A 121,896-nucleotide genomic window follows, 5' to 3' on the forward strand; every position below is an offset into this window, starting at 1 on the left:
CCAGCCACTAGGTGCTTCTTCCCTGGGCCTGGTTGCAGGGTGGGGCACCAGTAGCCCTATCCTGGGAAAGCTAAACTGGTCGCTGGATTTTCTTCTTTTTCTTTTTTGTGGCCCCTTACCCAGGGAAATTTGCCCTGTGAAACAACATAGCCAAACATGGGATCACTGAGCCACCCAAACCCTCCACTGTGATAAGGTGGCGATTCACTGAGGAGCTCTGTACTGTATTTATTTTCACAACAAGATGAAAACAGATATAGGGCAATGAATCCAAATCGGTAATGAAGCAAATGCACCCCCATTATGTATTAAAGCTCTTTAATCTTTTTAATGAACCAACAATTTAAAGCTGGAACTCATTCTGAGTGATCTCTATAGTGCTGCTGAATGAATTACTACATACAACATACAACCAGCAAGAGTGTGTTGCTTTATGTTTGGATATATTGTACTGCAGATCATCACCTTCAGGTGATATGCGTAAACACAGACATAGTCAAACTTCATATTGAAACACGACAAGATATTTGTCAGAACAGTTAAGGGTTTCTAGGTCAAACATCTACATTCCCCTTATATGGACATTCTAAAAAATGTCAACATACAATTTAGCTGTTTGAAATACAGATGTAAAAGTTTCTTGAAGCTTTACTGTAAGCAAAAAGAACATTTATATACAATAAAACTTTAACCATCTTGTTTTGTTTTTTTAAAGGGCACCTATTATGCTTTTCCTTATACTCACATGACCAAAGGTTCAGCTAATGAGCTCAGGGTAGGTGTCAGTTATCCCTGCAAGCTAAAACTCAGGGTTCAAGCTGCTTTGAAAACTCTCTTTTCAGTTTGTTTTTTCTAACCATGGCTCTGTATGATGTCTCACAGAGCAGATATCACTGATACGGTCAACCGAGAGCCACAGCGCAGTCAGCAAGCACAAAGCTCCACCAATCTGCTGTTTAAGTCAGATTTTTATGTTGGGTAGCCAATCAGCGGAAATGCATAAAACAGCTTGGTTTAGACAGGTTACGAACTGATGCGCTGCACCAAGCCCCAGTATAAGATAAATAAGGATTATGTTTGAGCTGTGACTCATGCAAAGCAACTTTAGTAGAGTACTTGAATAAAAATATGAAGTTAGAAATAAGCATAATAGGTTGCCTTTAAGTTCATACAGCCATAGGACAACAGTAGGGGATAGACAAAAATCACAGCAGGGCTTTAAATAAGTTCAGAAAACGTTCTAATACCACTGGCATCTCGCAGAGTCTTTGCATTTCTGTTTTTCATGACCCTGCCAAAATATCAAAAATACATGTAATTTCACATGTTTCTGCAGGACACAAGGCATACAAGTTAGTTCCAAAATCTGCAAATGAAAATGTACAGTACAGATTATTTTGGACAATCACTTTGAGTGATGACAATTATCTAAACACTGCAACACTTCTGCTTCCCCGACATGCAATAAACATGACGTTGAAACGGATTATTTTAGAAAAAGTCTATATGGTCACACAGCAAATAAAACATCCCATATAAACCACGATTGTCACACTTGACATTAACTCTGAAGAGTGACACGTTTCACAAAGATGCTTGTAGTTCTTTACACGGGCCTCTGTTGTTTGTTGGAATGCCTGTCTTGAATTAAGATAGTAAGATGAGCTGCATCTGTTCATGCGTGGGTACTGTTTGAGTTAGTATAGAAATGTACAGTAGTCATGCATAATAAAGATACCCTGCTATACAAGGGGTGAACACTAGGTGGCAGGCTTTGCCAACTTTGCACACAGCTCCAGTCTTCTGGGGAATAAAATGTCAAGTCATGGCAGGGGAGAGGAAGGGACATGCATAGGGCAAACATTACACTGGAAGTCAGGTATATTGCTTTTCATAGAATGTGCGTTTATCCCTCATTGAGATTGTTCCACACCTTGTAAATATGCATACAAAGGCTTCTCCAACTAAAGATGGCACTGAGCTACAGCCTTCTCTGCTGCTGTCTCCAACCCAGCTCACATCTGCCTCATTGTTCTTTCCCTTCAAACAAAACAGATCTCCCGATGCTTTGTTCTTCCTCGCTTCTTTGTGCATCTCTTTTCTCCTCACTTTTTTTTTCTTTCTCTGCTCATTCTCTTACCCATTCCTCCCCTCGGTTCCCTTTACTCCCACCTACAATTTCTCCTTCCTTCCTTCCTTCCTTCCTTCCTCCCTCTTCCTCCTCTCTGCAGGGCAGCCGGAGAGTCTGGCATTTCTCTAACAGCAGGAGGGGAATCTGCACCCAGCCTCGGCCCATGCTGGGCAAAGAGAGTGTGGGTGTGGCATGTCTGACAGAGGCGAGTGTGTGTCTAAGTCTGTGACAGGCCACATGTGTGTGGATTCCCCATATTAGCTCTAACAACACTTATTTCCTACCTTAAAAAGGAGAAACCCAAGGACTCTATTTTCTCTGAATGGATTATACTAAAGTAGTTTGCATTCTCGATTACAGTTTCAGATTTGGCTCAGCAACAATAAGAGATCATAAAACGGCTGGGTGAAAATAGATTTTATTGTTGTGATCGGTCACTGCAAAGAATCAGTCGAAGTAACCCCACAGCACCTGATACGAGCTGGAGTCTATTCCTCATCAAGAGATTTGAATGTATTTAGCTTCAGCACTCCTGCCAAATGTGATGAGTGGCAACACTGGCCGAAGACCAACAGCAAAACCTTTTGTTCCAAATGTGTCTGGAGAGGGGAATCAGACAATTAAGAACAAACAAACAAAAAAAGCCAGGCTCTGAACGGTCTGGTATCAGAGGGGAGGAATGGTCACGGTTCAGTTGCAAACAGTAAATGAAAGCAATAAGAGGGCGATTTAGAGCTACAGCAGTGGGCGGGTCAGGGATGACACCCGCTGTGTAGCTACGATGTGCCTGTTTATCCCCACGGGTGATGAGAGAGGAAGAAGGGTGAGTGACGGGTCGATTTTTCTCTCACTATTGTTTTTAAAGTGAAAAACAAGAGTGAGGGACGTGAGCCGAGGTAAGCAAGGAGGGAGAAGCAGAACCAAGAAAGGCAGAGACTGTGTCGGGGGTCAGATGTGTCTGTGCAGCTGCGGTAGTGGGGAGGAGGACAGGGCTGGTCGCGGTTCGATTCCTCGGCTCTTCATGAAAGACAGCAGCTGGTCGGGGATCTCGGCAAGGACGTCCTTCGCTAGTCGAGCCATGCTGAGGACCTGGTTGCCAGATCTGTCAATGTAGTCTCTGAATGGAACGAACTAAAAGCAGAAATCATTATATACATCCTGTTTATTTAGTACAGATAAAAAAGTAGCATACCAGTATAGACAACATAAAAATCTTTTTTTTCTGAAGATCTCCCAAAAGATTAAAAAGCCTGGAATAGTGCAATGTTTTGCGAGAGTGATGAAAACTGCCAATATCTCACATAAACTGAAGAAATCATCAAACCGTGAAAAGATTAGCGAGTGACTCAGAGTACGGATGAATTCAGTTAGATAAAGGCTCATTAAGGAAAGTTTCCCTTAGACAAATAACACCGAAAGGCAGCTATAAAAAGCCACTGATATTCAAAACTGACGGTGTCTCCGGAGTACCAAAATCCTCAAGTGGATGCTGGATGCTCCCAAGCCTGGCAGTTGTGCAAAAGGTTCCATCTGACCAACTCTCACAAGGAGAAACAGTGGGCTCAAGACCTTGGATGCCATGTTTGCATCACCGCCACACTAGCAATGATGCAGGGAGGCCAGTGATGATGGGTACAGGGTCTCTGGGGGTACAAAGTAATATGTGGATCTTCTAACTGGCCATTTCATGCCATGTAAAAGGTAGAATCAAACCTTCTCGGATAGAATTATTCCCACGCAGGACAATACGTGGTATTACAGCATTACAATCATGCTGGGCAAAACATCACTACCTGGGAATAAAAAGACATGGACCATCAGCCCTGGACCTCGGTGTCATTAGGATAATATATAGCAGCATATGTGGAAACAGCAGCTCTGAGATACAGTACTTATTAACTCCTAAAGTCTATTGCATGAGACAGCAGCTAAGGTATCAAAGAATACCTCTTAGCATATCTAGGAAGCTGCATTTGTAGGCTTTTCATGGCTGGCTGCAGAGTTTTCAAGATTCATTGTCCATTCTGATTTCAAACAATGTGGATCATGTCCTTTTTTAACAAAAAAACTGATAAACCAGCTTCTAATTTCACATTTGACAAACAGGTGACGCCACATTTGTTAAATAATGAGAAAGAGTGCTTGATTTGGGTATTATGTTTTTTGCCCAATTCCACATCAGGAGGTTAATGTAGCCATTCACTGGAGGTCTTGTCCAAAAGACAAAACTTTCAGAAGTTCTCTGTCATCTTAATGTTTGCAGAGATCTTTTCAGACATGAAAAATGGAAACACAGCTGGCTTCATCTGTCTCCTGAAGACATACCACTTGCATTTTGTGCATTTGTCATGTGATATTTGGCACCAGGTGCTGCGTGACAAGGGAGGGGAAAATAATGATACCAAGTAAGACAGCGCTTTGGTTGCATCAGTGATGGATTTTAAAGCTGTTCATGCCTCCGAAGCCTTACTTAAGGACCACTGTGAGCATGAGGGAAACCTTTGCCCCCTTCACAGTGAATCCTCTCAGACGCTGTCTCATCGGTTACAGCTTTTATTAGATAATGATTTCAGCAGCATACTTTAAAGTACTTTAAAAGTAGAAAATACATGCAGAGGATGTTGCAATGATTAATATGGTCATAGACATCTCTCTTGCTCTCTTTCTGTGTTTTTCCCCAACTGCCATATGGCTCACTTGCTGTTTTTCTACATTCATTATCTTAAATTTGTGCCATTTTTTGTGCTTTCATGGCTTCAACCACAATTTATTTGACTTTTTTCACACATTAAATGTTCTGAAAAAGAAACAGGACTCCCCAAGATACTTCGTATTAGCTCAACCTACTGACTTCTTTCAAATCAGGGTGTGGTTGTGGTGCTGACATGGAGAACTGTTATAGACTGTATGTGAAAGCTGGACATAACCAACATGCTAACATTACACTCTGCCTCAGCCACTTTAACTCAGCTGGAAAAGTGGCTGAGGGCAGCAGCAGCTCAGGTCAGCTGATTACAGTCCGAACAGAAGGAAAATCTGCTGGAGCTCTCAATAGAAATTTTAGTTAGTTTTCTACAATAGCTGGTAACAAAAAAAAAAAAAGAAAAAGAAAAGAAGAAAAAAGAAGAAGAAAAAAAGATATCTTTCAAAGAGCTACTTTTTTACTTTCTTTCTTTTAACTTTTAGCATTATTAACACAAATAGCTGTATTTAGCATCATGTACATCATGTACATGATGTACATCATGTACGCGAGCATCTCAGGTGCACAGCCATAGCTGTGAGCACCGAAGTGTGTTGAAACATTTTGTTTACGAGGACCACCCAATCAGAATAAAGCTGAATGGAGGGAAGGTAAAATGATTGTTTCAAACAGAGTATGGAATTGAAAGAAACATATTCGAGTTGCAGAATGAAACTATAACGCTGGAGATTTGACAAAAGGTAGCCTAATATTCTTTTTTTTTTTTTACTTTTTGTCTGAGATTTTCCCTGGTTATGTTGCCAATGTGACTTTTAAGTGGACATAAAACACTACATGTATGAAGGCTAGTTTGCGCCATGGAGCCCTACTCTACTCAGGGGCTTAATTTCCAGGGGGGTTATGACCCCCAGCCAATAATCATACCCAACCAATATAACCCCCCCCCCCCCCCCCCCCCCCCCCAATAAAATTATGAATTATCTTGCATTAATAGGCTGTTCATTTTCTTTACTCATTTCAGTTATTACCAGCAAAATAGTAGCATGTTTAATCATCTAGGAATTTACCCAGATTTATTTATTTATTTAGACAGAGATCTTGACCCCCCCAAAGTTCAGCACAAAGTTGCGCCGATGACTCTACTACCCTATTCAGTATGTGAAGCTAGAGAAATAACTGTCTCCTCCATACCTGCTTCATGCCCAGGAGGACGGGGCTTTGGCTGTCCACACCCACTAGTAGATCATTACATGAAAGAACCTTTTAAATACAAGCGCGCTCATGCTCACAGGTATACACACGGGTGCTCAGTGATGGCAGTACACATATTGAATCAATAACAACAAAAAAGCGTGAAATGTAGAGTGAGTGAATATTTTTCCTGCTAAGTGTAACAATCCTGATTGAATTATTGTGGTAATAAGGTTAAAGGCAATCAAAGGATTACTGTGTGCATGCAAATGTGATTACTGCTGCAAGTAAAACAGACTCAAAGACAATATAAGCTATACAAAAACAGCTTTAGAACAAGCGCATAAATTATATGGCTATTAACCTTGTGAGGGGTCAATTTTGTTTTTCATTAGTGCAATGCTTTACGGTGAGAAGTTAAAAATAGCTGCAGTAAAGTGTGTGAAGATTTGTGGATGTGCTCAACAGAAAGACATAAAATGAAGCTCTTGGCTTGACTGCAGCACTTTCACCTATGTTCTACGAAGAGCAAAAAAGCAGATTTAAGACGGATTATGAAAAAAAAATTGAAAGTATCCTGTGGTGGTCCATTGCAATCAAGTGGGACACAGAGCCCTGCTTCCATAAAAGCAGCTGCCCTTGAAGCGGTGCCTAACGAGAAACATCTTTTACTGTCACGATTCAGACCGCTAAAAATCCAGAATTGAAAAATGAGATGGACTCCCTGCTATTTCTATAATAGCCTGTGATTAATTTGTTTACTTGGTTTCCGAGCAGTTGGAAGCTACTGTGACATTTTACATTTGTAAAATATAACTTTGAAGAGGCAGAATCAGACACGCTGGGCCACTTCTTGAACATCTTAATTAAGACTCACGATAAACTTAAGTGCTGTTTCTATAGGTTCATAGTGTTTCCTTTCCTCAAGTATTACGATCTTCCTGATTTGTTAGTTTATATGGGTTTTACAATCCACCACAGGTGTTGGCTACCTATGGCTGGTATTAATTTCAGGGTGATGCTGTGTTTGTCAGACCCTAATGGAGATTTTCAGGAGAGTCAACTTACATTTCTTTTTGTTTTCTCACAATATACTTGAAGGAGAAACTTCAATTATCACTTGCCTTTATGACACAGTTCATTGATTTTAACTTGTGATACATATGCACATATCTATGCACTGCACTGCTGAGGAGCATCAACTGAATGAGCCATTAGAGTCATACAGCTCTTCCTTCCTTCTTTATAAACTTACAAAATAGCTATTGTCTCTGTGCTGGCTCAAACAAGATTAGGATGTGTGTTTTATTGCCATAAAATGTGACAATGTTGAAATTAATGCTAAATCACATGGAACAATAAAAAGCAAGACCAACTTTGAAGTAATATTTAGTATTTCTAAACATGATTGCATTTTTTTCCTCTCGGCTTTTAGACGCCATACATATATCTCTTTAAGTGCTCATTTATCATCTAACCCTTTGCTGACTCTTCTTCACTGTTATCCGGAACTTCAACAGTACATTGTTATCAGAGGCCCTTGTATTTACCCATTTATGTTCTCATATCTCTAAAAGGCTGTCTAAAATAACTGTTTAGTGTTGCCAGACCATTCTTCAGTGGGATCACCGCTTATTCTTCACCATACTCTCAGCTAAATAAGTTTCAGAAAGCGCCGCTCTCTCTTGTTGAGTTTGGAATTGGGAATGTTATAAGTGTGTCTTTTGAAAGATGAGGATCTTTTCAGCAACCTTTTGCATAAATAAATATAAACGTTCATGCATTTATAAAGTAAAAAATCTTGGTGTCCGAAAAATCTTATTAATATTAGTATTCGGTATGACCACCTTTATTCTACAATACAGTCTCTCTTAGGTAAGCCGTGTTTTACAGATGGCTGTAGAAACTAATTGGATTACCTGTCTCTTAACCTCATATTGAAGATGATTTAAGCCAAACCTGTTGCTTCTGATTTTCAGTCCAGCTCTTGTGTAATCTGGCCTACCTCAGCCTTTTCTCACTGTTTCCATTCCTTAAGAATGGCTTCTTGACAGCCACCCTTCCCCTGTGCCCATTTCTGATGAGGCTTCAGTGAACAACAGATGGATCAGCTGAAAGGCCAGATGCATCTCTCACGTCCTGTGTCAGGTCTCTGCTGTTTCTCAAGCACATGACTTTAAGATACCATTCATCTACTGTTGACAATTTTTAGACCTATCACATCTTTTTTGTCCTCCACGTGTCTAGTTTTCAAAAAGATTTTTACAGGACACATTGCACACCATGCTGAGATATGCCAATTTTCTGGCTAATAGCTCTTCAGGAAATGACCTTGTCTCTCAAACTGTTATCTTTGGCATCTCTCAGAGATTCAACTACAGAAATGGGAACTAATAATATTTTTCTTTGCATAGACAGTAAAAATATAGATGCAGCTTCCTGTTCAGAAAACTAAGCCATTGTGCCCTACACCTGCATTCTAGCAAAAGGCCACCAGGTGGCGAGAGCTGTGGTTGCAAAAAGACTTCTGGTCCTATAAAAAAAGGAAAAAAAGTATTTCTCTCCCGACCCCTATAAACACTTTGCTTTTGAATTCATTTCTTAGTAATTCATTTTGTCATTTGTTTTGTAACGTCTTAGCGGTGTTAACCCTACCTTAACACCGCTAAGACTTATCAAATAAGAAAAAAAAACAGCTGTTGTTCAGTGAGCAAGCGGTTCCAAAGTCAGACGTGTATCTTGTTAGTTCTTGGAACTAAGACCAGAAAAATTCTTTACAGGGTTTCAAAGGAGTTCAGAAAATAACGGGAGGCATCACTGTAGCTACGTCCATCTGTTATACTGTCTATGCTATTCTTCCAACAGCCTGCCAGTAACAAAGTGTCTAAAGATATAGTTTAACACGGGTTCTATGATATTTTTCTGTTATGTGCAGACATAACAGAAAAAACTAAAACAGTTAAAAAGTTAAAAATCACTGAGACAAGGCGAACTACAGAGGGAGAGGTCAAAGAGACCAGACAGCAGACACGAGAACACGACCAGGATCACAAAATGGAGCTATAGTCAACAAAATCTGGGCAAAGGACTAAAGCACAGAATAACAAAATCACAAGTAGAAAGAAACAATTGATCAGATCGCTAACAGCAGACTATAAAGCAAGAATATAAAACCTTTCTTAAAATGAACACAAACTATGAACTCACAAACAACTGAAAAACCCTGAGTCACACACCCGGAACGCTTGATCCTTTTGCTTTACATAAGTAAATATCCAAACAGATTTAATACTGAGGCACATGCCTTTTATAAGTTACGACTATTTAACACATCAACACATATATTAATATCACCACTTCATGAACGTCATTTTAACATCATTTTCATACATGACATTGATTGAAATGTTCATGTATTTCTTTATTTCTTCCTTCTTTTTGCTGCACCCTTTAGGTTTACCCCATGTGTCAGTCTTACTGCACACCTCACCACTGGCTCACTGTAACACACTTCTCTGCCACTCCTGACTTCCACCGTTCTTTTGTCAGCACCCTATCATACGTCTTCTTTAGATCCACAAAGACTTACTCGATGTCCTCCATCCATCCTCCTCGCTCTCATTTTCTTCAGTCATGCTCCTTAAAACACTCCTTCCATCTTTTCAACACACTTTCTTCACTTGTTAGCAAATTTCCTTCCGTATCCTTAATCACTCTAGCTTCCTGCACATCCTTTCAATGTCTCTGCCGAGCCAATCAATAGAACCCAGTTTAAGCCTTTTCCTTTGCCACTTCTCTCTTTGCTGTACATCTACCTTCTACCCTTTCTTCATCTCACTAACTATTCCAATTTTTATTTGCTATTTTCCTGTGCTTCTTCATTTGAACACTGAGCCTCCCTGTCCTCTATTTTTTGTCTCATTGTAGCATCTTTAACTTACAATATAAAGTGTCCTGAGGTATTAGTTGTTGTTATGAAAATTTGATTGACAGAAAAGAAAGGACCTTTTATGGCTTTAAGTCACTTTTTAATGTTTAAATTGAGAGTTTAGAATAACCACTGTTAATAAATGGTGAATTACAAGATAATTTAAATGTTGCAAATTTTTTTACAGTGAAAAAGAATGATTGATATATATATTAATATAAACCAGTCATTAGCAAAATTACATTTATAATTGATCCTTATGACATTAGTCTGTGTGATGAAATGTACCATAGCTGATGAGAAACAGTAAAAATTACAGTAATGCCTTTAAGCTTTGTAATCTATCTGTTAAAGGTTACCAAATGTTGTTTTTAGTCAAGGTTTTGCACTGACTGATCAGTGATAAGCAAAAGGCATGGATGAGAAACGTCGGCATTGTTATACAGTAAACTTGTGTAATACATATGGATACTGCATACTGTATGAGGCAGTCCCCAGTGAGGGTCTGAGTGTGTGCTATAAATGCAAGCCGTCCTCCACCGGGGGACATAAACCCCACGCTGATGTTGTTGACAGAAACATGCTCAAGACTAACCCGAGGACTTAACCGAATTTCGAGGCGTACCTGAACAATGTCTCTCTCAGCAAGACGCCCTCTTGAGGATACTCTCACCTCATCTCCATCCAGCTCCTCCATAGCTAAAAGGAGAGAAAGAGGCAGAGCGTACATGACTGAACCAAAGGGGGAGAATATAAAGAAGGCACAACACGTTCTTTTGTATTTCACTGTATAATTGCTGAAGCAGAACAAAGCACAGAGGCTAAGAAGCGCAGAACTGTTAGAATATTTTATATAGCAAAAACCTCGAGCCAAATATGGAAATGGAAATAATAACTGAAACTAATTCCAGCCACTCAAGAGCGGGACTGAGTAGCTTAAGAATACAGAGCAGTGTTTAGAAGGCAAGTTCAATTACAACCAAACACAGAAGGAAATTTGGAAAAACTTTACAGTACAGCCCATGACTAAGGGCATAATTCCCCAGTAATTAAATGGAATTGTAATGTGTTTTATATGAAATTACAACATTATCATATGTATGCATGTAATTTACAAGCATGCCTAAAGTCACTAGAATAAGGGGTGACAAGTCATGTTTTACACAAAAGATGAGTACTTACAAATACAGTAAACACATTTAAGTAGTACGTAAGTCATATTAAATATTGCATAGGTTCTTTTTGTTGGCACCCTATCATACGTTTTCTTTAGATCCACAAAGGCTCGCTGTCCTCCATCCATCCTCCTCGCTCTCATTTTCTTCAGTCAGTGCTCCTTAAAACACTCCTTCCATCTTTTCAACACACTTTCTTCACTTGTTAGCAAATTTCCTTCTGCATCCTTAATCACTCTAGCTTCCTGCACATGCTTTCAATGTCTCTGCTGAGCCAATCAATAGAACCCAGTTTAAGCCTTTTCCTTTGCCACCTCTCTCTTTGCTGTACATCTACTAAACTATGCTGTAACTGTAAGTACAGCATCATTTCCTGGTCATTTAATGGGAAACAAAATGTGTCAGGATACAGGTTGTATTATGGAGTGACTTAACTTAGCCCAACGTCTGGATATTTTTACAGGAAATGAGACTGTAAGTATTTTTAAGTATAGCATAAATAAAAAAAGGCCCAACTGAATAATAGAAAATCAATCATGAATATCAACATAAAGAATATGGGGGCTTATACCCTTAGTCATGAGCCTTATTATAAAGTGCTACCTACTTTGCGCCAGGCTGGAGGTGCGACTTTTAAAGGCAATGAAAAATAGCACCTGCATAAAACTCCATATCTTCTATCTGACCAAGACAAAAAGGTAAGGTCGCTACGCACAACTTGAGGATGCAAATACATTTATACAGAATCTTAGGTAATAGGGGGCAAAACCTCCTGGCAAACAATGAAAGATCCTTGGCTGACCATTTTTTAAAAATACATAATTCTGATTTTAAAATTGTTTCCAAATGGACGCTGTGCCAGTATCGGAGACATAACCTCACCGCCTGCTGGATGCCCTTTTTAAACATCCCCTCGATGTCACTGTTAGACTTTGAAGCAAAACTAAGCCTGTGCTTGAGAATTGCTTTATGATATCCTTTCATTCAATTCAATTTCAGTTGAGTTTTATTTCTATACTGACAGTTCAACAATTGTGTAAAGGTGCCAATAACAGAGAATGCCAGTGATTAGACAGTCCCTTTTGAACGGCTCTTGTTGGGAGCATAGAAATCCCTCTAAACAGGAAAAGACTTCCACCACAATCAAACCATCTGCTGCAACCACTTAGCAGGCAAAAAATATTGACATGCAATGAAAACACATGTAAGTGAAAGGAGGGCATTGGAGGAGAAAAGTTCAATGTATTACGTGTCTACCAGGAGCCTGAAGAAACTCTTGGAGCCACATTGTGGATTGGAGAATAATTATTAACCTATTGGGATAACTGCAGAAGGGACTTGACAGCCAAAATAACAAAGTTCAGGCCAATCCATTAATGACGTAACTAAAAATAATGGAAACATCAAAACTGGTTGTGCTACAATGATATAAAACGCACATTAGACAGAGAGTCGCTGTTGTTGTTGCATTTCCAGATAGGTTTGGGTGTAATATTACTAGAAAGATTTCAGGGACAGTCAAAGCAACACAGCAAACACTAACTTAAAATAAAACCTTGATTAATTGATTGACTTAGGCATCAGAAACCTCCCTATAAACCAATGAAAAACAGGAGAATATCAACAGAAAATGGCAGCTCTCCTTTAAAAGCGTTTTCTGTTCACTGTAACCGAAGGCACAGAAACAAAAGATGAATCAGGTTCAATCAGGATGAACAAAACAGAAAGAGAAACATAAGAAACTTGACAAAAACTGGCAAGCAAAGCAAAGGCTAAAGGCACACACTCATTAACACATCGTGCTCTGACAACCAAAATGGCCAAAGGCCTTGAAGTGCAACTTCAGTCAACCTATACAGGCTACCATCCACTGCAGGACTAAGATCTCAGCCAATGACATGAAAATCAGGACCTGGAAGTAGCATGATAAATGGTAAAAGTGCTGGGTCTTATATAGTGCATTTCTACTTTACCTGAGCAATCAAAGAACTTTACACAACGTGTCTCATTCACACATTCACTTTTTTCTATGTTTAAGTTTCTTCTATCTAACATTCACACACATTCACTGCAATGGATGGATCAGAGAACAACCTGGGGTTAGTGTCTCACTCAAGGATATTTAGCATGCAGACTGGAGCAGCCAGGAGTCAAATTAGCAGCCTTACAATTAGTAGATAACCTGCTCTACCTCTGGAGCTACAGCTACCAAAGCATGGTAAACATTAACCATCTATGTGCTCCTTACTTTCTTTTAAGGGAATATAACAGAAACTATAGTGATGTTGTCTCTATATAAATAAGAACAAACCAAGAAAATATTCACTGTATTACAATTAAGAACTTGATATCAACATTTCTAGTTGCTAAGTGGTTGTCATTGTGCAGCCAAATAACACCGTCTTCATAGCGTGTGCAGCAGCTAGCACATCCACACTCTGAGGTTCTATTAAATCAGTTTGACCTCGCGACCTCCCAGCACGCCTGAGTACTTTCACCACCAATCCCAGCATTTGATTCCTTAAACAAGTAGAAAATAATGGGCCGTCCAACATAATGAGGAGACTTTATGTTGTCACACCCTGTCGAGCAGTAACACACTCACACACGCAAACAGTTCCCACTGAAAAGTCATTCATTGATTTGTGGGCTGTAAGCTGCTTGCACACTTGAGTCCATTGACTTTCCTCAGCTATTTTCTCAGGAGGGGGCAGAAAGAGCTGGTGTACATAAAGAACCAATTATGACACAGCTGCTTTTCCTGTTCGAGTTCCAACAAGACAAGCAAAATTCAAGTGCTGTTTGTCAGATAAAACACCACATCTTTGTGCCTTTCCAAAGTCAGGCTCGTTGAATTTTATTAAATGTGTTTGGAGTTCAGATTTATTCTGTGCACGGTGCTTGTGGGAAGATCTTGCTCAGCTATATATACATATGCATACACATTTACACACTGCATACACATGCGCACATATGTACACATACAAACACGTGCTCAAACAAAATAAACAAAATCTCAGTGACTCAATCAACTTTTCCTACTCTGTTTTTTATGTGCATTTTGGTGATAAATATTAACGTTTAACTCAACAAGTGCCTTCTTTGGAGTAAAGCCAAAGGTAAATATTATTTTCTCACTATTGGATACTTTGTTTTTGACATTACATATAAACAGAAAAACTGAAAAAATGGAGGCTGACATTACAAAGTCTGACTTTTTTGTTGTTTTGTTTCAAGAAAACCTAATCTAGTGTTATTAGTGGGGTTTTTTTTTATTTTTATTTTGCTTGTTTTGTGGAGACGCTCATAGGGCACGCACACAAAACACTGTTAAATATAATTAAATATAATTAGAGATTTGATCCTTACCTAGTGTTCTGGTCAAATTTGACCTGTTTTGACATTTGACACCAGCAAAAATACAGAGCATTTTATTTCCCAACGCCTAACATACCTACGATTTGTCACGGCCCAAGGTGTCTCATAGTAATGCTAAAGGTACCCTTCCGCGTCCTTTTGAGGCGCTCCAGATTGTCCAATAGAATGCTGCTTGCAGTGGTAACACGCTTAAAAGAAATCTGTATCTGAGTGACTTCTAACCCCTAAGTGTTTGATTCAGATGTATTTCAATGTCTATTTATACACCCACATACAATTTACAAGCATACATCATTCAAGCTGCAGCTCTACTGAACACAAGCTGCTATGGGTGCATCATAAAAAAGAGAGAGGAAGAAAAACACTGTGCATTGTCTTTTGTAGCTGAGGGTAAAAAAGTATTTTTCCAAGAGAGAGAAGGTAGAGAAAGAGTTATTTCCTGTTGCTGTAGCAGCAAATGTGCCAGAAAATGAGGGCTGCCAGTACCTTATCTTCAAGCTCAGGTCTGTGAAGGTAAGGTCTCTTTAGCTCATTATAAATGAGACCAAAGCTTGATTTGTAGTTCTCTTTTGAATCCTGCATTGAAATGCAGAATTGCTCTAGTATCACTAGTAAAACTGAGCTTATCATGTTGGACTTGGAGCTAACTAATATTGGACAATCATTACTTTCACTAATGCAAGAGTTAGAGAGAGACGACTTGAGAACTGCCTAAATCTATACACAGACTGAGAATAATAGGTTAAATCTTTGTATAACTGTACATATGCTTTTTCTTTTTCAAAGTTACACTACAGCAGAGAGGAGACCAGAAATAGAGACACAGACACATGACACACAGTAATAGCTACTGGAGAGATGTAGAAGAGGAACTGTTGAGGTCTAACTCCCCAGTGTTTCAACAGCCATGATCCCATACATTATGTATGTGTTAGTGAGTGTGCTGGTGCTTTCGGGATGTGTGCATATGAGGCTGAGAAGAAACAGCACCACCACTAGAATTAGCAGGACAACAAAAAAGACTGGGTGAAAGACTTTTAAAAGACGATGTGATTTCATAGGTGCAGGTCTTGCATCACGAACAGCTCTTCTAATCTCTTCAGATACCTACAGAATGGAGTCTTGTGTGTACTACCAGGCATCGTATCATTCAGCAGACCAAAACAATGACTGTTATGCCACTACCTGTAAGAAATGCTCAAAACAATAGCAGCACATAGAGTGCATGGAGTAAAGACAGCTCTATCAAACATGTTGAATAAAGCTGCTGTGGCTATCGCGAGTGCTATTTCTTTCACATGAGGATTATGTTATGTAACGTTCCACACAGTGGCGAGGCCACTGATGATGTAGATGATGGCATTATTAACAGTAGGTCTTAAAAACATGACAATGCAAAATTTGCAAATTAGTGTATGAGCGTAACGAGGTTAGCACTGAGATTTGGGACGCACAGGAGGCTAAACAGCTTTCTCAAGAAAATGCTGTCCAAAAGAAATGATAGAGTAACTGAAGTCCTTTGTCACATTATCTAACAAGTAACCCTCCAAAAAAACAACAAAAAAACCTATGAAATATTGGTCGGTAGGTAGAGCTTGCTGGCTGCCTCTCATTTTTTCACAATCTCTCAAATGTCATGGGGCTTTTATGGTGAGTCTGAAGCAATCGCACAAAAAGATAGGTGAGGAGCAAAGAGACAGGTTGATACAGATTTCAGTCAAAGGCTTATAACTGGTTGGGTTTTGCTTCTTTTTTCAGGCATCTTATAGTAAAGACAGACAGGAACTGTTGAGGAAGAGGAGAAGGGGAACGACATGCAGCAAATTACCAGGGCTCAGCTGCTGAGGGGCTGGTCATCTGTCACATAATGAGTGAGCATTCATCCACCTCTATGAGGCAAAAAAACTTCTTTGCAATTTTTATGGGCAAATTGAAAATGTGCATAAAAACATGGATGGAAAATCATCTACTGTGACATGGAAACAGGCAGGATAGGCCTTTTTTTCCACCTTCACATTTAGCCATAAAATAAATAATAGACCCTGTTAGTATACCCAAACACTTACCATCAAACTCAGCCGGCCCAACACCTACGATGATAATGGAAAGAGGGAGTGATGCCGCCTGTTCAGACAAAAGGAAAGATGATCCACATTAACTCATTAGATTTTTAAAGCCACGGGTGAGAAGCAGGAAATTAAATGTTGATTCACACTTGTTAAACGTTTTATCTTGTTTTGGGTGAGGCTATTAACCTGATGCAGCAGCCTACATTTTGTGATTTAAAGTAATGACCTGAGAAATTTACTTTGCACTGCGTGATGGGTAATTAGGATGAAGACAATAACAGAGAGCTTGCTTTTAATGCTCTACACTGTGTGCTTTGAGAAACCTCAGAACCCAACCAAACACTGCTTAAAAATTAATTTGATGGGTTACTGAAATTACTGACCTCTTCAAACACTACGTCAATAAAGATGAAAAAAACTCCCCTCTGTTCAAGAAAAGCTTCACTTAGAGGCTCTTACCAAAGAATGCTAATCGTTTTTATCCAAACAATGTAAAAACATTATCTTCACCCCACATGCAGGAGAGTCAGTGGGGTCACAGAGGGCTGTTATTCATCAGTACGCCTGCAGCTTTAATTTTTAACACATGCATGCAAGGGAGTTGTATACATGTGGTGTTTGTTTACTCACATTGACCACAGCCTCTTTGGTCTGGACCATGTCAGATATCACTCCATCTGTGATCATCAACAGGACAAAGTACTGAGAGCCATCTGTAATCTCTGCTGCACAGCTGGGGAATGTGCATAGACAGACACACGGACACCCACGCACACACATAGACACACACATAGAAATACACAGGTTAAAGCTAATAATCTGTGCAAAGAAAACATAAGAAGGCCTGTCTGTTTTCGGGGCAATGAGCTGCAGACGAGACTGATTCAAGCTTTGTCAAAAAAGACAAAACAAAATTTATTGAGAGCTTATATAGAATTATTAATGCTCCTGTAGAACATTAATAAATAATAATCAAATAGTCAAATGCAAAAACAGACAATTATAAAGTACCAGAGTGAAAGTGATCGTTCTGTCATAAAACGTGTCATCCATTCTTTAAATTACTGCCATGTTGACTATTGCTGTTGGATACATGCTTGCCTTAGTCCCATAGGAAACTGCAGTTTCAAAATATAAATGCAAAATATAAATTCTTTTGAATTGAAATCATGAATTACACTAAACTTGAAAATGTCAGCTTCAGAAATTTCTTTTTACACATTTTGAACTGATAATAGATTTGAAAGTTTCAAACAGCTTGCCTGGACACAAAGACCACTTAAATGGCCCGTTTTCTACTTTCTGTTGTAGATGGTAAATGAACTGGTTTGGACTGATTTAGCACTTTTCTATCTGAGCACTCAAAGCGCTTTACACAACTTGTATATTCACCCATTCTACGCTGTTTCTAAGTGCTTCCTATCTAACATCCTCTTTCCTCACACATTCATACTCCGATGGATGCAATGGAGAGAAACATGGGGGTCCTTTCCCAGGGATACTTTCCATAAAGACTGGAGCACACTGTGATCGAACCATCAACCTTCCAGTTAGTAGCTGACCTGCTCTACCAGCTGAGAAACAGAAAAAAGATTAATTTATATTATCCTGAGCCTCAATTCATCCTCTGTGTGAAATAAGGCATTTTAGCTTCTATTTTAATCTCTACTTTATTTATGTTAAAGTAGATGCTAATGTGGGACTAGGCTCTGTAGCGCTTACAAAGGGATACACTAATAAATAACTTTTTTTAATAACAAAAAAATAAATAAATGCTAAAGTTTTGCCGATACCTAATATGACCGATGTTTATGGTGGATAATGTTAGCAAAATATGCTTGACAATGACTACTATTTCTCTTACACAATCCTGCCTTGCTATAACACAATACAGACTTAAACTATATATAGTTACTGCAATAAAAAGTGGACTTCATATCTTTCACCCAGCATAGCGACCCATCCACTCACACCCTGAGCCAGAAACCTTTTAATAATAACAAGCACCCCAAAGTTAAAATCCTGCAACCGCACTTCTCATTTTTCCACTGCTCTTCATTCCCTGTCCATCATGGGGAATGATAACAAAACAAGAGTATGTACTCACATCGCTAAAGATCAACTTTAACTCGATATGAAGTCAAATGAGTTTCAAGCTGGATGTGTCTGCGTGTGTTTTTTACCTGCTGCTTGTGAATTTACTGTTAGAGGGAAGAATCTATCACCACTGACTTCCCTGTTTTGTGTTGATGAAAACAGTATAAATCTGTGTCAGTCAGTGTTTCTGTGCCTTTGTGTGTAATTGTGTGTGGGTGTGGTGTTAATAAATGGGATTGTAGCATACTGCTAGGATGATTTTGTGAGTATGTGAGTTTTTTATTTATACTCTCTTAGCACCACTTTAATGCCTTCTGCTGCTTGGCAGGTGGCATTCCAACACAGGGTGGGATATATAAATGACAACTGATCATTCAGTGCACGTAAGTTTTAACGTCCAACATTCTGTTCTGCTCGAACAACCAGAGCAAAAACATGCAATTTACTATGGCAGCAAAATCTTTTTCTTTCCCGTTTTTTTGTAACACATCTAGGAACCACTTCAGAAATAAAGATGCAGGATATATATAACGGCTATTTGCACAAAGAATCTTAACCTTGAAATTCTGAAATACTAAAAAAAAAAAGATTTACACATTTCCTGTGTCTCCAGTGCTTTTACTTTTTGAATGTGTTTAAGTGTCAAAGTCATAAAAAATATTGATACAAAGTGACAATATGTTTTTTTGTCATTTGTTTAGTCTTTGACTCCACTGTTATTGCCTTCATCAGATTTCAGATAACACCAGGATGATGTACAAACATCAGATTGATCAGTACTGGTACTTACTGAGGACATCAGAATACCAGATTTTCTTAATTCCCCTGCTCATTTCAACTTTAAAAAATGCCATGCTGCGCAAATTATACATGCGATGAACCAAATAGGTGTCCATAGAGCTACAAAGCCCAGGAGCCTAGACTTACTGTTTTTTGCAGCTTAATATAAGAGATTATAAAGATTTTTTTAATTATTATATATCCCTGTATAAAAAAATGATATTTAACTCCTCATCACAGCTGTCTCCTGTCTAAACTTCTGACCTCCAAACTTTCACAAACAGCATTGCACATATATATATAATCTTAATGCTACTCAAATTCATAGCTTTCTCCAGGATTTACAATTATTAAAAACTAATTTGATGTAACTACGCACACCTACTACTTAAAAATATAATATTTTACCGCATACATCCATCTTGTTTTTTTTTTCCACTGTTTTCACTGAGATTTGAATTTGAATGCTAATCAATAAAATCAAAATCAAATCAAAAAATCAAAATCAAATCTTCAAACTTACTTTGCTACTTTGTTGATAACAGGTGCAAAGTTAGTAGGTCCATACAGCTGCACCGCCCTCAGGCTCTGAAAATAAGTCTCCAGGACTCCCTCGATGCCCACACAGTTTGGATTATCATTGTCACCATTCTGCAACAAACAGCAGACATTGCCCTTATGAAGTATGCAGTGCACATATAGTGTATATTAAATATTGTACACAGGCTGGATATGCTGCTGTCAGCTTTGATAAAATCAAATCTATCTACATTTAACTGATTATAATCTGATTAGATTCATCACTGGGTGATGAAGCTCATTTAAAAAGAGAGTACACACATTTACAACCTGAGTCAGTTTCACTCTTTAAACTAAAAAACTGGCTACTTTCTCACATAGCTGCCCAGCTCCGGCACAAGCAGCAAGTATCCAGTTTTAAAGGTTTCAAAAACACATACAAATGTTAGGAAATGCACTCTGTCCTTGAAGCATTCATCAACATGAAACATGAGCACAGATAGATATTTTCTATTCAAAGTTTCCACATCATGTCACATTTTTAAAGAAACCAGAAGGACAAAAGAAACTTCTTTTTTTTTTTTTTTTACTACCTGCAAGTCATTTTTGACCAGATTTGATGCCTGAGACTTGTGAAACTGGAGTCATGGCACTGCGTGTTATATTCTGCACATTCACCCTTTTTATCAGTGATGGAATATTTTAACTAACACTGGAGATGAGTTACATGTTATGTGGACATCAAAATACTACTCCTTTGTCACTACTACTTCACAACACTAACTATAATCACCCTGAAACCAACAGCAGATGGACCAGTGTTAAAGAGCTAGCAAATGTTAGCTAATCCGCTCTCATCATTTTTTGTAAATGTTTAAATGCTAACTACTTTCTTGTCCTTTTCCTTCCAAACAGTAATATTACACAGGAACATTCCAACCAGTAACATAGTAAATAATACATACAACAATCTGCACTTTTCTCCCATCCTGGCATATATGTAAACATCACCAGCACGCTGCTGTTTCAGTGGTTACAAGGTCCAAGAACTTCAGTTGTTCTTTTAGTTTTTTGACATATGATCCAAAAATGCATGGTTGGAAACAGATGGGAAACTGTCAGGTCTCTGTTCCCGTTATTAACCAGTTTTAACCAGCGTGACGAAAGGCATATGGATAAAAATGCCAAATGTTAAATCACTTTGATCAGCCAGATTCCCCTTGCCAACTTTTTATATGCGGTGATTGCATTCACTGCAGTGTCTTTGGGGGAAAAAAAACATTTTTTAATGGAAAGGACTGTTGCCCTTGTGGTCTTCAAACTGAAAGAGCTAAAACACTCTGGATCATAAGAAGTGAGATCAGTTAAATGCAAAAAACATTGTTACAGAAAGAAAACAATAGAATCAAAGAAAAATGAATGCATTTTTTTTAAGTAGTAGTTATTTCTAAGAAGTTTTCCTATTTTTTAAAAAAAAAATCCTGCAGTTGTCCTGTCTGTTGAAGCACTTCTGTAAGACCGCAGCAATCAATACTTTCACAGCACAGGTAGGTACTTCAGCTTCATATCCACTGATTTTTTATTGGTTTGTCCCCTCGGGAGGGAGCCGGGAGGAAGTGGAGCGGATCCTGAGAGATTCCTGCTGGCAGGCAGATGAGCCAACTTCTCAACTTGTACAAACAGCTGGTGTCACGGCCGCATCTTCTAGTCCAGCACACCCTGCCACAGATGAACTGTGCATATTTGCCTTCTACATTTAAACTGTGCGTGTGTTTCTTACCAGCGGGAACGCGTGGGAGATTTTGCCATCGGGGGGCAGCTTAGCACCGAAGCCATAGGCAGGAAAGAGCTTATCGCTGTCGTAGTCCTGGATAATTTCTCCCACTGCTTTCAGTGCCATGGCATATGCATTCATTTGGTACGGACTCATATAATGGAGGGAGGTGGGCTGGGATGGGTTACCTTAGAAGAGGAAACACACATGCACACAGAGCACAATGTGAAGTGAACAGTGCCTCCTTCTCTCTGGTTTGTTTTCATCTGCAAAATACAAGCAACACTAAATCACCAGTGGAAAACTATGAGATGATCAATGCCAAGAAAATACCATATGTTTCATCTCCTTCTTTCAGGTTTTCCCGATGCAGCAAACAGAGACAGGCTATGGCTGTGATGAATTATGTAAAGACTTGTGGGTGTACCAGTAAAATCTGATAGTTGCAGGGAAAGAAGACACTTTTTATCTCTGGAAAATCAAAGACTCACGGAAACAGGATTTTGTATGGGGAATTAAAGAGTTTATGCAATCATGCTAAATGTCTTAAGAAAATGCATTGGTATTGCTAGCGCTGTAATTATTGCACACATATAAAGATCACAGAATGTGACTAAAAGACAGCTCTCTCTTTGCCCCCTTGGGATAAGGTGGTTTGGACTCTCTCTTCCATTCTAAAAAGAGTGCCCTGCTTTTAAAGGGGATGAAGGGGAGGGGTATGGGGGGGTGATTTGATTATCCACGACAGATGCCTGCTCCCCACACACCCACTGATAATGTATTCCCCCTAATCCCATCAAGCTCCCAACTGCGCTGCAGGTGCACCTCTGGCCATGAAAATACCAGACACATTCACCATTCCCTGTGCACGTTGCACGGTTGACTGCACGTTCCATCATGTGAAAATAAGAGCCTTAATGTAACAATCTATCCAGCACCCACCATCAAGAAGTTGAGTATACCTGCCAATGAAAGGTGAAGGGTCAAATTATATTAGGGAAAGAAATACCTTTGCTGTGTCTAACAGCAGAAAGCACAGTTTCAGACAGAGGAGACTGCAGTTAGGAGAAAACACGAGGTGATATAACTGAATAGCATGCTAATTAAGTAGCATAAAGGCACATTTCTCATATATCATTTCCCCAGCAAGAGCCAATCAAGCTTCGTGCTGAATCCAGACTTCTGTTAAATACAGCTGATTTGCACATTTACCACCACTTCCAGCTTAATGCTTTTAAACTAAACTGTTTTAAGCTTGTACAGTTTTGTCAAGAGCACCTGGAGTAGAATATATTTTTGATTGAAGCATGGGAATCTCCACAATGCTCACACCAAAAGAACAGACAGTGTAAAAATGCTTTTTAACATCGTCACAAATAAATCCACGTATGTCTGTTTGTCTGTTCTTCTCATCTTTTTACCTGTCCATCTGATCTACCTCAAACTTGGCAGATCAATTGCGAGGGACTACATAGTTTGATTAAAAGTAATAGTGAGTGTTTGGAAGGTTACTTTTATAATGTATTCCACTACAGATTACAGAATACATGCCCCAAAATGTATTTTGTAACGTATTCAGTTACGTTACTCAATGACAGTAACATATTCTGAATACTTTGGATTACTTAATATGTTATCAAGCTTTTTATAACTACATGAATGTACTATTGCTGTGTGATTTATTACTATTACTGAAGGTTACTCGCCATACCAATACCAACTAGATTTTTAAATCTTAATATAATATTAATATTAATATAATATTAATATAATCTTAACATAAATGAGTAACAGTAGGTATATAAAACAGGTCCGCGGCTGCGAACCGTAGTAAAGGGACCTCTGGCGGGTTCCGTGTGGGGCTCATAGCCGAAAACTAGCTTTACTTTGTTGTCTGGGTCAACTTTGCTAGCGAGAGACAGAGAGAGGCGTTGAAAGGCTGCTCCAACTGAACTTACTGTTTTGGAGGAAAAAACGAACACAGTGTACAGTCGAGTCTTAATAGCTTACTTACAACTGGACTATACTGCCCACGAGGCTAAATTCTTTAGGGCTATGCCTGTAACACTCTGCCTATTGCCTTCATATTAAATCATTTTTTGAACAATAATTTAAAAAAATATTTCGTCACCTCATTGTGCAAGTAGAGGTGACATGGGCCGCAAGGTTGAGCATTAGAGCCTCTTAATGTATGTTTTGTTTGGGTTTCCACCGGCGTGGAATTACCAAAAATAGAGAGGGGACAGCCTAACATATGAAACAGGAAAAGACCGCCGTGTAATCCCTGTATTTCAAGAAAGTAACTGTATTCTGAGTACCACCTTTTTAAACGGCAACTGTAACGGAATACAGTTACTCATATTTTGTATTTTAAACACGTAACAGCGGTACACGTATTCTGTTACTCCCCAACACCGGTAATAGTTTTATATTTTGATAACATGAGCCCCTATAGGACAGCACTTAATGACAGTGGGAAGGAAGACCTCTGTCAGAAGACTTATGGAGGGTTAGCCATCTGCCACAAGTGATGGGGAGGAAGGGAAAGAGAAGCATAAAGAGCACAAACAGGACAAAAACAAGTTTAAGACATGCAAAGGTAATATATATAAGTGTATGGGGAGTGAATGGAGGGGGAATGGATGCTTACTGGATTGTGGGAAGCCTCCATTCAGCTTTAGCCTGTAGCAGCAGGACCATTAAGGGATGGTTAACGGTCACCTGATCCAGCCCTCACTATAAACTTGATTAACAAGTACAGTTTAAAGCCTTACTGCTGTCTCCTAAACCCAAACTGGAAGCTGTTTCCACTCGACTTCTGGAAACTCCAGGAATCGCAAGTCTGTACTCAGAGAGTGCGCGTTGTCCCACCTAGAGTACCAAATGCTTTCTTAGCATCTGTTTAAGACAGGATGCTTCTCATTTTGACGATATTGTGCAGATAAAAGAAGGCAGTCATAGTTCTTTGTTAAATATGGAAGTTAAAGGACATGTCCTAGCCAAAACGGACTCCAAGGTTCCTGGGAGTAGTGCTGGAGGTGAAGGTAATACCATACAATATAAGTAAGTTCATATTATTATTAAAAAACAATAATAATGCTATTATGCAGTAATATTTGCAGTTAGGAAGCTAAATTGAGTGGGTGATTAGATTTGGTTAACGTAAGGAATCGAATCCAGTAGAAACAGCTGACCTGCGCCAAACTACAGATTAGCAGCACATCATAACCAAAGCAAAACAGACTGTAGTCACAACATACTGTGAAGTATTGCTTTGCAAATGCTCACATGAGCTTTTGAGCATACCAACAAGGGCAAAACCAAAATATTAAGAATAAGTTCATACCATGTACCCTACATTAGTTTTGCTTGCTAGCATGCTAATAGGTGCTACTTAATAGGTGTAAGTGCAGAGGAGTATTTTCCTGGGAAAACCAAAGAATGGCACAAACATTGTATTAAAATTTTTTGGTAGGTCAAAAAAAAGTAATATGTGCACACATCACAATAAAGCAAAATGGTTGTGAGGCAGTGACTTACCATTAGACGCGGTGAAGTCTATCGCCACAGTGAAATTGAGTTGTGTTCTGTGGTAAATAAAATAAAAAGAAACATGAAAGAGTAACACGCACTTTAGCCCACTTGACAAACACTCTACAAACCCTTCGAACACACAACTCTACCAACACGACAAGCTGTAACTCGGTCTCGGTAACTAGCTAATTAGAATGGAAGGACAATATTCCCTTCACCATCTTGAAGCGCTAATTAGATAAAACAAATAGAGCTGCTAATTAAAAGTGAATGAACTGAATAAATTAGTTATTTACAAATAAGATTTGCAAACACCGACTTCCTCAAAGCTTCACCCTTTCAAAGCCAATATGAGCTCAGTGTGGTGCTCAGCATGATGCTTTTGGGAAACATAATCTTGAGAGATACTGGCACAAAGACACAAACCCTCAAAATGGTGGCTGTTGACACTCACTGTGAGCGCGGGCTAATTATTATTCTACTCACCCTCCTCGGATGAAATCCACAAAGGTATACTCAGACTCCACTTTGAAGGACAGCAGTGTTACCTGGCAAACACACACATACCAAAACGCATACAGAGCGATAAACAGAACAGGACGGTGGGAGAGGGACCAGGGCCAGGCAAAAAAACTAAACAGGTGGCCAGCCAGTGAAAAGAAGCAGATGTAAGAGGTGATGATACCTATACTACTATATGATTCTATAAGACATCAGTAAATAGCAATACAGAAGAAATGACAGGCAGTTATGGGTGACGTGGGTGCACTCACAGTTCCAGAATTGATGTATTTCTTTTTTTTGCCTTTCTTCTTGGGATTTAAAACCTGCCCGTGACAGAAAGAGCACATTAGTGATGATGAGTGCCTCCATAAAACCACCTTATAGCTTAAAATGAAGTGCAAAAATGAACATGAATAATTCAGCAGATTGCTGATAATGGTGGCAGCCTACAAATCGATCTGATGTGTGTATAGAGAATTGAGAGAACATCCGTGTGCACGTCCGTCACTATAAAGCTCATCAAAGAGCTTTCTGTTTTTTTCTCTCCTTCAGACCACGTGGTTTTCCAGTAATTATGTTGCAACATTACTATTAATTTGTTTGGCTGGAACAAAGTACATCTTTACTGAGGAGATTTGAATAAGCTGGGGGCAATAATAGATTTGTCAGTTCAGTGTGCGCTTGTTGATTTTTCCAGCAAAATAATGCAACACATTTATTGGTTTCTATTTTATTTGTGAGTGTGTGTGTGTGTGTGTGTGTGTGTGTGTGTGTGTGTGTGTGTGTGTGTGTGTGTGTGTGTGTGTGTGTGTGTGTGTGTGTGTAATGACTGATATTATTTATTTCATGGCGTATACTGGTGTAATGTTAACAGTGCATCCCATGGCTGATTAAAATCTGCTTGTCTGGACTTCATCACCTTTGACAGGAGCCACAGAGTCTCCACTGTGTTTTACAGTCAGCTACAGACACTCAGTGCTGCATCTCTCTACTGACCTCTTTCATGAATATTCACAACAACTTGAAGTGAAACTTTTAAATTTGGATGGTGTTACCACTGATTTTCAGCCCAGTTCTTGTGTAACTTGGCATACCTCAGCCCTTTCTCCCTTTTTCCCTTTCTTAGTTTCCTGGCATCCACCCTTCCACTGAGACCATTTCTGATGAGGATTTGGTGAAGAGAAGACGGATCTATGACGTGCCAGATGTATCTCTTAAGTCTTTGCTGGATTTTTTTCCTGTTTCTTAAGGACATGACTTTGTGATGCAGATATATTTTTTTAGGTACGTCACTTCTTCTTTTGTCCAGCTTCCTCAACATTTTTAAGGACACACTGCACACCATGTCGAGGTATACCACAAATAGCATATCAGCCAATTTTTCACTAACAGCTCATTGTGAATCACCTTGTTGGCGCAAAAATACTATGTGTCAGGCTGTGCAATAGGGGAGTTTGTAGTGTAGTGCACTTGCTTCTATCATGAAGACTCAAATGGCACTAAATACTAGGAATGACCCAGGTGCATTTTTTGTGCTTGAATGATTCATAGGTCAGTGTTAAGTAGCTTAACAAACAAACAAAAAACTTTCTTTGAAAATAGTCAGGCAGGATTAAAGGATTAAAGGACTGGACTAAAAATGAGTGAAAAAGCTTCCAATGGACCACCAAGATGGTTCAGTTTGTTGAGAAAGGGACTCATATGTTAAAGGGCTAATATAAGGGCTCTGGTTTGATTCTACCTCAGGCAACTACCTGTATCATTGTGTGACGATCATATTATATTATAAATACCAATTCTTTTGTGTTTCAAATGCATTGTGGCCCTTGCAAATGTGATGATACATTCTCTGTGCGTTTATTCCCCACAGAACCTTTGCTCAATAGCATAAAACTATAAGGAAGTCTAGCTCCTACAGTAATCTAGAAGTCTAGAAACAAAACACAGTTGTGCAGTAGTACGTGTCCTTGTTACATACTCTGGAAATCAGTGCTGTTTATGCTAGCTGAACCCCCTCCTCTCTGTGATACTCTAAAATCAATGTACAAATGTGATGGAACTTGTTATACTGTATATATGAAAAGTGTCCTTTAGTGGGAATCAGTGCTAACCCACTAGCTAGGAAGCTCTCTCTTTCAGGTAGGAATACAAAGTTAGCACAATGCAACCTTATAAATGTGAAAACTTTTTTTTAAATTATGGACAATAAATCATTACTGCATATGCTAAATCCATATATTATTGTGACAATGCCAAAGTCATAACAAGGTATGTAAAAATACACGACTTTGTATTTTCAATTACCTGTCTGTTTATATGTTCCGGAAATTATCCTTTCAGCTGAAGGTTTCATAACCTTCAGCTTCATTCTTTTACATTTTTTATTTCATTTTATTTGTTTTTACATTCATCACTTGAAATCCAATCTTTCAGTTTAGAAAAAAATTGTGCCATTGTGAGGGTTCGAGGTTGTTAGAGATTAAAATCACCTAAATTGGATTTGCGAGGTCTTTATATGATGACGGTGGTATGAAATAACAAGCCATCTCCATGTTGTGTCTCACCTCATAGACATTGAACTGGTTCTGCCCCCGAGACAGCTCTCTGTAACTGGTGGTGAACTCGCCGATGAAGTCATGGCTACAGCAGACAGCACCCACACAGAAAAGCAAGCAGGAACAAAATGTTTTTTACATAAATCGTTTTTTTCATCTGAGCTACAGAGCTATATATTTTTTTCTTTCTTAATAACTGTCAAATATGGAATTGTTCCTATTAATCTCCAAATCAGGCCTATCTGTCCTTGCAGCATAAGTTTTGTAGCACATTGTGTCAAAACCCCTCAAGCTCTTCACCACCAAGTTTGTCTCACAGACTGTAAACAAGACGTTTCACTCCCTTCTAACACGAGGGATCAGTGTCTGAAGGTGTAGTGAGTGCTTATCTGCGAATGCTCTTACCTTCCATCTCGATCCCAGTCATAGACGTCTACCTTCACAGTTCTGAAACAGACAAGCACATATTATTTTTGAAGGCCGTGGGTTTTTTGTGAGAAACTTGAACCTCAAATTATGTTTGATTGAATAAAAAAATACTTTTTACGCCATCATATCAGGAGCAGATAGAGCTGATTTCAATTTCAATTTCAGATTTCAGAGAAAAAATGAATAGAAATTTCCACATATAACCTTGGAAGCATCATCTCAGCTTCATGAACAGCCAAATGTGCTGCATGTTGTTTGGCACCACAGCTAGCAGAGAGCTGCTTATTTATGATCTGCATGGAGCCAATGACATTTTCCATTCAGTTGGTTGTTATGGCACCCTCCTTTTCACAACTAGGACAAATAGTCAGTTCCCAGTAAATTGCAGTGATTTTTTTTTCACATTCAGTGAATGATTAAAACTAGTTGTGGTGACCAACTGGTCGTCCAGAGGTTGTTGGTTTCCATTATGAAGTAACTGCACAGGTCTCCCTGTCTCCAAACAACAGCAGTGTCATTTATAACCTCAGATTATTCACACATTTCAAACTGTCTCAGTAAGTCTGCACCAATGAATGAAACTCAACTGGTTGCCGACCTTTTGTATCCTTGTTATAGTCCTATAGAAAAGCAAGTGCCTGTGTCATTCTTCGTAAGTGCCTTGCTGAATGGTGTTGGTGGCCATGGTCCTCCAAGGTGCTCTTTCAGTCAAACAGTGCAGGAACATATTCGAGGTTTTCTTTTTCCAGTCTGGGTTTCTCTTCTTCTGCCTTTGCTTCTCTTGCCTTAGATTTTTCCACATGTACAAAGTCATAGTCAAAGTCGCTTCTCATTATGTGTCCAAAGAATCTTGCTTTCTGACATTTTTACATAGACATTTTCTGGTCTTTGCTCTTTTTGAAAAGCTCTTCAATAGTCAGTCTTTCCATGCATGACATTCTCATCATCTGCTGACGAACCACTTCTCTGCTGCCTTAACCTCCTATGACCTGGCATCCACATATGTGGACATCACATTTTGGGTTGTCTAGACCAAAATACTTAATTTTGCTCTACAAGGGCCTGATATCCACTTACGAGGACATTCCACTGTCCTATCGAAATTTAAAACAAATGTCCTCATATGTGGATCTGATTTTTCTCAGAAACAAAAATCAGGTAAAACAAATCAGGTAATTCTTTGTTTTTACATTCATCAGGTCCCAATCAGTCCAAATAGCAAAGAGAAGTTAAAAATGCATGCCATGAAAGAGTTCGGGTCTTAGGAAGTTAATGGTGTCTACAGTTTTCTTATTTATTGTCCCAGCTCCATTTCCATACATGAAGATATGTATATAGTCATCAAGGAATCACTTTGACTTGAAGGAAATTTATCAATCATCTAAAATCTTTGCTAAGTCAAAGAAAGCTTTTTTTGACTTTGCAATCCAAATAATTTGAACTTATCAACTTGTTGTAATATGGAATTCTTCACTCTGATTTTAAATGTGGAAATGTTGATTCTTGAGTTTTCCTTGTAGTCACGAACAGTCCCACTTTTACGACCATTCATTTACGTCTATGACTGTTTTCTGCAGGTTTTCTTCAGATGTTGAAATGTTTATAGAATCAGTTACTAATATGTTGCACTTAAATTGCAGTCTTGCAATAAATATATAACTATTTTGAATTTCTGTTTTAAATGCATGAGGTCCTGGCTGGACTGTTTAATGTGAATTTCCGTGTTTTTGACATACTGTCACAAACAGGCATGTAACTGCCAATTTCACCCCATTAAGTCACAAATTGTTAAAAGACTGATAGCCAATGACTCCATCTAATTCCAGTTTTATCTCCGTCCTAACAAAGCAAAGTCCCTTTGAAGACTGCAAATGACTGCAAATGGTCTCAGATCTGTTCTCTGTCTTTGAAGAAAAATATTTTAAAGGCAACAAGATTGAAAGTTTGTTGCACATGATCACAACAATTTTGTTTGTGCTGTGGTCTCCAACCAGCCTTTCCTCAATAGCATTAGCTGTAGCATTAGCATTACAGCAATAGCTGTAGCATTACATAAAGCTAGAAAGTCTCAAATATTGATAAACATCACAAAACGTTATATATAAATCAACCGGCTTAAAGTGGTTCAAATATAAAATGTGATGAATTCACAAAAATCTGTCAGATTTATGACAGGAGTCCTTGTTATAGCAACGGTGGCACTGTGCATTTCTGTAGTCAGTGGCTTAACAAATGCTCAGCATGGTCCAGCATGACTGAATATGTAACACAGGGCTGTCTTCAAACTAGGTCAGTCTCAATAACACCAGTGCTGGTCCCTGGGACACCACGACCGACTGCTGGCATTATTCTGACCGCCCCAGCAACAGGCGATGTCATCCACTTAAAAGTCTATCTGTGCCCGATTGTTCTTACTTTACCCAGAGAAAACAAATAGCTTACAACATGGAAGATCTCTGAAGGTTTCTAAATAGTCATAAAATACCTCGATATTAAATTTGATCATGTTTTCTGACCTGTCATAGTCACCATTGCAGAGAGCTCTAACAGGAATGGTGAAGGACTGCCACACTGGGTTCAGTGTGTTCTTGATCACCTCTGTCTTGTGGCAGATGGTGAACCTGCAAGCAAAAAAAAATCAGCCATGAGGAACAAAAAGGGAAAGAACATTTATACTGCTCCTTTTGTACCAGTGAAGATCCCCCCACTAATCTCCCATTCCTTCCTCTGCAATTGAGCAAAAGGCATTGTAAGCTTTTATATTTTTTCTGTCTGCTTAAGAATATCCAGAGGATATAACAGAAGAGTTTTATTTTCTTCTCCTTCCTGTTTTTTATTTTATTACTACAAAAATCTCTCCAAGGCACAGCAGTCGAAGCGATCTAAAAACTTAAACAAATGTGACTTCTGGTGGAACTCGAGTCAGAAGTGTACGTGCAGCAAAGTTGATTTGTATGGAAAATAAGTGTGTGAACCAGATGTGACAATGGGTATTATTAAATGTGGTCTTCATATGAAACACCTTCACAGAACACCTTCCATAACCTTTCTTTTACTAATAATGTGTTTGTGTGCTGTTTCACAGTTGAAAGTAGCACTTATTGAGTGCTTTCTGCTACACAGCACCACTTGGGAATAAGTACTGGAAGCGGTTTGGAGCAACAGTCATTATTTCGCAGCCCCACAGGCTGAAGAGTGTTAAATTTTGTAAATGAAATGATGTCAGATCATTGCTGATGTCTTTCCTCCTTACCAGTGCATTAACACACACTTGAAAACTCCAGAGCTCCAAAATGACAAAACTTCTGCTTTTATATGGTTGCTCATGCTCACATAACCACGTTGCCACCACCTGGCTTAGACTCTTAATTCTTATGGAAACACTAAGGGTGTAGTTAGTTTTTTACACACTACTTCCATATTTTGAATTCAGTTCAATTCAATTTTATTTATATAGCCCCAAATCACAACAACAGTTGCCTCATGGCACTTTATATTTTAAGGCAGACACTACAATAGTACATACAGAAAAAAACCCATGACCCCCTATGAGCAAGCACTATGGCGACAGTGGGAAGGAAAAACTCCCTTTTAACAGGAAGAAAGGGAGGGGCAGCCATCTGTAATGACCTGTTGGGGTGAGAGAAGGAAGACGGTAAAAGTCATGCTGTGGAATAGAGCCAGAGATTTTGGCGTAGAATTGTTAAGAATAACATCACGGTATAAGATGCCATGTATTACTGTTCATTACCGAGGTTGTATATACGTAATAATAATATGTCCTGGAATTTAAAACTTTACAATCTCAAATAGGATGTGATTTTTTTGCTAATCAGAGATTTGTACCCCTATACATACATACATATTAGGGGTGCAACGATACTCGTATCGATATTGAACCGTTCGATACAGTGCTTTTGGTTCGGTACGCATATGTATGACGATGCTGTCTGTGTTGAGCGCTCAGTGGATCTGCGCTCGACAGTGCAGCCTAGGCGGAGTAGTCGAACGCAGATTCACTGAGAGCAGGGCAAGCTAGACAGAAGTTAAGCTCTCCTTGCAACACGGCAAATTGAACCTCCCCCACCCTCATTCAGATGTGGTATTTTGGTTTTCATGTGAAGTATGACCCTGAAGGTAAGCGCGTCATGGACAAAAGTAAAACAGTATGTTGGATGTGCCATGCAATGCTCAATTACATTGGTGGGAACTAGTGTGTTAGCGCAGTTAGCTCGTTAACGTGTTGGCCGTCCAGCCCCACGCACGGGGCGATCCGCGGTAGCTCGTTAACGGAGATTTGCTGTGTTGTGGCGTTAACGTCATTTCAACGAGATTAACGCTGACAACACTAGTGGGAACACAATGAATATGACTGCACATTTATGCTGACATCATCCTAGTGCAAAGACAAGTGGAAGCAGACAAAAACAACAAGCACGCATGCTACAAACTTTACCCGAGTCATTTAGACAGCCGTTAGCACATGATTCTCCTTATGGGGACCTGATATGTTTAATATGCTGCTGAGAATATAGCCCAGAAGAAGCGTATAGTATAGCTTTTATTTTGGAAAGAGCCATTTCTGTGTAATAAACTCTCTTTTCCAAAGATGAGTGATTTCTCGATCAGATAGATTATTTTTTTTATTACTTTGTCATTTCAGCAACATTAAATTTAAAAACTGTACTTTTGAGTTAAAATATATATTTATAATTTTAATAAATGACAAATTAAAAAGGCATGAACATTTTTTTGTATCGAAAAAATATCAAACCGTGACACCAAAGTATCGAACTGAACCGAACCGTGAATTTTGTGTATCGTTGCACGCCTAATATATATATATATATATATATATATATATATATATATATATATATATATATATATATATATATGTGTGTGTGTGTGTGTGTGTGTGTATATATATATGTAGAGAGAGACAGAGAGAGAGAGAGAGAGAGATGTGTGTGTGTGTGTGTGTGTGTGTGTGTGCCTGAGGTCTGAGCCCACCCCAAATGTCAACACTCACGTTCCATCCTCATTACTGCGGTAGAAAACCAGGAAGGGGTCAGACTTGCCAAAAAAGTCTTTTTTATCCAGCTTGTTGGCACACAGCTGCATGGTAGCAATATCCTGACAGAGAGGAAGCGCAGGTGTCAATATAATTCAGAAGCAATTACAGTTTTTAAGTCAGCAACTTTGTTTCCTTCAACAACTCCTTTCTTGGTCACAAAGGTGAAGGTTTTTGTGGGACTTTGTGTGTGTGTGCTCACAATAGTTTTCAAAACAGAGCTTCGCACAGAATACAAAATACCTGGTGAGGTAAAAATCCGTGCATAATGTTGAAGCAAATAGGAACAGAATCTGAACCAGCAGCACACCAACAGTTTTTATGCTTTAATAACTGAATGCATGCACAGATTACAGTGGTTATAATCCATTTTTTTTAATTAAAATTGCAAATTTTATTAGGAAAAGATACTTATTTTATTATGGGATGGCTGCAATATTACGAGCAGGAGCAGAGGGAATGTTTCATAAATATGTATACACCGTTATAGCAGTTAGTAAGGAGCAGTATTATTTCTGCTTCTGGTTAGACAGACAGACAGACAGACAGACAGACAGACAGACAGACAGACAGACAGACAGACAGACAGACAGACAGATAGATAGATAGATAGATAGATAGATAGATAGATAGATAGATAGATAGATAGATAGATAGATAGATAGATAGATAGATAGATAGATAGATAGATAGAATGGCCTTTTAGCTATTTTCTCCTAAAGTAAGGCATTAGGGGAAACTGAAGCTTGTCATTGGCAGCTAGGGGTTGTCAGCTTGCACACACACACACACACACACACTTCTCAAAATTTCTGAAAAACATTTGGGGCTTGTCAGGGGCGATATGTCCCAGAGTAGCAATAGTAAATATTTCCGAGATAAGCCTGTTCACATAATGTTATCTGGAGCACACAAACACGCACATCGAAATTCTGTTAGCGTCTGACTGCCTGTTAATATATTGCTGTGGCAAGGAGTTGGCAAAAATAAAGGAGAAAATCCCATAGTTCATAGCAGGAAACCACCTTGACAGTTAATCTTAAATATATTTAGAGAACTGTGGAGAAGAGTGGCCAGCAAAATATCAAATGGCTATTGGCACTCTATTTACAAAACTCAGTATAAAGGTGGGTGGATTTAAAGTGATTTAGTGGACAAACTCAAACATTCATTACCAGGGATGATGATGTGATTAGCTGATTATACATTTGCTTTACACGGTAGTTAAACAGGTGTACTTAATGAGGTGGTCAAGATTGCAGAATGAAAACAGTGGCCTGAAAATCGAATCCTGAGGGACTCCACATGTCCCAGTTGTCATAATACACTGTGCGACAGGCAGGTTAGGACAGAAATATACAGAAATAATAGGTAAATAAAATAAAAGGTAAAAAAAAAAACTGTTTTATTGAGAACTTAGGAGCAAAAACAGAATACAAAACTCTGACTAGATGTGAACTGAGAACTTCCTGAGAACTTCCTGAGAATTTCCTGAGAACTGTGGAACCAATACAGACACCTGGGCTGTGTCCCAATTCAGGGTCTGCATGCTTGAAGTACGCGCACTATAAGTACGAGAAGTGCGGAAGTGAGAGGCTTGTGAAATGGGACGGTATACGCTTCGTCGCACTGTTCAGGTTGCCTAGCAACCATGATACTAACCGCGAGACACGTTACATACAGCTTTGTGTGACAGAAATGAAGGAGAAAAATGTTTTGTTGGTCATTCATTTTTGTCATGACATCTCTGTCATGATGTCTCTCATGACATATCTGAGGCTGAAACCACCGGACCGTAAAACATTGTTGGGCTTCATTTCTGTACTGAAAAGTCATTTAAGATTAGTTAGTAAATAACAATTAGTTAATGTTGTTCATGAGACTAAAGTCATCTCACTGTGGTAATGTGTGGTAACATTATAGTATTGTCAGATTATTAAGATATATATATATATACATATATATATACAGTGGGGCAAAAAAAGTATTTAGTCAGCCACCGATTGTGCAAGTTCCCCCACTTAAAATGATGACAGAGGTCAGTAATTTGCACCAGAGGTACACTTCAACTGTGAGAGACAGAATGTGAAAAAAAAATGGTAGGATTTGTAAAGAATTTATTCGTAAATTAGGGTGGAAAATAAGTATTTGGTCACCTCAAACAAGGAAAATCTCTGGCTCTCACAGACCTGTAACGTCTTCTGTAAGAAGCTTTTCTGTCCCCCACTCGTTACCTGTATGAATGGCACCTGTTTGAACTCATCATCTGTATAAAAGACACCTGTCCACAGCCTCAAACAGTCAGACTCCAAACTCCGCCATGGCCAAGACCAAAGAGCTTTCGAAGGACACCAAGAAAAGTATTGTAGACCTGCACCAGACTGGGAAGATTGAATCTACAATAGGCAAGCAGCTTGGTGTGAAAAAATCAACTGTGGGAGCAATCATCAGAAAATGGAAGACATACAAGACCACTGATAATCTCCCCCGATCTGGGGCTCCACTCAAGATCTCATCCCGTGGGGTCAAAATGATCATGAGAACGGTGAGCAAAGATCCCAGAACCACATGGGGGGACCTGGTGAATGACCTGCAGAGAGCTGGGACCAAAGTAACAAAGGTCACCATCAGTAACACACTACAACGGCAGGGAATCAAATCCCGCAGTGCCAGACGTGTTCCGCTGCTGAAGCCAGTGCATGTCCAGGCCCGTCTGAAGTTTGCCAGAGAGCACGTGGATGATACAGCAGAGGATTGGGAGAATGTCATGTGGTCAGATGAAACCAAAGTAGAACTTTTTGGTATAAACTCAACTCGTCGTGTTTGGAGGAAGAAGAATACTGAGTTGCATCCCAAGAACACCATACCTACTGTGAAGCATGGGGGTGGAAACATCATGCTATGGGGCTGTTTTTCTGCCAAGGGGACAGGACGACTGATCTGTGTTAAGGACAGAATGAATGGGGCCATGTATCGTGAGATTTTGAGCCAAAATCTCCTTCCATCAGTGAGAACTTTGAAGATAAAACGAGGCTGGGTCTTCCAACATGACAATGATCCAAAACACACCGCCCGGGCAACAAAGGGGTGGCTCTGTAAGAAGCATTTGAAAGTCCTGGAGTGGCCTAGCCAGTCTCCAGACCTCAACCCCATAGAAAATCTGTGGCGGGAGTTGAAAGTCCGTGTTGCTCGGCGACAGCCCCAAAACATCACTGCTCTCGAGAAGATCTGCATGGAGGAATGGGCCAAAATACCAGCTACTGTGTGTGCAAACCTGGTAAAGACCTATAGTAAACGTTTGACCTCTGTTATTGCCAACAAAGGTTATGTTACAAAGTATTGAGTTGTATTTTTGTTATTGACCAAATACTTATTTTCCACCCTGATTTACGAATAAATTCTTTACAAATCCTACCATGTGGATTCATGGATTTTTTTTTCACATTCTGTCTCTCACAGTTGAAGTGTACCTCTGGTGCAAATTACTGACCTCTGTCATCATTTTAGGTGGGGGAACTTGCACAATCGGTGGCTGACTAAATACTATGGTGTTCTTGGGATGCAACTCAGTATTCTTCTTCCTCCAAACACAACGAGTTGAGTTTATACCAAAAAGTTCTACTTTGGTTTCATCTGACCACATGACATTCTCCCAATCCTCTGCTGTATCATCCATGTGCTCTCTGGCAAACTTCAGACGGGCCTGGACATGCACTGGCTTCAGCAGCGGAACACGTCTGGCACTGCGGGATTTGATTCCCTGCCGTTGTAGTGTGTTACTGATGGTGACCTTTGTTACTTTGGTCCCAGCTCTCTGCAGGTCATTCACCAGGTCCCCCCCTGTGGTTCTGGGATCTTTGCTCACCGTTCTCATGAACAGTTTGACAACCCTCGGAGTATGTGGCAGGGACTAAACACGATCACAGACTTTAGAGGGAAAACCAGCACACCGCAGACCACGGCCTCTTTGTGTGAGGATCTAAACGTATTCTACGCTAGATTCGACACAGCGAACACCATGAGACCGGACAGTGTGCGCACCGCGGATGACGTCAGTGCGCACACTGTGTCTGAGGAGGATGTGCGGAGGTGCTTCAGGAAGGTGAACGCACACAAAGCTACTGGTCCGGACGGGATTCCCGGCCGCGTCCTCAAGTCATGCGCCACTCAGCTGGCTGGAATGTTCACGCACATCTTCAACCTTTCCCTCTCTCTGTCTGTAGTCCCAGCCTGCTTCAAAATGGCCACCATCGTCCCTGTACCCAAATCCTCCACCATCTCCTCATTGAACGACTGGCGACCTGTAGCCCTGACCCCCATCGTAAGCAAATGCTTCGAGAAGCTGGTCAGGGACTTCATCTGCTCTGCACTAGCCGACTCACTGGACCCTCTACAGTTCGCATACCGCCACAACAGGTCCACTGATGATGCCATAGCCCTGACACTACATACTGCCCTGTCACACCTGGAGAAGAGAGACACGTATGTGAGAATGCTGTTTGTAGATTACAGCTCAGCATTCAATACCATCGTTCCCTCGAAGCTGGACAGGAAACTGCAGGATCTAGGACTGAGCAGCTCCCTCTGCAACTGGATCCTTAGCTTCCTGTCTGACAGACGCCAAGTGGTCAGACTGGGCAGCATCACCTCATCCCCCGTCACACTGAACACTGGTGCTCCACAGGGGTGTGTACTGAGCCCTCTCCTGTACTCACTCTACACCTACGACTGCACAGCCACTAACAACTCCAACATCATTGTGAAGTTTGCGGACGACACTACAGTGGTGGGTCTTATCACCAACAGTGATGAGACGGCCTACAGGGAGGAGGTCAGCGCCCTGACCCACTGGTGTCAAGACAACCATCTCACCCTCAACGTCGCAAAGACAAAGGAGTTGATAGTGGACTTCCGGAGGTGCAGAGAAGTACACACCCCCATCACCATCAACGGCGCTGCTGTGGAGAGAGTGAGCAGCTTCCGGTTCCTTGGTGTACATCTGGCTGAGGATCTTACGTGGTCAGTACACACAAACAAAACAGTGAAGAAGGCGCAGCAGCGCGTCTTCTTTCTCAGGAGACTGAAAAGATTCGGCATGAGCCCCCGCATCCTCAGGACCTTCTATCACTGTGCCATTGAGAGCATCCTCACTGGATGCATCACCACCTGGTATGGCAACAGCACCGCCTACAACTGCAAAGCTCTCCAGCGAGTAGTGCGGTGCTCTGAACGGATAATTGGAGGTGAGCTTCCCTCCCTCCAAGACATCTACAGGAAGCGGTGCCTGAGGAAAGCGGGGAGGATCATCAAGGACTCCAGTCACCCCAGTCATAAACTGTTCAGACTGCTTCCATCAGGAAGGAGGTTCTGCAGCATCCGGTCCCGTACCAGCAGACTGAGAGACAGCTTCTTCCACCAGGCCATCAGACTGCTGAACACTTCATAGACACCTCACCTTCACTACTGGAACTTCAACATTATGCACTCCATACTGTACAGTAATGCCACTGTTTTGCACATGTCTCACTCTGTATATTTTACTTTATATATTTTATTTATTGTTTACTCTATTTAATTTGTAAAATATGTGTACACACACACACACACGTAGAAAAATATTTAGTATACACATTCAGGAATGCATATACTATTATATATTGTACATATATTTATTAGTTTCAGATGTAGCCATTCTTGTATTTTGCTTGTTTACATTATTGTATTTTGCACAACTCTGTTGCTTGTGAAGCTCGCACACAAGAATTTCACTCACATGTGCTGTACCAATGTACCTGCACATGTGATGTGACAATAAAAGTGATTTGATTTGATTTGATTTGATTTTGACCCCACGGGATGAGATCTTGTGTGGAGCCCCAGATCGAGGGAGATTATCAGTGGTCTTGTATGTCTTCCATTTTCTGATGATTGCTCCCACAGTTGATTTTTTCACACCAAGCTGCTTGCCTATTGTAGATTCACTCTTCCCAGTCTGGTGCAGGTCTACAATACTTTTCCTGTTGTCCTTCGAAAGCTCTTTGGTCTTGGCCATGGCGGAGTTTGGAGTCTGACTGTTTGAGGCTGTGGACAGGTGTCTTTTATACAGATGATGAGTTCAAACAGGTGCCATTCATACAGGTAACGAGTGGGGGACAGAAAAGCTTCTTACAGAAGACATTACAGGTCTGTGAGAGCCAGAGATTTTGCTTGTTTGAGGTGACCAAATACTTATTTTCCACCCTAATTTACGAATAAATTCTTTACAAATCCTACCATGTGAATTCATGGATTTGTTTTTCACATTCTGTCTCTCACAGTTGAAGTGTACCTCTGGTGCAAATTACTGACCTCTGTCATCATTTTGAGTGGGGGAACTTGCACAATCGGTGGCTGACTAAATACTTTTTTGCCCCACTGTATGTATACACACATATATGTATACACACATGTATATATATAGACATATATCCATATATGTATACACACATATACATATATCACTGACTTTCAGCTTGTTGTGTTTGTGGATAAATAACTGACTTTAATTATTAAACATTTGAACATAAATAAGTGACGTCATATTCAGTACTTTTCGTACTCTTCGGCCGCTCCATCTTATTAGGGAAATTCCATATACATAAATGTAAATTTCAAAACTCAACCCCATCATTTAATTTGTTTTTGATTGAAATTGAACATTACTTAAACTCTCTTAAATTAACTTCCAATAAAAAAGGTTTATCATTGATTGAAATTCATTCAGAAATGTTTAACGATTGAGCTATCACAACTTTCAAGTACAAAGTTGTTATGAAGTCTGTCACATTCCCCCCGCCCTTTTTTCTTCTTTTTATCCTTTATTTATTTATCCTTCTTATTTCATTGTACTGTATATTATTACTCTTATTTGCCTTGTATGTCTACTGTACAAACTGAACTGGAATGACTGACTGTTCGTTTTATAAGTTCAATAAAGTTTGGAGAAAAAAAACCCCTCTTCGGCCGCTCCCTTCTGCCGTATTTTGCGGCAAAATTATCCACACCCACCGCCGCGCTATGAATTGTGGGATATATGGGACCACGAAGCGTGCACCGGACCACGCTTGATATTTGGGGAAATCGACGGCGCATTTGGAGTATGCATTTGAAGTACACTTCGAATTGGGACAGCCGTCGTCGCGTGGCGGTGACGTAACCGCACTTGAAATGCGTACTTCAAGCGTGCAGACCCTGAATTGGGACACAGCCATGGAGTCCACAACATGAGAACAAATGAAGACAAAACAATAAATACATGCACAGGACAACGAGAAGCTATGAAGCTATGAAGGTGGGGAAAAAGATAGATGGCTACACTCAAGGAAGATGAGACAAGGTAAGCAAAACTAAAGCATAATACACACAAGACAAAGACTAAAAAATAAAACAGGAAGTGGCAAAACTCCAGACACAGTGATGGAGGCTTGACAAGACACAGGCGAGGCAGGATTTCTGTCTATTATTGTTTACCTTATGATATAAAACATGTTGAGGTGATTGTTATTGTGAGTTGGTGCTATACAGGAAGTGCAGAATTATTAGGCAAATGAGTATTTTGTCCACATCATCCTCTTCATGCATGTTGTCTTACTCCAAGCTATATAGGCTCGAAAGCCTACTACCAATTAAGCATATTAGGTGATGTGCATCTCTGTAATGAGAAGGGGTGTGGTCTAATGACATCAACACCCTATATCAGGTGTGCATAATTATTAGGCAACATCCTTTCCTTTGGCAAAATGGGTCAAAAGAAGGACTTGACAGGCTCAGGAAAGTCAAAAATAGTGAGATATCTTGCAGAGGGATGCAGCAGTCTCAAAATTGCAAAGCTTCTGAAGCGTGATCATCGAACAATCAAACGTTTCATTCAAAATAGTCAACAGGGTCGCAAGAAGCGTGTGGAAAAACCAAGGCGCAAAATAACTGCCCATGAACTGAGAAAAGTCAAGTGTGCAGCTGCCAAGATGCCACTTGCCACCAGTTTGGCCATATTTCAGAGCTGCAACATCACTGGAGTGCCCAAAAGCACAAGGTGTGCAATACTCAGAGACATGGCCAAGGTAAGAAAGGCTGAAAGACGACCACCACTGAACAAGACACACAAGCTGAAACGTCAAGACGGGGCCAAGAAATATCTCAAGACTGGTTTTTCTAAGATTTTATGGACTGATGAAATGAGAGTGAGTCTTGATGGGCCAGATGGATGGGCCCGTGGCTGGATTGGTAAAGGGCAGAGAGCTCCAGTCCGACTCAGACGCCAGCAAGGTGGAGGTGGAGTACTGGTTTGGGCTGGTATCATCAAAGATGAGCTTGTGGGGCCTTTTCGGGTTGAGGATGGAGTCAAGCTCAACTCCCAGTCCTACTGCCAGTTTCTGGAAGACACCTTCTTCAAGCAGTGGTACAGGAAGAAGTCTGCATCCTTCAAGAAAAACATGATTTTCATGCAGGACAATGCTCCATCACACGCGTCCAAGTACTCCACAGCGTGGCTGGCAAGAAAGGGTATAAAAGAAGAAAAACTAATGACATGGCCTCCTTGTTCACCTGATCTGAACCCCATTGAGAACCTGTGGTCCATCATCAAATGTGAGATTTACAAGGAGGGAAAACAGTACACCTCTCTGAACAGTGTCTGGGAGGCTGTGGTTGCTGCTGCACGCAATGTTGATGGTGAACAGATCAAAACACTGACAGAATCCATGGATGGCAGGCTTTTGAGTGTCCTTGCAAAGAAAGGTGGCTATATTGGTCGCTGATTTGTTTTTGTTTTGTTTTTGAATGTCAGAAATGTATATTTGTGAATGTGGAGATGTTATATTGGTTTCACTGGTAAAAATAAATAATTGAAATGGGTATATATTTGTTTTTTGTTAAGTTGCCTAATAATTATGCACAGTAATAGTCACCTGCACACACAGATATCCCCCTAAAATAGCTAAAACTAAAAATAAACTAAAAACTACTTCCAAAAACATTCAGCTTTGATATTAATGAGTTTTTTGGGTTCATTGAGAACATGGTTGTTGTTCAATAATAAAATTATTCCTCAAAAATACAACTTGCCTAATAATTCTGCACTCCCTGTATAAAAAAACTTAAATAGACTAATGTGACTGCAAACTCCTACAACACAAAAATTAACAGTGCAATATTGTTCAGTGACATGTGGGTTGTATGTGTGCATGTGTTTGTGCACGTGTGTATACTGACCCTGCAGTTACTGAGCTCCTCTGCAGTTAAAATAATGACTCCACACTTCTTCCCAGGAATCCCGCTGAGAGCGTAAATAGATGGAGCGAGAAACAGAAGGAAAAATTGCAAAAGAGGGTAATTGTAGCCTGCCATAAATAATACAAGTGCCAAGCAGATGTCATTCATAGCTTTAAACTGCTGTTAAAGAAACGCTCACACAGTGACTTACTTTCCGATGGGCAAGCCATTTCTAAAAATAAGAGGCAATTACAACGAAAAAAAACTTTTTAACAACTGTAGCGTATTGGAAACAAAATTTTTTGCAATATACGTGTGAACAAATCCATCCACTTGATCTGTCCCTTTTCTTTTCTACAACGTGTTCAAGGTTAAAGATGGCAATGATTCTTTTATCCCGTTCCTTTGTCTCCTTCCTCCTTTTAATCTTAAATTAAATGCGAAGCCTTGAGAATGACCTGTTTGCAGTATTTCTTATCCGACAAATGAACCGTTCCAAAAGAGGATATAACAGGAAAAAAGTGGATGTCTTTAGAAGAAGAAAAAGAGAACGGAGGAACAGACTGGGAAAACGAGCAGAAAAATGAGGGGTAACTTTGTGATCACAAAGGGGGCCAAGCCTGACTGCTGTTTCATTATAATTTTTAAAAGAGTTGAAAATGAGGAGAGAGAAAATTGGCTGGGGTCCGCATGAAGTTGGGAAGTCTAAGTTGAAAGAAAAATGAGAGACCCATTTTTGTGTCAATTTGTGCAGGGTAAATTCAACTCTAATATGCTCATCCTATAACCACCATGTAGCCTGCAGTGACACACACACATTTTAATACATTTGATATTCCTGATATGCCACATATTGGATGGGTTATCATTTGTACCCGGTCTCAGAAACTGACTGTCATCATTACCAGGGTGAAGCGGCACACAGCGGAAGCCTGCTCTGCGCTTGTTTCTGACATGCAGTCCTTTCATGTGCTGGCAGGAAGCTCTGACATCCGAGATCTGAGCAACATGCATCTAAGAGCGGGGCTGTTGATTGTGACTCATAATTAAATTCACAGCATACAACTCAAAGCTACCTTTGGTAACTCTGTATCAGTTTAGCTTAACATTTCTTTGTGACCAGACAAAAGACATTGTGAAAGAATCGGCTGGTTTAATTTACCGATCTCACCCTGTTCTCATTCATACATCATGTTAACACAGCTTTGTCAAAGGTGCTGTCTTATTTATACGCACTGGATTATGACAACGGTGAGATGGTCTGTCATTCCCAGGCTTTTGATAAGAGGAAGCTTTTTCAAAACACAAACATCCCAACTGATCCTTAACTAAAGTCCCCTGGCTCACAAATCTTTAAATAAGTGCCACCTGTTCAGGTACCCGGTGTGGATTTTGTCAGTCTATAAAATAGGACTGTTAAATCTGAGCTGATGATATAGACATAGCAGGTGTATAAAGGGACACGTTTGTAAAACAGGGAGATGCAAAAATGACATTATATTACACCCTGAGATGAAATGCCAGTAACTATCAAAACAACCAAATTCATTTAATTTGTATTTGGAGCAAGGTAAAATTGAACTGTCAAGAATGACGCAGTAAGCCTGGAAACAGCTGTCCCGCTACAATGTTCTGTTTTAATGACGTATTATTGGTATGCACTGGTAGGTCTAATTCCTCCTCGGTGACCTTTAACTCTAACAATAATGCTAGGCAATCAGAATTTGTTATTTTATCTTTATTAAATTATTTTCTCTATTAGGTCTTGGAAATCAGGCAACAAAGAAAATAATCATTCTAATTAGCAAATATAAAAAATACACTGCTCAAAAATATCAACAGAACACTATGAAAAAAGGTCAGATCTCAATGGGGAAAAAAATCATGCTGGAAATCTATACTGATATAGACCCGGTAATGTGTGAGCCACAAATGATGCAACCAGCTAGTCCATTTTGCCAAAATGTCATTGCAACTCAAAATAGCACTTAGCCCCCACATGCTTCTATGCGTGCCTGGCAATATTGGGGCATGCTGCTAATGAGGCGATAGATGGTGTCCTTGGGATAGATCTGGACCAGGGCATCACTGAGCTCGTGTAGTGTAGTAAAAACTGTCATGAACGATAAGGAGGGAAAAATGTGTGAGACCTCCAGCTGTAACAGCGTTCCTGTTTTGGGGCCCCAAAAGTTTGATTCTGTTCATCTGGATGTAACGTTTTCAGTCGGAGAAATGTTTCCCTCCCAGCCCATTGTTCCTACAGTGGTGCTGGTTTCATTCATTATGCAATTACACTGTTTATAAGATTGGGGAAACCTGCAGTCAGCTGAGACTGATGAAGTCACTTGGATGTGTGACGAAACGTTTCTCCCACTGAAAACGTTACATCCAGATGAACAGAATCAACCTTTTGGGATTTACTTAACTGGATGCTTGAGCATGTGTAGCCCAGCTAGAAAAAAAGAGCAGTGGAAAGTAGTTTTTTTTTCATGTATAATGTAAAGAATTTAGTCATTTCTTTTTTTCTTTTATGTTTAAAGGAAGATGTGGACCAATAAGATTATCTGTTGTCATTTAACTTGGCCAATCAGCAATGAGCTCCCAGTGACCCTTGCTGTTGACCTTGATCACATGATTTCCTGTGTTGCCATTTCGTTCCTGTTCATATAATGCCATGTGCCAGAGAAACTAATGTTCCCGAAGTCGAATCGCTAGGAGTTAAAAGCAAGTCTGCTGCAGTTGTTTTTGGTTGTTCAGAGTTTCACCCTGTCAACGGTCAGGTTTTTTTGTTATCTGGTAAAAGGATGACTCGACAGACGGACCCAGTCTGAAGCAAGCCCCATCGAGGAGCAGTGATTCCACAGTTCCAGTTAACTGGATGGCGAGCCAACCCGAAATTGAAAAGGATTTGCCAAGGTTTTATTGAAGCCAAAGTTTCGTTCCCATTGAAGCTTCAGATACCTGCAGGACTACGAACTTTCTTCCTTCATCGGAGTGTGGTAGGACAAACATTAAACAAACTGAACGGGCCCCAACGATCCATCAGTTATCAGACATTATCCACTCATATAATTGACTCAGAGAAAGCTGTATGCGCGCACTTTTATTTAGTTTGTTATTTTGGGGGAAATATTTTGTATTTTATTTTATTGTTTTTTCATTACATTGTTGCAGCTGCTGTGTGTCAAATATAACAAATTTGTGAACAGTATATTGTGGTGTGGTCTCTTCTTATTGGTGTTTATACCTTGGGCTCCTGCCGATCCTAGATCTTCTGATACTGGCTAGTGGGAGTTCGGTCATTCTTGATAATAATTCACAAGTTGGGTTACATAAGTGGCGAGCCAGCCAGGAGCCTAAGAATTTTTAAACATCAGTAATGAGAAATTGTGTCTGACATGGATTTTGTCCAGCGCTCAGGTGTAAAAATTCCCAATGCAGTTATTGTGAGTGGGATCACGAAATCAGAGAAAGATGAAGAAGTTTTAGAGTTTTTGAAAAAGTATGGTGGTGTTAAAACCCTTTTGCCAGTGGATGATGCTACCTCAGAGTTTCATCAAAACCTGATTGTTGAGTACTCAAGTGGCTCAGCTGTAGAAGCTTTAGAGCCTCTTATGCCATACAAGTATGTTGCAGAGGGTGAACCAAATGTCTCTTACTGTGTGAGGGCCTTGGCAAGCGTTTACACTGCTAAGGTGGGTGAAGGTGTCACGAAGTCATACTTGGCTGAATTAAAGGGCTTGGCTAAGCTCAGTGGCAAAACCTATGAGGAAGTATTGAAAGAGATGATATCACAAATCTGTGAGACAACTGAGAATACAGATGAGGCACCTTCTGTCTTACATGATAGCATTGTTGATGAGACACCAATACCACAGCCCCAGTTGCTTTCAGGTCCCTCAAGGGTAAGCAGTGACCAAGGTGTCTCAACTCCAGTTCCACCCTTGCGTGTACAGAAGCCTTCAATAGTGATTAGTGATGTAAATCCCCCTGAAGTTCAGAAGGTCGTTGTTGAGCATATTTTAAGGAAGGATGACATTGGATCACAGATCCATTCTTCAATGCGCATCCGTTCCTTCTCAGGGAAAACTCCCAGGCCTAACAATGAGACAGACTATGAGACTTGGCGCTCACACATTGAGCTGCTTTTAAGTGACCCCAGTATGACCCATCTGCAGGTGTCCAGGAAGATTTTAGAGAATTTGCTTCCACCTGCAGTTGATGTGGTGAAGTGCTTGAGTCCCAGCGCACCCCCAGTAGCCTATCTGCAGTTGCTCGATTCAGCCTTCGGCGCTGTAGAGGATGGTGAGGAGCTTTTTGCTCAGTTCATGAATACCCTTCAGGACCCAGGCGAGAAACCATCAGCTTTCCTCCATCGTTTACAGCTAGCACTAAATTTAGCAGTAAAAAGGGGGGGTATTCCACCTGATGATGTAGACAAACATCTCCTCAAGCAGTTTTGTAGGGGGTGTTGGGATAGTGGATTGCTCTCCAGTCTGCAACTTGAACACAAGAAAAACTGTCCACCGTCATTTTCAGAGCTCTTGCTAATGTTGCGTACCGAAGAAGATAGACAAGCTGCAAAGGTTGATAGGATGAAAAAGCACATTGGTTCATCAAAACGAGTATCTGTCCATGCTCAGAGTTCCTGTGTTTGTGCAGGCGTAAGAGAAAGCCCACAGTGTGGTCCGAAAGCTATTGAGGAACTTCAAAAGCAGATAGCTAGCTTGCAGAGTCAGCTAGCCTCATTTGCATCACAGGAAAAGCTAAGTGAGCGTGCCAACAAGAAACCGGTTAAAAAGACAACCTGTAAATCGAAATTGGACAACACACATCAAGAAGTGCATCGATTAGCCGGAGTAAAACAGACAGGCAGGCCCAGGCCTTGGTATTGTTTTCACTGTGGGGAAGATGGGCATATTGCCACTTCTTGTACAAACCCTGCAAATTCTGCACTAGTTATTGAAAAGAAGAAGCAGTTGGAGAGGAGGCAGCACGCGTGGGAAAGTCAAAGTTGTCCCAGCGACTCCAGTTCACCTTTAAACTAGATCCAGTCTCTGTTGTGGGACAGACAGAGGCTGAAGAACATGCGCAGCGTCCCACAGACGTAAAGATTGTCAGCAAAGCAGGCAAGTGTGTGGATCTAGAGCACTCCAGTAGTGAAAAGCAATCCTTCAGGCTTCCAAAGGGTCTGATTGGTACCAGGAGCACTGCTGAAGTGATAATTGAAGGTAAAACATTTAGTTGTCTGCTAGATACCGGCTCGCAAGTGACTACTATCCCCCAATCCTTTTATGAACAACACATGTCAGTGCAGGACATCAAGCCTCTCTATGACCTCTTGGAGGTTGAAGGGGCGAATGGACAGGCTGTACCTTATTTGGGCTACATTGAAACTACTGTCACTTTTCCAAAAGAATTTCTTGGTATGTCTATTGAGGTGCCCACATTAGCTCTCATAGTTCCTGACGTTCGAGCTACCTCAGGGTCCTACTTACTCATAGGGACAAATACACTTGATGTGTTGTATGACATTTATTGCAAAGCTAATCCAGGAGATCCCAAGACATTTCCTCACGGCTACAAAGCGGTCATTAAGGTGCTTGAACTCAGACACAATCAGTCTAACGTCAGTCACCATGGTGTTGTAAAACTGAAGGGCAGAATCTCTCAGGTTGTCCCAGCAGGGGCCACAGTGGTTTTGGAGGGTGTCTCTACTGCCAGCGGTCTTCAGCATGAACAATCAGTTGTTGTTGAGCAGCCTTCCAGTTCCTCTCTACCTGGTGGTCTGCTAGTGAACACTTGTCTGGTTGACCTGTCCAAACAACGACCCTTTAGGCTTCCAGTTGTGATTACCAACCAATCTGAACATGACATTGTCATTCCTGCTAAATGTCAAATTGCTGACATTAGCGCTTACCAATGTATTTTGTCAAAGGAGCAGAGTGTGGTTAACTTGCAAAAGGCAGATCTCACTCAAGAGGCCAATTGTAACTTCAACTTTGGAGAGTCCCCAATCCCTCCCGAGTGGAAGGGTCGTATCACACGACTCCTTAACAACATGCCAGATGTATTTGCGCAACATGACTTGGACTTTGGAAGAACCGACAAGGTGACTCACCACATCAAGCTCTCAGATGAGGCTCCTTTCAAACACCGTGCTCGTCCGCTACACCCTCAAGACATTGAGGCTGTCCGTAGGCACATTCAAGAGCTTCTTGATACAGGTGTAATCAGAGAGTCCGAGTCTCCCTTCTCTTCGCCCATTGTGGTAGTCCGTAAAAAGAATGGCCAGGTCCGGTTGTGCATAGACTACAGAAAACTCAACCTTCAGACAATAAAGGATGCTTACACGCTTCCTAAGCTTGAAGACACCTTCGCGGCTCTCTCTGGTTCCCAGTGGTTTTCTGTGCTTGACCTAAAGTCTGGATATTATCAAATCGAGGTAGATGAAGTGGATAAACCCAAGACGGCCTTTGTCTGCCCTTTGGGCTTCTGGGAATTTAACCGCATGCCGCAAGGCCTGACAAATGCGCCAAGCACATTCCAAAGATTAATGGAGAAGTGCATGGGGGATATGCATTTGAAAGAGGTGCTAGTTTTCCTCGACGACTTGATAGTGTTCTCAAAGACCCTGGAAGAACATGAAACAAGGTTGTTGGAGGTGCTCACTCGGTTGAGAGAGTTTGGATTAAAGTTATCACCTGAAAAGTGTGTGTTTTTCCAGACCTCAGTGCGGTACCTGGGACACATAGTGTCCAGAAATGGAGTTGAGACAGATCCAGAGAAAATCTCTGCCCTTCGTACTTGGCCAGTTCCTCAGACCCTCAGGGAATTGCGATCTTTTCTTGGGTTCGCTGGCTATTATCGAAGGTTCGTAAAAGACTATTCCAGCATTGTGAAGCCCCTCAATGATCTGACTCAGGGCTATCCTCAATCAACCAAAAGGGGTAGATCAAGAGACAGCCAAGAGCATTATCACCATCCCAAAGAGCCGTTTGGGAACCGTTGGACATCAGCTTGCCAGCAGGCATTTGAGTCAGTTATTGAAAAGCTGACAACTGCCCCTGTCCTAGGGTTCGCTGACCCTCAAAAGCCTTATGTGCTCCACACTGATGCTAGCACTACAGGCCTTGGTGCTGTCTTGTACCAGGAGCAGGAAGGGCAGTTACGTGTCATAGCCTATGCAAGCAGAGGGCTGTCGCATAGCGAGTCTCGATACCCAGCGCACAAATTAGAGTTTTTGGCGCTTAAGTGGTCAGTAACAGAAAAGTTTAGTGACTACCTATATGGGAATCACTTTACTGTTGTCACTGATAGCAATCCCTTGACGTACATATTGACGACTGCAAAACTTGATGCAACGAGCTACAGATGGCTCGCAGCTTTGTCTACGTTCACATTCAAGCTGCTGTATTGTCCTGGGAAGCAAAACTGGGATGCGGATGGGTTATCCCGTAGACCCCACGGAGCTCTTGTGGATGATCTGAAATCCCAGAAAGAGAGGGAGCGCATTTTCCAGTTCACTCAGGGTCATCTCGCTGATCTTGAAAATCTCGAGGAAGCCAACCAAGCGGTTGTGAAAGCCATTTGTGAAAGACAGTCAGTGTATAGCGCCAGCTCTGTTAATCCGAGTTTGGATGGCTGTGTTACTCTTGTTGAAACTCTTGCTATGTCCTCTGATGCTGTGCCTGACTGCTATGGACAAGAAGATGAGTTTGGAGGATTGCCTGTTATTCCTCAACTGACTGAGGCTGAGTTGATGGATAAACAGAGAGCTGACCAATGTCTAAGGCATGTCATATCCCAACTTGAGCATGGGGTAAGCCCACCGCCTACTTTAAGGGGTGAACTTCCAGATCTTCCACTCCTACTTCGAGAGGTTGGTCGGTTTCAGCTTATAAATGGCATCTTATACCGGAGACGCCAGCTCGGGTCTCGGGTATCTCACCAGCTAGTACTGCCCCCAGAGCTCAGAGAGACTGTTTTGAGCAGTCTGCATGACCATATAGGTCATATGGGCATTGAGCGCACATTAGATCTCGTTAGGGCCAGATTCTATTGGCCCAGAATGGCCTTGGATGTAGAGAGGAAAATAAAGACCTGTGGTAGATGTGTGCGCAGAAAGGCGTTGCCTGACAGAGCTGCACCGTTAGTCAACATCAGTACCACAAGGCCACTGGAACTGGTTTGTATGGACTTCCTCTCTCTCAAACCAGACAAAAGTGGAGCTAAAGACATCCTTGTGATCACTGATCACTTTACTAAGTATGCAATTGCTATACCAACATGCAATCAAAAGGCTCGCACAGTAGCTAAGTGCCTATGGGACAATTTTATTGTGCATTACGGGTTCCCAGAAAAGTTGCACAGTGATCAGGGACCTGATTTTGAGTCTCGCACAATAAAAGAGCTCTGTCAGATGGCTGGCATACAGAAGGTTAGAACTACTCCCTACCATCCCAGAGGAAATCCAGTGGAGCGGTTCAATCGCACATTGCTGGACATGCTAGGCACTCTTCAAAACAAAGACAAGTCTCACTGGCGTGATTTTGTGAAGCCCCTTGTTCATGCTTATAATTGCACCAGGAATGAGGTGACTGGATTTGCACCGTACGAGCTTATGTTCGGTCGCCAGCCTCGCCTGCCGGTGGATTTGGCTTTTGGGCTGCCGGTGAAAGAGGAGCAACAGATTTCACACTCACAGTACGTGCAAAATCTGAAATCCCACTTACAAGAGAGTTACAAGGTAGCTACTGGAAATGCTGCCAAGATAGCAGAAAAGAATAAATCCAGATTTGACAGGCGTGTGACTATTTCAGATCTGGAGGTAGGGGACAGAGTATTAGTCAGAAATGTCCGCATTCGTGGAAAAAACAAGATTGCAAACAAGTGGGAGGCAGCCATCTACATAGTCGTAAGCAGAGCAGGATCCCTTCCAGTGTATACTGTGAGACCTGAGAAGAAAGATGGTCCACTGCGGACATTGCATAGGGACCTATTACTCCCTTGTGGCTATCTCCCCAACGAGAGTAGTGACAAGCCTGTAGGGCAGACACAAAGACGCAGGCCAGCAACACGTCTCAGTCCAGTTGCAGACTCCGATCAATTCTCAGAGGCTGAGGATGAGATTTTCCCCAATTACTGGTTCAGAGACGCCCCCAGTTCTGAGATACCTACGGTCACCATTCATCAAGAAACGCACCCTTATTTATCAGTGTCTTCTGGGGAAGATGCACAACTTCCAGAATTTTGTCCTTCAGTTAAAGGTTCTACTGCTCGATATCCAAGCTGCAATCCACAGACTGACCAGTTATGTAACTTACCTGTTGACAGTCCAGATTCAGCAACTCTTCCAGTGTCTGAGAGTCACTGTCATGACACAGAAATCGTGAGCGATGACCAAAATCCACCAGCAGAGATGGAGACCGAAAGGATTGCACCTGGAAGTGATTGTCATGACTTGAATCCCGGGTTATCTTCTCTTGCTCCAAACCTGTCTACGGATGTTGAGGCGGCAGGTCGAACTGAAATGGGATTGTCAAATGAGTCACCAACAGATGAATCTCCTGAAGAGCTCTCAGTAGACCAGACACTGATTGGAAGCCAAGACCAACCTGGTTCTGCTAGACGATCAAATAGGGAGCGAGAACCGCCTAAACGCCTTCAGTATGTGAAACTTGGGCATCCACTTATAGCGGTGGTGCAATCTCTGTTCCAGGGTTTAACCACGGCTTTTACAGACATTTTGGATGAGGGTTATCACCCATTAGATTGCCCTGTCCAGACCTATCAGACAGTAATTACCCAACCATTGCCATGCAACGGGGCGTGCATGAGTTCAGTGGGGGAGGTTGTAGCCCAGCTAGAAAAAAAGAGCAGTGGAAAGTAGTTTTTTTTTCATGTATAATGTAAAGAATTTAGTCATTTCTTTTTTCTTTTATGTTTAAAGGAAGATGTGGACCAATAAGATTATCTGTTGTCATTTAACTTGGCCAATCAGCAATGAGCTCCCAGTGACCCTTGCTGTTGACCTTGATCACATGATTTCCTGTGTTGCCATTTCGTTCCTATTCATATAATGCCATGTGCCAGAGAAACTAATGTTCCCGAAGTCGAATCGCTAGGAGTTAAAAGCAAGTCTGCTGCAGTTGTTTTTGGTTGTTCAGAGTTTCACCCTGTCAACGGTCAGGTTTTTTTGTTATCTGGTAAAAGGATGACTCGACAGACGGACCCAGTCTGAAGCAAGCCCCATCGAGGAGCAGTGATTCCACAGTTCCAGTTAACTGGATGGCGAGCCAACCCGAAATTGAAAAGGATTTGCCAAGGTTTTATTGAAGCCAAAGTTTCGTTCCCATTGAAGCTTCAGATACCTGCAGGACTACGAACTTTCTTCCTTCATCGGAGTGTGGTAGGACAAACATTAAACAAACTGAACGGGCCCCAACGATCCATCAGTTATCAGACATTATCCACTCATATAATTGACTCAGAGAAAGCTGTATGCGCGCACTTTTATTTAGTTTGTTATTTTGGGGGAAATATTTTGTATTTTATTTTATTGTTTTTTCATTACATTGTTGCAGCTGCTGTGTGTCAAATATAACAAATTTGTGAACAGTATATTGTGGTGTGGTCTCTTCTTATTGGTGTTTATACCTTGGGCTCCTGCCGATCCTAGATCTTCTGATACTGGCTAGTGGGAGTTCGGTCATTCTTAATAATAATTCACAAGTTGGGTTACACATGCATCAAGAAATACTGTTTTGGGGGTTTGTCTCATTGTTGTCCCTCCAGTGCAGCAGTTGTTAATTTCATTAACACTAAAGCAGCTGAAACTGATTAACAACCCCCTCTGCTACTTAACTGAGCAGATCAATATCAAGTTTAACTGACTCGATGCTATACTCTGATTAAGTGTTCCCTCATTGTTTGTCTCTTTAACTTTTCACCAAAATGTATGCTTAGGGTTAGAATCTAAAGGGACATCATTACAATCACTTTTAAAATGTTGTTCTGGGTAGACTTTGGTGCACAGTCAGTACCGACAGTAGCAGTCAAACTATGGCGGTCTGATTATAGAGACCCAGAGAGCACCAAAATGACATTTCTCCACACCACCACAGGGAGACTGGCCTGGACAAAGAAGGTTTTATGGATTCATTCTGTTTAGCCCAAAGTCTGACCATCTGCACGCTCAGCAGAAACAAAGACTCATCAGACCAGGCTACATTCTTTTCCAGTGTGCACCTTCATGATAATGGAAAACCTACTGCACTACTGCATCAGAGCTCTATTTATTTTGGCCCAGAGCAGGAAAACTCAGCCAACTTTGGATATGTTACAGATGACGTTTGTGCAAAGCCTTATGTAGCCTTAGTGTGAAGGTAGCTGCAACTTAGCAGAAGGTTTTCCAAAGATTCAGAAAAACTCTGTGCAGCACCGTAAATGCTGCTGTCAGAATCACTGATATTTGATCTGAGCATTAAGTGAAAGCTCTAGATTTCACTTTGATTGGTTGATTGAATAACTGAACACATTAACAGGTGCACAGATGCTCTGTGAGTGTATATATGTAGTTGTAGGTAATAGGTACATTTGAGCAAATTACATATTTTTGGAGAAAGAATATCTGTGCAACAAAGCACAGAAGAACGGCCTGGTTTTGTTTATACTTTGTACCAAAGAGACAAAAAACACTGTAATTTGAGGACTGGGATGTAACGTCTACATATCTGTAGCCATGCAAGTTCCAGTTCTACAAACCATCTTTTCCCACAAGTCTACAATGATTTTTCTGGTTGCATATATTTCATATATTTCATTTACTTTTCAGCCTTTCAAGTGCTTTCAGTACTTTATGTTGTAAGTTTGTAGTTTCTGTGACTGAACTTTCTCACTTTCCATCAGCCCTGGTTTCATTCAGTGGTCGAGTGTAGCTTGAAGCAGAAAAGAAAAAACAATGAACTAGAAAAATTTGAGAAAAAGTATATTGAGAGACATCCATTGTTTCCACAGCTGTCGGCTTCGCTGACAGCGAATTTAAATTGGGTGGCACAGTCACAAGGTGTTTGCATTGATATCGAGACACCCTTTTCAAATCCTTTTCCTTTCCACACACACACACAATTCACACTTTTGTGAGACATACAAATGTTATTCATGTGTGTAGAAAACATTACATAATAATATAAATGGTGCTAAAGACGCAGCTATAACCTTGATTTGTGATTCATTTCAGCTCAATTTGAATCATGGTTTTGTTGTGAAAGTAAGAATGAATGTGCTCAGTCTCTGCAATATTCATCAAAAGTCATTATCCCATTTTTAGATGCCTTTCATTTATTTATGTATCAATTTATTTATTTATTTTTGGCGGGACTGTGATTTTAATGCATTTTCATCTGCTGCCATGTGCCAAACTGGAGCCCAAATCCAACTTGTTGGAAACCGAGGGCCTGAATCCAAAGCCATGAGCTGCTGTCCACTGACCCTGTGTCAGGCTCAGGAGGGACTCGGAGGCAGACCGTCACCAAGGTTCACAATTTAATTACACGTAGACACCAGGTGCGGGTATATACAAGTGAGGGGGCACAGGAAGAGGGTCTCCGGGGAACACAGGCACGGGAAGGGAACGGCTATATACACAATCCACTGAAGCTCAGGTAGCTCGGGCTCCGGTCTTTAGGTCACCGAACGGCGGTCCTCAGGCTGGCGAGAAATGAGTGTTACACAATAATCCAGCGAGGAAGCACTCCCAGCAGCTGCCTTAAGAAGTGAGTGAGATGATTGTTTGCAGGTGTCCGAGCCAGGGGCTGGAGCCGTCAAGACTCCGCCCCGGTAGAGCGCAGTGCGCGGAAGGGGAGAGAGGGAGATGCAGCACAACAAAAACACTTGTAGCCATACAGAGTCAGCCGAGAAGGCACAGGGTCATGACACCCTGAATATTTCAGTTGTGTCCCAGTTCAGTGTGACGATAAAGCAGAATGTGGAATAACAGCCACATCGAGACACAGATGACACAGACTTATTGAAAGAAAACGCTCTGAGATGATAAGTGAGAAGAGAAAAATACGTGATCATATGACACAAGTTCATTTAAAGATTTATAGATGAAAGCTCTCGCCTTGGCTCGTAAACCCAGAGCCTGTTCTGACATAGTTTTCAAGTCGGTGGATTCTCTAGCTTGTTCTGCTTGCCAGCTGTAGTGAGCAGCTATACAATGAGAGAATTATTTATGAATTTATCTACGCAGTGTGTCGAACTGTACGCCCGCCAGCTAGCCCGCCAGATGCAAGAGCTGCCTGGACTCTAGAGTATCTGTCCAAGCCTTAATAGCTCTCTAACTCCAGAATAACAGTGCTGCTCTCCGTATCTGTCTGAGATTATACACGTATTCACCTGATTTGTTTCTCTTCATGAGATGCATTCAATACCACAGAGACTTGCAAGACGTCAGCATGGTGTGGAGTGCTGCGAGCTTGAGGTGCATGATTGCAAAATAACAACAACCCCCAGTTTATGTGTATTGATTTAGAATTTCTACAGTTTTCCACGGCACCCACTCAGAGTAAGTCAGCTGTGAGCTATTTCATAAGAAGTGCACAGCTCAAAGGCAACAAAACAGGCTAGGTTCCCATCTGCTGTTAATATAGAGATGTCAAGTATAGATCTTGACGAAGCGCCTTTAACCTCTGGATCATGTTTGCCCATTTAAGAGTACACAGAGTGGCATGCAAAGAGGAGTGGGTTTGGTTTTTGTTTTTTCATTATTCTTTGAAACAGAATTTCCTACAATAATTCAGGCCAGATAGAATTTTCAAACATGGACGCCTTAGTGTAGAAAACCTCCGTTCTACTTAAATATTACCAGATTGTGTTGATTTTACTGATTTGCTTGTTGCAGCATGTCTCCAACTTTTGAATCATACTATATACTGTATGTTCATTGATACAACATGTGATTTCAAAATCGTCTCGTAACACCTGCGACACAGGCAGCCATAATGGGCCTACAGCGGCTTGCAGAAGTATTCAGCCCCCTTGAACTTTTCCACATTTTGTCACATTACAGCCACAAACATGAATCAATTTTATTGGAATTCCACGTGAAAGGCCAACACAAAGTGGTGTACACGTGAGAAGTGGAACGAAAATCATACATGATTCCGAACATTTTTTACATATAAATAACTGAAAAGTGGGGTGTGTGAGCAAAGGGTCTTGGTCTGAGTGCAGTCAGTTGCCCATAGACATTGCCTGATGAGTGCTAATGACTAAATAGAGTGCACCTGTGTGTAATCTAATATCAGTACAAATACAGCTGCTCTGTGATGGCCTCAGAGGTTGTCTAAGAGAATATTGGGAGCAACAACAACATGAAGTCCAAAGAACACACCAGACAGGTCAGGGATAAAGTTATTGAGAAATTTAAAGCAGGCTTAGGCTACAAAAAGATTTCCCAAGCCTTGAACATCCCACGGAGCACTGTTCAAGCCATCATTCAGAAATGGAAGGAGTATGGCACAACTGTAAACCTACCAAGACAAGGCCGTCCACCTAAACTCACAGGCCGAACAAGGAGAGTGCTGATCAGAAATGCAGCCAAGAGGCCCATGGTGACTCTGGACGAGCTGCAGAGATCTACAGCTCAGGTGGGGGAATCTGTCCATAGGACAACTATTAGTCGTGCACTGCACAAAGTTGGCCTTTATGGAAGAGTGGCAAGAAGAAAGCCATTGTTAACAGCAAACCATAAAAAGTCCCGTTTGCAGTTTGCCACAAGCCATGTGGGGCACACAGCAAACATGTGGAAGAAGGTGCTCTGGTCAGATGAGACCAAAATGGAACTTTTTGGCCAAAATGCAAAACGCTGTGTGGCAGAAAACTAACACTGCACATCAGTCTGAACACACCATCCCCACTGTCAAATATGGTGGTGGCAGCATCATGCTCTGGGGGTGCTTCTCTTCAGCAGGAACAGGGAAGCTGGTCAGAGTTGATGGGAAGATGGATGGAGCCAAATACAGGGCAATCTTGGAAGAAAACCTCTTGGAGTCTGCAAAAGACTTGAGACTGGGGCGGAGGTTCACCTTCCAGCAGGACAACGACCCTAAACATAAAGCCAGGGCAACAATGGAATGGTTTAAAACAAAACATATCCATGTGTTAGAACGGCCCAGTCAGCTCTAAATCCAATCGAGAATCTGTGGCAAGATCTGAAAACTGCTGTTCACAAACGCTGTCCATCTAATCTGACTGAGCTGGAGCTGTTTTGCAAAGAAGAATGGGCAAGGATTTCAGTCTCTAGATGTGCAAAGCTGGTAGAGACAGACCCTAAAAGACTGGCAGCTGTAATTGCAGCAAAAGGTGGTTCTACAAAGTATTGACTCAGGGGGCTGAATAATTACGCACACCCTACTTTGCAGTTATTTATTTGTAAAAAATGTTTGGAATCATGTATGATTTTCATTCCACTTCTCACGTGTACACCACTTTGTATTGGCCTTTCACGTGGAATTCCAATAAAATTGATTCATGTTTGTGGCTGTAATGTGGAAAAGTTCAAGGGGGCCGAATACTTTTGCAAGCCACTGTACATCTCTGAAGTGTGCTTAAAGTGCATTGACTGAGTGTACGGATAGTTGGTGCCTTGCAATTTAACTTATCAGCTGAAGACTCACAAAAAATGTCCAGGACACATGGATGCTTGAATTTACTGATGGAATTTACATCACAGAGACTCTAGTACAGTCATGGTAATGGAAAGCATAAAACCCATTTAACACATACTTCAGTGTTTGCTTTGCCATAATATACTCTATAGCTGCATACAGAATCATACAGTCTGTGTACTTTTGCACCTTATTTCCATATCATTAATAATAAACAGCACCATACAAATTGGCATGGATTAAAGTCAGTCTATATCATGTGTAGTGGGCGTAACAGGACATTCTCTGTTACATAACAGAGAATCCAAATTTTAATTTGATTGGTCAGCTGTGTGTATTAGAGAGTAAGGTGATTTTGAAGAAGTCAGCCTGTTGTAGAGAGCTTAATCTAAAAAACAAATAATAATAATAACTTAATGAGGCTGAAAAACATCTTAAAATCTTATCAAAGTATATTGTTCTTATTGCTAGCGAGAGTGTGAAGGGGGGGCTGATAAGCTTCACAGAGATGAAGTTACATTGTGCTTACAACAGTTGCGTTTTCAAAAATAGACATTGGAAAGCAGAGGGTTTACATATAAGGACCGGCAAGACATTTCCAATGTACCCACATGTTGTGAGTTGTTAATAATGTGCTGTTTAAACTTATTCTATGAGTTTCATTTGTTACTGTTCGTTTTGCTCTGCTGCTCGGTAAAGTTACAGCAATAATGATACAGAGCAGGAGGGTTCCTGAGGACAGGTACAAACATCATTAACGGATTTACATTCAAAAAATAAAAGCAAATAGGTTTTATTCCTTTTTTTTTGCTCTAGTATGACTTTCAAACCTCAGCAAAGAATTACAAACATAAAAAACAAACGTTTAAATACAAGAGCCAAACGTTAAGTTTGTGTACCTCTGCCTCTTCCATGTAGGAAGCTGCATATTCCTACATGGAATTGTTTGTTGTTTCAACAAGTGGTGCTGCTAACAGATTAGACATGTTGTCCGTATCGCACACTGTCACATTATTTGCCAAGATGCTCAAAGCTGGCAAGCATAAAACTATCTCAGAACGAATTTATGCCTGCTCAAACACAGCCATGTACAAACATGTCTCTGGTTTACAAGATAAAATAGCAACTAATTCTTGCCAGTTGGAAGATAACACGGTTGTAAATCTGTGTTGATTCATCTGTCGGTGATGGTGCGGCAGATTTCTTTTTTTTCAATGAGAAGTCAGAGCTTATAAAAACAATTCTGCCACATGTCTAATCGCACAGCATGTGTCACAGGTGATAGGTGATATTTGGTTTGCTGAGCTTCAACTTCGACACCAAAAACGGATGTCGGCACTGTTTTTTTTTCCCGTCACATCTGGAGCGTAGGGAGAATTCATTTCATTTCAAGCCTAATAAAGTTAATATTGTCTAGAGAAGAAGAGCAGCAGCTGAAGTGTTTTGTCTTGTCACAGGAGAGGAGGCCAGATGAGGCCTGAACCGCCATGCCAGATGGCAGGTGACGGCGCTGTAGAATGAGAAGAACCACGGGGTGGTGGTGATGTGTGTGTTTGTTTATGTGTATGAGGAAGACAGAGAGAAATACAAAACAGAGATTAAAATGGGAAGTGTTGCTCAGATTGATATTTTAAGTAGACTCTTTTGCTGGGTACATGGCAAATGTTTAGCAAATAAAAACTGGACTAAAACTATAGCATCTTAACACTTATATTAACAGGTTAAAATATGTATATTCGACCTGTGACACACTTGAATTAAGACTAAATTTGGATTGGTCTGTTGATACCATTACACATTACATAATTGTGTCACAGGTATTTCCTACACGATATAACTGGTAACAAGGCTTATGAGTTTCGATAGAATTCCCATCATTTCTACATGTTTTAGGAGGCACTTAACACATTTTGTATGACTTTAGGGTCTGTTAAACTACAGTTACATATGTTAGCATCCTGACATTGATAATGCTAACATGCTAAGGTTAACCTGGCCTTTTGGCCTTCTAAGATTTTTTTTCAAATGATCATTTATTATACAGGGTGGGCCATTTATATGGATACACCGTAATAACATGGGAATGGTTGGTGATATTAAAGTCCTGTTTGTGGCACATTAGTATATGTGAGGGGGCAAACTCCTCAAGATGGGTGGTGACCATGGTGGCCAATCAGAAGTCGGACATTTTGGATCCAACTTTTGTTTTTTCAATAGGAAGATGGCCATGTGACACATCAAACTTATTAGTAATGTCACAAGAAAAACAATGGTGGGCTTGGTTTCAACGTAACTTTATTCTTTCATGAGTTATTTACAAGTTTCTCTTTGCTCACAGCCATTGACATGTCGAAGAGGTTAACACGTGAGGAGCGGATCGAAATTGTGTTGATATCTGGTGAACGCAGTAACCGGGTCATTGCAGCAGATTTCAATGCAAGACACCCTACGAGACCACCCATCTCCCATGCTACAGTTAGCAAACTGCTTGCTAAGTTTCGTGAAACTGGTTCAGTGTTGGATTTGCCAAAATGTGGACGCAAGAAAATTGTCACTAATGAAGAAACAAGAGCCCAGAGCGTAGCACTCTCCGCATGTCACTGGAGAGTGGCATTAGTCGAACATCCCTTCGATATTAGCTACTCACAAATGGCACCCTTACAAACTCCAGCTACTGCAGCATCTCAATGTCATGGTCTGCGGCCCGGCGTCCGAGGTGCTGATGGGATGCCCACGCCCACGGGCGTGGCTGTTAACTCCACACCTGCACCCCATCCCAGGCGATCATCAGGTGGACTATTTGATCCAGCCCAGCCTGCTGCTCCACACCAGTCCGTAGTCGTCTCACAGCGGTAACGTACACCTGCGGGAAAGCGATTGTGAAAACTCATCTGTCTGAACTAGCGCTAATTCTGTCCTGTGCACTCAGATAACAACTCGGCGTGTTTTTTGAGCCACCTGCCTGTCCACCTGCCCATCTGGAATCGCCTTCAGTACTCGCCACCTCGACTTTCCTGGAGCTCCCCTGCGGACCCTCACCCCTCCCTCCAGCTCCCACAGCCCCGCTGTCATCGTAAGACTCATACTCTTCCCCCACGTATGCTGCTATTTCCCCGTGCCCCAATAATTCTTTTCCTTTTTCTGTTGCATCCTCCCACAGTCTCGTTTTCGGCGTTCCTGCGCAACTCATCTCCCGGTCCCTTGGTATCTCTAGTTTCACGCGTGTTTTCCTTCTACCCTCCCGGGACACCTTCAGTTAAAATAAAGTTTATTTTCTCGTACTCCTGTGTGTGTTGACTCTGCTTCTGGGTCCAGCTTGTGCGCTGAACTTCGGTTCATGACACTCAATGAGGATGACCCAGATCGGCGCACAGAATTTGCAGAATGGGCAAAACAAAAATTGGAACAGGACCCTCAGTTCACGCAGAAGATTTTGTTCAGTGATGAGGCAAACTTTTATGTGAATGGTGAAGTTAACAAACAATATCACTGCTATTGGTCTGACACTAACCCCCATTGGATGGATCCCTCCAAGACTGTTGGAACAACAAAAGTGATGGTTTGGTGTGGTATATGGGGTACAACGATAGTGGGTCCATTCTTCATCAATGGAAACCTCAAGGCCACTGGATATTTGAAATTGCTACATGATGTTGCTACATGATGATGTGTTTCCCTCTTTATGCTCTGAAGCTGGCACGTTCCCTGAGTTTTTCAAGCAAGATGGTGCACCACCACATTATGGGTGCCAGGTCCGAGCATTCCTAGATGAACCAACACGTTCTCACTCCCAAAGCGTAACATTTTACGCTAGGTGACAAATCGTCAACATATTACGTTTTCGGCTACCAACCACGTTCCTAAATGACGACCTCGGAAAAAGAGGAAATATGAGAACCGTCTGGACTCCATCTACACATGTTCGTTCTTTTTCTTCAAATCGCTTAGAAACACACTATTTAACATCATTATAGTCCTGGTTAACATCAGGAATAAGGTTATGGTTAGGGCTAGGGATAAGGTTAGGTTTAGGGCTGGAATACAGGGCTGGCACGTCTATTACCGTGGGAGCGTCATTGCACTGGATTCCAGCCATAACCCGCCGCGTACCATAAGAACGCCAAAGGTCTCCTTTCGCGTTCCTCAGGAACGCCGTGGGACGTGACAAAACGTCGACATGTTACGCCTCGGGAGTGAGAACGGGCTGGATGAACAGTTTCCTGGAAAGTGGATTGGTCATCGTGGGCCAGTTGAATGGCCCCCAAGGTCTCCCGATCTGACCCCCTTAGACTTTTGTCTTTGGGGTCATCTGAAGGCAATTGTCTATGGTGTGCAGATACGAGATGTGCAGCACCTGAAACTACTGATACTGGATGCCTGTGCTGACATTTCTCCTGTGGTGTTGCTATCAGTGTGTGAAGAGTGGGAGAAGAGGGTTGCATTGACAATCCAACACAATGGGCAGCGCATTGAACACATGTTATAAGTGGTCAGAAACTTGTAAATAACTCATGAAAGAATAAAGTTACGTTGAAACCAAGCACACCATTGTTTTGTGTAATTACCAATAACTTTGATGTGTCACATGGCCCTCTTCCTATTGAAAAAACAAAAGTTGTATCCAAGATGGCCGACTTCTAAATGGCCACCATGGTCACCACCCATCTTGAGGAGTTTGCCCCCTCACATATACTAATGTGCCACAAACAGGACTTTAATATCACCAACCATTCCCATGTTATTACGGTGTATCCATATAAATGGCCCACCTTGTATATTTATACATTTATCAGTTTATCAGTTTGAAGTATTACATAAAAAGAATAGTAGCATAGTAAAACTGCTTTGAATTTACATTATTTAGAGCCCAGCCTACCAGGCCAGGTCAAGCTGTTTGGTATAGGTGGGAAGTCACATGGAGAAAAGTCAGTTTTATTAATCACCCAGTATCATGTATGCTGGTTTTAAAGGATATATGCATCTCAATGTTGCAAATTCTGTGAGTCACATTTCCTTCAACTGCATATTGTTAAAAAACTTTAAAAAGTCTATTTTACTTTGTAGCATTACAGAGTTCCTCCTATAAGGAGGGTCAAATCTGAGGTCAGATTAGACAATTGTATTTCAGACTTCCTATTCATATGTGCAGAACTCCAGGAGAATTAGATGACCTGATGAAAATGATCTGCTACCCCCATTTGGGTCAGTCTAGTTCAAAATCAGGGTACAAAATTTATTTTAGTGATTTCTGGTTTCAGTTAAGAGTTTCTGGTGTTAGAACTGACCAAGTAACCAACCAATAATTTTCACTTTCAATTACCCGAGGTAGTAAAGTTTAAGAAGCATTTTGCCTATAGACTGGTGACATCAGCATGCAACCAAATCTCTGATTAGTACATATTAATAATAATGGAATAGACACCTAGTCTGTGTTAATCAGCAAATCTGGGCCCTGTCCTTACTCTCAGTAATTTCCAACAATGTATCCCCACCTGTCTGTATTCCACTGTGGTGCAGCAGTATTAGGAAATCTGCAGATGTCTTCTCCACCAGCAGCATTTCAGTAACAATCACATAATACTGCCTGCAATCTGTCACTGTTTGCTACCACACTCAGAGCAGAAAATGTGTTATTTTGTCTGCCTGACAATGTATTTTTTGCCAAAACTTTGTGGCACTGCGTGTATATGTGTGTATGTGTTGGCTTTTGCCTGCGTGACATCAGCCACAGAGCAGAAGGCGTCCCACCAACTGCCCCCAATTACCCACCATGAACTCTGACACACTGCAGCGACAGACTGACCACTGTCTCGCAGAAAGAAAAAAAAAGGTGAAATTTCATGACACTGGCTGTTTTGCTGTCCTAAACACATCTGCTAAACCGTCCCTCTGGACAGCTTATTTAGTCCACTATCCACCTCATCAATCTACATCTGGGCAGGTGACAGCGTGTGGGATTGTTAATAGATCCACCTCATTTTTTCTGATTTTGTTCACAAATGGGTAATTTGTCTGCTTGCTTTCTTGCTCGTCAGCCAGGAAGGGTGATGATATGGTAAAAAAAAAATAACTTTTCTGCTTCGTATACGGATGAATTCATATGTTAGTTATTGCATGTGGGTGTGTGGGGTTATGCTGGTCTTGACTAACATCAGTTCCAGTTTTAAAATACCTCTAGTATGTGGTCATGCTGTATGGGTGTCCATATAACACATGCTGCTGAGCTCCCCATTTATTTGTTCAAAAGGGTGTATTTTGGATCATTGTTATACTTTTACCGCCTCGGCTAATAGCCCCCTCGGTTACCATGGCAACAAACAGGTAAGTGGAAAGGAGTGCTTAGTTCGCCACGCAGCGTGAAGCCCGTTTCTAAAACTGTTGACCTATAAAAATGTACACCCACCAACACAAGGAGGCTCCCACAATCATATATATGTCCTGGAGTTGTTCTGGATTTGCGTGAGCGTTTGATGACAGCGATTGGAGAAAAAGCAAAAATAAAAATCAATAACCTATGTACAATTTGATGCTTTTCATATACAGCAACTGTGCATTTGTCTTTGTCCAAGCTTAGTGTGTGTGTAGTTTCCCAGCCTGCTCCACAAGTGCAGCGAATCTCCTAAATGACAGCACATATAGAGAGGACTCTGCAGTTTGGAAAGTAAACACAACTCTGTCTCTTTCTGCCTCTCGAAGGAAATTTACACTGCCCTACATCTATCTTGCTCTTTCTACCAGCCCAACTCCTCCATCCCAGCTTTATTATTTCTTCCCTCTCTTCATTTCTTCTTTTCTGTCTCTTGCACCTTTTCAGTCACCTCTACCCATTTTATTTGTTTTTTACCTTTCGCTGTATTCCCTTCTCTCCCTCCCTTCCACCTGTCTCCCCGCTCTACTGAGTTGTCTGTCACCCTTCACATACCTCTTTTCTATCACCTCTTCAACTCCCTCTCCCCCTTCATCTTTCCCGTTTCACCCCCTGGGCTTTAGTGGTGTCTGATCTATCAGAAGCTCCAGACACCTGTCTATTCCCTGCAGGCAGCCATCAGAGACACTGACCATATGGGAGGAATTGTGATTGCGCTCCTCTGGTCTCTTTCTGTTTTATATCCCCTTTTCTAGGGTAGTCTTTTCTTCCCAAAATGCTTCTCATATTGCCATTTCCCTTTGGTTCCTTTCAGATTTTTTTCTCACTAAATCTTTCACGCTGTCAAGACTGGCTTGTGGTGTAGTGTGGGAGTGGTGTTGAGGTAGAGCAGGCATTGGACAAGAGGTGTTTCAAGGGATCATTAGGGAATAATTTGACAGGTGTGGATGTTTGCTGTGTTGCTTTAGTTGTTTTAAGCAGTTTTTAAAATTCAAAACATTCGTCTTTGAAGGGAATTGAGGCCACCGGGTATTTTTGTCTCAGGTATTTTAGGATTTTGTATTCATGGCATAAAACAACCGAGATAAAAAAGACTAAAAGTATTTGTTGGGATTATGGGAAATAAAATGCCAACCTTGGTTAGATATTTGTCACTGTCCAGTTAAGCATAGTTCAACACTGATACGATGCATGTCACAATATATTATGATTGCTGTTACTGAAAACTTTGCACAATGCAAAATGGGTCACGCATAGTGATGAACCCACATTATCCACCTGCTTTGTAGTTGCCCTCAGCACAGAAAAGTTTTGATTAACTCTGCAGTATGCAACTAATTTTAGTTAACTTAGCAGCCAAAAGTAATAATTTTTATTAGAGAGGGTGGTAGAGACCACAGAAGCTCTAAAATGCAAGATCTCAACTGCATTACAAAACCTAATTACTAAGAATCAACTAAAACATGACAAGGGCAGAAGTCAACCACTGTATGTGGTATTCATTTCCCATTATAAACTATTATTAATGAATAATTAGCTAGTACTGATATATTTCAACTCAAAATATTAAGGTTTTAATACAAAAGTTAGCAAAACATCCTAAATGGTGCCACCTGAAGCCCATTATTTCCTGTGGCTTGTGGTTTTCAGCTGCACCAAGCAAAGCGTAGCACAAGTACAAACAGTTAAAGTTAAACATAGATGAACTATGTAGGACCTTTGGCATAGCTGTATAAATGCATTGCCACCATTTACAACCATTTAAACTCTTTTGATAGTGAACAAAACAATCACAGTCTTTGTGGACAATGTTGATGCAAAGTGTTGTTACATTCATAGGAAGTTGCTACCATATACTATGGTGTAGGACAGGCCTGGCCAACTCCAGGCCTTGAGGGCCAGTGTCCTGCAGGTTTTAGATATCACGCTGGGTCAACACACTGGAATCAGATGATTAGTTCATTACCAGGCCTCTGGAGAACTTCAAGACATGTTGAGGAGGGAATTTAGCCATTTAAATCTGCTGTGATGATCAAGGACACATCTAAAACCTGCAGGACACCAGCCCTCGAGGCCTGGGTTTGGACACCACTGGTGTAGGATTTCAGGGTTTCGGGTTTAAGGTTATAGGATACCTCACAGAGCATAAACCCAATCAATCTCATGGTGTGGATAATAATGTTGAATAAGAAAGCTGAAGTTAGACACAAAGAGCAAAGAAAATATGAAGTATGGAGCGTGACAAAATATTTCCCCCAGCAATATATCATAACGCTTCCTCCTGTGATAGAATTAGCAATGTTAGCATGAAATATCCACACTTTTAGTAAAATATGCTGACACTAAAGATGGCAAACGCTGGGGGGAATGCAAATCCGAAACACAGAAAAACTAATTGAAGATGAATTGCTGTAATGTGCACATAGTAACACTGACATGAAGCAATTATGTGCATTATTCTTGTTTGTAACCATTATAGTGGTATTATCATGCTGTTGTATCAGATATTGCAGGAGTGCTATACTGTAACACCACTGTTATTGTGGGAATTTTGCTAATCCACTACTTATTTAATTTTAATAATCATTTAACTGCTAAATATGAATGTTGAAAGTCAGTCACTGGAGCAGGTTGAGAATGTCATGTACTTAGCCTTTTCTGAATAAGAAAGAAATCCTGTCTTTAATTAGTGTTTAATAGGAAAAACAATCAAAGCAAACTGAAGATGAGTTGGAGCGTGGCGCACATAAAATTGTGCCATCTGCAAAGAAATGGGCACCGAAGAACTGAGCAAGATGAATAAAGTTGTTTAATGAAATCAGTAATGGACCAGAAATAAAGACCTGTGGAAATCCATTACTGATGCTAAGAGGGCTTGAGTGATCAACGGTATGACATGCCTATGAGAGGTCATTGAAAAAAGGAGCACTGAACTGTTTTTATCCACAGTGGAGGAAAAATGTTACCAATTAGTGAAAATGCAGTTGTTATTGTGCTGTGACCCAGGGGAAAACCAGACTGTTGTGGCTCCACATTTAGTGAGTTGTTCAAAGTGGACCTATTATGCTTTTCCTTATTTGCTGTCATACACATATACATATACTGTATATTACAGTGGTGGATGCTCATATTAAACATAGCCTAATATTTAAAACTGTGGCTAAGTGTATGTACAAATAATCCCTGATTAGAAGCTTAGGCTTCAGACTGTATTTCTACTATTGGCAACATAATCCAGCTGGGATTATGTTTACAAAAAGCAACCAATCTGAAGGAAGATGGTTTAAAAAGGAGGTAGTCTTAAAGACAGAAGATGAACCGAGGAGCTCAGAGTCCAAGGATGAAAAGGTTTATGCTGGAAATTAAATTACTATTAAAGGTCTCATCTAAATGTTACACTTAGGGTTCTTTTACACTAGTATCTACTCGGGTCGGCTCAGCATGGCTCAAGGTGGTTTTTAGAGTTTTCCATTAGGTAGTAGTATCTGATACCAGGTACCTTTTTAGTACCTACTCGGCCAGGGTTCCAAGCAATGTGATGCAACCTGAAAATGTGACGTCAGCAGACTGCATGCCATCGATTGGCTGTCATTTTCAATCATTTCAGAACAGTTGTTCATCCAAACTGAAACGACTGAAAACGCTTACGTTCCTGTACGTGAAATGTTAGATGATTCGACCTGCGTCATTTCTGTCTGCCATTTATTTACTGTCCGGCTCTTTGAAACGTCGCAACAAAATGTTGAGGAAAAGCACCAGGTTTTTTAAATGGACTAACAATGAGGTGAAGTTGTTGCTGCGAGTAACACAAAAGTACAAAGTTGCAAAAGTGAGTGAGAATTAAAGAATTTAAAGAGAAGCTATCTAAAGCATGTACAAACCGATATTAATCTTTAATAGGGCTGTCAAAATTGATAGCAAACAAAACAACTGCAGTATAATGCCCTCCGCTATCTTAGTTCAATCGGTCACTGAACTGCATCATATAATTTTCGTCATCATTTATTTTATTTATTTGTATAGCACAATTTACGAAAGCCTGCAGTTACGCTGTCCACACTGCGACGTGAAAACGGTGTTTTCAAATGTATCCGCTTTTCCTTGATCGAAAACACAGTCTCAGTGTAGACTTAAGGCCAAAACACAGAGAAAAAGATGTGTTTTCATATGAAAACATATTAGTGTGGACATGGCAAAAAAGCCATACAGCAAGGAGCCAGTATATCATCGCCTTGACATCCTCCGTTTTTGTGGCATTTGTGTCACATGCAAATGACATTGCTGGACCTCCACATCACTATAACCAGTACTAGGCACATTAGGCGGTACTCGATTGTAATGTAAAATGACAGAACCCAAGGTTAGTCGAGTCAAACCAAGTAAATACTAGCGGAAAATTATTCTAAGGTTCCATGGAAATTTACACCAGTCACCAAACTCAAAGAAAATAGAAGAAGATCAAGGCTTTAGTGACTCTCTCTACTAAATAAAAAACAATGGTTAAGAACTGACAGTTGAAACACTGAGTGCTGGTCAGGCTGTTAGAATTGTAACCACATTCTACTATAAGTTGCAGCAGGAGACGTGACCTTTCATATTCTCACAAGATGATATTTCTATAATCACATGAGGACCGTAATGACTGGTAGTAATTTGATTTAGCCTTCTTAATCAAGTGGGTGCAGATGTTTCTTTATTGCAGAAAGGACATGCAGTCCCCTGGAGTGGCACCAGATGTACCATTGGACCAAGCTTTTTCTCTATTGTTGATGGCATACAACAATTCCTGAGGCACTCGGGAGTTTTGTATGTTTTTAATTGTGTTATGTTTGGAATGTCAGCAGTTCTAGTGTTAAGGGGCATCCACACAGGAAGCAACTAGGAAGCTTATTTCTGCCACTTGTTTTAGCAATCTTGTTCTTTCAGTCACTACCCATAGCTCGGAATAAGTGAGGGCAGGAACTTAGAGTGACCTGTCAATTGCCACCTTCACTTTCACACCCAGGTCTCTATTCAGTGCAATATACAGGTATAACATCTGTACAGAAGACATGGCACCAATCTACCTGCCATTGGCCTCTGCTCTCACCTTACTTATGAACAAAACCAGAGTGAGCACTCCAACCTTTTCTGGCTGAGAAGCAGGGTGACAGACTTGGAGGTGCCCATACTCATTCCTGATGCTTCATGCTCAGCTGCAAACCACCTCCGGGCATGCTGGAGGTTACTGCCTGATGAAGGGTTAAGCAGAATTATGGTACAGCAGAGGCACCACATTCATTGTCCGCTGGGAGTCCAAGTATGGTCTGTCTGCTTACAGAGTTATGCTTGCAAAGTTTATGCAGTAAAATCAATCTGTAGGTCACTCTTGCTTGTATTGTTGTTGGTCAGTTAGCCAGCCACAGAGAAGACTGAGTAATAACATACAAAGGGCTGAAGTGAAACTGTGTGCTAAAAACAATAAAAGTGTTAAAAACAGTTATGTTGCATATGTCATCTGCTTCCAGGAGACAGGATGTTGGAGAACTGCATGGGAGCGTGTGTGGGGTGGGTGAAAACCCCTTTCATGCCCTCTTTGAGCGGAAAAATCCAAATATTGTATGCAATCATTTGCAGAACCATAAATCACACTTTAACAAGAGAGAGTGAGAACGAGAGACAACCACATCATCTGCAAAAAGCAGAGATGAGATCCTGAGATCACCCCTCAGCTGCGTCTGTAAATTCTGTCCATAGATGTTAACAGAATTTTTGACAAAGGTGGTAGAGACCCCACGCCCACAGGAACGCTTCTGATTTATTGCCGGCAATATGAACCAAGCTCTTCAGGGACAAGAAATAATTAAAAATGGCTAATGCTAAACACACACTACATAACACTGTAGCACACAATTTGAGGGAGATCGTGGCTCAAGAACTGGCAGTTCATCTTGTAATCGGAAAGTTGCCGGTTCGAGCCTCGGCTCAGATAGTCTCGGTCGTTGTGTCCTTGGGCAAGACACTTCACCTACTGCCTCCACCAGTGTGTGAATGTGAGAGTGAATGAATAGTGGAATTGTAAAGCACTTTGAGGGTCTCGAAAAGCGCTATATAAATGCAATCCATTATTATTATATTATTATTATTATATTGCCTCATGCTGTGCTCAGGGCATGCTGCCAAAAGGTTTCAATATTCCTGTCGGTGATTTAGGAGCAAAGGTAACACCTTTTTCAAGCAGATTTCCAGCTGTGCATTAGACAGTCAGCAGGTGGAGTTTTCCCTCACTCCCAGGAGGGTTACTGCTGCTTGGATTAGAGCTTGAAGTGTAGCACCACTCCTTTTCATGTGTGGCATGGCCAGGGTATGGCCCAGCTGTCACAAGTAGATTCAGTGACATCTGATAAGTTCCCCACGTAGAATGAATGAATGTAGAATGAAGTATTTCTAATTTAAAGTGACTGCCAGAGTGCCCCTAATCCCATTGATGCTGTATGACACTTTAATTTAGAGCCTATAGTTAACATTAACTGAATAAACAGTTCCAGTTCTTAAACATGCAATAGGCAGAATTGGGTGCTTAATTGGGGTCCGCTGGGAGCCCAAAACATTTATAATTTTAAAAAGCATTAATTAAAGAAAATTAAAAAAATTATGTCAAGTTATGAGAAATATATATACATAACTGGGGAGTCCATGCAAACCCTAGAGATATGTTTTCCCCACAACCTTTGTAAAAATTGCTCACACACTTGTCTTTCCAGTGGCAGAGAGTGCATTCTGCTCTGTATCTTAGCCAGTCTGAAACCTTTGCTCCATGAAAATGGAAGAACCTGCAATTTCAAATCCCTCCCTCGCCTATATCTGATGGAAATAACTAGAAGGTAAAAGAAGAAAAAACGTCCCAAAGATGCAAAAAGAACACTAAGTGAATACAGTATACTATACAGTACTGTAGTGAATACAGATGCAATAACCATGGCAAAGGCATACCACTGTATTCCACTTTAAGCCACAAGTTCTTAAAAACAACAGCAGTCTCTTATAGAGACTAAATAGAAAAGAAACATAATTTCAGAAGCACGCTCAAGTGATTCTTGGGCCTCTGCCCTTGACTGCCCAGTTCACATGGTTAACGCAGTTTCAGGCGGTCCTAATGGGACCAGGCCCTGGGGTATGATCTCTCGCCTGGCTTGAGAAGATCTAGGCTTCCTCTCTGGAACAGTTGGAGGAGGTGGCCCAGGAAAATGAGGTTTGGACTTTTCCTGCTTGTTGCCATAGTGGATAGATGGGTGGAGGGATGATCTTATATCGTTTAAAATGTTTATCCAGTCTTAAGATTTTCCTTTGCTGACATTTACAAGTTTTACTGAACATTTAATACAATTCAATTAAAATCTAAGCTATAAAATATATACCCCATTGAAGGCATGAGAACAAAAAGGAATTCTTCCACAATCATACCTTCGGTTGTCGGATAGTGTTGGAAAATCCCCCAGTGATTGTCTCCAAGTGCTGTTATCCCCCATCAATCACAGAATCAGTCATTAATAAAAATTCCTCTGTCAGGGGTCTTATTGCATGTAACCTTTCACTTATGTCACTTTTGTAATTTCTCTCCTCAAGGTGAATTGCAATAATGGATACAGTGAAAAGATGATTAATGGCATGGCACTTCCGACAGGTTTGTGATGAGTTTGAGTAATTGTCCCCATCGTTAAAAGCCAATTTCATTTAAAAGAAAAGTAGGGGGTGGTGTGTTAGATTTGTATTGTTGATTGTCATTTATGCTTAGAAATATTTACTTATATATGCTTAGAGTTTTGTAATTAGTTGTAGATTGGTAGAGGTTTTGATCCTTGATAGTCTGCAAACTTTGTGTGTATTAGACAGCACTTTGGGAGCATGAGAGGTCATACCGTGTCTTATTATTTTATGGTAGGATTAACGTAGTTGCGTCTGTTCTAGTCTAAGTGCTCTTTGTTTAGATGAACTGCAGGACTTCCTCACCGTGTTATCTAGGATGAACCATCTAGGGTGAGGGGGAGGCTACCCTCTTCCTGACCAAGGATGTTTGACCCTTTGATCAGCAGTCCACACACACACACACACACACACACACACACACACACACACACACACACACACACACACACACACACACACAGGCAAGGTACTCTTTGTGTATGTAGACGTCATATGTTAATGAACTTATGCATATTCATGTAACCTCAATAAAAGGACAGTGATACGGGAGAACGGACGAGACCAACTGGAGTCAAGCGGTTGTCCGGTTCTCTCCCGTGCACGAGTAACATGAAGAACTTTGCCTATTTGTGTCTTGCTTAGCAGTGTAATTATATTGTCTTAACGTTCCAGCGAATAGGTTCAAGCTACAAACCTAACATGGTGAGTGCGTGTTCCATAGTTAAGAGAAGACAAATCAAAAGCAGTAAAATTAAATGTATTTTATTATAATCTCGCATCTAATGGCTCCTTTTTGTATTCGTGCCTGCTATTCAAGCACTGGCAGCACATCGACTTTACATTCCAAAGAAGCAAAAATGAAAATATAGATATCTTTCACCACTTTCTTTGTTTTTCCTCTTCATCCCTCACTCACACAGTACCATGGCATTTGGGCAGAAAGTGGACAATAGCAGGCGCATTGTTTGGTCTGTCTGAGCATGATAAGCTTTCTAAAACATGTCAATAAGGCTTCTGGCAAGGGACAGCTGAGGGGGACATAAGCTAGCCTCTATCCGACTTGACTCACCACATCAAGCCAAAGTCAGAAGCAGTGATTCACACACTGTACTACCATTCCAGTCAGGACAAACCCACACAGACTTGCTATCAATAGACTGGAAATTGTATTTGTTTAGAAGCTGAACTGTTGCTGTTTGTTGAGCTAAACCACCATGAGCAACGTCAAAGAGGCATTTGGGAGTGCAAAAGAACTAACTGGCAAGCGTAGACAACAACAAGAAATTCTACAGAGAAGATGAAAAATGTTTGAATTTGACTTGTAGGTATTGTTTACTTTCCTTTCCTTAATTAAAGGTCCACTTTCTTCCAGTGGTCTCTGTATCTGTCATGCTAAAAAACAGAGACCACTAATTAGTCAAAATGTTAGGTTAGTCTGGCCACCGTTAGTCTGGTCATCTTTGATCTACGTTTCATTAATAATTAATTAGATAGCATAACATCATTTTTTTGAAAGTTTCATGGTCCCAAAATGTGGATTCTGTTTATTATGACAAGCCCCTGATTTTTGTACCACCACTAGGCAGTTTTTTTTTATTGGTCCTATGAATTATCTCAGTGTTTCTTTGGTGTAATATTTATCCTTTAAACATTTTGTGTTCTGGAACGGTTCACAGCCGAGTGTGAAGCAGCGGAATGAGGATCAGCACCTCCAAATCTGAGGTCATGGTTCTCAGCCGGAAAAGGGTGGAGTGCCCACTCCGGGTCAGGGATGAGTTCCTGCCCCAAGTGGAGGAGTTCAAGTATCTCGGGGTCTTGTTTGTGAGTGATGGGAGAAGGGAGCCGGAGATCGACAGACGGATTGGTGATGCGGACGCTGCACCGGTCCATCGTGGTGAAGAGTTTCGCTGAGTGTAAAAGCGAAACTCTCAATTTACCGGTCGATCTACGTCTCTACCCTCACCTATGGCCGCAAACTGTGGGTAGTGACCGAAAGAACAAAATCGCGGATACAAGTGGCAGAAATGAGCTTCCTCCAAAGGGTGGCTGGCCTCTCCCTTAGAGATAGGGTGAGAAGTTCAGCCATCTGGGAGGGGCTCAGAGTAGAGCCACTGCTCCTCCACATCGAAAGGAGCCAGCTGACGTAGTTCGGGCATCTGACAAGGATGCCTCCTGGGCGCCTCCTGAGTGAGGTGTTCCGGGCATGCCCCACCGGGAGGAGGCCCCGGGGCAGACCGGGGACACGCTGGAGAGATTATATCTCTCGGCTGATTCATGAGTTATTGTGAACTTTTAAGCGCTCTACATCATCATGTGATTGTTTTCACACACAAAAATTGTAAAACAAAATGTATTATTAATATTTAATAATTTTTTAAGTAAAACTTTGTTATATAATGCATAACAATAGTGGATATAGCAAAAATAATACAAATTAAAACTCATAGATACAAAACAGTTTTAGATTTGTTGTTTTAAAATTTGTCAGCAGGTTCAATAAACACTTTTTCTAGAAAGTATTTCATGGTTTAGGGAAACCAACCCTAACCAACACTAGCATTAGATGACAACTCCCCACCTCTGCACTCTTGCCCAAATATTGTAATGTTTGGTAAAAAAAAAAATCTCATAAATTGTTGGTTAAAATGACAAACTTGAGTTTTTGATTGATATCACAATGCCTGCATCCATCTGTTATATACAGTCTGTGGTACCAACCTCCAATGTTTTTTTCTGTTTGATGTTATCATAAACTAAATCCAGCTTTGGACTATTGGTTGAATAAAACAAGGCTTAAGTACATCCCTTTGGATTCTGGAGACTGGGCAACTGTCCCATTTTTTAACACACTTTAAACACATTAGAATCAGGAAAAGACATCCGCGCAGTGCTACAAGGTGAGGTGTAGTCAGAATCGCACAGTTCTGAGTCAGATACTTTTTGAACTCAGATTAGTTTCATTGCATGGGTTTAAATTGCGGTTATTACCTGGTGGCGTACATGTCAGTACCTTACAATGTTTTGAAGAAAAGCAAAGTTTTTGAGTTTTGAATGTATCTATTTTAAAGGGACAGATCAATATAAACATGCCAGAGATAGCCAAAAGGCTACTTTTTTATCTATAGTCTGTAGTAGATCAGAGAAAAATGAGCGAGAAATGTGGAGTCTAAAAATGTTATTTTCTTTTGTCAAACTTCGACAAGTGTGACTACCTTCATCACAGGATTTAACCTCCAGTCACGTGTATATCATTCCCAGTCAGTGACAGTTTATCATAAAGTGAGTCCACTGATCATTTACATCAAGGAAATTTAAGTCAAAATTTAAGACAATAAAGCAGCAGTGACACTCACAGAGCTCATATAATCCAGCTTCTAATTTATGTGCTGCTCCACAAAGGGCTATTGTGAGGGCCACTGAGAAGAAGAATTGTTTCCTTGCACCCTTTAAGATGAACTCTGAACTGTATAGGCAGAGAAAAAGCGAGATGCCTCGTCCTTGCAATAAAATGGGTTCAAATCTGGCCGGTTACTGCTCTGACCTCACATTTCTCTCTGTCTCCCAGCAGTTTGTTCACTCCTCAGAACACTGGGTGTTATCTAACACTGCAGGGATGCAGTGTGAAAAAAATAGGGGGGGTTGAGCTCACAAAGAGTGCACACTAATCCACCTTTTATTATCTGAAAAAAAAAGCATTGGTTTCTACTATCAACATGCTGCCTGGCAGAAAATATGAGCGCATTCTGTATATCTGTATCCAACGTTATATTGACTTCTACTGCACATCCCACTTTCGTTCAACACAGTAAAACTCAATACTACTTCAGGAGCAACAGCTCAGAGTGCAGTGATACAGCAGGCTTGCCTGGTCTCGCTTACTCTGATCTAACGCTGTAATAGATGAGGCTATTTAGCCAGGCGAGTCTGTGCACACTGCATCAGTGAGATGTTGTTTTCCCCAGAAGCCATCGATAAAAATGAAACAAAAGATGGAGGGGGGACTCGTTTCATTCTGCCCAGCTGAAGAAATTATTTATGTGCATAATTTCTATTTATGATTCACCGCTTAAAGAAAATAAATAAATAAACAGAAAAGGAGGGAAGTCATTTCACAATGAGACAATAGAAAGGGTGTGAGGGACTTACGAGAGGGTCCTCTCCAGCCTTCCTCCTGTGGAGCCGATAATTTCTCCGAGTGTGCAGAAGGTCTGGCCCAGAAAGTCCTTCGAGGGGGAAAGGGTAGAAAGAAGACAATTAATTGCAAGACAGTACTAATCAATAACCCAGGCCTCAAAACAGGCTCAAATACACTACAGTAGAAATATAAATATATGCCTGCAGATAATTATAATGGAGCCATTGTTAACTTTAGACCCTACAGGATAGTTATTATTATGTTATTTTAAATAACATAGTTACATATACAGGGATGCACTGTGTGCAACAATGGCTTTTTCCCACCAAAAGGGTATTGTGATTCTTTTTCCCCTGAAATCGTTCACACATAGTTTTTTGATAAACTAATACTACTGCTATTACTCATATGACATTTAAACGCCTTTAAAAACAGAGTACGGGGTGTTTTGACATGCAAGTATGAGTAAAATACAAAAACCAGGACAGAAACAAAAACCAGATAACCAGAAACCAGAAACAAAAACCAGATAACATCCCTGGTAGTGTGCTGAAAGACTGCGCAGAGGAGCTGAAGAATGTCTTCACAGACATCTTTAACACCTCCCTGAGGCAAGCCACTGTCCCATCATGCTTCAAGACTGCCACCATCATACCTGTGCCAAAGAAACCATCCCCAGCCTGTTTCAATGACTACCGCCCCGTGGCACTGACACCCATTATTATGAAGTGCTTTGAACGACTAGTCATGTCACACATCAAATCCACCCTACCTCCCACCCTGGACCCACACCAGTTCGCATACAGAGCGAAACGATCCACAGAGGATGCAATCTGCTCTGCCCTCCACCCAGCCCTAACTCATCTGGACAAGAAAGACTCATATGTGAGAATGCTGTTCATAGACTTTAGCTCAGCATTCAACACCATAATACCACAACAACTCATCTGTAAACTGGACAGACTGGGCCTCAGCACCACTCCCCTCCCTGCAAGACATTTACACCACTCGCCTCACCCGCAAAGCCATCACAATTGTCAACGATGCAACCCACCCCGCGCACTGTCTGTTCAGCCTCCTGCCCTCTGGAAAGAGATACAGAAGTCTCCGCTCCCGCACTACCAGGCTCACCAACAGCTTCATCCACCAGGCTGTGAGACTGCTGAACTCTCTTCCCTCCCGGCTCCCAGCCAGCAGAATCACCAGATTGGCAGAAGAATAGGAAGACAGATTGGACTCTACCCCCCCCCCCCCACCCACGCACACTCTCCAACAAGGAAACACTCTCTGAACCAAGAACTGAAAACATTCCTGACTTGCATTGCAATTGCACACACCTGCTGCTATATATTTTCTTTTAGTATTTCTTTTAGCACTATCAGTAGGTAAAGTGGTCGCCCCATGATCGGAAGGTCGGCGGTTCGAATCCACTTAACGGCTACCCTGAGGTACCCCTGAGCAAGGTACCGTCCCTACACACTGCTCCCCGGGCGCCTGCTTAGTGGGCTGCCCACTGCTTCACAGAGTGAATGGGTCAAATGCAGAGAAAAACAAGTAATTTCCCCATGGGGATCAATAAAGTATCCATTATTATTATTATTACTGTTAGGGCTGTTTTTGTTGTGCATCTGCACCTTATTGTTGTCAATGTCTACGCATGGGACAGTGTGAAACGTAATTTCAATTCCTTTGTATGGCAAGTACATTTGAAGAAATTGACAAATAAAAAGTATTCTATTCTATTCTATTCTATTCTAGAAATAAAATGGAGCCAAGTTAAAGAGACATTGGGATATAGGATATATTGATATTAAATTCAAACATACACAAAACAGTTAAAACATATACACACAATAGCATTTAAGGTCTAAAATGAGAGTGACAAACGAGATAGACATTAGATAAAAGCAAATTTATAAAAATGGGTTTGTCCAAGTGATTTCAAAGAAGTCACAGATTTCCTGAGACTCGTCTATTTGTAATCCAAAGCTGAGGGGCCCTGATGGACAAGCTGTTGTCACCTTTGGAATAATTTTTGTTAAATGGAGGGCAGTACTCATTGCAATATGTGACAACACAATGTTGGGGGATCAGCGCCACCCCATGCCTCCCTTTTAGCTTCACCTTTGCTCTGGTATCACTTATTTTGGCGTTTGCTTGGACTCATGATGTGGATCACTGCGAGTCTTGCCCTGTCCTGTAGGCCTGGGTTGTGACAGCACATGCTCGTTTCATTTTGCAGCTCCTCAACTTTATCCACTAGAGTTATAAAAGTTGGCAACGAGGGAACCAGCCCATTAAACTCTATGAAACATCTGACTAGACACCTCTGGCTCTTCAGTGTTTTAACGTTAAAGGGTTAACACTAAAGATAATGGGCTCTATAACAGTTGAGAAAGACTATAAAATCAATAGGGATATTATCAAAGATATTAAAGTTATTAAAGTTCCATTAAAGTTTAATCTCATCTTACTGAAGTGCCATTTTAAATTAAACATTAACTTCCGAGTTTGAGTCCATGATTTACATAAGCATTCATTATTCCAACTAGGTCAAGCCCAGGAAGTCCTGGAGGACTGCATTATTCAGCTGCTTGTTGACCGATTGATTATTCTTAAAAGGGCCGACACTGTGTGTGGGGCAAATGTCCTATTAGTAGAAATAAAGGTTTCCCCTTCGTTCAGCATTTTTATTGACAACAACAGATTTGGAAGTTTACAACCTTCCCAACCACTACAGAGAAAACCATATGGCAACATTAAAAAAAGAGGCGATGACACAACATAATGAAACTCCTGCACAGCAACGAGGGCAGAGCGTTGATGTTTGCGGTGTGTGGGCGCGAGCAGGTGTAGGTGCAAGTCCTGCAAAGCGGGTATGCGTGTAGCTCCTGTAAATGCCCTGACATGCACAATCTGCTGTAGTATAGTGCCTGGAACAACAACGACAGCTGCTTTCACTTTGAAGTGGAGTTGTGAAAGTTGCTTTTACCTGAGTTAATGATAAAATGCAGACAGACAAAATGAGGAACAACACTACGGGGAGGGGGGCTTTCCAGGTGGGAGCTGCTGCTGTTTGTCCTTGATGAAATGAGATGAAAGAATGGGAGAAAAAATATGATGAAATTAAAGGGAGTGAATCACACTCACACACACACACACACACACACACACACACACACACACACACACACACACACACACACACACACACACACACACACGCACACGCACACACACACACACACACACAGAAAAATCACAAGATTCTTCTGGGGATGCTGAAATATACTGGAACATAAAAAAAATAAAATGAATAAAGGACATAATAATACAAGGACTCATGAGACCAACACTCTTCAGCTGAAACCACTCACCTTCTGTTCTCCAGTGTGATTTATTTTAGTGGGGAAGAAGAATAATAAAAGACATTGTCATGAGATGGAATTCCACTTATTAAACAGGAATTTTCTTCATGCTGATTCATTGTCAGCTGCTGCACTCATTGACTGTAAATTAGCATTTACAGCGTGAGTAATGCTGAATAACATGATACATTTGAATGCTGCCAGGAGCCTTCAGCTCTGAGTCAAAACTGTCGTTTGAGGTTGACATACTGTACTTACGTGTTTGGATATGTTACAGCTTCTGGAGTCCACATTGTACCTGTGAGAAACAAATAGATGGCACAAGAGGAAGAACTTGTGAGTTTATATTGGAGGAGATTTTGGACAAGTGCATAAATGGGCTTCCTTGTTATTAGTCTGGGAACAATGAGGGTGTTTATTCAGAAAGCAGCAGTTCTAACTTAGAGAAATTATGTTAACCCTGGAGTTGAAACACACAGGTTTGAACAGTCAGGGTAATAAGCTCTTAAACTGATTTTTCTTTTCACATGGGAACCAACAGGTGTGATAACAAAAAAAGAGTCTGCTTACTTAATGTTAGAGTATAGTCCAAAAGTTGGATAAAAAGCCACACATAGGTCTTGAATATTTGTTTCAAATTAGTCCAAAACCTTCCACAACTGCCCTGCTTATTACAGTTTTGAAAAGTGTAGTAGAGTAACTCTGGTCAGAGGAGAGAAGCATGATTTTTCTGTTACTTGTTTTCTTCACAGTAGTGATGAGCCACATTACTGTGATGCCATGACTTTGCAACTCAGCAGAAAAGTCTGATTATAGGACCAATTGCAGAGTTTTATCTTCTGGGTTATCTAGCAGGAAGACATTTTTAAGCATGTGAATAATGCTTCCAGGTCTGAATGTACCCTAAACGAACATTATTTATCGCTACCAGCAGGGGGCGACGCTTTGGTAAAATAGGCTTTTGTTTGCATAGTGTGAAAGTGTGAAATGTGCTCTTAAACACTGGCAACACTAAAATATCCTCAGCTTCACAGCAGGACTTCACTAACCAGTTGATGTCATCTACATCCATCTTTTATACACAGTCTATGATTTTATAATCTCCAATAACCTAAATTATATTTAATAAACCAAAATAAATAATAATAATAATAATAATAATAATAATAATAATAATAATAATAATAATAATAATAATAATAATAATAATAATAATAATAATATTTCTTAAGAATTCTCACATTTTTTTATTTTTTCAAAATTAATGAATAACAACATTAATGATATTTTAGGATCTTTCCTCTGAAATGCATCACATCAACGTGATTGTATTTATCAGCAAACAATTTGTTTTTAAGTAAATAATAAGCAGTATAAATTAATAAACTATGGAAATGCAGTAATATACACTGCTTAAACGCATTAGAGTAGTTTAACATATTTACATCCCCCTGGCAGATCAAACATTGAGTATCCTTTGCTGCCACTCAGTTGCCTGCCTAAAAGTAAAAAAAAAAAACTTTACAGTGGGACCACATGTGCACCCACTTTGTTTCTGCTAGCATCTCATAGTCTCTGGTTTCTATGTTAATGCTAGTCTCTTTCCATGTGGATGCCCCTTAAGTATGGGTATATGTACATGTATATGATACTGAAAAGTGCTGGGGGAAGAGGAAGTAGCCTATTCCAGCTGTCGCTGGGCCGCCAGTTCATCAGAGGCCTGACAATCATTCACACCTACAGCTAATTTTGAACCACCAGTTAAACTGAAACCCACACGTACAGGGAGACCATGTGACCTCACCACAGAAAGACTGGCCAGCAGATTCAAACCAATAACGTTCTTGCTGTGAGGTGACAGTGCTAACCACTTCACTATTCTGTGAACAGTCGAGTGTTTGACTTTGGTCTGTTACTTAGTAAAGTCAATAAACTGAGGATCTACAGAGAAAATAAATTATTGAAGTGTAATCAAAGGCATTACTAGGTTAATTATCTCTGCCTCCACATTTCAGTTTTTCCACAGTGTGCTCATGTTTAAATTACTTTAGATTTATTAAGAGCAAGCAAAGTCAGGCTACTTACACATCAAACCTTAGATTCTGTTTCTCTTCAAAGAAGAAATCCAGGACAAACTTCCTGACGAAATCAGGATTCCGAGTGTTATCGATAACCTCTGTCCTGCCAAACTACAGAAAAAAAGAAGTGATAATTGGCGGTAACAGTAGCATCGATTTTTTTTTTTATATATGCTATAAAACTTGTTTTAAGAAAAAATACACCAGAGATACAACCAAGTAAAATTCATGAGGTTTAGCAACAAGTCATTAATAAATTTATACACAGAACTGGAATCCATAGACACAAATTCACCTTTGCAAAACTCAGTATGACACTGAGCTGCATTGTGTTTTGCTGAACCTCGTTTCCCTAGAGAAATCAGAGTGTTACTCTGGAGGAGGCTCTCCACATTGCGAGCCCACAGAGACTCAGTCCCAGCCTCTCTCCTGGGCCAGACTGTCTCTCCATCATACTGACAATCACGCCAGTAATCCCCCGGTGGACTGCCGGCCGCGGGGCTGTGGCATGGCCTGACAGCACCGTGTAATGAGCTATTGATCTTAGCACTGCCTCACCACAGCCACAATACCTCGACTCATGTCCTTAGTGCCCAGCGCACATAATCCGCGCTATCAACCGTGTCCCCAGCCTATCCATTACCAAGGGCTCGCAGGTTACTATATTAGACCTCAGAACTGACCCGCCGTATCGACCCGCAGGGAAAAGCCCGTGATATTTTCTTGCGGTGTTACTATTTCCAGGGATGGAGGCCTTTGGTTTATAATCTGACTCTGACATGATTGGTTAATAGATGTTAGAGCATTGTGGGCAAAGGTTAGGAATGGCTTTGTCAGTGATTTTTTTTCTTATTCTTGGGTAAGTAAGGAGTTTTAAAGGCAGCGTCGGCATAGGAGCTAAGACTGTAAAATGAGTTGGTTACAGATGTAATCCTATTACACATACATGCTTTTTATCAACATTCCACTCCTTTCATCTATTGTTTTTCACTAAAGTACTGCCAGGGAACATTTATTCACTGTCAGAAATACACTGGGTCACAGAAAAACTGACTCAAGGCTAAAAAACTGTTAAATAACAACAACATTGGTGCACAGAAGAAAGACCTGCTCTTCAATTTGTTTTCCGTGTATGTTGTTATGGGAGCGTTTTTTACGTTTATTAGGTAAGCTAAATGGAGTTCATAGAGACTGTAATACAAAAGCTGCATAAGGGATCTTTGAACCATTTGTTGCAGAGGGTTTAAAGAGATTTGTTTCCTTGGAAATCTGCAGTTCTCAGCCTGGTAAGTAGACATGTCTGAAAGCATATTTGACAGGTATTAGAATAAGAATTCAGCACTACCACATATATTGTAATTGGTGTAATTCAATAGTATCTTCCTTAGCACAACATGGATGCATATTTGCCCGAGAGTAAACTGATCTTGGATTTAGCACTCAGAACCCAAATTAACATGTATACAAGCAACAATTCAAACAGCTTATAGGAAGAGGCGATAATTGCCATCTTAAATGTGATCTTAAAGCCTTTCAAATCCAAAAGTTCTTTCAACTTAAAGTGTTCTTTTTCTGTAGCATTGAATAGTCATGATTAAATAACCCGAAATCAGATTTAAAGGTAGGAGTTCAACTAGCTATCAAGCTAATCTGCTTCACCAGGACTGTGTGGGTGTGTTTTGAACAAATTTAATGAGCAGAGGCTTGACATCTTAAGAAAACAACCCCATAATTGTCATCATATCTTGATTCAAAGGTTGCAAAATCCTGATTGCTGCAGGGAATGAACTCCCACCCACTTCAAGCAAGTGAGAGAAACTCTCATTAAAGACGAACACAGAAATGTTTCAAGTGAATCAACAGAAGTAACGCCCCGAAATCCGTAGTAGGATAGCAATCTTGCTGTGTCTGTGTCCTATAATGCAAACAACCAAGTGAATTTAGTCAAAGTGTACAGTAGCATTGCTGACAGCAGGCTACAGAGTGTGTCGATGTTTGTTTTTGTTTGTTTGGTTTAATTTCAATCAGAAATGCCAAATAAAAAAAGTGAAACTTGAAAAGTGGGTAAAATTCATGGAGTTTAGTAATTTTAATGGGGGCAGACTGCAGACAAACTAGATGATTACTTCATGGGAACCCATGTTTTCATTTTCAAGATGCCGACTCATCTGCAAACACTTTTCAACTGATCACCACTGAAACAATTATATTTCAAACGATGAAACGTGGAAAATGAATTAGGGTTTAGCACTCATTTTCACAGTGGCTGCCAAGTTTAGCTAATATACAATAAACAGTGAAGACCTCTCCTGGCCCAGCACAGTCCATAAGTTTTTGGACAGTGGCAGTTTTTTGTTTTTTTTGTTTTTGCCTCTGCACGCCACCACCGTGGATTTTAAATCAAACAGTCAAGATGGGATTAAAATGCAAATGTTCACCATTAATTAACCATTAATTAGTTAACCCCTGTTAACTGTAGTCACTTTTAGAAGTTCACTTCTTAAATTTTTGTTGTATTACAAAAAAAAAAAAAAAAAGAAGATAAAAAGGCCTGAAGAAAGATCTGAAAAAGATGAGCGTAGATGGAAGATAAAAATGTTTGTATTTGGTATCTGTACACTGGAATTCATAATATGAGGCTCAAAGACATTGGTAGAAGTGAAGGAGGCCATCATTAGGCTGAGAAAAGTGCCCTGATGCATGCTCAATCATCCAGGTAAGTAAATCCCAAAAGGTTGATTCTGTTCATCTGGACGTTGCGTTTTCAGTCGGAGAAATGTTTCCTCACTCATCCGAGTGATTTCTTCAGTCTCAGCTGACTCCAGGCTTCCCCAACCTTATAAACAGTACATTTGCGCAATAGCTGAAACTAGCACCACTGAAGGAACAATGGCCTGGGAGGTCACCCTCATCATAATTATGCAAATTATCTTGACCACTGATCAAAGCCCACTGATCAATGTCCATGAGTACCATTCACAGAGAGCTGGGGAATGGCTGCAATCACAGGATTGCAAGATGGCGAAAGATGTACCCTTAGGCCCCCTCCTCGATTCATCCATCCATCCATTCGCTTCCGCTTATCCTTTTCAGGGTCGCGGGGGGCGCTGGAGCCTATCCCAGCTGTCATAGGGCGAGAGGCAGGGTACACCCTGGACAGGTCGCCAGTCTGTCGCAGGGCTAACACATAGGGACAGACAACCATTCACACTCACATTCACACCTAGTGGCAATTTGGATTATCCAATTAACCTATCCCCACAAGTTGCATGTCTTTGGACGGTGGGAGGAAGCCGGAGTACCCGGAGAGAACCCACGCAAACACGGGGAGAACATGCAAACTCCACACAGAAAGACCCCGGCCTGATGGTGGAATTGAACTCAGGACCTTCTTGCTGTGCGGCAACAGTGCTAACCACCGTGCTGCCACCTCCTCGATTCAGAGATGGTCTTTCCCTTTTCACGTAAATGGCCTCCTTGACTCCGCGCTCAAACCAGCGTTCCTCCCTGTCCAGGATGTGTACATCCTCATCATTGAAAGAGTGTCCACTGCCCTGTAGGTGTAAATAGACTGCAGAGTCCTGGCCTGACGTGGTAGCTCTTCTGTGTTGTGTCATCCGCTTCGCCAGAGGTTGTTTGGTTTCCCCGATGTATAAATCCTGGCAATCCTCCTGGCACTTAACAGCGTATACTATGTTACTCTGTTTGTGGTGTGATCCTTGGGGTGGACCAATTTTTGGAGCAGCATGTTTTATGGTTTAAAAGCCACAGATATGCGGTGTTTAGAGAGAATGCGATTCAACCGTTCCGATATTCCTGACACATAAAGGATCACTACAGGTTTTCATTTAGGCAGCAGCTGTCCTTCTCTCCTGGATCGGCTGGAGCTGTCTTTAGGTGCCTTCCCAGCTTTGACAAATGTCCAGCTGGGGTAACCACATTTACTGCAAATGTACTGTTTATAAGGTTGGGGAAGCCTGCAGTCAGCTGAGACTGAAGAAATCACTTGGATCAGTAACGAAACATTTCTCCCACTGAAAACGCAACATCCAGATGAACAGAATCAACCTTTTGGGATAGGCTGAGAAAACAAAATCAATCTATGATAGTAAAAAACACAGAATATTGAAGTGCATGATGCCAGAATTATTTCCATGGTGAGAAAAAATTAATTCACAAAATCTAGACATACCCATGAATGTCCATGACATATCCATAAAACTTTTGAGGAGGCAGGTGTATCACTGTCAAAGTCTACCATCAGGTGGCAACATCATCAGTGGACATATAGGTTTACAAGAAGGTGCAAACCACTGGTTACACTCAAGAACAAGAAGACAAAATTAAACCTCGGCAGGAAACGTCTAAAAGAATCTGCACAGTTCTAATAAAAGTTCTTTGGACACATGAAACACAGATTAACTTGTACAAGGTTTATGGGAAGAGAACATATAGATGATTACAGTTGCAGAAACACAATCTGGGACTTGTTTAACTCTTAGGATTGTTTTCTGGTGATTTTCCTTGGTTTAATTCTATAAAGACTTTCATTAGAGACAGAAAAAAAATCCACATGCTTTCTGTCCGTTAACAAGACAATAAGATTCCTTTGTTGTGGGGAGGATGATAAATAAAAGTACCAGCTTAATAACCTACTATAGCTTCCTAGAGTTTAGTCTGCTCAGTGAATGCAATTATAACACTGATTTGATGAAATACAGTTTGTATCACCACAAAATTCCATTGCCAGTGTAGCTCTACCTTCATTTCTGGCTTAAGGGCATGTAATCACACAGAAAGAGCTGAGACGGAGTAGTCTGCAGTCATCTATGGGGTACTACTGCTGATTTGTTGACCTTTAAGTGGAGGATCATAGCTGTTCACAGAGGAAAACTGAACCGCTTGTGATCATAAAACAAATGAGTAAACTGTCATGGCCTGGGTCTAGGGACCCAGGGCTCATGTATTTTAGTGTATGTTTATATTTATATTTTCCTATCACGGGACAAGAGGTAGGCCACTTGAACTCTTTTGTTGTAGTGATGGGCCACCTGAGACTGTTTTGTGGGGTTTTTTCTTTTTTTTGCACCGCTGCGGGATGCACGGTTTGACTTTGGGACTGTGACCTGTGAGGGTTTGTTACTTCGTTGTTTTTGCTTGTTTTGGTTCTGGCCCTCCGTCCTTCGTCGATGCTATAAACATGGCTCTACACTTCATCCTGCAGCATCTGGACTCCCCAGGAACCTATGCCAGGATCCTGTTTGTGGACTTCAGCTCTGCCTTCAACACCATCCTTCCAGACCATCTCCAAGGCAAGCTTTCCCAGATAAATGTGCCTGATCCCATCTGCCGGTGGATCACTGACTTCCTGACGGACAGGAAGCAACATGTGAGGCTAGGAAAGAATGTCTCAGACTCGGTCTCGGACTCCCGGACCATCAGCACCTCAGGGCTGTGTTCTTTCTCCTCTGCTCTTCTCCCTGTACACCAACTGCTGCACCTCCACCTACCAGTCTGTCAAGCTAATCAAGTTTGCAGATGACACCACCGTTATTGGACTCATCTCGGACGGGGATGAGTCTGCCTACAGGAGGGAGGTTGAACGTCTGGTGTCCTGGTGCAGCCACAACAACCTGGTGCTGAATGCCCAGAAGACAGTGGAGATTACTGTGGACTTCAGGAAGCGCACAGCCCCACTGCCCCCCATCATCCTGACTGACACCCTCATCATCTTTGTGGACTCATTCCGCTTCCTGGGTACCACCATCACCCAGGACCTGAAGTGGGAGCCCACCATCATCTCTGTCATTAAGAAAGCCCAGCAGAGGATGTTTCTTCCTGAGGCAGCTGAAGAAATTCAACCTGCCAACACGGACGATGATGCAATTCTACACTGCAATCATCGAGTCCATCCTCACCTCCTCCATCACCGTGTGGTACGCTGGAGCCACTATCAGGGACAAACAGAGACTGCAGCGTGTTGTGCGCTCTGCTGAGAAGGTGATTGGCTGCAGACTCCCATCTCTGCAGGACCTGTACACCCCCAGGACACTGGGGCGTGCAGCTCGGATCACAGCTGACCCTTCTCACCCTGGACACAGTCTGTTTGACCTGCTCCCCTCAGGCAGGAGGCTCCGGTCCATTCGCACCAGAACCTCTCGCCATAAGAACAGTTTCTTCCCCTCTGCTGTTGGACACATGAACAATAACCATATGACTGTTCCCACCACTAACACATGACCCTACGCTGTGTTCACTGCATCATTCCATGTTTGGCACTGATCACCACCTGCACTCATGTATATACCTATCTACTTAGCACTTTTAATTTTTATTTTTATGTTTATTTACAGAATGTTTTGCACTAAGTACCGCAGCAATTTTCTAATGTTGTAAACCTGCTCAACATTTGGCAATAAAACCCTTTCTGATTCTGATTCTGATTGCTTTGTTTTGCATAACAAATATGGCCTATAAGTAAGATGATACAGTGTCAAGATGATTCTTCATTTGCTGAGTCCTTCCCATCACATGGTTACTGCGTGCATTTGAAATATTATACAAATTTATTGCACCTTATTTTGATGGACAAGGTTTCTATACTGCGCACACATAATAAACAAAACAGTCACACAATACAAAAAAACCCATCATGCTCACAGGACGTTTGCATGTAAGTGTAACTGAACGTTAATGAATAATTTCTGCATGAATTGCACTTACAAATGACATATAGATTATTTACATAATGCATAATGATCTCAAAAGCACACAAAGGATTTCCAGGTTTCCATCCATGTGCAATTATCTCCTCGAGGTGTCAATATGTAAGGCTGGCAGAGAGATATTTACTCTGCTGATTGTGCTGCAATTCATGCAGTGCTTTTTGATTAAGCCCCACCACATGGAAAGCAAAGGTGTGAGGTGCGTTAAAATGAGGGGATCAACGGTAGCCAAATAGTGTGACTAAAGTACACAAAGTGACTAGAGGCAACGTGTAGGCAAACTAGATGAGGGAATGTAGCGCCAAGATGTGAGACATGAACTGTGTGAGGGACCTAACAGATCAAAATGTATTCAAAATGTTAATGAGCAATGGAATGTCACGTGACCTTGCCTTTAAAACAGTGACAGTGGATGAGACAGCAAGATGTCAAGGGGAGCAGATGGTGCATTTTTGATGAGGTGGAAAAAGAACTGACCTTCTTTCTCTCACTGCCCTGAGTCATGACAAGAATCCATTTCATTCAACATCATAAAATTATGAGTCTTTTAATTTATTTATTCCATCACCTCCAACATAAATTCACCAGTTTGGGTCTGATATGTGGGGCTTCCCCCCCCCCCCCCCCGGGTGTTCAAGATGTGGTTTCACTTTCTGGGCAAGTGAAGAGGCTCACACTTCCAATTTTCTACAAAATGTTCTCAGGGGTTTTTGTGAGTTGCCTCTGGACTTCAGCTTAATAACCCCCATTTTAAGTTCTGATTGAAAATCATTAACACTGAAGACAACTCATTTATTTCATTCCCTATAAAAAAAATAAAAATAAAAAAATCTGGCAGATATGTAGACAAAAATATTGGATATTGTCATTGGCAATAGAAAGGTTGCTTAACTTACCTCCCTCCATTCTTTGGTTCCCACAGCCTGCAGATACAACACAACAACTGGAAGGGAAAGTGGAGGAGTAGAGGCCAAAAAGGAAGCATGAAGAAAAGAAAAAACACACTTTTTAATCTCAGTCACTAGTGTAATGGTTTCTGCATGTTGCCACCTACATATCAACACACTCACATCCACATATATTTCAGTTAGATCTGATGTAGCCGCAAGCAGAGTAAACAATTTCTTCTTAAACGCAATGAAAGACCATTTAAAAAATGTGGAATTTTCAATATCCAGTGGTGATATTTACACTCTATTAATAAAACAGCTGTCCATTAGAACAATAACAACTCATTGTACATTTCTCTCATTTTCACACTTTTCATCCTGATCTCGCTGCGTAACTGTGAGGGAGTAATCATTCTCTACATTTTCTGCCTCACAGATATGCTGTCACCACCTTCAGCCAGGCCTCTCTCTGGCTATTAATATGCATGAATATTACAAAAAAAAATGCAGAAGTGCTACAAGGCATGGATCTAAAGACCAAATAGGTAGAGTGCCATTGCAAACTCCCCTCTCAGAGAAAATAACAGAATCAGTTGTGAGCAAACACATACAAATTTAATGATATCTCATCAGCCTCAACTGTACTTAGTGTTCAGTGTTGCATGTTAGCATATCCTTGTTCAAACAGGCTTGGCTAAAATACTGTAATGTATTACATGAAAAATACTATTCTTCCATGTAAACAAAAAAGGTTTCCACGGAAACCTTTCATCCATGTTTTTAAAATCTTTCTGATCTTTATGTCTTTACTGACATAACTGAAAATGTTACCTCTTGCTATAACCCTGCAAGATACTTATATGCATGTAACTGGAGTGGTTATGTAGTGAGCAGTGAGCGCTTCCAAAGCTCACATCTAATAATGAACAGAAACTATAAATATCAGATGAACAACTGCAATCCTGAAGTTCTTTTAGTTGAAAAAAAGAAGTAAACAGAAGTGTATGGGGAAATGACCCCTCATTTATAATCACTTATTGTGAGTCGTATATTTCACATAGTGTTCATAGTAGCCTGTCCCCTGTTTTCCTTCAAGCCAAATCTTTGCTTCATGAAAAATGTAAAGCACCAGCAAACACAGATTTAGGCTTTAAAATGTTTAAAATGTTTTATATATACAGTCTGTGACAGTGCACCTGAAGCACCACAGCTGCCCTGGCTCTGTTAATGCATTGCTCCTGCCATGCAGTGCTCTGAGCTAAATTATGAAAGCCTCACAATTACAGTACTAACATGCTGACATTTAGCAGGTATGAAGGTCTAACTGTTACCACAGTCTACTCAGTCTAGCTTCCTAGTATTTCTTTGGATAATAATAATAATAATAACCATGATGTCATTAGATTTGTCATTGTGTTTGTTCATAAAACACATTACAGAAAGACAGTCATTCTGAGCAGAGGACAGTGCAATGACCAAACTGATTAGCAGCGTATTTGTCTTTACATGTCTACAAACGCAAATGACCAAACCAACAAAGGTTTAACTTCAGTTTAATACTTGACTTAGTTCTTCCACAATATTTCTGATAAAGATTTGAACAAAAATGCATCAGATTTATTACATTTTGATTATAATTCACCAACAGGTTGTTGAGTTATATTTCACTCAAAACAGTTTGCTGATCTCATAGAGGAAGTGTTAAGGCAACCAAGTCACCAAGCATATTCCAATTTATAAGTGGATTGTGTATCTGCTATTTTCATTGGACAAAGTACAAAAATATCAGCCGCCCAGTGATGCTATGACCAACGTTTTTTTGATCCATTCTATGGGGACCCAGAATTTCACAGCATTCAGTAATTGCTGGGATAGTTCATTTACCAAAAGCCTTAGAGACCGCCTTTTTAAACTTAGCATGGCTAAAGCGTTTTAGCCTAGAAAGGCTAAGGCAGAAAGGGTTTATTTTAAAAGACTTAATATGACACTTTTTGTTGTAAGCAAAGAATTTACCTTTACTTAATAATCAATAGCAATGCCACTGTAATCTGGCTTATTTTTACAGTAACTCATTAAGTCTCAAAAAAAATTCTTGATTAGTCAAATTGTTTTCCTTCACAGACGAGCATTACAGCCTTTACAAATTAGCTTTTTCGTGACTACGGTATAAATTCTTGAATTGTTAAAATAAAATGGGCCTAAGTAAGTTCTCCAACTGGTTACAATTTTTACTGTAATGTTTACCGTGTCCTGCGGTGCTTTGTTTAACATTATGTCTGTCTTTTGAGGGCAAAAGTTACTTTAAAACAGCATAAATATGCAAAAACACAGAGCCAGACCAATTATAACCCACAGATTTATTATGTTTATCATGTTAAGCTCAAACACAAACATGTTCATGCCTAAGCTAACAAGTAACACTCACGAAAGGCCCTTATGAGGTGTATTAATAATTGGCCAAGTGTTGCTGTTTGTGTCTAGACAGGAACCATCAGCCACTTTGTGCCTCTGTGAAGTTTGGACATTAGCTCTAATGAACTTCAGACTGTCTGGACCAACAGACGATTAAAACCACATTTTCCCTCCTAATGAGCAATTAAGAGAGGCGAGATAAGACAGAAAGAAGAGCAGACAGCAAGCGTTTTGGGCAGAGGGTTTGAAATAAAACAATCTTTTCTTTGTCTGACTATTAGCAGGAATATTGCTGCTTAAATGAGGTTTATAAATCTGATTAATCCAAGTTAATCAGTTAGTGAATTAGCCCTCAATTGAATAACAGAAAATAAAAAATTGAAGGCAAATGAACATCAGGGGTTCAATCTGTTTGTCTCAAAGTCATACCTCTTAACTGCAATAATGATGTTTGAGAGAGAGCACGGTGCTTTGACCGAGATCAGAGTCTTGGGACCTTAATGTTCCCCGAAGGTTGCAGAGTTAGAGCAGCACAGACTCTAACTAATCCCCGGTAAAGCCATTTGAGTGTCGTCCGTCTCGGAAGAACCTGACTGATTGCCTGCTTTATGGAAAGTGACTGACAAAGGAAGGAGCCCATCTGGTCAACTGCACAGCGGCCAAATCACAAGGCAATTCCATATCCCTCCTCCCATGACTCCTGACAACAGTCTGGCTGCAGGCTGGCCACACAGGGGACACTAAACATGAATGATTCAGAATTGAGCACAAATCATATCAAGTTCTAATCTGAATGGACATTTTAGCAGTGTACAGGTCATCCTACAGAAATAGAATATCTCCAGCAAACAGGAATCTGCATATTAGGATGTTAACACATTCATACCAGAATCTTTTGTCCAAACACACAAATGATTATTATACCATTACTATTCTTCTAAAGCAAATGAATCCAGGATTTCAGATCATTTGGCCACTTGATGTTTTGAAGTCTGGTTTCCAAAGAACAATGTTGCTTTGCTTTTATCTTGGCTCCCTGTGTCTGTCACGGAGAGACAAAGAGCCAATCAGATAAAAGAGAAAAGAGCATTTTACTTCACTACCAGTTTTTTTTTTCAGGTAAATATCAAATAGCTCAGCCACACGAGCCAGATCATACAGATCCACATCCACATAAACACAGTTTACTAGCTAGCACTGACAAAAACATTTTCAGATATTGCTGCACTGCAGGCCTTCTCGGCCAGCAGGGTTGTAAAAATTTCCAGATACAGTTACAGTATCCAGTTACATAGAAATATATAGGAAAAAAGCTGCAGACTGCCTTTCCTCACGGACTCAGTCAGTTTTGAATCATACTGAATATAAAAAAGTTTATGTCAAAAAGGAGGATAAAGAAGAATGCTATTTATCATGTGATTGTTTTTTTTTTTTAGCGTGTAGGGAAATTCATCCTGAAGATTTCACTCCATATTCTAGACCCGGGTTTGAGAGTTTTTTACTGCTGTATGTACCATAGAAATCATATGGTTCCAGCTATACAAGATAATACAACAACATCTTAAACACTGATGGCCAGTGCAGGTGCACCAGCATGTATTTATGGATATATTTGCCATGTGAGTCGGACGATCAGAGAAAACTTAGACCACTAAAACAGAGAATGTCACAGAGAACTTTGAAAGAAACGCCTCATATTTACCTAAACAAACACGCATCTATTTCACACAAAACAAGGTGACTGAATTTTAGCCATTGAAGTCATATTAACAGTATATTGCCAGAATTTTCATCATGATTCAATTGCTATTGTGAGCCTTAACATGTTTAATATCCCAAAAACTTTGTGCACCTGCAAAGGATGCAGTGCACACTAATATGACTGATTTAATATTTAGAGCTTGGCACTCACACTGCACACCCTACATGTCATTTTCTTAGGTTCTTCCTCCATGAATATTTTCTGCAGCACATCAAAGGTGCATTTGAGCTCACTTGGAGAGCTCAGGTTTCAAGCTAGATGAGAGCAAATTTGTGAGGTGGCTCCTTGTTCCCCTCTGATAACAATTCCCAGTCTGCATTTCAATTTCAGTGTCTTCTTATCTAAACTGTCACTAAATATGGAAACACAGGATACTTGTGCAACAGTCCTACAGCACTACACATTGTTATATGATGAGTAGCTTTGCTACTTTCTTTGAGGGAAATCATGTTTCGGCCTTTGTTTTGATGTAATGAACAGTTCTAAATAAAACAGCAGAAATCAGCAGAAGCAGGAACAGTAGATGTATTATTAACAACTGCTACAAATATTATGTTTAGCAAAGGGAATGAGGGGAAGTGGCTTGAACTATTTACACTATGTGTCCTGCACCCTCCAGCACTGATTTTCATCACATCTAAACTGCTGTGCATTTTATTTTGTCTACAGATTTCTTAAAGAGATACCCATCAGATAACTTCCAGGACACCCTGCCCTTCAATATCAACATGTCTGTCCCACAAGTATGTTGAGAGTAGCTGAAAATGCCAGAGCATACTCTCGGTTGAGCAACAGTTACATCAACAGTCACCTGTGTGAAGGTTTTATTTGTCTGCTGGGGATTTCTTGCTGCCTGCCTCCAAGATTTGCACTGAAGGAGAATTTCATAAGAGTGAAGGCAGACACAAATAAGATTCCACAGACTTAGTTACGGGCTGAGGATACAAGCTGCTTACTGTGAGGTGAAAGAGAAAAGTGGTCAGGTAGATGGAATGTAGGGCTGTGGGGGGATGGCGCTAGAAAGGGGTGACTGATAGAAATCTAGCTAAAAGGTGAGGACAGGGAGGGAATGTGGAGTAAGAATATTAGACAGGCTGGGTGGGAGTAGGAAAACAGAGGAGATAAAGACAGAGAGATGAGATGGATAGATGATTGTTTGGCAAAGAGAAGTGGAGTGCAAATTTGATTCCAGCACAGTGAGGCAGTGTAAGATTTTAGCTAGGAAAAGAAGGAGTAGGTTTAAGACCTCAGCTGTCAAAAATCCTTCACTGATACACAAACTGTCCTATAAGACTGTCATATGAGTTAGCTAGGTTAGCAGCACTTCCTCACAAATCTGCTGATCTGCTAATGTTTGGAGACTAAATTCTCGAACCTCATTGATTCTTTCATTCATCAATATCAACCACTGAGGACAACATGCAAAGTCATTATTAGAAAGATGGGCAGATGCCGGTGGCACAAGCTGCCAGTTTATCAAGTCTATCATCATGATTCCAGTCCAGTTGGAAGTGTTGTTTTTTTTTTAAAATTTTATAAGACTAAGCCTTACAAACTTTATGTTCAGCTAAGGTGACCAAATTCTAGCTACATTTCCGGACTTATTGTGCTGATGTTAAGTTCCTTGCCATTGTTCTTGGACTCTAATAGAGTAGCTTTGTATGATTTGCAAATTAATAATCCCTATGAACAACTTTTACTGAGCCTTAAAATCAGTCATTTTACTTCCCTCTTATGTAGCTTTACACCAGCTTTCTTCTGACTGGCTGTAGCTTGTAAACATTTCTTACATTTCCCAAAAGAACACTGACCAAAATATCACACTGCCTTCCCTGCCTTGCATTCTTCCCATACTGCATCCCAGTGCCAGGTGTTCTCCAGCTAAGCCACACACAAGAACCCGGTCATCTACATGTTGTAAAAGAAAATGTGATTCATCAGAACTGGCCGATAAACTACGTGATAGGTTTGTAGCTTGAACCCATCCACTACAATCCACTAAATCACAGGTGTCAAACTCCAGGCCTCGAGGGCCAGTGTCCTGCAGGTTTTAGACGTGTCCTTGATCCAACACAGCTGATTTAAATGGCTAAATTACCTCCTCAACATGTCTTGCAGTTCTCCAGAGGCCTGGTAATGAACTAATCATTTGATTAAGGTGTGTTGACCCAGGGTGATATCAAAAACCTGCAGGACACCGGCCCTCGAGGCCTGGAGTTCGACACCACTGCACTAAATCCACCTACAGTAGTTGCCCATTTGATTGGACCACACATGCCAGCCTTCGCTCTCCATATGCATCAGTGAGCCTTAGCTTCTTTGACTGATGTATTTTACAGCGGAAAAAAATACAGTTAAAATTATTATTTAGTCTAATCCCTGAGGTTTTCATTTACACAAGAAATTACTTATACATACACTGACCTAATTATTTCGAACTTTGGCCATGTAACAGGGAGAAGCATAACAGGTCCCCTTGGTGTACGCGTGAGGTTTAGATGCTCAGTGAATGGCTACATACAGCATCTGATTATTGGAATCAGGCATCAAGGTCATTTATTTAGCATTCAGTTATCACTCAGTGTATAATAAATATGAAGGACATATTCATAGTGTAGTGCTGAACAAATTCAAATAACATGCAAAAGGTCTCCAGTTCAAAACACAAAACCCTGAGAGTGTTGCACGTGAAATAGTATCAAATCAAATATATGGATCCATGTGCTATAGTGACCTGGAAGATGAAGAATGTCCAGACTCACTAGGAAAGCTAAAGCTAAACCCTGTAATAATAGCATGCCTAATGCTCTGTTTATACTTCCTGATTTTTTTTTTTAAAGTGCTCTTTTCAGGTAGGTCGTGGTTAATGGATGTTGTGGGTGTGGAATGGACGACCCTCGATGTCTGAATCAACAGGGGCTGCTCACTCTTTCCTCAGAACTCATTAGGAGACCTTGGGGGTAATTAGAGACCAGTGACCTTTAGTTTCAAGGTATGACTCAGGCCTTGCATTTACTCACCCCACTGAGCCTTTATTGAAATATAATTGACCAAGTGAAGGAAAGAAAACTTCCCATGTTAATGTGTAAACAATGGATGACAAAAAATAGTAAAATTCTGCCATCCTTTATTTTGCAAGAGGCATTCGGCCTCACGTGTCCCGGCTGTTTTCACACAAGTATATATATATATATATATCATTCCCTCTCTCTCTCTCTCTCTCTCTCTCTGTCTCTCTACATATATATATATATATATATATATATATATATATATATATATATATATATATATATATATATATATATATATATATATATATATATATATATATATATATATATATATATGTGTGTGTGTGTGTGTGTGTGTGTGTGTGTGTGTGTGTGTACTTGTGTGAACGAGAAGCTGGAGAAATACCAAGGGCTCAGAGAAGAGCTCGAGAGGATGTGGAGGGTGAAGGTAACGGTGGTCCCTGTGGTAATCGGAGCACTAGGTGCGGTGACTCCCAAGCTAGGCGAGTGGCTCCAGCAGATCCCGGGAATAACATCGGAGATCTCTGTCCATAAGAGCGCAGTCCTGGGAACAGCTAAGATACTGCGCAGGACCCTCAAGCTCTCAGGCCTCTGGTAGAGGACCCGAGCTTGAAGGATAAACCGCCCGCAGGGGCGTGCTGGGTGTTTTATTTTACATATATATCATTCTCTCTCTCTCTCTCTCTCTCTCTATATATATATATATATATATATATATATATATTAAAATATATATATATATATTTTTTTTTATATATTTATATATATATATATATATATATTTAAAAAAAAAAAAAATATATATATATATATATATATATATATATAAAACTCATCCATATACAATGAATATAATGGTGAGATCTTTAGGAGACGTGGACAAGCTCTCCAAACTATAACCACACCTTCTGTGTTACAACAAAACATTAACTCCTACCTGCTGATGAGTCACAATCCTCGAGCAGCTACAGCTAAATGAATGCAAAAGAAATACCATATAATGTGATGAATTTGATAAACATGACTCACCAACTTGCAATGAGAGACTACAAAGAGTAATCATAATTGATACAATAATTGATTTTACTTTTATATACTCCTGGACCGACGGTCAGCTGGGGGGTTGCCTCTCCTACAGATTTTAATGGAGCGAAACACCCATGCATGTGGATGGAAACTGTCAGTACTCCACCAGCAAATGATGTTACATAAGAGAAGTGGGATGTTTTCATATGGGAGCCTGAGAGCAGTTTAGATGGTGGTGGATAGAAATAAAAGAGTCAGATAATTCCTGAGCTAGTAGCTTTGGGAGCTGCTGGATGACAGCATGAAGCAGCTGAATGAGATTGCTTCTACTTTTAAAGTGTCTTCTCTTAAACTTTCAAAGTTGTAGCAATCCGATGTCATCAGTAATTTTCTGTGTAATAGAGCTCCACCACCAGTGAAATATCCCATCTGGATAGGAATTAAAGTTGTAAATTATGCTCTTTGAAGTTTAAAAGGTCACTTCAGTGCTGTGCCCAAAAGAGCAAAGCGGTACAGTCAAAGTTATTGGGAATGAGAAGAAAAATATCTCATGAATTTCATTATTTTGTATCCGGGACCACAGTAATCTATCAGACAGATATATTTGTCTATTTCACTAAAAGACTGAAATTTCTTCTATTTCTCCCAGCCCCTAATCTCTTCAGGGAGCCGTACTTGGAGAGAAATTTTTCTCTGAAACGCACAAGACCTGTTTGCATCTGTCCAAGGGCAAAGTCTGTGTGGTCGGGGTCACGCATGCCTGGAATTCATTAAAATCTGGTTGAGACAAGGCTGAAAAAATGCATATCCAGCTGCCTAACAGCATTGCAGAGCATGTAATATTAATAATGAAAGGAGTTATGTTTCAAAATTAAACATCTATCATCATTTTAAAAAAGTGACACCTCCTTTAAAACGCTGGCTGACAGGTTGGTACACAGCACGCCAGAGTTCTTTTCAAAGGAACTTACATAACTTCATTCCTTGGTGGAGAAAATAGTAGTGTAGTATACTGCTGAGTGACGGATTTGATTTTTGCATATGGCCCAAACTCAAACAGTTTCCATGACTGTGCAACCTGCTTTCACACCAAGTAATATGAGTGAGGGATTTAAACAAAAAAAGGGTTACATTTTTTATACTGGTCTGTCTGTTTTCATGTAAAAAAAAAAATCTGTAATTTTGTTACTGTGACTTAGCATAATATGGTACAATCTAGCAAGCAAACTAACATCTATTAACAGACAGACTTGTACATAAACCCGCATGTGTGGATGCTTTCTATAATAAGAATTACTGGGAGTAGCCAGTTGGAGATTAAAAGGAGGCTAGAGCCAGTGGGGAGCTGGCTAGATCAGAAGACCCTCAAAGAGTCTTCTGGTCTAGCCAGCTCGACACTTCCTGACCCATCCAATGGCCATTGATATGATTTATTGTCAAAAGTATTGTAGGTGCCAGAGGTCTGCTTTAAATTTTAATTTACAATTAAGTTCATGTTTGTTTTATAATTCATAGATTCGTTGCATAATTCATCTTTTCAGGATTTCCAGTGGAAATTGGCCGACATATCCTCAGCATAACCATGTATAATATCCACAACACTTAAAAAAGAGGTTATACACACACAATACGGTAATATTATGTTGAAGCACAGTACGTATCACTCCGCCAGGCTCCTGACTACGGTAGCCGTAATGCTCCGACAATCCATCAAGCAGTCCAGGTTCGTAGCTTAGCAAAGTAGTACTAAAACATTTGACAGATTTTCGAGCGCCGTGTACGACATAAAATCGTTTCGAGGTCAGTAAACACAAGCAGAATTCATACATAAGGCACACGGGGTTATAAGGGGCACTGTCGATTTTCAGAAAAATCAAAGGGTTGATTTTAAGTGTGCCGTATTTTCCAAAAAAACACGGTAATAATGACGGCCCGCTAGCATGCTCTACCAAAAATAGTGCTTTGTTGTGTGTCTGACGGACAAAAGCTAAACCAGTTCCACACCACTGAAGTTGCAGCATTTTTACAAACCAATTCTGGTTTATCCGATTCATTCAACGATTTGCTTTCGCCGCCATGCTTTTTCCGACGTGTGCATATGAAACCAAAGGCACTGCGCATGCGCGTTTTACTCATATTCTATCGCGATATTTCATTTTTCTATCGTTGCCCAAAATTACACTGGTATTACCGTGAACGGTATAATATGGCCCAGCCCTAGTGTATACAAACAAGTACCTAGGGATGCAGACTGCTTTACAAACATTTTAGAAAGAATGGGAGCTCAGTGAATTCCAGTGATAGGATGCCACCTGTGCAACCCATCCAGTTGTGAATTTTCCTGACTACTAAATATCCCACAGTGAACTGTTAGAAGTATTATAACATTGTGGAAGTGATTGGGATCAACAGCATCTCAGCCAAGAAAGTCATAAGCCAAATAAAATCACAGCAGAGTTAATGGGTCAACTTTCTGCAGTGTCAATCACTACAGATCTCCAAACATCATGTGGCCTTCAGATTAGTTCATTAACAGTGCACAGAGAATGTAATGTAAAATTCCAACCTCCCCTTTAGTATGCTTGTTAGGAAAACTGGATGAGGTCACTACAGAAACTAATACAGTCCACATGGTTTTTACTGCCCTATGCATCGCCAAGAAAACGGTCCTCATGAACTGGAAAAATAAAAATAATCTTAATTCTAGCCAATATAGAAACCTTCTAATAGATCACATTAGTCTCGATATAGCCTCTGCCACCACATTAGATCAATCCCTCTGGGCTCCTTTGATCGGCTCCATCACTTAGCGGGGGTAGGGGGTCGTGGTTTGGTCCCGCCTTAGCTACTGTGGTTCATATGGAGTTGGGATGGGCTTAGGGCGCCTGGAGGACCCCTAGAGACGTTATCCCTGGAGGGCTTAACACGGGGGTTGTGTTCATAACCTGGTTAGTGGCTCTGGTCGCTCTTAGAGGTTGTTCTCCTCGTGGCTGCATGCAGCGGGGCTGGAGGATGGTCTGTACTGGTGGACGTAGGTTACTGGCCTGGTGGCCTGGCTGCCCCTGAGTGGATCCGGGGCAGGCGTGGGGGTTTGGGGTTCGGGGGTGCTTTGCCTCCGTGCTGGGGCTCTGGCTGGGCCTTGGGGGCTTCGGTCCTCGTCGGTGTGTCACCGAGGTTGTGAGCGGGTGGGTGCATGGGGGCTCAGCCCTGGCGCAGGGGGCCTCTTGTGCATCGGCCTAACTGGGGGGCTCTTCAACTGGCAGGGAGGTTGTTCCATCGTTGCAGGAGTCCACTCTGCAGGTGGGGGAGAGACATAGGAGAGGTGGAGAATAAACTTAACCTGGGTGTCTGTTGTCTTGTGTAGTCTGGGAGACGATTGAATGTTGGGGTGGGTACAGTTTCCTCTGCGGTGGGGTAGGGTGGGCTGCCCCGGGTCCTGTGGGGCTTGGCAGTGCTACCGTAGGCCCCGGTCTGGATGGACCTGGGCTCCCTTACCTTGGTGGGTACCAGAGGACGGGGGGTGCCTACTGGGGTCAGCAGGGGAGCTGGCCCTAGGGAGGGGCATCCTCCCCTCCCTCCTTTTCCTCCCCATCCCCGGCTACCTCCCTCTTCCCGCTCCACCACATTCACCCACACAGGTAGGGCCTTGTCACAAGGGTGCAGGGGAGACATCCCCCCCCCCCCCCCTCTTTCCCCTTCCGGCCACCTGTGCCTCAATTTTATCTCACAACTTAGACATCCACATTACTTACAATCTCATAACACACACATATATATATAGGGCCTTGAGGGTGGGCACGTTAACGGCGTCCATGCTCTCCCTTGTTTTAAATGCACTTTAGAACAACACGCAGCAACACTACACATGAGCGGGAGGAGGGAGGTATGGGGTCTTCACACACCCCCGTTCTCTGCTAGCCATTGGGGCGGGGGGGCTGGGAGGAGATGTTAGCTGTCCGATTGGCCTCCCTGCTGCTGCGGAGCCTGGGATGGTCTGCTTGCCTCCACCCCGGGGGGAAGGGTAACATCTCTTGGGTATGGGTTCTGTTTCCCCCTCTGGGGGCGAGGGTACCTGGACCCGGGGTATAGAGTATGTTTGGGGAGTGTGATTGTGTATACATGTCCATTTATGTCAATCCTTACGTTGGGTGAGTTCTGAGTGTTTGTATATGTGTGCATGAGGGTGGGAATGCATGTTTGTGTCTGTGTGTGCCTGTTTCTCTGTGTCTATATGTCAGGTCGGGTCTTAGACTCCACCTCTCTGGGAACTCCCAGGCCCTCCAAGGCCTATCTCCCCTCACCACACTCCCTGCCGGTGACTGATGCCCTCAGGGGTCGGTGGTGGTTCTTGGTGTCCGGGGCTGGGCGCCCAGGTATGTACCGGTTCACTCCCGGTGGCTACCTGGCGGCTACCTACTGGTTAGCCTACCTGGCGGGGCCTGGCGGGGCCTGGCGGGGCCTGGCGGGGCCTGGCGCCTGTTGCTCGGTCAGGCCTCCTCCGGGGTGTGGTGGGCCCTCGGGCCTCTGGCCTCTGGGCCTGCGGCTCGGTTCACTCTGGCTCAGCTGGCTGCCGGCAGAGCCAGCGGGCACGCCGGTGCAGCCCCCTCTAGCTTCTGCTCAGTGGCTCCTGGGTGACGCCTCGTCTGGGGAATCTCAGCCCTTCCCATGAGGGTGGCACGGATGCCCCTCCAGTGGTCCTCCTTGGGCTCTCGCACTCTGAGGCCTCTGGATGTCTGGGGCCTGGATCTCCTCCATGCCTGCTTCATGCCCTGGGGGACGGGGCTATGGCTTGCTACATCATCTTGCAGACCATTACATATGGAAACCATTTAAATACAAGCGCGCTGATCCACACAGGTATGCACACGGGTGTTCACTGCTCGTAGACTTACACCTTTCTTGGCTGCTACTTCAAAGCACATTGTGCGCTGTCTGTCCTGCGTGCTGCACAACAACATTGAATATTTAGTATTTACTGCTGTTTACACTTAGCTAGATTAATGCGATGGTGTTGTGTTTAGTATGTTGCTTTGTTTTGTTTTTTTGCTTGTTTTCTATTCTTCTTCTCTCAACAGGTGATCCAGGAGATTTTTTTTTCTCCCCCCCTTTCTCACTGTCCCTCTCCCCTTCTGTTTTTCTTTTCCTTCCTTTTTCTCTCTCCCTTTCCTATCCCTCACTCATGTCTGTCCCGTCTGTAACATCTGAAAATAAAATATAATAAATAATAAAAACAAAGGTCGATCAAATGGACCAATACAGTAATGCCACGATGATCCATTTGGCAAAGTAAATCCATTGGGTATCCTTGTTGGTCTTCAGACAACAATTCTGATGGCTAAAGAACCAAATGGGACAGGCAAAAAAAAAAAAAAAAAAAACAGTGCACAGAGCTTCTTGGAATGGGTTTGGATGTCTGAACAGCTGTGTCCAAGCCTCACATCACCAAGCACAATGCAAAGCATCTGATGCAGTGATGGAAAGCATACCACCACTGGACTCTAGAACAGTGGTGGACGCTAGAGAACATGTTCTCATGCTTCTCGATCCGGCAATCCGATGGACGAGTCTGGGTTTGGCAGTTACCAGAAAAACGGTAGTTGTGTTACTGCATTGTGCCAGGTGTAAAGATTGGCGGAGGGGGAATCGTGGTGTGGGTTTGAGGTCAGGACTCTGAGCAGGCCAGTCAAGTTCTTCTACACCACATCACCAATTCATTCCAAACATATTTGGAATGAATTAGAGTGGAGACTGCAAGCTCCAAAATTAGTGTCTGACCTCATACATGACATCTGACAGAATGGTAGAAAAGAAAAAAAAAGAAAGTGAAATACACTCCTAAATCTTATGAAAGGTCTTCCCAGAAGAGGCTGCTATAGCTGCAAAAGGTGGGCAGACACCATATTAAACCCTAAAAATGGGATGTCACTCAGGTTTATATGAGTGTATAGACAGATGTGAAAATACTTTCAGCAACATCGTGTATATAGATATAGATTTAATAAGAAATGGAGTGGTTACCTCTAGGAAATGAAAACCTTTCAAAGATGATTGATCAATAGAACTAGAATAGGTGAAAAATAGAGAAACCTTAAAGATACCTTAAAGATAACCTTCAAATCAAAATGTATACCTGCAATTTTTTTTTCTGACCTAAATTAGTTTTTAATGGTTTAATGGTTGCTACAGACTCAGCTCAAGACCTGCAACAAATATGAAAGTAAACACATTAATGAAATGCAAAAACGAAGGTCAGGCATCAGTGGTGTAAAGCATGTCAGGATGAGCAAAGTGTAGAAGCCAGGTGCCGCTAGTCAAATGCACTTCATTAATTGATCACCAGCATGTGTGAGCACCTCCATAAAAACTGAATCTTTGCCAATTTGTAGTCTGGAGCATTCAGGTGTGTTAACACAGTGCCACAGTCTTCACAGCACTCTATGCCCAGCAAAGTCACCTCAAGGTCAGACCATGCAATCAGGGAAACTGCAACAAAACCAAAGAGCTACACACAAGCTCACACCAGTACAATTAGAGAAAGACTGTACAAGTATGGCCTTTTTGGAAGGGTTGAAGATGCATAATCATAGTGCACAGTGTCACATTTGGCCGAAAGCAAACATTCAAACACCTGGTCTTCCTAAATCGCTTTACATTTAAGCACAAAAGTAAAAGAACAACAAAATCTTCAATATATTCTTTGTAAAAACCTACTGGTTAGCCTACTGGTTTCAAAGCATCATGTTTATTCATGTCCATCTAAATGGGAAAAAAAGCTATTTGCAAGCCAACTTAACAGTCCTGTACTTTACACAGATGAGCACATGAACAGTGCAGGTATACAGTACATCCTCCATCCCTGTGTGGGCGGTGAGAGAGAGGCATCAGCTAATTTGATGGTGGAGTAAGAGAAACTCAAATTAAATTTACACAACGACCAGGCAACGTGACACAACATCTCCAAGGACAAACGCTGAGTCATCAATAAATTAGATAAGAAGAAGTGCCTGAAGAGATGAGTGTTTGGCATCTAACACATTCTTGTAGAAAGCTGTGACAGACAAGTTCATGAGCAGGAGACAGATACGCAGACAGACAGACGCAAACAAGCACAACCTCTTAGCTCAAAGCTGTTGACAAGAACAGCTGAAATTCTCAGAATGTGAATGCAGGAGAAAAGAGATCACATATTTATTGTTGTGTTCTTGAGAAAAAAATCCAATCATTACCAAAGTCCAAAGCTGTAGCTACCTAGGTATGAAAAAAGAGACTCACTACAGCACTGAAATAGCGAATATCAACAACCGGATCACTGGGTTTCGTCGAGTACCACTTGATATGAAGTGTCATCAAAGTTCAGAAGCACTGGGGTCTATCTGTAATTTGGTCTGCCTATTTTTAAACCAAAGATGCAGCCATGTGCTTTCGTATTTGTTTTGATCACTGATCCCCGAATTTGAAAAATATGTTTTTTGAAAAACTGTTTTGCAGACTGTAACTGTAGTCAATTCATTCAAAAACGGTTTCACAGACCAGTCTGGCTATTATCTTTAACCTCCTAAGACCCAAACTCTTCAATGGCATGCATTTTTAATTTCTCTTTGCTATTTGGGCTGACTGGGACCTGATGAATGTAAAAACAAAGAATTACGTGATTTATTTATTTTTTTACCGGATTTTTGTTACTGAGAAGAATGAGATCCACATATGAGGACAGTTGTTTTAAATGTCGATAGAACAGTGTCAGTATAATGTCCTTGTAAGTGGATATCAGGCCCTTGTAGAGCAAAATTAAGTATTTTGGTCTAGACAACCCAAAATATGACATCCACATATGTGGACATCAGGCCCTAGGAGGTTAACTAAATTTGTAAAATCTGGAGGTCATTATGACAAAATAATAAATCTATTACCAAAATACTGTAGCGTACAAAAGTCTCAAACGACACCAATTTCTTTATATTTTGTTTTTGTGTAATTTGTCATACCTCAGCCTTCTTTCCTTTCTTACTCTTTTGTTTTGAGAATGCTGTCTTGAGAGACATCTTTCCACTGACACCATTTCTGATGAGGCTTCGTCAAATAGTAGATGAATCAATTCAAGCAGATCAACTCAACTCAACTTTATGATACTGTCACACTATTCAACATTAGTAAGCTATTAGCAAGTGCTTAATTCAGCATTTATACATCATTATTCTTCCTTAGTATGTCATTTATAAATACAGATATGTTTATCCATCTGTTACTGTTACACCAATAGAATAGAATAGCCTTTATTGTCATTGTACAGAGTACAACGAAATTGGAGTGCCACTCCCTTGGTGCAAGTTTCAATAATAAATATAAATGTAAAATATAAAAAGTACAAAAAAAACAATCGTAAGTACTCAAACAATAGTATGTACAATATATACAGGATAGCAGCATTAATATAATGAGCATGTGCATGTGCATCACTGCTGTACATGGTTTATCTATGTACAGCTATCACTGCTAGTAATAATCAGAATCATAGTCATAACAGTATATTTGCATTTATAAATGGCATACCAAGGAGCAGTAATGATGTAAAGATACATAAATGATGAATTAAGCACCTTCTAATACCTTATTAATAGCTTAATAGTGTGACATCATTTCTTTTTTTTGAGGACATGACTTTCAGAATTTGCTCATCCGGTGTAGATTTTTTAGACATGCCACTTCTTCCTGTTGTCTTTCACTTGTCCAGTTTCCTTCAATTTCTTCGAGCACACACCACACACCATGCTAAGATTTCCTGAGTTTTCAGCTAATAGCTCTTTGGGAATCACCTTGTTGATGCAAAAATACCATCATATGCCAGTCAAATTGTGTTATCTTTGTCTTTTTCTAATGAGTTAATTAAAGAAATGGGATCCAGTCATGGCTCATGACCTTTGCATAGTAATGTAGGGGGAATATTGGCAGAGACCACATCACTAGCTTGGTTTATTGCGGTGAGCTCGGCAACATCAAAAGGCCTGTATTTACACAGAAGACAACAGTGGCTGGTGGTCTGTACAATGCCAGTATCCCTGGCATTGAACAGAAACCCCTTGTCACTACATTCAGCCAAGACCAGCACAGACCAGGATGCAGGGATATCATTATCCAAGTCAATCACTGAGAGAAGAGAAGTGAGCAAATACAGAGCTTTTAACACAAGGTAACACCAGAGGTTGCATTTCATTGTCCATCATTTTGACAGACAAAGCTGTAAAAAGTGAACTGGTCTGTCACAACGTAATTTTACCTGCCATTTTAATCTCTTTCTACTTTTCAGTGAAACTGAGTCATATCTAATAGTGCTGCATTTTCAAAAACAACTCAATCACAATATCTAATGTAAAGGACAGAGCATGCATTTAGGAGAGCATGAAGAGAAAACAGAAACACTAAAAAAGCAGATAAATGAGCCTAAACAGGCACATATGAATTAAATGTATTTGAAATGAATTTGAATGTAATCAAATTGAATCATTACATCTCCCTCAACAGACAAGTTTTTGTATCATATTTTATTTTATCCTAAAGACCCTTCCTATGCTGCAACAATAATTCAATACTGAAATCATGAGGGATGTCATCAGTTCCCAAACATTTCTGTGAATAACCATGAACCTGAAAATCCAGACTATAGAACTCCTTTAGTTCTTTTTAAGCCATTCTGTAAGTTAAACAAAACTATTGTGGTATTGTGGAATGTAAATAAATGACTAAGTTGTGACTGATATTATTAGAAACATTTTTTATTACATTTGTTTCCAAGTTTGTACATAAATGAGGAGGAGGAGGCTTGTCTTTCTGTCATAGTGCAAAAAAACCAGTGGTATGGAATATATGGTATTTACAGTATACATAATATATAGATCTCTATATAAATATTAATTAGCAAAATACTCAGTTTACAATTGTATAAAAAACAGAGTGCTCCAAAACACAGAGGCAGTCATTGCCTAACACATAGCTAGGATTTGATTTTGAACACAGATGGTACGTACGATTTCTAACAGTCGCACAATCCTTTGGCATTATTATTGTTTATCTAGCTAACAGTATTTAACTTGTCTATACTGTGGAAGTGTCGCTAAATCTATATCCTTTTTAATGGCCAGTAGAGGGCGACTCGTCTGATTGCAAAGCTTACAGTTATATTGTGTCTGTGGGGAAACAGCCCTCAGCTGTTTTGTTCTATGACCTGAGAAAACACTTTCCTAGTGATGTTATGGTCTCACTATGAAAGTATTTACTAATTTGAGGTCACACTGAGTAAAACACAAAGTTTATGACTGCCCATCTTTTAAATACAGATGACTTGTTTGTAAAAATATGAGACGTGGCGTGTATACAGATACATGGATACATGATCGATCTCTGTCTGGAAGCATAGTGAACTAACACTGGATTACTTTGATACTAAAAACAGGTTTTCGTGAGTCTGGGGTAATTCTAAGTGGATTTATGTCAGTTTCACAACCTTCAAATAAGTCCTGTAATTGTGCAAGGTTTAAAATCTGATCTGAAACACAGAGCTGAAGCACCGGGGAACAGAAAGCATCTCTCCCTCATCCATCCATTATGTTAATGAAACCCAAGAGGGCTATAGTGATCAAACAATTTAAATTTTCACTGATCATTGCCTTACTTGAATTGAGTAATTTAGGCACTTTAATGCATTTTTGATGAAGACAGCAGTTTATGATGTCTGTGTAAATGTATGCCCTGCTTTAGTCAGTCTCATCTTCTGTGAAATGACTGTAATAAGTTAAGCTATGCGGTGAAAAATGGACAACAGTATTAAAAAACATCTTCCTGACTCCTCACACACCTCCGTGAAAGTGGAAGTGACCCATTTAATGAGTACCACCTACTAAATTATCTCTGAACGATATTAAAAGTAATTAAATCGCCTGCAGTTTTATGAGGCCAAGATGCTCTTTTTGACCCGATTGCATATTGTGTTATTTTTGCTATCTCATCTAAAGTTCCTATATTTAGCAATCACAGAAGCTTCAATGATGCAGTGCACGCAGCCCTGATTGGGTGAATATACTTTGATTAAAACATTCACATGTGAAGTGGAAAAAGAACGTCTGATTGATTGAACGGGCCGGTATCCTCTTGTTACACAGCCACGTTCTTTAGTCCTTTTTTTAAGCTTCCTTCCTGTCATACGCTGCAGCCTTATTACTGCCATAGCATTTATTCCTGTAACTGCCCAACATCCAACAGCTAACTCTCTACAGTCTTAAAGCCCGGATGCATGCATCAGGGAGCATCTGTCAACAGAAACTAAATCAGTGAACTGGTCTGACTTACGAAAATACCTGTAGACAAGTGTATACAGATGCATGCCTGTATAACATCTCTCTGCATATTAAAATGGATTGAGAATGACAGGGTGGAGGTATTGTTAGATTGTGATCAGTTCAGTAGCTGCAATTTCCTGGAGATCACAGAACATGTTTTCAAATAAGAGGTTATTAAGCCTGTCAGTCATTTTTGCTTCCTTTGACAATGATCTCCTCCAAGTAGGATTGATTGGCAAGCAGTGAGGAGTTGTTTTTCTACCTTGTTAGATGAGGGGGAGTTACAGAGCATTCAGACCACAGCACTCTAGCGTTGCAAAGGTTGGCGCTGGTGTTCTGTGTTTTTCCAGGTACCAGTGAAATATTACCTAGGAAAACTGTGCATTTGCAGGCTTATCTGATGCCAGAACTCACAGGCAGCTTTTTAGTCAAGCAATTTCACAACTTAGTTAACACAGCAGGAATCGTTTTATCGTTTCTTCTGACAATTGTGAATTGAACTGTAAAAGTGCACCATTCACACAAAATTCTTGGGCGTGCAAGATTATCCAGCAGAATTTCCTGGATGGCAGACATATCCAGATGATTGGTTCCTATTACAGATCAAAGTATGTAGTTCCTGTGAGCCATGCTAAACCTTCCTGCCACTATAAACACAGAAAGACCACTAAGACAGTACATATACTATATCACAGAAATTCATAAGGAACACAGGCACTCTTGATAATTACAGAATAAGAAAGGTATTTCAGCTGCTGAGGACTGATAAAATCTTGCTGCAGTAAAAATACATTTGACTTTAGCCAGATGTGGAGGTGCTAATTGGCAGCTGTGGATGTCTATGTTGCCAGAGGGAAATGCTTCCTTAAAAATATTTTAAAAATGGTATTCTTATTAATCATTTGAACATGCATGTGTGTTTTAAAGATATAATGCACTTCTTAGAGACTATGGATATGGGCACCCACACATTTCATCTAGTTTCAGAGCTAAATGTGGAAATGTTCAAATGAAACCTAAAATGTCAAGAGCCAAGAATATTTTATGGTTACATAAAGAAAAAAAGGGACTAGTAAAAATGCCTGGTGATTGCATTGATTATATTTTTTGTATTACGTAAATGCAAGCAGTTGTACTAACGAACTTCTCACTCAGAGGTCGACTGTGCACATCAGCAACTACTGGGCGACCATATTAAGGCAACCTATATTAAGGTCACGTGATTGGAGGCAACCTGTCTCCAAACAATTGCAGTGTGACTTACACTGCTTGCAGTCACACTCAGACAGACTTGATTAAGGTTTGCAAATAACTGCTGTCTAATTTATATATGGTTTCTAATACATTACAATTAATCTGAGTCAATGTGTACAAGTACAACTTTTCTGAAACGCATCTCTTTGCACTACAAGACTCAACTTAAATGGTTGCCAACTGTTTGTGTTCTGGTTATCTTCCTATACAAAAAAGAGGCTTTGAAGCACCTCATTCATTGTGCAGTCAAATCTCGGTCCAGCAAAAACTACATCACTACTTGCGGAATCTATGAGGTTCTGGCTCGACTCTGAATGTAATTAGGCAATTTTAGCAAATTTATCACATTCAATGACCTATTATCACAAACAGAATGCATGTAATTGCTACCTTGACACCATTCAATTGCAACCCGATAGCAGACTAATTCGTCTTATGGCCGTTTTATCAACGTCTTGACACCAGTCACTTTAAAGATAGAAACTGCTACAAGCTGCAGACAAAGTTCCTGTCTGTGAAGCAGCCATTTCAAAGGCAATGAAATCCCAAATTTATTCCACACGTTTGAAATTATTTTGTTCATGTCATGGTCTCTGACCACTGCTTTCCCTAATGTGACTGTGGCATTATTGAGGTGAATATGTTGCTGCTGATGCATCACACTAAGTAATTCTTCTTTCAAGCTAAAACTAACTGATGACTGAGAGTCCTGATAAAGCTGATATATTAAGTTAGGCCAACTTTCAGTGAAGAGAAAGCAAAAAAAAAAAAAAAAAAGCTTTAAATTTCAATCAAACATTTAGCTGATGTGTTTTTATTCAGTTAAAGAAAACTGATTTTACAGATGTGATGTATTTTTCTCTGTGTGTGAATATTAAGTAAAATCCACTTGAGCACAGAAAAAAAGTAAATGGGTGAATGAGTCATGTTGTGTAAAGCTCTTCAGGTAGTGCATTTACCATCTCTTACATCAAAATAATAAATTTGTTTGTCACAAACCTTCGAGCTAGAAAATGAACTGAAAATTCATGTGGGTTTTCTATCATGCAAGTATGCGTAATTTTAGAAGAATGTCATGGTTGGAAGCTGTATGGAACCACTGTGGTATCTACATATATTACACCTAAACTTTATAATTGGAGAAAAAGAAATCAAGCAAAGACCACTAACTCTAATGCTTATAACACTAACCCACACACTGGCTTAGACAGTTAGCTGACTAGCTAAGTAGCCGTAAACATAAAAGCTAAGTTTGGTAGCACATATTGGGCTTGCTAGCTTAAAAGAAGTATAAAAGTTGACATTGTGAAATAAAATGTCCTTATCAAAATACCTAAAAGAAAATGTGTCCCTGCAAAACAAAAAGGTTATTTTTAGTACTGTCAGAGTTAATCTTGTTAAAATGACGTTAACGCCATAACCGCATTAACACGGCAAATCTCCGTTAGCGAGTTAGCGTGGATCGCCCTGTGCCTGGGGCTGCACGGCGCTAACGCATTAAGAGCTAAACGAACTAACGCGTTGATGCCATGCAGGTCATGCAAGGGGCGATCTGCACTAACTCGCTAACAGAGATTTGCTGCATTAATGCGGTTATGGCGTTAACGTCATTTTAACAAGATTAACTCTGACAGCAATAGTTATTTTATAATATTAAGGTAATCTAAAAGATGATTATTAACAGTTCATAACAACATTGAATCATCTGATTTCATAATGATAACTGACTGTATATTAAATGGCCTTTTTTCATTTTTTCATGTCAAGCTGTATCTCAGTTTTTGATTGGTATTTTGGTTAAAGGGCTGATGTACAGCAAGCTGCTGCTTTTCACATCAGCAATAAGTGCAGTAAATGCAATACTGTTTACTTATACCCCTAATTAGTGTGCCACATGAGTGCACTGAATCTTCTTAGAATTACTATTGATGTACATCATAAGATTTGCATTTCTTCTGAAGTGAATCAAGAACATTTGCCTTGTTAACAAAAGTTTTAATCCTCTTTAACATGACTTTTAATCTTGCACACTCTGCACATCTAATAGCTCCTCCTAAAGACTGTACTACTGATGCACATCAGAGTTATGGAAGTCTTTAACATAAGCTTTGCACTTTTTGTTAATGCTGCACGTTAAACGTTTATTGTGCAAGTTCAATTTTCTGTGGATCCGAGAGAGAGCACAAAAAATAAGCGACTTAATGATAAAATCCAACCTCTACTCTTTGCTTGAAATATTATTTTTTAAATAGTTTTAAATCTTGAATCTTCCCTGTTGCCTCTGTTTGTTGATTAATAATAGCATCTCCGCTAATTACATCTTCCAGCTGCAGTGCATGTAGCAACAGGCGGCTCAGAGCTCTTCTCCAACATCTGCTTGTGTGTGCTGGACTGAAGACGAACCTCACGCACTACTTCACCCTGTCTGTACTGGTTGGAGCCCAGTCGCTCCTCAGGCAGCCCTCACATCTGTGATCAGTCATCATCGCCCAAGCCTGAAGACCGGTGGTTGGACAGCTGTGCTCTCAAGCTGTGATTTGAGTAACTCATTTAAAGCTCAACTGTTAGGCTTTCTTAAGGTATCATTTCTTGTCTGAGATAGTTAAGCCCTGTGGCCTCTCAAGCTTACCACACTGCTCTACTTAGACTGCAAAAAGCTTTGGTGCCAGGAGGGCAAATGAGGGGAAACACCAAAAAACTATTACAGAGCAGTCAGATTATCAGATGCAATGGCTCACACTTTTTTTGCTATGATTGTATTCTCTAGTCTATTCTAGTGGAGATAACTGATATCTAAATTCACCAATTGCATTTAATTTCACTGACTACAACACGTGAACCTGTTGAACTCAAGCTGTTATGCTCTTTTTCTGTTGACTTCCTTTCACTCTGAAGATTGCTAATTTCTCCTTTTCTGAAAATCATGTTTTCTTTTAACTGCCATTTTTTGGCCAGCATGTCTTAGTCCTTTTTTTAATCACTTGTGCTTTGAAAATAAAATGAACACGAGGTGGTGGAGAGACAGCCAGACTTGCTGCTGTGGAGGTGAGTGGCTGTGAAATGTTCTCAGTATGGCTTGGCTATTGACAGCTCAGAATCAACCCCCCACCCCCCACCCCACCCCCCAAAAAAGGGAAAAAATTGAGATATCACCTAAATTTCTACATGGGTTTGTAAAATCAAGATGTGTGAGTGCAGCAGTGGGGGTGGAAAACATCCTGCCATGGAGGCGTAATTATGGACAATTTTGGTGTTTAGAAATGTAGCAGTTTGATGGAAACCACTCAAAAATAGTGTTTGAAGGTACATCTGTATGCAACACTTGTATTCTCTGAACTTTTTAGCTCCGGCTGGTGCATTCAAATCCACTGTGGCCAACAGCTATCGTGCCAATGGCATTATGGGGAGAACAGTAGGAGAAAGTAAGTGCATGAACTCCTTTATCAAAACTTTCTGTCACAATTTTCCCCAGCTGTCTAACAACTCTGAGGCTATTTTGTACCATATAAAATGTATGATCTGTCAAAGCTGCTGGATCTGACTGATCATGTTTACATACACAGAGACATGTGCATCCACACACCGGTCTAATAAGAACCTGACATATGCACACTGCTAGCAAAACTAACAAGCCTAACACCTTAATCAGACTGTCACCCTGAATGTGACTGAGAACATGGTTGTGTCCACACGTACACGGGTCATTCTGTAAACTTGATAAACATTTTATCCTCATGTCAGCAGTGTTTTTTTCTGAATATGAGGTATTTTATATAAAATGAGATCTTTTTTTTAAATGAATTCATGGAAAAAACTGTTTTAATAAAGATCCCTGCACAGATGGATATTTGTTTTCCATGCAAATGTGTTTTAGGTCTCAAAAAAACTAAAAAGTTGAAAAACTGTGAAAGTTATGTTTTGTTGTGTAAACTAATTAACAGTGGAACGTAAAAAAGTCATTTGGTGCTCATTAAAATGTATTCACATTTAGCATTCGGAAGATGTATTCACTTCATAAATCATTACACTGCACACAATGTACCGGTAGCTGTACTTTCAGTACTTGGTATTATCAATACTGATCTTGTATTTACTTTGTTTCAGATCAATACTACATCTTGCAGTATTGTGTACTAATAAATAAGTTAAATATGAGTCATTTATCTGTGGTGTGCCTTATTTGTTTTATTATTTTTAATGTATTTAACTTCATTTTAGGTAACACAAACTAACAAAAAAATAACCCAAATCCATCCCCAGCAAACAGTTTTATTTAAACTTAATCATCAGTACCAGCACTTCAGACTCTAAATGGTTCATACATACCAGGATCTGACTTGGAGAATGTGTCCACATCCAGTAGACTCCTGTGGAAACAATAAAAAAGATGTATTCATTCATTAACATTCGCTCCATCCTATTTTTATCTCTTTTGTTCTTAACTCTCCTGCATGTTTACAAAGGTTTTCATCTAAACCCTGAAAGTTAGGTCATGGGCAAATTTAAACTGCTCCCCAAGTTATTCTGTGAAAACAAACATCACGAGAAGCCTTTCTGAGTAACGCTAAGCCAAAATGAAAGAAAAAATTAAAAAACAAAGCACTGAATGATTAGTGAAGGACTGATCAGCAAGATAAATAGGTAGCTGGTGACTCAGTTACTCTGGCACATTTTGTGAAATATCTTTCAGAACCAAAGATTAATTTCCCAAAACATGAGCAGAGAAAAACTGCATGACTCTAGCTCGCCAAAGGTTTTTACATTAATGTGTCAAAAAGTTTTAATGTCAATTAATGAGTCCTACAAAAATGAAAAACTCAAACCCTTTGGTACTGTGTGAAACAGGGTGGTGATTTCCAGTCATTTCCACAATGACTTCTAAATTTTCCTGTCTTGTCATACATACATATTTCTCTGCCAGTGATGACTTGATGTGTCAGACTGTTAGTTTTCTGAAGGTACCTGCTATTATGCATCACAGTGAATACGCTTGAGATGATGATTTCAAGAGCACAAGGTTTTGCAGTTACTTTGTGGAATAAGAGCGCTTACATTTGCATCTAATGTGAGGAAAAATAACTGTATTTTTCTTCAATCTTCACACAAGTGCTAGTACATACAGAAACGGAATATTTCTACTGTGTGCAGTTGTACTCTAAAAGAACAAACTAATACTGGGAGTCTGTCGTGGTAATCCTTCTGCTTTCTTTAGCGACAGGTTGTCATTAGCGTCACACCTGAAAGATGTATATAAAAATAACAGTTGTGCAACTTGTAGGCAGTAATGACAAGTTACCAAACAGAATGAAGAAGGTACTTCCTGTTGTCCACATATTACAAAATCAAGTGAAAGACTTCACATATTTATTTGGACAACTGTCACCTGAGAAATGAACCAAAGTAACAGACAAATCATATATTATCACATAATCTATGGGCTTTACACTTTTTATAGTCCAAAACATTATGTAACATGATTCTGCCTTTTCATTGTATGTCCACAGAATTTATGATTTGGTTGCATTTCAACATCCACAAACAGCGTGATTGTATATCATGTAAAACCACTCTGAGCCATGAAGTGTAAAGCCAAAAAAAAGGAAAGCACACACCTTTGCTCACATATCAGCAAATAATGCAAATCATGTGGTCCTTAGCAAGTCTTGAAACTAGACAAATAACCACAAAACATGACATTTTACACCATGTTATTATTTAATAACAGAAATTAAGCCAAAATGCAGAAACAGTGAGTGAAATAGTGCATTCGTATTTCTTCTATGAGGGTAAAACACTCCATAGATTAGCTGTAAAAGTCTTTATAATCATTTCTAACAAAAGTTCATGTCATGACATTCATACGTTTGTAAAGTACTGATTTAATTACTCCACTGGTTAATTCACAAGTAAACTAATATTCAGAGAAGCCTTATGTGTGATGTAATCCCAAAGATTTCCCTTGGTTTGTGTACATGGATCTTTCTACTGTATCATTTCAACCCTACTTTTGTTAGGTTTAGTCAACAAAACTACTTGGTTAAGGCCATGATTTGGCTTCAGATTTCACATGCTTTAAAGCCCCAAGGGTTGTCTCGTGTCAGTCTGAAAAAAAGAAAAAGTATTTCTCACTGAAATGTATCAGTATATCAAGCTGTTGCTCAAAAAAAATCCAGAAACAGTGTGCAGGATAACTCTATCTTTGGGAGAAGAGGGATCATAAAAATGAAATGCAATAGTGCAATTTTGCCCATCTAAAGAAAATCAGTTGCCCGTCTCTACATGCTTACCAGAACTTCCAACATCATTAAAGAGAGTTATATAGAGGTCTGTTCAGTCTGGTTAATACCCTGATGTATTACTTCATGTTTTGTCCTGCACACAGTGCCCAGAAACTCACATTATGCTGGTTTTTAAACTTTTAAACAGAGCTAGACATACTGTTTCCTCCTGCTTCCAGTCTTTATATTAAGTGGTCAGCTGTTCCATTTGTCATTGTATCAAACAGAAATTCAGTAATTCAAGGCATAGATAAGGTCATGCATTCAGTGTGCAAACCCAAGGTAAAAAACAAACAAACAATCAAACAAAAAAAAACACAAAGAACTTTATCATTTATCTCTTCATCTGAGCTCACCTTTAGCTCACACTGCTGTCAGGTGTCTAGCCACTTCAAATCTGTCTGATCTTAGAAGGGACAGCACAGGAGCAACAGCTATTCATTATTCAGGAGTGAATTGGAAAGACCGTCAGCAGACCCAGGTAGGCAGGGTGACTGACAGTCTGGAAAAGCCCTGGGTGAGCTTCTCCGCTTGGTCTGTTAGTCACTCAGTCAACTGTTCAGCTAAGGCATCTGTAAAACTGTAAATCCAGCTGTAGAAGTTCTCTTGCAGGGTTACAAATTAAACAGGACAAATTAAACGGCTGTTATCAGTGTATTTATTTGCAGCATTTTAACACTCTGTAACTGCACGTGCTATTGCACTGTGCCTAACACACAGCTCACCATCAAGGCATGTCTATGAATATCAGTGGCACACTAGGGCACTGGCCAGACTTGATGCCATATGAAAATATTTTCCACGATTTTTAAACCGCTTTAATACATATGGAGGCAACCATGAGAGCAAAGGGCATCTGAAAGCATAAGGTCATCTATAGATAGATAGATAGATAGATAGATAGATAGATAGATAGATAGATAGATAGATAGATAGATAGATAGATAGATAGATAGATAGATAGAAAACATCAGTGTTACATGAAAGAACAAAACATTCCTCACGCACATCTGATGAACTAATTTTTCAGCATATTTTACCCACAGTGGGTGAAATAACAGACTCTAGATCAGGGTTTAAACTGAAAAGCATCTACAGTACGTGTACGGGAGTTTGCCCTTACCTGCAGGACACGGTAACTTCTATTTTAGTTGCGGGGACTCTGGTGTTGAGAGGATCGAATTCCCCTATTGATGCCATCATCTCGACTCACGAAGCTAATGAGCATCCGCAAAGAAATAAGGAAAAGAGGGTGAGAGGGGAAAAAATCTATTTAATCACTACTGGATCGTGATTGCGGTAAATCCATTGTAGAGATATTCCTCTCTAGGGGTTTCGTTCCTGGAACAGCGAGCGGCGGGGGAGGGGGGAGAAACTGTCAGGTAGAGAGAGAGAGAGAGAGGGGGAAAGTTGTGAGGCAAATTTAAAGTTCATTCATCCTTCGTGCGTTCACCGTGCGCTCCCGGTATCTGTCCGGTGCTGAGGAAGAGAGGAGGGAGGCGAGCGCAGCCAACCGGAGGCACCGGCAACAGCAAGGTGCTTTCTCCACCTCTCTATCTCCCTCTCTCTCTTTTCATCGTCCTCTTCCTTTGTGAAATATTTTCTGGAGCTTACATGCTTTTAAAATAAATTAAAGTGAGTAAAATTCCTCAGATCTTTTCCTCTCGTCCTTTGCCTGTCTGTCACCAGCGGGCAGAATATTTCCACGTGTGACAAAATGTAACGCCTTTTCTGTTCTGTGGCGCCAGAGACGCACCCAAATTATCCGTTTAAGTTGTGTAAGACGACATGTAACAATGGACGAGGACTTGGACCACTGAGGAAAGCATGTGTGTCTGTGTCTGTGTGTGTGTGTGTGTGTGTTGGTGGTGAGGGGGCAGCGTCTTTTGTAAAAAAAAAAAAAAAAAAAAAAAAAGATTCAAGAGATTGAAGTCTGAATTTATACCTCAAAATTCATTTATAAAAATCCAAGATGCCTCTATTTTTCTTTTTCTGTGTGTATGTTTGTTTTTGCTTTTAACCAGTGGCCCTAATCCTCTTCCACACAAGTGTATGGTTTGTATTAAATGTTATGCAACAAGAGGGTGATGCAAGCTCCGTTTTTGTCTTTCTTGGGTCAGCTGTACACTAAAAATAGAATGCATAAATGCTTTTTTTTAGGGCTATTTATGTAGGTAAGAATAACAACTGCATGGTGATTAAATATGTGAATTAATGTATCATGAATTCCTGTTATATAAATGATCAACTCATGATTTATGAGATTGGTTAAAAGGTCATGTATTAGTCATCTTGAATATTACTGAGTGACCCTGTGTTCCTCTCCTCGCCTTTCCAATCTGGGGGATGTAACAGGAGAATATTAGGTTGTTGTAGTGTAGTGAGAGAATGGACAGGCATGTTTTGGTTGGCAGAAGCAGTGTATCTACTGAGTGCAGGTACAGTAGGCCTAAGTGTCTATCTTTTTTTTACCATCATTATCAGATATTATTTAAAGTCTATGTTGTTCACATAAATACGATATGTGATAACATTCAAAGTCACAAAAAAGTGACTCCACACAGTGAATAGTGACTCCCACACCTTATCGGGCTGTTCTTTGGTACTTTTTTGACCATTTCCTTTTGGCTGCAGTGACACATACAGACACAAACACAGTTTTCCATTTGCTGAGGACATCACTGTGCAGTAGTGGGTTAATATTTCTTTGGAAAAAGTGTAGCTTGTGTTTTTATAGCATTATAGTCTTCCCGATGACTCAAAGCATCCAGTAGTAGTTTCCATTTACAGGTATTTCTTTGTCTTTGAACGGTGGAAGGAAGTGACAGCACCCGAAGCAATGTACAGGGCATTGTGGTCCTGGGTTTTCGACTCAGAGTTCAAGTTCAAGTTCGCCATATTATGCAATGTAGTCTATTCAGTTTCATCTATATAGTGCCAAATCCACAATAAGGTGCTTTATAATGGAATGGTAAGGACCCTATTATAATACAGAGAAAACCCCATTAATCAGACAACACCCTATGAGCAAGCACTTGGGACAGTGGGAAGAAAAAACTCAGCTTTAACAGGAAGAAAGCTCCAGCACAACCAGGTTCAGGGACGGGCAGCCATTTGTCATGATCAGTTGGGAATAAAGCGTGGGAGACAGGACAAAACAGGACACTGTGGACAAGAGCTAGAGATTAATAATCACTAACGATTAAATGCAAAGTGGTGTGCAAACACACAGTGAGTGGAAAAAAAGCGAGTGAAGAAGCATTAATGGGAAGTCCCCAGCAGCCTGGGCCTACTGAAGCAGAACTAAGGGAGAATTCAGGGTCACCTGATCCAACCCTAACTTTATCAAAAAGAAAAGTTTTAACCTAATTTTAAGAGAGAGTGTCTGTCTCCTGAATCCAAACTGGGAGCTGGTTCAACAGAGGAGGGGCCTGGAGGCTGAAGGCTCTGCCTCCCGTTCTACTTTCAAATATCCTAGGAACCACAACAAGCCTGCAGTCTGTGAGTGAAGTGCTCTAATGGAGTTATACAAGGTATACATGAGGTCTTTAAGATAAGATGGGGCCTGATTATTCAAGAGTTTGTGCGTGAAAATGTAGAATTAATTCTGGATTTAACAGGGAGGCAATGAAGAGAAGCCAAGCGAGAGAAATATGGTCGCTCTTTCTAGCCCCTGTCAATACTCTTACTGCAGCATTTTGGATCAACTACAGGCTGTTAATAATTTAGACACAATGTATCTAATTTTAGAAATATAGCACAAATCCAAGAACGTAGCCTGACATATTAGTTTAATAAGCACAAATCCTGTTTAGAAATGACCCCAAGATTCCTCACAGTGTTACCTGAGGCCAAGGAAATGCCATCCAGAGTAATTATCTGGTTAAACACCAATTATCTTATCACAAATTATCTAATTCTATATGAATCGTAGTTTGCTCATAGCCATGGTGTTTGAGCTGTGTTTTCCAGTTTAATTTTTTTTTCTGTTTGTCTTTGCCTTGTTTATATTCTGAGGTTCAGTTAGTTTTATTTACTTTTCAGTTTAGTCATTGTCAGTTTTTGTCAGTCACTGTTCTTCATTTCCTGTTTTATTTTGGTAGTTAGGTGTTTCCTGTGTTCCTCCACTCTTCTGCCGATTGTGTGAAGCTGTGTCATTCCTTCCACCTGTGTCTGATTCCCATTATCCGTCAGTGAGTGTGCATATTAGCCCACTCAGTCCTTTGTTTGTCCTCCTGAACTGCTTCCAGTCTGCTTTTACTGTTTACTGTCTGTTTGTAGTGTTTCTTGTCATTTTTGGTTTTAGTTTTTCCTTACAGAGTCTTTTGTGACAGTTCTGTTATGTCTTCCTTGAATTTTATTCCCCTTTTCAACTTGTTTTCAGTTGGACTGTTACAGCTGCTATTCATTTAAGGTATGCTGTAAGTGTCATTTCACCTGCCTATATTATAGTCTGCATTTGGGGTTCTCATCCAGAATTCATGACACAGGGAGAACATACAAACTCTTATAGCTAATATAGTCTTACCATCAGGAACTGATACCCCTTACCCTTTAGCAGAAAATCCTTCTTGGAAGCATTTTGTATAACTGTGCCAGAGTCTGCCATTGGGTTTGCCTAAATGTTTGACCTAAATTTGTTCCATATAAAATTTCCTCTGCTGAAAAATATTAATTCAGAAGGTTTAAAATCTAGGCTTTTTTTTTCACCAGAGCACGCCATAATCCTCCATTTCTTCTTTCTAGGCCATTCCTTAGTGGATTTGCAAGCTAACTTATTTTGTT

General features: G+C 40.6%; 1 protein-coding gene across 2 annotated transcripts; it reads right to left on the reverse strand.

The window, feature by feature from the left end:
- Window positions 1-2,344: 2,344 nt before the first annotated feature.
- Window positions 2,345-121,520, reverse strand: cpne9 (copine family member IX). 2 transcript variants are annotated; one of them, XM_085394881.1, is made up of 21 exons: window positions 121,508-121,520; window positions 118,235-118,319; window positions 115,160-115,200; window positions 90,021-90,067; window positions 82,407-82,510; window positions 80,580-80,619; window positions 76,965-77,041; window positions 43,092-43,155; window positions 33,801-33,904; window positions 31,285-31,389; window positions 28,745-28,786; window positions 28,349-28,424; window positions 26,054-26,107; window positions 25,767-25,828; window positions 25,287-25,333; window positions 21,753-21,934; window positions 19,977-20,104; window positions 17,207-17,309; window positions 16,574-16,631; window positions 10,580-10,653; window positions 2,345-3,262 (listed from the first exon to the last, which is right to left on the reverse strand). In XM_085394881.1, the coding sequence occupies exons 1-21, from the start codon at window positions 121,518-121,520 to the stop codon at window positions 3,080-3,082; spliced, it is 1,689 nt and encodes a 562-aa protein (XP_085251007.1). In that variant the 3' UTR covers window positions 2,345-3,079. The 2 variants fall into 2 exon arrangements, with proteins under 2 accessions (XP_085251007.1, XP_085251008.1); XM_085394882.1 differs by lacking the exon at window positions 121,508-121,520 and adding an exon at window positions 80,331-80,333 and having other exon boundaries at window positions 118,235-118,360.
- Window positions 121,521-121,896: the final 376 nt, after the last annotated feature.

This window comes from Rhamphochromis longiceps, linkage group LG20 (assembly GCF_057381845.1).
Source record: "Rhamphochromis longiceps isolate RC_006_pf linkage group LG20, R_longiceps_female_GT1.1, whole genome shotgun sequence".
NCBI classification, from domain to species: Eukaryota; Metazoa; Chordata; class Actinopteri; order Cichliformes; family Cichlidae; genus Rhamphochromis; species Rhamphochromis longiceps.

Excerpts from the sequence above, each read along its gene's own strand:
- cpne9 (XM_085394881.1), bottom strand. Across the intron at positions 77,042-80,579 it reads GCTGTAACATATCCAAACAC|GACTTTCTGGGCCAGACCTT; the intron begins GTAAGTACAGTA and ends TCCCCCTCGAAG. Across the intron at positions 10,654-16,573 it reads TGGGCCGGCTGAGTTTGATG|CTATGGAGGAGCTGGATGGA; the intron begins GTAAGTGTTTGG and ends CTCTCCTTTTAG.